Source organism: Mytilus californianus, unplaced genomic scaffold (genome assembly GCF_021869535.1).
Source record: "Mytilus californianus isolate M0D057914Y unplaced genomic scaffold, xbMytCali1.0.p SCAF_6, whole genome shotgun sequence".
NCBI classification, from domain to species: domain Eukaryota; kingdom Metazoa; phylum Mollusca; class Bivalvia; order Mytilida; family Mytilidae; genus Mytilus; species Mytilus californianus.
The window spans coordinates 89,935,909-90,080,087 of NW_026262712.1; the positions used below are offsets into that span (position 1 = coordinate 89,935,909).

At 32.1% G+C, this 144,179-nt stretch overlaps 6 protein-coding genes across 9 annotated transcripts in view; 4 read left to right on the top strand and 2 right to left on the bottom strand.

Annotated features, from left to right (window-relative positions):
• Positions 1-18,507: 18,507 nt before the first annotated feature.
• On the top strand, positions 18,508-20,816 carry LOC127704759 (uncharacterized). Its single transcript, XM_052208955.1, has one exon. The coding sequence runs from the start codon at positions 18,524-18,526 to the stop codon at positions 20,660-20,662; it is 2,139 nt and encodes a 712-aa protein (XP_052064915.1). The 5' UTR covers positions 18,508-18,523; the 3' UTR covers positions 20,663-20,816.
• A 4,196-nt stretch (positions 20,817-25,012) lies between these two features.
• On the bottom strand, positions 25,013-59,618 carry LOC127704766 (uncharacterized). 2 transcript variants are annotated; one of them, XM_052208968.1, is made up of 13 exons: positions 59,473-59,618; positions 54,484-54,568; positions 53,567-53,643; positions 50,092-50,220; positions 49,469-49,571; positions 48,941-49,049; positions 46,184-46,261; positions 40,133-40,179; positions 35,151-35,209; positions 34,636-34,714; positions 32,988-33,071; positions 32,029-32,168; positions 25,013-30,996 (listed from the first exon to the last, which is right to left on the bottom strand). In XM_052208968.1, the coding sequence occupies exons 2-13, from the start codon at positions 54,566-54,568 to the stop codon at positions 30,862-30,864; spliced, it is 1,125 nt and encodes a 374-aa protein (XP_052064928.1). In that variant the 5' UTR covers positions 59,473-59,618; the 3' UTR covers positions 25,013-30,861. The 2 variants fall into 2 exon arrangements, with proteins under 2 accessions (XP_052064928.1, XP_052064927.1); XM_052208967.1 differs by lacking the exon at positions 59,473-59,618 and adding an exon at positions 59,081-59,230.
• A 214-nt stretch (positions 59,619-59,832) lies between these two features.
• LOC127704688 (uncharacterized) lies at positions 59,833-84,132 on the top strand. Of its 2 annotated transcripts, XM_052208822.1 has the most exons (8): positions 59,833-59,997; positions 67,216-67,626; positions 69,305-69,413; positions 74,507-74,623; positions 77,430-77,536; positions 81,359-81,429; positions 82,480-82,675; positions 83,939-84,132. In XM_052208822.1, exons 2-8 carry the CDS (start codon positions 67,227-67,229, stop codon positions 84,064-84,066), a joined length of 1,128 nt encoding a protein of 375 aa, XP_052064782.1. In that variant the 5' UTR covers positions 59,833-59,997; positions 67,216-67,226; the 3' UTR covers positions 84,067-84,132. The 2 variants fall into 2 exon arrangements, with proteins under 2 accessions (XP_052064782.1, XP_052064783.1); XM_052208823.1 differs by lacking the exon at positions 82,480-82,675 and having other exon boundaries at positions 83,939-84,095.
• Positions 84,133-88,426: 4,294 nt separating this feature from the next.
• LOC127704843 (serine/threonine-protein phosphatase 6 regulatory ankyrin repeat subunit B-like) lies at positions 88,427-98,272 on the top strand. The gene is made up of 9 exons (XM_052209066.1): positions 88,427-88,507; positions 89,595-89,701; positions 90,552-90,753; positions 92,087-92,251; positions 93,216-93,397; positions 94,238-94,310; positions 94,646-94,810; positions 95,473-95,614; positions 96,760-98,272. The coding sequence occupies exons 1-9, from the start codon at positions 88,462-88,464 to the stop codon at positions 96,932-96,934; spliced, it is 1,257 nt and encodes a 418-aa protein (XP_052065026.1). The 5' UTR covers positions 88,427-88,461; the 3' UTR covers positions 96,935-98,272.
• Positions 98,273-101,330: 3,058 nt separating this feature from the next.
• On the bottom strand, positions 101,331-128,857 carry LOC127704444 (uncharacterized protein KIAA0930 homolog). The gene is made up of 10 exons (XM_052208489.1): positions 128,708-128,857; positions 116,146-116,300; positions 115,511-115,615; positions 114,382-114,459; positions 112,603-112,704; positions 108,908-109,048; positions 108,002-108,211; positions 107,180-107,351; positions 106,354-106,503; positions 101,331-105,936 (listed from the first exon to the last, which is right to left on the bottom strand). Exons 1-10 carry the CDS (start codon positions 128,838-128,840, stop codon positions 105,896-105,898), a joined length of 1,287 nt encoding a protein of 428 aa, XP_052064449.1. The 5' UTR covers positions 128,841-128,857; the 3' UTR covers positions 101,331-105,895.
• Positions 128,858-129,129: 272 nt separating this feature from the next.
• LOC127706125 (xanthine dehydrogenase/oxidase-like) overlaps positions 129,130-144,179 on the top strand; it is a 54,505-nt gene continuing 39,455 nt past the window's right edge. For both annotated transcript variants that reach the window (XR_007984238.1, XM_052210575.1), the window contains exons 1-6: positions 129,130-129,310; positions 130,352-130,491; positions 130,845-131,014; positions 131,736-131,878; positions 133,735-133,814; positions 135,048-135,130. Coding sequence is in view for 1 of the 2 variants with exons in the window: in XM_052210575.1 (XP_052066535.1) it covers positions 129,249-129,310; positions 130,352-130,491; positions 130,845-131,014; positions 131,736-131,878; positions 133,735-133,814; positions 135,048-135,130 (678 nt within the window). In the remaining variant the exon portion in view is untranslated. The remainder of the gene's footprint in view (positions 129,311-130,351; positions 130,492-130,844; positions 131,015-131,735; positions 131,879-133,734; positions 133,815-135,047; positions 135,131-144,179) is intronic.

Consider the following 144,179-nt stretch of genomic DNA (forward strand, 5'->3'; position numbering starts at 1 on the left):
AAAAAAACATAACCCCCTCCCCTTGAAGTTAAATGGTCGTTCCCCAACCGATGTTCAAACCTGGTGGATCCGATAAATAAACAAAACAGGAAATGATACAGTCGAAACTTTATGAATTTGATGCGTTTGATGCCTATTCAAATCTTTCCGCAACAAAAGATCCAACAGTTCTAAAAGAGTTGTTAAACACCAACAATCAATCATCAAAAACGCCTATCTGGATTTACCTTATGCTCAAACCAAATATTTAAACTTCCAAAATACCTGAGGGAATCTACTGAACTTTAAATAAAACGAGGGCGGTTTCGTCGGCTATGTCAGTGTATCCGGTTATATATCAATGCACCACGCGCCATACGAATACGTACGGAGCCCTGTTGGTCTCACACAGATTATAAAGTGTCTTTTAAAGTCCTGCGCTGAAGATGCGTAAAGTCTAGCGCTGGAGATGTAAAGTCTAGCGCTAAAGATGTTAAGTCTAGCGCTGGAGATGTAAAGTCCAGCGCTGAAGATGTAAAGTCTAGCGCTGGAGATGTAAAGTCCAGCGCTGGAGATCTAAAGTCTAGCGCTGGAGATGTAAAGTCAAGCGCTGAAGATGTAAAGTCTAGCGCTGGGGATGTAAAGTCTAGCGCTGGAGATGTGTAAAATCTAGCGCTGGAGATATGCAAAGTCTAGCGCTGGAGATGTAAAGTCAAGCGCTGGGGATGTAAAATCAAGCGCTGGAGATGTAAAGTCTAGCGCTGAAGATGTAAAATCAAGCGCTGGAGATGTAAAGTCAAGCGCTGGAGATGTAAAATCAAGCGCTGGAGATGTAAAGTCCAGCGCTGGAGATGTAAAGTCAAGCGCTGGAGATGTAAAGTCTAGCGCTGGAGATGTAAAATCAAGCGCTGGAGATGTAAAGTCAAGCGCTGGAGATGTAAAATCAAGCGCTGGAGATGTAAAGTCTAGCGCTGGAGATGTAAAATCAAGCGCTGGAGATGTAAAGTCAAGCGCTGGAGATGTAAAATCAAGCGCTGGAGATGTAAAGTCTAGCACTGAAGATGTAAAATCAAGCACTGGAGATGTAAAGTCAAGCGCTGGAGATGTAAAATCAAGCGCTGGAGATGTAAAGTCCAGCGCTGGAGATGTAAAGTCAAGCGCTGGAGATGTAAAGTCTAGCGCTGGAGATGTAAAATCAAGCGCTGGAGATGTTAAGTCAAGCGCTGGAGATGTAAAATCAAGCGCTGGAGATCTAAAGTCTAGCGCTGGAGATGTAAAGTCAAGCGCTGAAGATGTAAAGTCTAGCGCTGGGGATGTAAAGTCTAGCGCTGGAGATGTGTAAAATCTAGCGCTGGAGATATGCAAAGTCTAGCGCTGGAGATGTAAAGTCAAGCGCTGGGGATGTAAAATCAAGCGCTGGAGATGTAAAGTCTAGCGCTGAAGATGTAAAATCAAGCGCTGGAGATGTAAAGTCAAGCGCTGGGGATGTAAAATCAAGCGCTGGAGATGTAAAGTCTAGCGCTGAAGATGTAAAATCAAGCGCTGGAGATGTAAAGTCAAGCGCTGGAGATGTAAAATCAAGCGCTGGAGATGTAAAGTCAAGCGCTGGAGATGTAAAGTCTAGCGCTGGAGATGTAAAATCAAGCGCTGGAGATGTAAAGTCAAGCGCTGGAGATGTAAAATCAAGCGCTGGAGATGTAAAGTCTAGCGCTGAAGATGTAAAATCAAGCGCTGGAGATGTAAAGTCTAGCGCTGGAGATGTAAAATCAAGCGCTGGAGATGTAAAGTCAAGCGATGGAGATGTAAAATCAAGCGCTGGAGATGTAAAATCAAGCGCTGGAGATGTAAAGTCTAGCGCTGAAGATGTAAAATCCAGCGCTGGAGATGTAAAATCAAGCGCTGGAGATGTAAAATCAAGCGCTGGAGATGTAAAGTCCAGCGCTGAAGATGTAAAGTCAAACGCTGGAGATATAAAGTCTAGCGCTGGAGATGTAAAGTCAAGCGCTGGAAATGTAAAGTCCAGCGCTGGAGATGTAAAGTCCAGCGCTGGAGATGTAAAGTCCAGCGCTGAAGATGTAAAGTCTAGCGCTGAAGATATAAAGTGTAGCACTGAAGATGTAAAGTCAAGCGCTGGAGATGTAAAGTCTATCGCTAGAAATGTAAAATCGTGTTTTATAGCGTGTTGCAAATAAGGATGCAAGAAAGGGATCAACTTATTTTTGTGTATTTTCACCTTGGACTTAATTACAAGGAAATATTACAAATCCTTAATGAAAAACACAGGATTGGCATTTCTTTGTGTCACCTAAAAAGGCTGTTGGCTAGCTTTGGATTATACAGAAGGAAAAATTACTTTGATCTACTAGACGTAGCCATGTTTATTCATGAACAAGTACAAGAGTCCGGACAGCTGAATGGATACCGCTGGATGCACCTAAAATGTTTGCACAGTGGACTGACCGTAAGAAAAGAAACAGTGCGACTTTTAATGCGTGCTTTAAATCCTGGTGGTGTTAATAACAGATTGAAGCGAAAACTTAAGAGACGGGAATATAATGGTCAAGGGCCAAACTTTATATGGCATCTAGGTTCTTACGATAAACTAAAGCCTTTCGGATTTTGCATTAATGGATGCATTGAAGGTTACTCCAGATTTATTGTATGGCTACATGTTAACAGAACAAGCAGCGACCCTCGGGTAATTGCCGGATAGTATATAAAAGCTTTTATAAGAAATAATGGCGTACCGTTGAGAATGCGCGGTGACCTAGGGACAGAAAACACACACACAGCTCAGATGCAAACGTTTTTCCATCGAAATGATCATAGGAATACATTCATATATGGTACTAGCCAACACAACCAGCGTATAGAAAGTTGGTGGAGTGTACTTAGAAGAGAAAATACAGATTTCTGGATCTCACTGTTTCAAACTTTCAAGAAGGATGGATTTTATACCGGGGATTTCATCGACAAAAATCTTCTCCAGTTTTGTTTCATGAAACTTTTGAAGGTATGATAAACATATACTATGTACCATTACTATCTTTAATGTTCTATTTGCTGTTCAATGGACAACCAACCATTACATATCCTACTAAGTACATGTATTATTACACAAAATGGAAAATGTATCTATGAATGTAATTTTTCAATCCGTTTACATAACCAAAATTGATTGTCTCTAAAATTTAAAAATGTTATAATTAGATTGTACAATTTTTTATTTTATAGAGGGAATTCCAGAATGTCGTAGATACTTGGAACCATCACAAAATCCGACCGTGTAAGTACGAAGGGAATGTACATAGCCGTCCAGTAATACTCTACAACTGTCCGAGAAATGAAGACACCCTTAATTTACTATGTCCTGTTCGACCAGAGGATGTTGAGGCTTGTCTGGAGGAATGTTTATTTCCTGAAGATATTTGTGACAAAAATGTTTTTGATCTCGCTTGTATTGTTATGAGAGAAAATCATTTGGATAAACCAGAAGATCCATATGCTGCTACCAACTTGTATATTGAGCTGCGAAACATATTCGGCATCATAATGGAGCCATGATTACTTCAATACACTGAACAATAATTAAAAACTTTTAATTTGTTTTCTCCAAATTATTTCGAGATGAATTAGGCGGGTTTATTTGTTATTGTCATATAAGGATAAGTATCATAAAACAACGAGTTTCCTATTTCTTGCCCTTCAAATTGAAAAGGTATATGACGTAGATAAGCTGGTTCTCGGCTGACAACCACACTTCCATCGTCATAGAATACAAGCCAACACCAGTTTATGACGTAGACTGCTCCTTGTGATCTGGATAACACATACTTACCGCGCCCGGGGCATAACAATTTGTTATCGCCGTTATCCCATGATTAATGGTGTCCCATCGTTGAAAGCTAAATTCTGATCTTTTTTATGGTAGTGATATTTAAACTAGTTGAAGGAATTTGATACACAATTTTAGAGTGTCATACTAGTGTTCCATTATCAATTTTTTACTTTGATGGGGTTCAACATAACTTTCCATAAATATTTTGGTTATTTCATGACGGTTAGTTTTATTGGTCAGAAACCCCGAGTACCAGGAGGAAACCGCCGACCTGCGGTAAGCAACTGACATAAATCATCACATAACCACATGAAAACCTAATCTACATTTTTGAGCCTGCCAAAACTCCGACTGGAACACCTAGAAATGATAGGTTAGTGCTCATATACACTCTTTCTACTTAGACGTGACAGTTAGAGCCGGAACCCGTTCTAGCTATTCTGACCCAAAAGAAATAAGCTTATGCCATCACTTTGTGTCCGTCCGTTAGACTTTTTAAATTTTAATTTCTCCTCTGAAACTACTCACCATTAATCTCTACAAAGTTCCCTCATTTTTCAAACATGACTCCATGACCAATACTTGTTTCTGATTGGTCGGAATTCTTTCCGCAAGGAATGTTTACAGACTTATCATTGCGAAATCTGTGGACTGGTTGTTCCTGTAATTGCAGGGTGGTTTCATTCCGAGATTCCATAATGTGGATTTTTTGCCTTTCACCACCAGGTAAGCAACCGTTGTATCTGGGTCGACTCGACTTGATATATCGTTGTCCCAGTCAGTTTCCCCCGTTTTCTGTCCTGATGGATGTCCGGCCTGCCACTGACGCATTTACCCTGTACGTGGGTTTGTATTTTCCCCCTGGGTTTATCCTCATATTGCCAGAATGACACACATATATATACCACATATTTTTTTACAAACACTTATCCAAAAACTTAACATGACAACTTGACTATGAAAATGAGGTCAAGGCTATGGGAAAAGCAACTTGCTGACAAGCCATTTCATACCCAATATGGTTGTCCCAGATGTCTGAGATAATCAAGTTAATAAATTAAAACGTTTACATTGTAACCACCGCCTTAACACTTGGCATTGCTACATAGTAGCTAAATGTGTCCTCCGCCAGTGGGTATATGTATATATTATCGGGATTTTGACAGCTAGATATAGTAAAATATCATCCCGTGAGCCAGAATGTGAAGTTTGGAGGCTAGTGAGCGTAGCAAACGAGCCACAAAGCTTTATATTCTGTCGAGCGGGTTGATATTTTACAATATCTCAGTGTCAAAAATTCAGATAATATGTTTATCACCCTTCGTAGGCGATATTTCTGGGTAAAATCTAACAACGATCAAATTCTCCCAACGTTTTTGCGCGGGAAGCGGCACGATGTTATTTTGCATATCAATACTGGTTTCACCAACTCTATCATCATCCATATTATGACTTTACATTTTAATAAAATTGACCAATGATCTTTCTTTTTCATTTTCCATAGGTATTTTACATACTTGTATAGGGAAACGGTAGCGTTCGTTTTTGCAACGTTGAGCTGAACTGATAAGAACGACGTCCAGCTAGTTTTTAGAACGTTTCATTCGGGAATTCTAAATAGTTTCGTTTTAATTGAAATCAAAATATGTAAATGAACATTTTTTAAATAACATATATGTGTTATCCAAATTTTGACGTAGTAATTACTGTTTAAACGTTTTGAGAATCGCTTGATAAGTTCTGCTCTCGCTTGATAAGTTCTGCTCTCTGCACGTGCCATTTCGAGACAACTTTTACGGTTGCTCTCAGCAAGTAGATATAGCCGTAGGGAAGGGTGATAATTATCATTAGGGGGTTAAAAATGTTGGTTTAATTAATCCAACAACAGTAGGAAAATTGATATAACCTACATAAATGCATCAATTATACAATTACTCTGAAAATGTTCTATTCATGAGCACAAACTTGCATACCAAATATCAGACCTATTGGTCAAAAGATACGAAAAAGGTTTTAGAAATGGGCAAAAAAAAAAGACAAAGTTTGATATTTGGCAAGAAAAAACAAGAATCACGACGCAAATGCAATATATTCTTCTGTTCATTGAGAAATCTTCCATATCAAATTTACCAATCGCCAAAGGACTTCAGAGGAGAAACACAGAAAGGGATGGCGGACAGACGCGTGTTATTGCCTATTAGATCAATAAAATACTGGGACAATAAAAAACAATCCCTTTGTCTCGCCTTAAGTGACTTTGATCCAGGCGAGACAAAATCATAAAACAGGAATTTAATCCTCCATTTTACACAAAGAATTGGGGATTTGACTTTTACAGACTCACGAAGATGTCTCGCCTTAATATGGACGTGGACACAGATGTAAGCTTATCAGAAATCCAAAACTGGATCCTTAAATGCATCAAAATAAGAAAACTTGACCAAAGTAAATGGATTGTGAGAATGAGGTCATTATCAGTTGACACCTGTCAAACTGCGACATGTACTACTTACAAGGAATTAACACACCAAATATTATTGACCTACCATACCTAATTACTGAGAAACTGACTTATTCACGGACACTTGATCCCGGTCACTGGACGATGACAATGACCTTAAGGTCAGTACCTTACAACACATTCGCAAACCACATATTATGGACCTATCATATCTAGTTACTAAGAGTCTAACCTTACCACGAAAACTTGACCCTGGTCACCGACAATGAGGTCAAACTGACCTAGTCGACACATGTTAGACAGACATGTACACCTTATGACAAATTCATACAGCAAATATTGACCTACCATACCTAGTTACTGCCGATGAAACTGACATAATCACAAAAACTTGATTGTGAGGTCAAGGTCAGTTGACATATGTAAGACTGACATGTACACCTAACAATGAATTTCACACTCCAAATATTATTGGCCTATCATACCATACTGAGAAACTGACCTAATCATGATAACTTGACCCTGGTCACTGGACCATGACAATGAGGTCAAGGTCAGCCGATATGTGACCGACTGACAAGCTTATGCCTCAAGTTACATTGGCACCAAATTTGGTGGTCCCAGGTCAAAAATTTCGTGAGATATATGCATTTAAACCAGAGGCTCTAGCGAGCCTGGTTAAAGAAGTAGTTAGTATGTTTTTCTTATAGGGTTCAATGTTAAACTATATTTGGCCATGGAATCCATGTTGGATTTGCAGTTGCCATAAAAATCATAAAACTGTCAAATTCAGGACCATCATTTGATCATTCCTGCATAAAGTAGATTCATTGTACCATACATGTACGGATGCTCAAAGAGAGCAGTTCACATGTTTTCCCTTATGGTTCTTTGTTAAACTGTCTCGCATGTGGCGACCATCTTGGTTCTCCAATCAGCACCGAATTCATTAAAATTATTAAGGACTATTATCTGATCATTTATCCATAAACTGGAATCGATATGTCAAAGTTTCTTTGTAAAAGTTGTTTCTACATTTTTTTCCTATATGGTTCTATGTTAAATTGTATTTGACCATGGAAGCCCTCTTGGATTTACAGTCGACACCAAAATCATAAAATTTATCAAGAACCTTCATTTGATCATTCATGCATATATTGGATTCATTTTGTAATATGGTTTCTAAACCAGAGGCTCTACAGAGCATGTAATCGTTCACTTGGTTTAAAAGAAAACGGTTTCTCAGTAGAAATAGTTTGCATTTTTTCCCATAGGGTTCAATGTAAAACTATGTTTGACAGTGGCGGCCATCTTGGACTTCTGATCGGCACTAAAATCATAAAATTTATGGAGGACCATTATTTGATCATTCATGCATAAACTGGAATCAAAATATCACACAATGTATCCGTAGACGTTATTTGCATGCTTTTCCCATAGGGTTCTATGTTAATCTATGTTCGACTGTGGCGCCCATCTTGGATTTCCGATCGGCACCAAAATAATACAATTTATGAAGGACAATTATTCGATCAGTCCTGACATATATTGGATTCAATATGTCAAAAGGTATCTGAAAAAGAGCAGTTTTTATGTTTTCCCATAGGGTTCTATGCAAAACTAATTCCTGCGGTGGCGGCCATCTTGGATTACGGATCGGCACCAAATGAACAATCTTTGATGAGGTCTACCCAAGGAACATTCCTGCCAAGTTTGGTTTGAATTGGCCCAGTGGTTTCAGAGAAGATGTTTACGTACGACGACGACAGACGACGGACGCAAAGTGATGACAAAAGTTCACATGGTCCTTCGGACCAGGTGAACTAAAAAGAGCAGTTTACATGTACTACCATATGGTTCAATATTAAATGTCCATCTGTGGCAGCCATCTTGGATTTCTGATCGGCACCAAAATCATAAAATTTATTAAGGACTAATATCTGATCATTTATGCATAAACTTGAATCAATATGACAAACGGTTTCTCCGTAAAAGTTGTTTGCATTTTTCTCCATAGGGTTCTATATTAAACCATGTCCGGCTGTGGCAGCCATCTTGGTTTTCCGATCGGCACTAAAGTCATAAAACTTTTGAAGGACCATTATTTGATCATTCATGCACAAGGCCAAGACAAAATATATGTTTCCTATTACACACTTGATTTTACATCTTCAGCGCTAGACTTTACATCTCCAGCGCTTGATTTTACATCTCCAGCGCTTGATTTTACATCTCCAGCGCTTGATTTTACATCTTCAGCGCTAGACTTTACATCTCCAGGGCTTGATTTTACATCTCCAGCGCTTGACTTTACATCTCCAGCGCTAGACATTAGATCTCCAGCGCTGGACTTTACATCTCCAGCGCTAGACTTTACATCTTCAGCGCTGGACTTTACATCTCCAGCGCTAGACTTTACATCTCTAGCGCTAGAATTTACATCTCCAGCGCTAGACTTTACACATCTTCAGCGCAGGACTTTAAAAGACACTTTATAATCTGTGTGAGACCAACAGGGCTCCGTAAATACGGACTCAGTCGAAATTGTTACTATAGAAAATATGACATCGATATGATTATTACAATAAATTCAATGTCTGAATGTTTTTTTTTTTTATTTTCTTAAAGGAAAATATGCCGAGAACTGTAAATGTGTGTTGTTAGCACTTGGTTGAAAATAAAAAAAATACTACTACTTCACGGATATTCACGTGCTAAAAAACCGCATTCCTAATATAAATTTTACCGCCGTCAATCAAAATTCACCTTAAAAATTCAACAATGTTCACAATTGTGTCAAAGGTGGCAATGCCGCTACAGCCAGATTATTAAACAAAAATACACGTTGACATATTATTATGTGGCATGGGTTTTGTTCATTGCTAAAGGCCGTACGGTGACCTTTAGTTGTTAACTTCTATGTCATTTGGTATCTGGTGGAGAATTGTGTCATTTGCAATCCTACTAAATCTTCTTATCTTTATATTTAAAAAAAAAACAGGGTTTCATAGTCGTAGTAAACAATATCTTAAGCAAGCACCACTGAAAAATAAAACATAGACGCTACTCTCGAAAAAAAACCTCAACTAAACATACAACAAACATATCAATTTACACAGCAAGGTGATTCGTGTCACATTCCTTATATATGATGTTTGAGCAACAGAATCATGATAGCATCCGTCAAATTTTCGAAGTCATGGTTTCATTTATTTTCAATTTAATTTAAGAACTCTTGGTTCTTTAGCAGCCTTCTTCTTTCAATGAAATACTGATAGGGAAGTTAGACCCGTAATGCCATATCAGTTGGGAGATATTTAGTCAATAGGCAAGTTCTGTTAAATCCTATTTCTTTTATGTCACTAACCAGTCGACGTGTTATTAGCGACCTGTTTTCTCGGTTTTAGATATTTAGATATCAGAATGTTTGTCCGCTCTGTAAATTTACCGGTTGTATTCCCAATTATGATATTTTGACTGAGTATTAATTTGCATTTGGAGATCATGCGATTTCCTCATTTTTTTTGTTACCTTGATTTGTATATTCTTAATCAGTTTATGAGATTTGAAAAATTGCTAAACTACTGTTGCCTAAATTTTAGCTTTAATGAGTGAATAATGTTAAGTCCATTGCAGTTAACAAATGTAACCTTTTTTCATCAATATGCTTAGGTTGTATAAACGTCTAGAACTCATTGACACTAGAACCAATGAGGTGAACGAATTCTTACAAGGAAATATTACCTTAACATGCTTAATCTGATTTGTTTCTTCAGTTCCAATAGGATACCAAATAGGTTTTCCTGTTTAGAAATTCAACCTTCAATAGACATTTTTTTCTTTATATACCAGGAAAGTATTATTCATAAGTAACAAATAAAAAACAATGACCAAAAGAAGAAAAAAATCAAAACAAATAACCGTCTTGAAATTAAAAAAAAGATTGAGCAACAGGAATGCAACTAAAACTTGGAGGTAAACTCACAGAAAGGCGAGACCCACTTTCAAACAAATGAAACATATCCGTGGTAATCAGCTGTTACACATATAACACAATAACAGTATCATGATGGCGTCCGTAAAATTATTGAAGCGATGATTCATTAGAAGCAATCGTCTCTCAAGGAAATCCTAATAGGAAAGTAAGCCCTGGAAGGTGTCCATCGGCTGTGCAGAAAGTAACTTTACACTATTCCGTCCAATCTGATTTGGGGATGTTCAAGGCAAGTGTTGCGAAAATGCCATGCGCTTTGTACGTTGAATAAATCCATCAAAAACTAATCGGACAGGTTCTGTTTTACCTATTGTATAGATAATTAAGCTATATGTCTGTCTTTACTTAATAAGGACATATTTCGTGTGAAGTATTAGCAGGTAACTTCTATGGTAACATGTGTGTACAAATATACTAGCTTCTTTTTAGTTTACCAGTAAACGTAGTTGACTACCTGGCTTCGTCGGCCGGTAGGAGCCTTGCTAAAAGGTATGTTCCTTTTGTTATTTGTGATATTTGCATATATACATATGCAGCAACGACCGGTCAGAAAGTGAATAGTAAATCCAATATCCATGTTTGTAGAATGTAACGTTCTATGCACATTAAAGAACCTTACAACCTTTAGCCAAAAATACAATTGGTAACAAAAAATGAAGTCGTGAAAGATACCAGGCTTATGATTTAGTACGCCAGACGTGCGTTTAGTCTACACAATTCAGTAAGACTCATCAATAGCGCTCGAACAAAGCAGTTGGAAAGCCAAATCAAATTGCAGAGCGCAGAAAACAAAAACTTCCAAAAAGTTATGCCAAATTAGACTACGGTCAAACCTTAGTGTTTCAAATGATTGTAAAAAATGAAAAACAACACATTATAAATTCCATGCGTCCGAAGCTTTTCATCAGGAACGCTCAAAGCCGAATATTTGAAAGCCAAGAATGTATAAGAACCGAAACAGTTGAAGAGCTATATGACCAAAAAGGACCTACAAAAAATAGCCTAATCCATCTAAGGTCAACTTTGCCTGAGGGAGTTGAAGCCTTAGTTTCCTTATCATTTCAAAATTTATTAACGGACAATTTTAGAAAGGTTTGTTATACCGAAGTACTGACTACTGAGCTGATGATACCCTCGGGGACTGTAAAGTTTTATGAACAGGAAATTTACAGAAAATGAAAATATCACCACTTATTTTGTGCGTCCGAAGCGGTCGGTAATTTGAAAAAGAACTATAATTCTATAATACCTTATCGCCGATAATGACTTATGATATCATCGGATTTTCGAACCTCGACAGTTGATGACCCCAATTTGCTCAGCGTTAAGTTTGTCAGTAAATTTATTATTTTGTGGACTCCGACTCTTTCAGTTAGCTTGGTTTCGTCTAATTTTTAAATATTGTATGTATTGCAACACATTAGACATGGTTAAAGGAGACGTGACACGATTTAAATTTTTTTTTTTTTTTATTAAATTGATAAATATTAGTCTTAAAACATATTTTGTACAATTTTGCTAGTCAAAACCTGATCAATCGGCATTTTTTAGGTCAAAGAATCCAGCGCTTGTCATAATGAATGATTTTTAATTAGATAATGATCACGTGATCGTGCTTACGTCAGTGGTTACAAGCTGGGAAAATGTCTCATACTGTGGTAACAATCCGATCGATATTGTCTGAAAGATCGTCGTTGTTGGACTTTTCGCAAGAAGAATTAATATCCTTTTTGCGTGAACCCCTGAGGGTTCACGCATATTTATTAGTTAGAAATATAGTCTATGGAGGAATATTCGGAAGCTAAATTATTGTTCATTCGGAACACCTATTCATCTTATCTGTATTAGCTTCCTGCAATAAGAGCACCACCATACGGTGTATCTAAGATATTTAAAACATGGCAATAAAGAATTTTCACAGATCGCTAATTCACTTATCTGATATATGATAATAAACAATCTATAGATCCTTTTCAAACATGTATATTTATTGTAAAGCTACATTTTATGCATTGCAAGGGTTTACTGACTTGGGCAAAGTTGACAGTTGTACCCTTTGATAAACAAGTGAAAGTTAAATGGTCAAGATTTAATTATAACGACCTATGGTATCAAACATCTGTGTCTAGATATTCACAGATAGATATTTTAAAATAGTGCTTTGGTTTCTACATAATGAGTTGTTATAGCTATAGTGGGCTTTTGGGATTTGATTTGTAACAATAAAATCATTATGCACACTTGTCATTTTGACAAATCAGATAAACAAAAATCTGTTTCAAATGAAAATAAAACAAGTAAAATAAAGACTGTTCGTTGATATACATTTTTACAACTTTTACTGTTTCCTTTTTACAGTATTCTCTATCAATTAAGTTATCTTGTAAGTTAATTAAATGTTTATTTAATTCATTGATGTCACTATTATTTCAGTGACCGCTGCAGAAAGTCTTGACTCGTTCAAGAGACTACTGCATGCACATTAAATTTCAAGTCCCATGTTTTTATTTGCACCATGTATAAATGTTATGTACAGCACAAATTATTTCCTTTCTGTTAAAATCATTTTTGGACTTGTTAAGTATGCATGCAAGCGCACACCAAACAGTGACAGGATAGTCAACCAAATGACGGTGGTCACATAGTGGTAGAAGTCGAAATTTCTTATATTATTCGCACATTGTAATGTTCTTAAATATATGTGTATTTTGGATGTGCACTATAGTGATTGGTAAATATTGATACGTTTCTGTGTTTTTAATATATGTGACTTAACATCAAGAATTCCATTATTATGGAATCGTTCACTTTTGTAAACTTCGGTATCTAAATAGAGGGTGGTAAAAGGAAGGGTCTGAACACGGAAACACGTGAAATAACAAATCGCAAAAATGTTGCACGGAGAAAAAAAACACTCTGGAAAAACGAAGCCATGCAAGGAAAAATTCGTAAGGGTTCCGCGGAACCCAGTGTCTCGCCTACTTCTGCTGTTTATCACGGGCTCAACAAAAATGAGGAAAAAAATTAATAAAAATATTCCTCTCTATACTATCTTTTGATTGTAAGTAGCTTCTGTCCAAGTTTGGTAAAAATCCAGGATAGTTTATGAATCTAATAAATGTTTTAAATAAAAACTTAAACTGTTATGTAAAATAAGTGTTAACTGGAAGAAAAACTAAGTCCATTTATAAGTAAAATACGGAAAAAATGGAACAAAATTTTAACAAAATTTCCTTTTAGATACTAGCTTTTAATCATAAACAAGCTTCTGTCCAAGTTTGGTACAAATTCAGGATAGTTTAAGAAAGTTGTTAAAATTTTAAAAACTTTAACCACAGAGTGAATGTAATGTTAACTGGCAGAAAAACTAAGTCCATTTATAAGTAAAATACGGAAAAAATGGAATTTTTTTTTTACAAAATTTACTTCTGGATACTATCTTATGATCACAAACAAGCTTCTTTCCAAGTTTGGTACAAATTCAGGATAGTTTAAGAAAGTTATTAAAATTTCAAAAACTTTAACCACAGAGTGAATGTAATGTTTCCTGGCAGAAAAACTAAGTCCATTTATAAGTAAAATACGGAAAAAATGGAAATTTTTTTTTACAAAATTTACTTCTGGATACTATCTTATGATCACAAACAAGCTTCTTTCCAAGATTGGTACAAATCCAAGATAGTTTAAGAAAGTTATTAAAATTTCAAAAACTTTAACCACAGAGTGAATGTGATGTTTCCTGGCAGAAAAACTAAGTCCATTTATAAGTAAAATACGGAAAAAATGGAATTTTTTTTTTACAAAATTTACTTTTGAATATTATCTTATGATCATAAAAAAGCTTCTGTCCCAGTTTGGTAGAAATCCAGGGTAGTTTATGAAAGTTATTAAAATTTCAAAAACTTTAACCACAGAGTGAATATTTGTGGACGCCGCCGACGACAACGACGACGACGACGACGACGACGCCGACGGAATGTAGGATCGCTATGTCTCGCTTTTTCGACAAAAGTCGAAGGCTCGACAATAAAATCGTAAATATTAAGGAAAAAAGTACCAACAGTTATTACTCAGCCGTTCTTGGAGATCATGCAGTCATTATAAATGGACATGGCGACCCTGCATGTGGTCACCTTTTAGCGTCCGTTAGTTGCATCCGATTTATCATAGTAATATAATAGGCTATCAATAAATATCTTGGGACCAGTTAATTAGTTAATAATTTAAAACAACATTTGGGCTGACTTTGAATTAGTCCCGGTTTACTTTTTAATCAGGCAAATGCGGGACAAGCACGAGAAAATAAGAGTACCGACACGAAACACGGAAAATAATTAAGGGAAAACACGAAGCACGCACATCGAACCAAACACGAGAAAACGAGAAATAAAACGTCGAAACACGGAAACACGTGAAATAAAAAGGCCGAAAACGCTGCACGAAAATAACCCTTTACCACCCTCTAAATAGGCCATACTAGATGTCGACACCTCATATTAGAACTTAAGTAGATGGTAAATTTCGTTTGCAAGGTTAAAGAAATCTTCAACTTGCTCTAATTTGTCTGTGAAGATCATAAAACCGTCATCCCTATTGATAGTGTAATTTGATGTTTTCTCTCCATTGGAACTTATCTAAGATTTTAATGAGTACAAATTAATAAGCCTGGTTGGTACGCTCCTATAATGTGTTTGTATAACAGTCCATTAAACTTAAATTCATTGTTTCTAAGAATTAATTTAACAAATGCATTTAAATCTATTTGTTGAGAATCTTTAAAGTATATTCTCCTGTGTGTCGATAAATTCTAATGCATTGATAACAATTTTTTCTAAATTGTCAATGATCATATTTGTCTACATTGACGTACATCATAGGCAATAAGAATGCATACTTTTTTTACCTCGTGTGACTCTATTTTATTAATGAAATTTTTTGTATCTTGAATGTAAAAGTTATGCCTCTTCAATAATTGGATGTTGGATGTGTACTAATTGATAATTTAGTCTTAGATGCATGATTTTTTTAATTAGTTGTTAGTGGCTTTGAACTAGCTGTCAGTAACTGCGAGTACTCTCACATCTGTGCTTAGTGTCTATTTGTTGTTGGGATATACAAGTACCCGGCCACGTCCACTCTGTGTAGTATCTCTGTTTGTATCCATCTGATGAGTTAAGCCTTTTTCAACTGATTTTTATAGTTCGTTCTTATGTTGTACTGTAACACCACTGTCCGAGGTTAGGGGGAGGGTTGGGATCCCTCTAACATGTTTAACCCCGCCACATTCTGTATGTATGTGCCTGTCCCAAGTCAGGAGCCTGTATTCAGTGGTTGTCGTTTGTTGATGTGTTACATATTTGTTTTTCGTTCATTTTTTGTACATAAATTAGGCCGTTAGTTTTCTCGTTTGAATTGTTTTACATTTGTTATTTCGGGGCCTTTTATGGCTGACTATGCGGTATGGGCTTTGCTCATTGTTGAAAGCCGTACGGTGACCTATAGTTGTTAATTTCTGTGTCATTTGGTCTCTTGTGGAGAGTTGTCTCATTGGCAATCATTACACATCTTCTTTTTTATATTTATAATTAGATCAAGTAAGTATCTCTCGCGGGAGAGTTACACTTATTGATGATTGGTCGGTAACGAACATTAATGTGTCCTGCTAGCTGACCAGTTCGCAATGCCTCATTACTTATTTCTAGATTAATTTAATGAATTTTTGGAAGAAGGTACATGTGTCCTCCATGTTTTGAATTATTATTATTCTTTAAGAAATTATACGTCTGGGAATCTTTTTTTTCCTCTCCTTGCTTTAAATTTAACACTTCTCTCAACATGCCAAAATTGTAATGATTTATAATAAAAAGAAAATATTATCCTCCACACACATGGCCAAGATAACACTGATATATAATTTCTTATTCAGTTGAATTAATAATTAGAATAAAAAAGTTCTAAGGTTCACGTATTGTCTTTTTTTTTTTAAAAGCAACTTGTCTTGGTTATTTTCCACTCACAATGGCTCAAATTGATGAGGTCAATTGTCTTTGTAGTTTGTCAGTAATCGGGAAAAGTGCTTTCAATACCGTCCATAGTGTATCGACTTCGTCATATAGGTTTGTCTGATGAATAAATTTAATAAACCGCTTTCCTCATTTTTTATTTATTCAAATAAAACTACTTTTAATCATGATTCAAAATATAAATTTTATTATTGATGATCAAATTGTTCTTTTTTCTTTCTGTTACGGTAATGTTATAATTATGTGTGCGCCCGAAGCAGAAAGAAAAGAAAAAAACGACAGTAAAAGTAAAATTATGCGTTCGCAAAGGGTACGTTTTTTGTTTTGTTTTGGTTAACCAAAAGTTATGCATATATTTTTTTTGGTTGGAAACCATTCATCACGCCAATGATTTGTATAGTGACAAATCCTTTATCACATTTTTTCTGCATTAGGATATTCAATTAACAATGTTATTACGTTCCCCCTTTTTATGTAAACAATTCAATTCAATATTTTATTTACGTCTCACCTTATGTATAAAATTTAACAATACAAAACATTTATTGGAGGCTGTTGTATTAGTAATTAAATTTTGAAACCTATAGCATACTTGACCAGGTGAAAGGTAAGAAGGCACCTGTAGTGTGATTTGGTCGCGTGTTATGTTATTTACCTTGAACTACTGTAGTCTTATGTTGAAATAATTAATATAGTTCTTCTTCCGTTAATACCCATATATCAGAACCTCATATTATTCTCATAATAATAATAACAAGAAATAGTAAAGTGCAATACCACACGACAGAGCCGATGGCAGGTTTAATTACCATTTAATAATATATTACATATACAGAATCCTAAACATCTTTATAATGTCCTCATATAAATATGTAAATAGTTCAATGAACACAAACACTTATGTAAAGGGAACAAATCTCTTAATGCATGATACAAAAATCTGAAATAACGAGTATTAAAAAATTAACGTGACCGATCGAGTAGACCCTGTCGTGCCGAATGATTTAACCGCCAAATCACATAAAACACATAACCTAAAAACGCCACCTATAGGCAGACAATTCAGAAGAAAATAATTTCATTCTAATTCTTAAAATCAACCGATTGAAATTATATTTATATTACACTTCTAAAGTATGCAATTCCATCCAAACCCTTATAAATCTAACTTCAAATTTAAGGAATTACACAAAGTAAATTAAAGTTCACACATTTCCACCCTTCTCTTCCAAATATCATTTAGCAATCAATTTGTTTATTGCAACCAGCAAAATGCTTGAGTCCAGGAAAATATTCACAACTTAATATTTCTTCAAAAAGGGGTCATTTGAATAGATGTTAAATTTTCAATCGTACTGAGCATGAAAATGTTTACATGTTACATACTTCAGTCTTCGAATACATGAATTATGTATTATTTGTATTTGGCTTTGATCTAGCTTACATTATTTGTGCGTTATCTCTATTGTTTTTACGTTAGTGGTTTCTGTACTTCGTACCGATCTTTTGAGTTAGACTGGTTTTTATAGTTCTTATGTACTGCTGTAAGACCGCTATCACACGTTTGGAAGGGGGGGGGGGGGGGGGGGGTAGGCGCTCACAAACATATATCCCCCCACCGACACATTGTGAATGTGTCTGTCTCAAATCAGGAGCATGTATATCAGTGGTTCAGGTCTGTCAAATTTTTTCTGCAGAAATTATTTTGTTATAAATAAGTTAGTTTTATCGCTAAAATTGTTTCACATTTTCATGTTGAGAACTTTTATAGCCGAATATACGGTATGAAGTTATAGACTTGCAAGGAAGCATACAGGAATATTACTTTTCCATCTCAAGAAGTCAATTAAAAAAATGCATCTGTTATAAACCTTTTTATATCTGCATATTCTTAAAAGCAATAAAAATAAGATCTATATACAGGTTGTCTATAATGCGCATATATGTGTGTAGAACGGTAAATTATTTTTCATGTGTGTTGGTTGTTATTGTATTTTTGTTGTTTGAATTTTTTGTTGTTTTTTTGTAGTGTTTAAAAATTTACGGTCGTATTTTCTAACAAATTAACAAAAATTAAAAAGGAAAAATATAGCAAAGTGAAATTATATTGAATACACGATATTCAAAATTAAATAAATGAATTCTAAAATAAGGTTTATTTTTAGTTCAGGTTAATGACCTTTCTTCGTGTAAAATTTCCATATCAGGATGTTTAAATGAAGTAGAGTATGGAGTCCTTTGATAAATTGAAAAGCGTTCTTATGTCATTTACAGGGAAAGTCTGTACCGAAAAGGATATTGATCTAGCACTCGGGCTACTGGATTCCATCCAAGTCTATACCAAAACTCTGGAAAAAAAGGGAACCTTACGTTATATCGACGAGAATGATCTGGACCCAAAATGGACAGAGATTGGGTCTGGTCATTTTGGATACGTATACGCCAGTAGATATGGAGGATCGAAGGTTGCTGTAAAAATATTTAAAGAAGAATCAAAATCAAAGATTCGAGAGGGAAAGATACTGCAGGACTTGAGCCATGAAAATATCATAGCATTTCGAGGAATTGGATATATGTCAAAAACAAAAGCGGAAGAAATAGATGTACGTGTAAGTGAAGAAAACGAGGGTGAAATGATGTTTCTAGTCATGGAGTATATTGATCAAAATCTATTAAAGTATGTAGATGGGATGAGAGTCCATGAAAGAAAAGGACTACGCGACGATATGGTTTGGAATATTGGACAGCAGATCATTAGTGCATTGGACTATCTTCACAACTTGAATATTGCTCATCGAGATCTTAAACCGGATAACATTCTTCTGGAGGTAGGACCGAGGAGAATCGTCGTAAAACTGGCAGACTTTGGGCTTGCAACGGACGGCAATCAAATAAACACCAATCCTCAACGAGATAATAAAAAAATGTCTTCAGGGATGAGTGGGTCCAGAGCAAGCTCCAGTTCCAGCGTTGCAAATGTAAGATGGGGTGCACCTGAAGTATTTCAAGAAACTTTGGGTCGTGTATGGTCATTTGAAGATTATAAAAATGCGGATATATATTGCTTTGGGAATGTTTTAACATTTATGCTGACCGGTGAGCGACCTTATAGTAAAATATCTACAAAAACACTGGTAGACTACAAGGATCCAACGGACAACATATCAATTCCAGATTTGCCCAAAACTTTAACTGGTAATTTGAAAGATGTGATTCCAAGGTGCCATCTAGATATCCCAAAGGAGAGGCCTACAGCCGAAAACATATTGAAAGATTACTTCAGTTCGGAAAATAATCCATATCTCTTGCAGACACACCCGGAAACTGAAGCAGAATTCTTTAGTTGTGGCTTCATGGATAGGACAGATATATTTGTTGCTGACTCGTGTACTGACAAGGAGGCGTCACAAATGGGTTTTTACGAATCTGGAATAAGACCTACCGGATACGACCATTGGGATTTAAATTGTCTCATTGAAGTAGAAAAAGTTCCATATCGAGACAGACCAGTTGAATGGTCACTTGAGGAAGACTATATAGATAATTTGGAAGAATTTCAAAAAATGACAAAAAACAAAGTAATTGATAACAACCCTACTGTAGCTTTGAAGGGGTTGACATTTGCAAGACCCGGTGAAGAAGAAAATCAACTTATTGAATTCAAATTTAAGGAATCTGATTATGTTCATCACAGGGCTATGAGAAAAATATGGATTGATTTTTCAAATCAGCAGAAGATTTGGGAGCTTCCCTCAAAGTCAGACGTGCATCCATATTTTAGTAACACGTTCGGTCTGCATGTGGCAGTCCTTACAGATGAAGGCCCTGACAAACCACAAAAATTTTTATTTCCACGTCGTGCACAAAGAGAGGGAATGGCTGCACCGGGAAAATTCACTTGTGGTGCCGTCGAAAGTGCATCTAAACCGGACTACAAGATACACAAAGGTAAAACGTGTGTTGATTTAGTCAATACTGCAGCACGTGGACTGAAAGAAGAACTTGGGCTAGAACTTTCAGGGAGTGACTTAGATGCTATTTGCTTGACCACGGTATACTTAAAATTTGACACCCATGAATGGGGACTATGTGGTTTTGTCGATTTGAAAGACGAAAGAATAGATCCAAAGCACAGAATAAGTGCTAATAGTTTGAAAGATATATTTAGCACTGGACCAAAAGACAAATTTGAACACCAAACGCTAACGTTTATAGATTTCAATTTAAAAACGATGGTTGAGTTCGTTTTTAATAACCATGAAAACTTCGCAAGCTCTGCTAAACTCGTTGTTGTGAAAGTTTTGCAAGCTTTCTATGGATGGCAACGAGTACAACAAGAGTTTGAAATTATGCGCTATGGTAAATAGAAATTTTAATTTGATTAAGTATATTTCAATATACTTGCGTTTTAATGTATATAAAAATGTGGAAAAATAATCTTCTTATAACACTTTTTCTAATTTTAGTAAAAATATCATCAAATAGAAATTTTCGTACCTGTAAAATAAATTGTTCATTGTAGATATGTTTTATTCCTCTATTCAAACGTTACACAATTGGCTCAGTGGGTCTTTTAGCAAAGTTTACAGACGGGTGATGACAACACACATACCAATATTGTTGACCAATCATGTATACTTACTAAGAAGAGTTAACAGCTCATCATGAACAATATCCATTATCAATTTTGTTTTCCCCAAGTAAAATAAAATGCTCCGCGGGGCGCAGCTTGATACGACCGCAGAGGTCGAACCCTGAACAGTTGGGGCAAATATGGTCACTACATTCAAGCTTGATACAGCTCTGAATTTGGATTGTGATTAAATATTTGACACAGAATGAATGTGGTCAAAGAACTGAAAAATTTGGAATTGGACTTTTACCTATTATGGTTCAATATCCAAAATCTAAATACACGGTTAGATTCAGCATATTCAAGTACACCAAAAATTTGTTGTATTTATCTATTAATGGACAATATTAGCTAGGTTTTTAAAGGGGTTCACTTTATCAAAAACAAAAATATATAAAGCATTCGGAAAATTAATTTATACAGAAAAAAAAACAAACCTACCATGAAGTTCTTCAAAACATTTACAAAAAAATGAAAAAAACAATTTTCAAAATATTATTCCTCATTAATACAAAATCTTTAAAAAATCTATAAAACTTCCTCTCATATTTTTTTTTCAAAATATCTTATAATAAACAGTAAATATCAAACTATATTTATACTTAATTTCTTCTCTAAAATTAAATTTGATCCTGTATCTATTTTTTGTGGAGCCTGCGACATAGCGATCCTATATTCCCTCGTTGGTGTCAGCATCGACAGCGTCAACATTTAGATTCAGTCTGTGTTTAAAGTCTTGTTAGACGTCAATAACTTTGTCAAACCTTCGTGGACTTTTATGAAATTTAGACAGAAGCTTGTTCATGACCAAAATACAGTATCCAGGGCAAAATTTTGAAAAATATTTATTTTCAATTTTCCGTATTTTACTGATAAATGGACTAAGTTTTGTTTACAGTTAACATTCAGATTCAATCTGGGGTTCAAGTTTACAGTCATCAATAACATTGTCAAACCTTCGTGTAATTTTATGAAATTCGGACAGAAGCTCGTTTATGAACAAAATACATTATCCAGAGCAAAATTTTGAAAATATTTATTTTCATTTTTCCATATTTCACTGATAAATGGACTTAGTGTGTTTTTATTACAGTTAACAAGTAGATACATTCAATACAGTCTGTAATTAAAGTTTGTTACACATCAATTACTTTGTCAAACCTTCATAGAATTTTATGAAACTTTGGCAAAAGCTTTTTTATGATTAAGAGATAATGTCTGAAGCAAACTTTTGAAACTATATATTTTTCATAGTTAGTTTTTTACAGTTAACATTTACAAACAGACAGTCTGGGATTAAATTTTTTCGACATGATACATTTGTAAACCTTCATGGATTTTTATGAAACTTGGACAGAAGCTAATCTTCAAGACCAAGAAATAGTATCTAAAGCAAAAGTTTTAATTTTTTTTTTAAATTCTGTATTTTACTGATAAATGGACTCACTTTTTAAGTCAACATTACACTTGTACACTGACAGCAGCAATTGCAAGCAAGACACAGGGTCCCGCGGAACCCCTTACGAATTTTATACTATGACTCTACTTACAAGTTCTTTTAATTGTGCAATACAGCTCTGAATTTCGATTGTGATTAAATATTTGACATAGCATAGTTACTGACACAGAATGAATGTGGTCTACGAACTTAAATATTTGTAATTGGACATTTACCTACTATGGTCCAATATCCAAAATATAATACATGGTTAGAATCAGCATATCAAAGAACCCCGAAAAAAACAATTTTTGATGAAATCAAACAAAAAAAAAGTATAATTTTGGACACTTTGGACCAATTTGATAACAGGGCCCAAATTCCAAAATCTAAATACACGATAAGTTTCAGCATATTAAAGAACCCCATATATTTAATTTTTTTTTAAATCATACAAAGTTTTAATTCGAACCCCAAATTAGGACCAACTTGAAAACTGGGGCCAAAATCTAAATACATGTTTAAATTCAACATATCCATACCTGTCAACTGACCCGTATTCTGCGGGTTACACCCGTGAATTTCCCCTTTCACACTAGATTTTTTAAATACTTGCCTGCAAGGATTTGTATAGGAAGAAGAGTATTTGTAGGAAACTCAGCTGTACATGTTTATGTTATAGTATATAAAACTAGAGGCTCTCAAGAGCCTGTGTCGCTCACCTGATTCTACTTTGGTTTTGGAAATCATGTTAAAATAGATTAAAATCATTACAGATACCCTAATAATGAGTGAGGCCAAATTTGGTTTAATATTGGCCCTGTAATTTAATAAAATCCTGGTGGCCATCTTGAACAGTAAATCAGCAACAAAGGAGCAACACTTCATCATATGTTAAAGGAAGTCCCCCCGCTGGCGGCCATCGTGGATGAAGGATCAGCTTCAAAGTAACAACACTTAGTTAACACCTGATAAGTAACATTCATGCTATGTTTGGTTTCAATCCATTCAGTGATTCTCTAAAAGATGACATTTGTATGTATTGTCCATAGGGTCCTTTGTTAAACACTGTCCCTAGCTGGTGGCCATCTTGGATGATGGATCGGCTTCAAAGTAACAACACTTGGTCAGCACTTCATAAGGAACATTCATGCCATGTTTGATTTTATTCCATTCAGTGGTTCTCTAAAAGAAGACATTCGTATGTATTTCCCATAGGGTCCTATGTTAAACTAAGTCCCCCGCTGGCGGCCATCTTGGATGATGGATCGGCTTCAAAGTAACAACACTTGGTCAGCACCTCATAAGGAACATTCATGCCATGTTTGGTTTCATTCCATTCAGTGGTTCTCTAAAAGAAGTTCAAAATGTAAAAAGTTAACGACGACGACTGATGCCAAGTGATGAGAAAAGATCACTTGGCCATTCGGGCCAGGTGAGCTAAAAAAACCTCTAAAATTGAACCAAAACAAGTTCGTAAGCGTTATGACCTGACATTTTCTTCTTCAATGCAGGTCATGACCTGCATTTTCAGTTTCAGAGGTTGACAGGTATGAATATCAAAGAACCCCTTGAATTTGTTAAAATCAAACTATGAATAATTTTGGACACTTTGGACCTCAATGTGGACCAATTCAAAAACAAGGCCCAAAATCAAAAATCTAAATACACAGTTAGATTCAACATATTAAAGAACCCCAAGAATTCAAGACTTTGGATTAAACCACATTGAAATCGGTCAAGAATAAGCAATTTATACAAAGTATTAGAAAAGTATTGTTTTTGGCCCCTTTTTCCTAAACTATTAGGGCCGTATCCCCTAAAATCAATCCCAACCTTCCTATTTTGGTATGGAACCTTGTGGTACAATTTCATAGAGATCCATAGACTTATACTCAAGTTATTGTCCTGAAACCAGAAAATCCTAGTTTTAAAAATGAGGCCCAAAATCCAAAAATACGGTTAGATTCAACATATTAAAGAACCCCAAGAATTCAGAACTTTGAATTAAACCACATTGAAATTGGTAAAGAAATAAGCAATTTATACAAAGTATTGGAAAAATATTGTTTTTAACCACTTTTTCCTAAAAGGTCAGAGCCATAATCCCCAAAATCAATCCCAACCTTCCTTTTTTGGTATGGAACCTTGTGGTACAATTTCATAGCGATCCATAGACTTATACTCAAGTTATTGTCCGGAAACCTGAAAATCCTAGTTTTTTGCCCTTAATTCCTAAACAGTTAGGAAAGTAACCCCCAAAATCAAACCCAACCTTCCTTTTGTGGTATGGAACCTTGTGGTGCAATTTCATAGAGATTCATACACTTATTCTCAAGTTATTGTCTGGAAACCAAATCTCTTAGGACGACGATGACCACGACCCTGACAATGTCATAACATTATACGACCCTCAGAAAGATTAAATCTTTTACAAACGTTTGATTTGAAGTACTTTTTTTTTTTTAACAATATGCACTTAGACTTTCCAATTTATACTGTTTTAAGCTGGTCATATATACTAGAGAACAAGATTTTTCCAACATAAACTATAGGGTTAGTTAAAAACTGATGAAATAATGATCTTTAATAGTTTGACTTTTACTGTACTAGTTTAGAATAAAGGAAAAAAACAACAAAAAGACAATGATTTCATTCAATTTATTTGATTGAGAAAATCAAGTACCACAACCATGTGCAATACATCAATGACAATGTTATGTTCCTTCATAAACATACTCTAAAAACAATGTAAAATTATAACCTAAAACATAATTAATAAAAACTCTATATGTTCCTCAATTAAAAGTTTTCTTATTTTGACTGATTCAGTAATAGATGCAGTTGGGGATGGGGCACACTTTCTGCTTTACTTCATCATGCAAAAAGAAGAACTATAGGTTTGAAATAAGATATTCAGAAACTGAAATAATCTATCAAATTAGCACAATACAATTATATTTGAACATCAGCACTCTTGCTTTAATACTGACATCAACTATTGAAATGAACTAAAACCAAAATTTTTGTCATTGCTAAAAGGCAAGGAAATAAGCCAACATGAAATAGATTCGTCTATCTAACTTTCTCATAAGTACATCAGATCTGTGAAAAGGTTTCAAGTTATTTATCCATTATTCACACAACCACTTAGTCATGGGGACAAACATGGCATAAAGTTACCCTTGACCAGATGATTTCTATGAACCAGAACAGATTTTTTTTGTATACTACAACAACAACAAATATATATATTGAGTGGTTCAAGTTAATGATTTATGAAATAGTTTCAAAAATTACCCTTGACTAAAACATATCTGAGAACCAGGACAACTTGTGTATCCTTTTATAAACATAGAGATATTGAAATATATAATTAATTGAAATATAACTTAAAATACTCTACAATGCTGATTTATTTCTCCTCCATCAAAACACATATATACTAAAACTAACAATTTTAGCTATTCTACTTCATTTTCTCTCTTTAACAATTAAATAAATTTTAATTTTCTGACAACTATATGTATACTATTTAGTTAAAATCTTTAAGAAACATTCACAACAATAGCACTTAAATTGAGTTTTCTTATTTATAGGGTAGCTATGTCATGCTGGTTGTTAACTGTTGCATAAAAGCAATCTTTATAGAAAAAATATTTATGCTTTGAAAATTACATACAATAGAAAATTTCATAATTTATAGGTCCATATCAAATTTTTATTTCGTTAAAATTTATTGATGTTATTTCTGGTTTCCTATCAATAGAATAGAAGACATGAATTGAATTTTAAATTTCCATAAAAAAAAAAAAATGACCAGAAACTGTTTGCTCTTTTTCAAGTAAGAGTTTATTTGTGAAAAGGAAAACTGTTTAGAAACAGATGCAAAATTGAAACTTTATATAAAAATGTCATGAACAGATATCCTTGTTTTACTCCTAAAATAATTTAAACATGTAATAATGTTTTTATATAATTTTTTAGCTACTACAATCTTTATTTTTGTTTTGCACAAGCTAAGCCCCTTTTACAAATTATGACATTAATGCACCAAATCTAATAATCAGCCGCTTTCTAGAATTATACAAAAAAAAAATAAACATGATGTCTTTCATCCATACTGATATTCATTCTGTTCTATCTATGAAAAACAAACGATTGTACTTTCCATTACCATAAACATGAATAAAAATTCAGCAAATGCTATACTGTAAATTCAGAAATTATTGCAGGTTTTTATTATTAATTAAGGAATGACTGTAATATTTTTTCTGTCTATGAAGGAATAACATAAAAAATGTGGTGCACACTTAATAACCTGCATAGCGGGTTATTTTAAAGTGTGCACCACATTTTTTATGTTATTTCAAATAGACAGAAAAAATATTACAGTTATTTCTTATAATTTAATTCTAAATTCCATTTTAAACCGTAGTAAACCATGAAAAAACGTTGATGACGTCACGGTCACATGACAAAATTATGTCTATGAGCTGATAAACAAAACAACGCCAGCCAATCAGAAGACGCGTTACATCCAAAATTAAATTATATGCCAATTATGTGACATGGTGATTATCACAATAATAAGACCTCACATTCTGATATCAGATACATATATCTATATGAACCTTTTCAAGAAATCGCAATAATTAATCTCACATTTTAGTTCAGTCTTTAAAAATAGCACTAATAAATGTACACAATAATTTCTGAATCTACAGTACTTCTTAGCTGGAAACATGATATATGTATAATAATAATCACATAGAATCACAACAGAGAGCACCAAATATAAAACTAGCTAATTTAATTATGATCATCTATAATTATATTACAATGATTTTATTTATAGCAGTAAGACAGAGTTTCCAATTGTTACATAACTATACAGGAACATTCCACCAAATAACATCAAATGAAAACCATGAGGTTTAACCCCTATGTTCTACTATCAGCAATTGATGTTATTTGGTAGATACAACTTAACAGGTTGAGTGTCAGAACATAGAATGTCTATACAGAATGCTGTAAAATTTTACAAAGTGTAGTAAATATTACAGAAGATTTTGACATATCCCTGTAAACAAAAAAGTTTGTGACTACCTTCAGAAGTGCTCAAGAAAAAAAAAGACTATTTTGTTAAACTAACTATATTACAAGCATCAACTACATGTATATTCAGTGTCATTCATACTCTAAAACTGTTTCAGGTGAAAATACATGGAATGGAATATATAACTACTGTTCAATCTACATTGATACTTTATCAAAAGTCAAACTCTAAGAAGTACTGCAAAATTAAACTTCCATAGGAAGAATGTCATTGAAATAAGCATCCTCCTTATATGTCTCTCCTAGAACAGCTCATAGTTGACCTCTTTAAACTAAATCATTAACAATTATTAATTTAACACATTATTACTTTATGATTTTCATAAACATTTTTCTCAAAGCATTAATTAATACAAATATTCTATTACAAATTCAGACAATGTAATATCATTTATCCAACAGCAAAGTTATAACTGTATAAAAAGACAAACTTCCAAACATCATTGTATATGTAAAGTAAAAAAATTAATTTACATGTAAAAACAATGGATGGACTAGATAATGACACAAAAATGTCTTTCTGGCAAAATTCCTGATTATCTGCCCTAGTTAAATAATTTTTTATAGCAATATAAAATTATTAAATTCTATTTGTTGAATTTAGTCAATATCGAAATCCTCAGAATATGGAGTGATAAACCTGCTTAAATAAAAAATGTCTAAAGTAATAGATGGTTTGTAGGTCACTTACTTGAGAAATCTGCTCTTAAGTGTTCATATATAAATGATTTTAGTGAATTATCTCCCCTATTTGAGGTTTTTTTTCTCATAGTGCTGTTCATACAGTTTATATAACCCAAGTTATAAGCTAAATATGTAACCAAGAATGTGTTTGCACAATACTGCATATTGTGGTTCAATTCTATATAAAGGAACTTCAATGAGACAGCAACCCATCAACAAAACTTCACAAACATTACATATGTAGAGCTCAACATATTCTGCACCAATGAGCTCACATACCATATAGCAAGCTCTAATTTGCCTAAATTTAAAACTTGTACACAGTTTCTTCCTTATCATACAACTAATTTTTGCTAAAAGGAAAAATTGAGTTGCTATACAAAAGTATGGAAGTTAAGGATCCCTTGGATTAAAAATGTTCTTACTTAAAATTCTGGACACAATCAAACCATTTCAAGAATATATGCTTGATACATCTTCAGATTATACATGAAAAAAACGAAACATGAAATAAATGTCTGAATAGGAAAGCAAGTTCACAACACAATGCAAGTTAACCATAATAAACACATACAATTCACCAAAAGGTCTTCATAAATAAAAGTGACCACCTTGTATGGCAGATTATAAATTCCCCCAAATATACAACACCAAAAAAACTTCAACCAAATCTTTAACACAAGCATAATTTTTCAATAAATTAAAATAAGTATAATAGACGACTTTTGAATTTGTGCACTTTCCTGGAAATTTCCTGTCACAATGCTTATGTTATTATGTCACAGTAAGATCTGATTGGTCCATGACATAGTCTATGGCGTTGTAACTCATTCATAAAAAACAACTTGAGATTTGTGTATTGGAGTCTACTCTTGTGAATTCTAAGACACTTATCCAAATGTATAATGTAAAATGTACACATGATTTGAGACCTTAATACTACAAAAAGTGATCGAGTATTTCAAGGAAGACATGTGTTGCCTTCCATCTCCAAATAATATAAACAGAAATGGCAAAATCAATGTTTTGGTATGGGAAACCACAAAAATCACGCAAATTTAAGTCATTTTGAAGATTCTGTGTAAGTTTGGTTGAATTCTGTCAAGTAGTTTTCAAGGTGTTGTTGATTAACAAAGCCTGTGACAGGGACAATGACCTATGACAACAGAAGGTGATCCCATTGTGTCAACCAAGCTAGAAGCTGTCAGGTGACAAACTGAAAATTACTGCTTTCAAGATTTCAATTTGTTAGTACTGAAAGAAACCTTTATAGCTAGATAAAATATTTTCCTGGTTTCATATATTTTTGTAATACAACTACAAATATGTGTATCACCATAAAATGTTTCGTCTCAAGGACTTCCCACTGCTTTTATTTCGAGACCATTAAATTATACATTCATAATTCATACTGAATAAAATATCTATCATGATCCATGAAACCTGGTTGAAAATAAAATCAGTATATAAACTTCACAAATAATCTGTTTTTGTGAGCATTTTGATTTTAGAAAGAAAACCAATCATAAGTATAGCTATTCAGCATTTGCATAGATTAAATTGTTTCTAATAACATGATTTGTATTTTTAAAACTGGCAATCATTCCTTTAAAAACTGACAATCATTCCTTTAAATACTTGTTTTAGGCATGCCCAATGGAATAAAACTAGATTATTTCATCTATAATATGACTAGTACCTGACAATTGAATTTGGTTTTCCAACCGAGATCAAATTAAACAATGTTTGAATGAAAGATTATAAAAATCATCACAAGTTAAACATTTTCACATAATAATTACAACCTGAAGACAGGATAAATCATTTAAAATACAATGCAATTATATACTATATCCTTTAATATTCCTGTGTATCTTATTTTGGCTAAATTCCTAAAGAACATCTTCACACAAAGTGTTCAAAGTCTTCTTAATATAGCTTAGAAAATAATTATGAATATTAACAATAATAAAGTCAGATAAAATTTAGCCAAAAAAAAAAACAAACAAGAAAGCAAATGACAACTTAATCAATACCAGTATTTGTTATCATTGATATATAGTGTGTACTGATAATGATTTTTTTTCTATTTGTTTGGTATATTATGAATATAACAAGGATATATATAGATTCTAAAAAACATTGTTTGTCAAAATATGTAATGCCATATTAAAACAAGCACCTGCTTTCAATTTATAAATTTAAAATACAATGTACTGATAAAAGCAACATATTAATTTATTTCACAAAGTAACCCTATTAAGTACTATAAAAAAAAATCTATAATTAAAAATGCCCTATGACAAATTTTAAATGAGTAATTTCATGAGCCAATTGACCTCCATGTCCAGTAATTTTTAAATACATAATAATTACTAATTTAACAATAAAGTTCTGTTTTCTAAAAATAAAAACACGTTTTCCATAAAAGCAAGCAAATATTGTTTCTTGGAAAGCACCCTTGTAAATCATCATCTTCAATATGAAAACTTCAAATTACAGGCCATGTGACAAAAATTTTCCAAACATTGAAAACTTTTATACACAATGTCACATTCAATAAACTGTAAGATTTTGCTAAGATCTGTAAATCAAAACAAGGTTTAAAAAGCACTGATAATAGATGGGGATAAAACACTTGCATGAAAGATCAACATCCCATAATTCATAATTAAAATACATAAAACACACTGCTATTGGTTGGTAAAATCTCCAGTGTTCAACCTTGGTCTTGGTCTTTCGCCAAATATGTATCTTTCATCATTATGTATGCTCTGTGCTAAGGCTTGCATAGATGCTGCAATCTGTTCTGGGTCAGTTGGTAGAGACTAAAATGTAGAAATATGTCTGTCATCAGAAGGTTCACATTATGTTTTATCTTCAATGCAATGTGGAAGTTTTTGTCATAAATATAATCATAGTTTGATACTTTTTTATTCCTGTTAATTTTACAAAATGCAGTGTACCAGAAATATAAATAATAAATTGGGAATGTGTCCATGAGACACAGATGATGCCCCCGCTTGCATTTAACGAAAAAAAGGGACATAACTCAAAAACTGTAAAAGTGATGCTACCCAAATTTGTACTTGATCTGAGTTTTGTGGTAATAAGCATTGTGTATACATTTCATAACATTTAGTTGAGGCAAACCTAAGTTAGATAACGGAAACGAAAAATTCAGCAATATTTCCATTTGTAAAGGGGCATAACTCTAGAACGATAAAAGTGACTCTACAAAAATTCAAACTTGATCTGTGTTTTGTGGTAATTAGCATTGTGCATAAGTTTCATAACATTTGGTTGAGGCAAACTAAAGTTAGAGAACAGAAACGAATATTTCAGCAATTTTTCCATTTGTAAAGAGGCATAACTCTAGACTGATAAAACTGATGCCACCAAAATTCGAACTTAATCTGTGTTTTGTGGTAATTAGCATTGTGTATAAGTTTCATAACATTAGGTTGAGGCAAACTAAAATTAGAGAACGAAAACGAAAAACTCAGCAATTTTTCCATTTGTAAAGGGGCGTAACTCTAGAATGGTAAAAGTGACTCCACCAAAATTCAAACTTGATTTGTGTTTTGTTGTAATAAGCATTGTGTAAAAGTTTCATAACATTTGGTTGAGGCAAACTAAAGGTAGAGAACAGAAACCAACTTTGGGACGTATGGACGTACAGACGGACAAGGGTAAAACTTAATGCCCCCTCAACTACGGCGGGGGCATAAAAAGAATGTGTCCATAGAACACGATGCCCTGCTTGAAATATCATATTTCCAAGATCAGTGAACTTTCAAATCTGTTTTTTTAAATTGTTTTAAGTTTTTATATCATGTTACTATGGAAATTATACTTACTCCATCTTCATCAAACTCTTCTATGTCAACAGTTTCCCTAATACCAGGGCACCAAGTGGGGACAGAGATTGGCACAGATGCTGAATATATTAACTTATTCTTTTTCACTGTTGAAGGGGCTTCTCTTTCACCTCTTTCACCTGCAATAAAGTTGACTAAATTAATATCCTCATTCAATCAAACAAGTGTCTATTGTTATGGTTATATGATTTTTTTTATCTGAATGCTTATTTATTGATTATATGCTGATACAGTTAATCAATAGCATACCAGTAACTTAGATATTTGTCACAGGCATACAAACATCTTGTAAATTTTACGGTTGATTAGTTATGAAATTGACCAGACCTTGATGTACTAATTAGGTTATATGCATGTCAAAATAGAGGATTGCCTGATTTTACCAAAAAGCTTGTTCCCAGTATTTTTGATAAATTAAAAACAAACACCGAGGTTGCTTAAACTAATTTGTATATAATCCACCTATTGATCCAAATATTCAAGATATCTTATCATATTGCAAATAAAAAATACTTTGAGGTAACTATAAATATATGCATATTAAATCTTTGTTTAACTTCAAATCAAACTCAGATAACAAGAATTAACCAAATATCTCTCTTTAAAAAAGATCATTATTTAAAATATCTTTTTGGATTTTAGTGAGGTGAGAATTTTGCTCCATGTTGAAGACCTCACTGTGACTTGGAAATGAAGAACAGCAATAAAAGTACTGTTCCTTTGCTGTTGTTTTTCTTAATATGGGTGTTGTGACTTTGTTTTATGGATTGATACACAATATTGTTTCTTTTCCTTCAATAGAATATTTCTAAAGAGTTGCCTGAGCAATAACTACACAGAACCTTTGTAAAAATCCCAACACTTTTCCACAACAATTCCTCATGATAAGATCTTTTATATCTATATTTATCATCTGTATTTATTTTTTAAGAACTTACTTCCTTCTTCAGATTCCGATTCATCTTCTGACTGATAAAATTGTTCCTCACTGTCAATATCACCTCCATCAAACATAAACATACCTATCAAAGGGAAGTAATTCATTTAATTCTATCTACACTTCTACTTTGTTAATTATGGAATTCTGAAGAGAATTTAAAAGTTACTGTTTTACCCTAAAAAACTTCCTCTTTTATGTAATAAAAAACATGTATAACACCAAAAATTAAACAAGAATGAAAATTAACTTTCTTTTTTCTTTTTTCTGTTTATAATGAGCTGTTTTAAAGAATGAACAAAGTATTCATTCAAATTGCTGGGGTGAAACTCAGCAAAATCAAAGTTAAAAGTCAATAAAAACCCTGAACAGTTGGGGCAAAAATGGACACAATATTCAAGCTTGATACAGGTCTGAATTTGGATTGTAATTAAATATTTGACATATTATAGGTTTCTGAATAAATGTAGTCAAAGAACTTGAAATTGGTTATATGAATTGAATTTATATTCAATTAAAGATTTCTTGCTGTTGTGCAATACACTGTGCTGTTGTGCAATACTTAGTAAATCTGTTGTCAGACTATAAACAAATAAAGTTCAATTTCTTCTCAATGTCATATTTGAAATTTATGAAAATGAATAGGGAGATTACATCAATAGCTATAAATAATTCACCAAAGTTTCATGAGAACTGCTGAAAGCATTTTTGAGTTATTGTCCAAAAACTGGAAAATCCCCCCTTTTTTAATGAATAAAACCCCATAACTCAGAAATGTAAAATCTAGAATTTATAAAATTCTAAAGGGAGCTTACATCAACAGATATAAACAATTCACCAAAGTTTCATGAGAACTGCTGAAAGCATTTTTTAGTTATTGTCCGAAAACTGGAAAATCACCCTTTTTTTTATGAATAAAACCCTGTAACTCGGAAACATAAAATCTAAAATTTATAAAAATTGAAAGGGAGCTCATGTCAATAGATATAAACAATTCACTTAAATTTCTTGCAAGTTGGTGAAAGCATTCTTGAGTTATTGTTGGAAAACTGGAAAATCCCCCCTTTTTCAATGAATAAAACACCAAAACTCAGAAACGGTAAATCTGAAGTTTATAAAAAACGAAAGGGAGCTCACGTCAATAGATATAAACAATTTACCAAAGTTTCATGCATATTGGTTAAAGCTTTTTTGAGTTAATGTCCGACATGTTGACGACGGACGGACGGACAGACAGACTGACGTGAGACGGTCAACGGTATACCATAATACGTCCTGTAAACGGGCGAATAAAAAGTTTGTAGCAGTTCATTTCCAACAACCTTATTTTTATGCTCTACATGCAGTTTGATGTAATAGTCTTTACAAAGATGTCAAAAGAAACATATATATTAAAATCAACAAACAAATGACATCTCGCTCCCATTTGTTTAATAGTTTGGAAATTATGTGCATCTTAAAGTTACACTGCATATGAAATGTATATAAACCTCAGTTAAACTTATACTTATACAAAAATGCTTAATTTTCTTACCTTTGTGATTTTTTTGGAAAATATTGGCCTATGAAGTAGCTTTTTTAATGTGTTGGTGGCAGAGAAGCCTTAATTCTCTTTATTAAAAGGAATTTTAAATTAAATGAATACACACCATCAGCATTTTGATCATAATCCTCCAATGACTGTCCTCTTGGGACTGGTGTTGATTTGGCCCTTGAAAGTGCAGTTTTCTGAAAAGAAATTTAACAATCTCTTTTTATCTCTCTGTATCTGTGTCATAGATGGAAAAAGAAGTTATCTTCTGATTGAAAATTAAAAAAAATAAATGAAGAATGTGTCCATGGGACACAGATGTCCCGCTTGTAAATATGACATATGAGGATAGAAAGGGACCTCCAAAATCCCCCTACAACCAACACCCCTTCTTTGAGTAATTCAAATTGATATTCAACAATAAATGACCCACCAATCATGTCTAAACATAAAAGTTCCCTTCCTATCGGCCCATATTCATTTCTCAGGCTTTCTTTAAATTAGGCACATCTTTTCAGCATTTATAAATACTTTCCTTAACCCTTTAAGACCTCTAGTACATGTTACCAAATGGCAGACTGGCACATAAAAAAACAAATCAATTCCATAGAAGTTTTTATCACCAAGACTTACCTGTGACATCATCCCTTTTGGCTTTAACCTTTCTGGAGTCTTTGAAACATTTTTTGACCCTAAAAAGTAATCAAATGTTAATAGTAACCAAACTGAACTAAAACCAAATGTGTTAAATGTACCAACTCTCATATTAAGAGTATACAAAGAATATTTGATAATAATTTACTAGTAATAATATCAGATTATTACATGGCATTTTTCATATCAAATGTATTATCAGTCCATGAGACCAGGGCTGATAATACATCTGATATGAAAAATAACATGTTATGATCTTTTTATCATATGCTTCAACAATGGAGAAAAATAACGGTTTAATGTAATGATCCTTTTAAGTGGTTCTCAAGTAGAAGTTCAAGAAGTGAAAAGTTTATGGACGACATACACCAAATGTAATACATCCAATATGAAATCTTTCTATCATATGCCTCAACAGAGGAGAAAAACAACAGTATAATATTATACACCTATTGACTGGTTATGAGGGTAATAGCAAGTTTGTTGTCCCTGAGATACCAACTATTGCTTGAGGCGAAGCCGAGGGCAATAGTTAGTATCAAAGGGACAACAAACTTGCTATTACCCTCATAACCAGTCAATAAGTGTTTTATTATACCAAACAAACCATCTTTCTAAAAATTCTACATACATCATCTGAAAGAAAAGAAAAATGTCACATAAACAAAATGAACTATAAGTTTTTTTTATAGTCCGTGTTGTATTTGTAAATATTCTATTTACTGAAATCAAGACTAGGAATACTTGTGTAAAAATTCCTGTGCAAATGATAAATTCTTCTATACTAGCTAAAGTACTGTACACCAAAGCAATCACATTTTCTGAAGACGACGACAGACCCGTATTATACATTTACTATATTTTAGATCTTTTAAAAATGTGTCGCGAAGATTTTCTTTTTCTTTTTTAATTGCTTCTGGTAAGTGATATATTAATTTGAAATTACGACAGACACAAACAGATTATACCGTTTACGATATCAGAGTTTGACGTTGCCAAGCACACAAATCCAAGCAGAATAGTTAATGACGTCATTGTTGTCCAATGAAAAATAAGTATGAAAAAGTACGGGAAATATGATTATAAAACTATGAACCAGGGTAATAGTCTTTGAAACTATTGACTGGCAAATAGTCTGTGGAATGAAATAGCACAACTATTTCAGTATTTTTTATATAGAAAAAACATACTAAGGTATAATAAAAAAATATATTGACGATAAAAAAAATCAACAAAACATAATGAATAGTGTTTGGAAAAGTCAACATTTGTAAAGTAACCTGCTAAATTATGCTGGAAACATTCAATCAAAGCACTGTAAGCGCTGTAGGCAGTTAACCAAAAACCAAGGCAAACGTAATTATGAAAACTGTGGGAGTCTTGCTTCAATTTTTTTTTAAGATTTGAAAAAAGAAACATTAAACATTTGTATATTGTACATTGTTTATTTAATGAAATGATTACTAAGGCAAATTAATTAATATTTTATCAAGGTTTTCAAAAGCAACGCATATATATATCATTCAGTATTAGTGGTAAAAGTTGACGAAGAATGAGTTTGTAATAGTTTGAACGGATTTGCTTCCCTGGAAGGAACACCGAATTTGGGTTCTTCAGTGCAAAAATTATGAAAAACAAATCAGACAAATGTTTACTACTCCAGGGATCAAAGGTGAGGTCTGACTGACCTGCCCATAGTAAATGTAAATTACCCCCACCTTCACCCCAAGTCCATGATGTCACTCCATACCAAGTTTGGAATAAAATGACAGGTGATTATAAAACAGTTGGTCTAACATTCTTGGGCTTTACACTTCTTGAAAGATTCATATGTTTTCTTTAAAAATGAGCCATAAATGAAATAATTCATAAAATATTTTAAGTAAATCCAATCAACCTAGACTCATTTTTAGCATCAATAAAATTTTATAATGAACAAGAAATAATTGTAACAGGATGCTGTGACGAAGTTTCCCTAACAAAGCTACCATAATTCGTCATTCCCATGGTCGCCTGGCATTGGACAGTTCACATTGGTTTGGTCTAGTAAAGTGATATGCATATGTAACGCCTAGGAGATTGACCCTGTTTGTCATTCAAATCTTTTTGAAATGACGAACAGGAATAAATAGGGTTTAGGAGTGGGCATCTCGACCGTTTACAAGTTCTCAAACAGGAGGGGGTGTGGTGACCCCCAGGGATTCCCCCCTTTATTTCCTTTCATTTGTTATACTGTTCCATACATGAATATATATAGTTTAGGGGTGGGGATCTTAACCGTCCTGTTTGTCATTCAAATCTTTTAGAAATGACGAACAGGAATAAATAGGGTTTAGGAGTGGGTATCTCGACCGTTTACAAGTTCCCAAACAGGAGGGGGTGTGGTGACCCCCAGGGACTCCCCCTATATTTCATTTGATTTGTTATATTGTCCCATACATGAATATGGTTTAGGAGTGGGGATCTTAACCGTTTCAAAAGTTCTCAAACAGGAGGGGTGGAGTGACTCACGGGACTCCCCCTATATTTCATTTGATTTGTTATACTGTCTCTTCCATGAATATATATGATTTAGGGGTAGGGATCTCGACTGTTTACAAGTTATCAAACAGAAGGGGGTGGGGTGACAACGGGGACTCCCCCAAATTATTTTCATTTTGATTGTTTTATTATCCCATACAAGAATATATATGGTTTAGCTATAGGGGTGGGAATCACAATTCACCCTTTATTTTATTTGATTTATTTTATTGTCCTGTTCTCATTAATGAAGACCGTGTGTGTCTATCACTTACTGTTTTCGAGTAATAGTCATTTGAAAATTTAAAAAAAATCCCATATGGTTCTACAGTAAACCCCATCCCTTCTTTAGGCCCCTCAAAATACCCCTAAATAAGGCACAAACGAAAATTGATGGCTTACATTTTATGAAACCTAAGTAAATCTGACAAGCGGTCCGAGTTGTCTTGTTAGATGGGCCGAGTAGACTCTGTCCTACTTGTCTCCGGGACGAGATGTTCCGCATTTCTTAAAACATCGACCAGTACGTCAATTTCCATAAAAATAACATCAGAATCAAACGAACTTACGTTTCGTGTACGACTAATACCTGCAAACTTTCACGGTTTAGGCGTGAACTACATGATATTGACCCGCTGTCCTGATTTCACGATCGTGTTCGTGAAAATAGATAGCCCCAAAACACGATACTTTGAAAACTACACGCAAAATATTTTTGTTTTCCCAAGGGAGGCAACTCGTGTTTAATAAATTTAATCCAATCAAAAGTCAGTGGTCACGCATTCACCAGTTGATTAATGGTACTATAGTAAACAATCAAAGAATAGAAGTTTGTTAAGTATTTAGAGTTGTTTTTTTGGGCTTGGGTGTTAGAATTATTAAAATCGGAATCACTAATGACGAGCTATCACTTGCAAAACTTGTTATATTGGTATATATGTAACGGAAACCAGTCTAGTAGTGCATTACTTGACAAGGTCATTTATGTAAAAAACGGAGTAATATAAAAGAATGAAATTCAAATGTGATTACACAATTTATTAACACTCATCTCAAACAAAAAGAATTTCATGATTAACAATAATTACCTTTCTATCATCAGAATCCTCAAAATTTAAAAGTTACGTTAATTTCGTCTTCTAATTTGAAATTGCCGCCAACTTATTAATAGACTACTGACGTATTTAATACGTATCGACGACAAACAATATCCCTACGACTTTTGCCATTTGGGAAATGTAAACGACTTGTCTTTAGAGATTTTCGGCGATTAAATATTTCATACAATTGTTCTTTGACATCTTAGCCAAAAGTACAGTGGAAAATAAACTACATAAGGATTTCTATTGAGCACTACTTCCTATGTGCAACTTCAAAAATTTTGGGTTGTTCGACGATCATTTAAGGTTTTTCTGGTCATATTTTTTGTATTCCAGAATTGATAGTATGAAAAAAGTGCCCAATTAGTTATTAATAACATACTAAGCCAGATAGATAATAACAACAGCACTTTTTCACTATTCAGTGGGAAGAACACAAATCTAGGGTGCTAGCATATGGCAGCTTAACTGCCAAAAAATGCATTTATAGTATCATTTGTTTTGCATTTTACATAATATGTTTTCCTGTTTATAATAATAATATTTGTTTTGTACCCTACTTTGTTATGTTTTTCACTGAAAACGTCCCATTGAGGTGTATTTTCCGGAATTTGCCGAGTTACGTCGGAATGCAATGCGATAAGGTAACGGAAAGGCATGCTATAATAGCCATAACAGTTGATAAATTTTTCATATCAGCCCGCTAAGCACCATTTCGGAAAATATGGAATACACATAAATTTAATGCTATTATCATACTGTAAAAACTATAAGTTATTTACTCTAAGTATATGATAAAGGAATATATATTCATGTACTTTAAACAGACAGTGATTGTGTGATAGAAACAATACAATTCACCTACTGTGAATTCATTGTTATTTGTGGGATACCCATGTTTGTGGATACAGGTGAACCATGAATTTAAATGTTTTTGTGGACACAGGTGAACCATGAATTTAAATGTTTTTGTGGACACAGGTGAACCATGAATTTAAATGTTTTTGTGGACACAGGTGAACCATGAATTTAAATGTTTTTGTGGATACAGGTGAACCATGAATTTAAATGTTTTTGTGGATACAGGTGAACCATGAATTTAAATGTTTTTGTGGATACAGGTGAACCATGAATTTAAATGTATCAGGAAAATTGGTATCCATGACAATAAATAAATCCATAGTATTATGGATAGTGCTTTAAAATCTGCCAATAAAAATGTCACCTTTCTTTTGAAAGCCCCTGAAACTGGTAAATTGAAGAATAATATAACACTTATGATGATTTTGTTTTCATAACTGCAAAAAGGTTATAAAACTTTTTGGGGATGAAATAACTCACCTGTATTATCACCAGCAGATTTCATCTTTTGTGCTTCCAGGAGAACACTGAAATTACAAATAACAGAATGATAATATAAAATGGGAATGTAAGTGGCCTACAACTTGTGCTTGATGGTTGATAAAGAAGTTTTGATGCTGTAAATTTAGTGCAGATGTTGTTGCACAATGGATATCAATGTGAGATAATTTGTAATTTTAGGAAATGCTGCACAGAAATAACACTATGAAATTTTAATTAATTTTATATTATTTTAGTAAAACTTTTCTAATGACTGTTTTCACAATAATACCAACATCCCACAAATTTCTGAATTTACAGTATATTAGTTAAGGAATATAATTAAATATGTTTTAGGTAGGTACATATATTATTACGTAGTGCATGCACTAATATGTCTTGCCTGTTTACTGTTCAAGGATGTAGTCAGGTGAAATTAAAAATATCTACAATTTAAAATTGATACTATAAGTCAGAAGAGCACTAGTTTAGGAACAAAATAAGCTAAAAATATTGATAGGGGATGGAACTCCTTTTCGAGATATTTGATTTAAAAATAAACAGAGAATGTGTCTATGGGCCCCAGATGACCCCGCTTGTAAAAACGCACGAGGCAACTTCCACATACAGATGCAGGATTCATGTAGTTAAGACCGTTTTGTGATTATAAGCATAAGTTTCATAACATTTGGTTGAGGCAAACTAAAGTTACAGAACAGAAACGACAGATTTAGCAATTTTTCCATTTATAAAGGGGCATAACTCCATGGACAGTAAAAATGACACCACCCAATTTCGAACTTGATCTGTGTTTTGTGGTAATATGCATTGTGTATAAGTTTTATAATATTTGGTTGAGGCAAACTAAAGTAAGAGAATGGAAACCAATTTTTGGGGATGTTCGGGACGGACGGACAGACGGGACAGACATGGGTAACACTTAATGCCCCTTCCGCTACGGCGGGGGCATAAAAATGGCGGGAAAAGGCTGACTCTGACTTTACCTTATATTTTGCATTGGCATTATTTTGGTCTCAAAACGTAAGAAAAAAATCTAGATTCTGCTTAAATTTTGGTAATGACATTTTATGACCTACATGTATTAAAGTCTTTTATGAAAAGAAAAATGGGTGATATGGGGCAAAAACAATTACCCTATATCAGAAGAAAAAATTCAAGGAGTCTGACAAAAATTCCTAAACCTGACATGACTACATCCTTAAGAATGATTGTTTTGTGGAAAGTCTAAGGTCAAGGTTTTACTACAGGAATCACAAACTTAACATTATTAATGATCCTTATAAGTAAGGTCAGTACGGGTTAATCCTGTCTGATTTAAATCTATACCTTGCAATGATTCTTTATACTAAATATAGTTGTGCTATTGTAGCAGAGTTATTTTTAGGATTATTTTGTATACTGTAAAAATCATCTTTTTGATTACTATACTAAAAATAAAAGTGTACATATTTTGAATATTGAATCTGAGTTAAAATGATTACTTGCAAACCTTAATTTTGTGTATAGTATTATGCACTATATTTTTCTATTAATATACATGGGGTTTTCACTTGAATCGTTTTGAATTTAGAACATTTCCACAGGATGGTAGCCATGACAGTCGTTTAGATTTATGTCCTGTTTATATTGACCCAGGGCCGTAACTACCTTTATGGCAGACGAGGCAATTTCCTCGTCTGATTTTCTGGCAAACAAAAATAATAATTAGGAAAAAAAAAAAAAAAAACCGAGAAAAGCTAGGCATGCAGGGGTAGAATATCTGGAATTAATTAATGCATACTTTGGATAGTATAATTAATAATGATGTGCAGCTTCTGCACGCACAGTATCGAACTCTCTGCCTGATTTCCATTTGTCAGTAAATCGTCATTTGATGTGTATTGATTGATATTTTATTACATGATTTTTTTATTAGTTGTTATTGGCTTTGAACTAGCTGTCAGTAACTGCAAGTACTCTCAGATCTGTACTTAGTGTCCTTTTTGGTATTAGGGATGAGGGATGGATAAATACCCTGCCACCTCAGGTCTGTGTTTATGTTTGATGTTTCATTGTATTGATCAGATGAGTTAAGCCTTTTTCAACTGATTTTTATAGTTTGTTCTTATGTTGTGCTGTTACATAATTTACCAGGTTAGAGGGAGGGTTAAGCGCTCACAAACATGTTTAACCCCGCCACATTTTTTATGTGCATGTCACAGACAGGAGCCTGCAGTTCAGTGGTTGTCATTGGTTCATGTCTGTCATATTTGTTTTTCATCAATTTTTTTGTTATAAGTTAGGCCGTTAGTTTTTTTCAATTGATTTGTTTCATATCTTTCATGTCGGGGCCTTTTATAGCCGACTATACGGAATGGGTTTTTCTCATTGTTGAAGGCCGTATGGTTGCGTATAATTGCTTACATCCACTTAATTTGAACTTTGGTGGATTGTTGTTTCATTGGCAATCATACCTCATCTCCTTATTATATATTTGGTTCTGCAACTATTTCTTTCCCCACAAAAAAGTCTCTTTACAAGTTCGACCGTCAGAGATTTTGGTTGCTGGTTGGTTCTTGCTCATATGAGAGATCGTTTTCTGCCCTTCGATGTTTAACCACATGGTGCAGGTCAACAATGACCAAGGACAGATTATGTGGTTTAGCCATGCTTCACGTCCATCCTACGGACAACGTCGGGCAAGTGAACACAGAAGCTGTTCCTAAACGATGGGATCTTAGTGGCACAAGAAAGGTCGAACTAGCATTCACAGACAGTGAATAAGTTCCACTTTTTGGGGTTTATTAAAGTGTTATTAAAATGTGTGTTATTTTTAATGAAGCGTTGACCATGCATACTTGTCCCGTTTTTTCTACTATCAAACATTTATCATACTGTATATGGATACATGTTTGAAGGTATTAAATTCGATAGCAAGTATATGTCAGCCAGCTCTGATAGCCTAATGCAGTTCTTCATACGGTAAATATCAAACAAAAATGGATGTAATAAGTTGTATTTCGGACCCTAATAACATAATTTTTTAGAAGGGGGGCTTATTTATATTTTTTAACGTAAATAACATTCTCTTATAGTTTCTATTTTCTTGTCCCTTTCTCCTCAGATCGCATACATGTAACACTTGTACGAAAGATGTACGAGAGTATTTTTGTCTTAACATTGTCTTACTGCAATACATATTATTTGATACTTAGTTAATAATGTATTATTTAATATTATATTTCTGTATTATATAATCTGTGATATTTTGTAAAAGTACATACTTATGTTACATGACATAGCTAGTTATTTATATATGTTATTTTGCTATTTTCGAATTAGTTTTATTTACTGGTAATAAACATCAGAACCCTAGACTTAGTTATAGTTGTTCCTTAGCATAGGAAATCCATCTACTACACTATTACTGATAATAACCGAAAAAATCACTTGACAAAAAACCTATAATCCCTGAACCATGAATATGAGGACAAGGACAACAGACATTTGCAAGACAACAACTTCAGAACATAAATTATCTGTGAACAAGATATGAAGTATCCAGGTCTTCTACCTTGTAAAATATAAACATTTATGCAAAGAACTAAAGCTGCAGAGATACAAAAGCCATCAAAGTGGCATTAAATTATACTAAACTAATATACTGATAATATAAAAATAAGAAGAAGTGGTACATTGTATAATTGCCAATGAGACAACTCTCCACTAGAGACCAAATGACAAAGAAGTTAACAACTATAGGTCACCGTACGACCTTCAACAATGAGCAAAACCCATACAGCATAGTCAGCTATAAAATGCCCCGAAATGACAAATATAAAACTATTCAAAAGAGAAAACTAACAACTCGATTTATGTAAAAAACAATGAAAGAAATACAAATACTTGATATACAGCAACAAACTAAAACCACTGAACTACAGGCTCCTGACTTGGGACAGGCACATACAGAATGTGGTGGGGTTAAACATGTTAGTGGACACCCAACCCTCCCCTTACCTGGGACAGTGGTGTAACAGTACAACATTTGAAGAAACTTATAAATCAAAGTATCGTGGATGTTGTGATCCAGCCAATTGTGTAACTAGTCTGACATTTTTTTCTGACCATACTTTAAATATTTCTTTTGTTATTTTCATTTCCATAATCTCACTGAAAAATTTCTATTCTATTGCCCAAAAGATGGAGAATTTTGTAATGGTGATGCAAATTATTTTGGTATTTAAATTGAAGACTGTGACTGTCAGATGTTTTTACATCTTTTTTTAATTCAAAAATTTTGAAAAGAATGTTAAGGGAAAATTTTCAAACGAGTAGCATATTTTTAAAATGTCATTTAAATAATATTTGACTGAATAATTTCCTTGCAGAAAGAGGCATTGAAAATGCCCTTTTAACAACTACAAAAATAAATAACTAATTTTTATTTAAATTGGTGTTCTTTCTTCATTAAAAAAAAAATACATTTCCTGTATTCAAATAACCAATTCCAATTATGGTTTAATCACAATATAATGGGGAATATACAATAAATTTAATGCAGAAAATGCTCAGGTAAGAGTTATGCAATTGTATTTATTGTTTCAACCAAATTAATGATAATTGTAACTTAAAAAGACCTTAATTATTAACTTATGACACTGATTTTACAAGTGAAATAAAATTTGCATTTTTTATACATATTTTATTTTTAGTTTTTTCTTTGAAAAAAAGAAACCACATCTCATTAATCAGTCAGCTTTCACACAAAATTAACAGAATAATTTTATTTAGTGTTGATCAAAATAAATAATAGGTACACTATTCAGGTCAAGATTTTGTGTATTCAGTTAGATGTGTAATAAATTGAATACACAAACTCTTGACCTCAATACCAGTAAGTTTATCAACTGTCATAATATATTACATTGTAACTGTGGTTAATTAAGACGGCACTTGAGTGGAGTTGATTCCAATTAATACTTACACCTTTGAGTGTAATTGTTTGAAAATCATGACAGTTGATAATTATACTGATATTGTATCAATACTCTTATGTGCCTAATGAAAGAATGGGGATAATAGCATTTCAAAAAAGTGTGGGAATCAACTCTGATATCAATATACATCTTGAACTAAATTTTATTCAATGGCTTACACAAACATAAGATACTGATTAAACACTTTCATAATTCTTTTCAACTGCTTAAATTTGACAAATCACATTTTCACATTAATTAATAAATGGCAATTTGATATAAATTTTGATTTACAAAAGAACTATATGCAAGTGTATATCTAAAATAAAGAAGTTGTTCTCCCAACCTTTTTTTAATTTTTAGGCAAATAACATATTAAAAGTTGGCAGTTGATGATTAAAATGGTGTATAAAGTTTCATTCAGTAATAGAAACATTTAATTATTTTCATGATATGTCTTCAACTTAGAATTCTGCACCATCTCCAAATATGGAGTGATCACATAGATCCAGCATGGCTGAATCAAAAATTAGTTGAAAAGGGCTTAACTCATCAGATCGTTACAAAGCAGAATAAAAAGTATCAAAAACACAGACCGGACGTGGCAGGGTATTTATACATTCCTACAACAAAAAAGACACTAAGTACAGATCTGAGAGTATTCCCAGTTACTGACAGCTAGTTCAAAGCCAAAAACAATAATAATAAATAAATCATGTATCTAAGTATCAATCAGTACTCAACCAACATCCAATGTATTTAGTAACAGTCATTAACAGTCAGAGAAAATATGACCTTGTGCAATGAGCATTTGCTGAGTAAAAATAGCTTTGCAACAAATAGTTTTAATTTCATATCTTATATTTCAAAAATAAACTATTACTTCTATATGTTATAATAAATAATTCATTGTAACAAAGAAAATTAACCATAAGATGCTTATTTTACTTGACAAAAACTTGATTATAACAATTTGAACTTTGGAATGTTTTATATTATAGTTTTTGAATAAAAATATATGTTGCTAAATTTTTTTTACTCAGTATATTTTTTTTTACAGTTTGCTTTTTACCTTATCATTTTTTTCTTGTCTTTTCTGACTTTTTCTTGGAGCTGCTGAAACAGTATTCTCTGTTCTTCTTCATATTGTCTAAAATACAAAATTTACATAATAATTTACTTTCCTATTTATATTCCATTCCTCTTATTTCTATTAATAAAATTGAGAATGGAAATGGGGAATGTGTCAAAGAGACAACAACCCGACCATAGAACAGACAACAGCAGAAGGTCACCAACAGGTCTTCAATGCAGCGAGAAATTCCCGCACCCGGAGGCGTCCTTCAGCTGGCCCCTAAACAAATATATATACTAGTTCAGTGATAATGAACGCCATACTAAACTCCAAATTGTACACAAGAAACTAAAATTAAAAATAATACAAGACTAACAAAGGCTAGAGGCTCCTGACTTGGGACAGGCGCAAAAATGCGGGGGGGGTTAAACATGTTTATGAGGTCTCAACCCTCCCCCTATACCTCTAGCCAATGTAGAAAAGTAAACGCATAACAATACGCACATTAAAATTCAGTTCAAGAGAAGTCCGAGTCTGATGTCAGAAGATGTAACCAAAGAAAATAAACAAAATGACAATAATACATAAATAACAACAGACTACTAGCAGTTAACTGACATGCCAGCTCCAGACTTCAATTAAACTGATTGAAAGATTATGTCTTCATCATATGAATATCAGGCACAATCCTTCCCGTTAGGGGTTTAGTATCATACCATCATAACATATATGAGAAGAACATAACCCGTGTCATGCCAACAACTGGTTTTTAGATAAATGTGTTTAGTGCCGATGCAAAGACCCTATAAGTGAATCAATATTAACGCCAAAATATGCAATCTTTAATGACCTGACAACAGTATCGTAACTATATCCCTTCTTAATAAGTCTATTTAAAGGTTTTGTTAGCTTCAGAGGTGAATACTGACATTTTTGTGCTTTATAAAGAATATTTCCATAAAAAATTGGATGTGAAATACCTGAACGTATAAGAAGTCTGCATGTTGAGCTATATTTACGAATGATGTCCTTATACCGATGATAAAATTTAGTAAATGTTTTGACTAGTTTGTGATATCGAAAACCCTGGTGTAATAATTTTTCAGTAATACATAAATTTCTCTCGTTAAAATCTAAAACATTGTTACATACACGAGCGAATCGTACAAGTTGAGATATATAAACACCGTAAGATGGTGACAAGGGAACGTCACCATCTAAAAATGGATAATTAACGATAGGAAATGAAAAATCATCTCTTTTATCATATATTTTAGTATTAAGCTTTCCGTTAATGATATAGATATCAAGATCGAGGAAAGGGCAGTGGTCATTGTTAGTATTAGCTTTATTTAAAGTAAGTTCAACAAGATAAATTTCTTTAGTATACATACTGAAGTCGTCATTATTGAGAGCTAAAATATCATCCAAATATCAAAAAGTATTATTAAATTTGTGTATCAGATGTTGTTTCGATGGGTCTTTGCTGATTTTTGTCATAAATTGTAACTCATAGCAATACAAAAAAAGGTCCGCAATAAGTGGTGCACAGTTAGTCCCCATTGGAATTCCGATAACCTGACGATATACGGAATCTCCAAAGCGAACAAAAATGTTATCTAGTAAAAATTCAAGGGCATATATAGTATCAAAGCATGTCCAATTGACATAGTTTTTTTGTTTATTGCTACTAAAAAATGACCTAAAAGAGTTTGAACATATATATTCACATTCTGACTTTTTAAATGCCCATTTAATTAGGTGTGTGAATTTTTTCTTAATGAGAATATGAGGCAATGTGGTATATAGGGTAGAAAAATCAAAACTTTGAACAGATTCAAAATCACCAATATATGCATGCAATTTATCAAGTACTTCCAACGAGTTCTTGACACTCCAATAGTATTTTTCTTTATTTTCTGAAAATGAACATTGAAGTTTGAGAATGTACAATTTCTCTCAATAAATCATTTTTTTAATGCACAATAGCGAGCAATCTTTTTATACCAAAACCTAGGTGTTGCTATATGGTATACTGCTTATAAGTTTTAAGGTCTGATAATTTTACATATGCATTGGCAAAATTTCAAAACTGTTTGGCCCAATTTAGGCATGGTAATGACAACTTTTATGTTTATTAAAGGTGTAGTGTAAAGTTTCGTGTGCAAGACATGACTCTCTGGATTTACAATATTCAATTTTGTCAACCAAACTAACTGAGCATGATTTAGAATCATTTTAGAAAAAAACAGGTATACAAATTCAAAAAAATATACTTAATGCTCCTGTACAAGACAGTACATCTTTGACAATTTCAGTTGACATGATTCTTGATCTGGAGAAGCCATAATGAGAAATATTGTCCCAATTTACAGAAAAAGTGTCAATATGTTTGGTTCATTTGTAATGTATGTTTCTCATACTTATATAGTGAAATTTTAAGTTCGTATATAGTGAACTTCTTTATAATTCAGTAGAAAGATTGGTAAGTAAAGGTAACTGGTCCTAGTATTCATAAAATAATTCTTCAAAATCAGCATACTTTAATAGTTACCTACTTTTTGTTAATAAATTTGAGCATTTTACAACATAGACCAAGATTATGAACTGATTTTCAACCTTGACTTACAAGAAAATATTTCCAGACCAGTATTATATAAGATAAATAGTCACAAAAAACTGTGAATTTTTCACTGTTACTGGTCTATCTACGATCAATAAAAAAGTATTTCTGGTCTTTTTAAATTCTTTTACTTGATTCTATTTTCCATCTCAGTTTCCTCTTGCATTATGTAGTTCGTCAACTGTTCCTGGACCATATTTATTTCACCCTGTAGAGATTCAAATTGTCCTGATGATCGATCTAAAATAAAGATGAAATATAACTGTTGCAGAAAAATAACACATATTTTTTATTATTATGCCAGAAAAAGCAACTTGAGACTAAAGACATTTGTTTAATACTTTCTTACAGATACCAAACATGAATGTTATCTGTTCATTGATTCCATTACTCATCTTAAAAAAAAAAGAATTGAAATCTTTAAAATCTCACTCTTAAATCACTGTCCTATCACACATACTGTGTTTCCACATTAAAAAACTTCAAACCTCCAAATGTGTTGATGGGTCTTACAGCAAATTGAAGGTCAGTAAAGTGAACAAAAATAATGACCAACAATTGTTGACTTTTATATGCATGAATGCAATGAACTCCCCTTAATCATCTTTGGGTTAAATCTAACTAAACTTTATTTCTACCTTTCAATTTAAATGCCTTACCAGGTATAGTCTGAAATGGGGTATCTTTTTCTGGTAGCACAAGCTCAAATACATTAGAATAATTTGGGTGGTGATGTAATCTATCTATAACTGCAGGATCATACTGTAAAATAAAAAGTATCTATTGAGGATCTTGTGTAATCATCATTCTTTGTATAAAAAGATAACGCAATATGTTACTATTTATTGAAAATTTGAAATATTACATTTTAAAATTTTACACTTAATTGATTTAGAATTTCCCATCACTGTATCATGACACTTCAATAATGTCCACTATTTGTCATGGTGACAGGCTCTGATATTTTGAAGGGGAAGGTCCTTAATGTCATGTTTGAATAAACATGATGTTACAATGTAAACTGACTTCCCACGCCACTACAAAAAAGTATGATAGTTTGTTTGGCCACAACAACTATATATATATGCAAGTTATATGTCTGTACAAATCCCTTACTTGCATTAAAAGTCATGCTTCTTTGGACATTTTTTATCTTAAAAGATGTGTTACAAACATTTGCAGATTTGTGTTTTTAATTTCTGAAATTGAATGGATATCCAACACCATGAAACTTGATTACACATTATCTGCAATGTTGAGTTGATAAGTAATTTACACATACCTGCACTTTTTGATTAATAAGTAATCTTGAAGATCTTGGTTTTGTTGCATAGACATCTAGTCCACAGTTCAAGCAGCTGTGAACAAGCCATTCTCCAATCTGCTGTCGATGAACAAGGTAATCTTGCTCCTTGGAAAAAAATAATCATGATATTTAGAAAAAATTTCAGTGTTCTTTCCCCAAATATTGAAATACTACCCTGATAAAGGGACAGCACATGGATAGCCTACATTATTGAAAGATGATTCATGCAACAGACCATTTTTGGTTATTAAACTTGAATGCATGCAAAATAGGATAACTTGCAAGTCAGAGGTAACAACTGTATTTTCCAGTAACTTTTCTGAATGAACATATTTCATTAAAAAATTTGGAGGAAAGTTTTACAATTATATGCAGCTCAAATAATACTTTCTCAGCAGGCTTCCTATTACTGAATTCGATCTTGTATGGTCTAAAATTAAAATTGCCAGGAAGGTGTGCCGATTATAGAGAACTATAAGCAAGAAATAAGAGAAAAACTTGATTTTGCAATATTTGTTTATGTTCTGCCATGTTTGTTATTGAAATTGTCATGATTGTAGAGGGCGCCCTTATTTCCTAAAACCTTTCAAAACTAATAATTTACCTTATCCAAATTAATATGCGATTTAAATACATGTATAGAAATCCAACAAGAGTGCACACGCTGAAATGTCTCGCCTTCTTTACTAATCATTGATATTATGTTGATAGTCCTAAATATAAAGCTTTATTACAACTGTCACATAAACTTAACATTAACCAAGTAAACTAAACATTGACCAATGAACCATGAAAATGAGGTCAAGGTCAGATGAACCATGCTAGGCAGGCATGTACAGCTAACAATTCTTCCATACAACAAATATAGTTGACCTATTGCTTATAGTATAAGAAAAATAGACGAAAACACAAAAACTTAACACTGAGCAATGAACCTTGAAAATGAGGTCAAGGTCAAATAAAACCTGCGTGACTGCCAAATAGATCATAAAATATTTCCATACACCAAATATAGTTGAACTATTGCATATAGTATAAGAAAAACAGACCAAAACACAAAAACTTAACTATAACCACTGAACCATGAAAATGAGGTCAAGGTCAGATGACACCTGCCAGTTGGACATGTACACCTTACAGTCCTTCCATACACCAAATATACTAGACCTATTGCTTATAGTATCTGAGATATGGACTTGACCACCAAAACTTAACCTTGTTCATTGATCCATGAAATGAGGTCGAGGTCAAGTGAAAACTGTCTGACGGGCATGAGGACCTTGCAAGGTACGCACATACCAAATATAGTTGAACTATTGCACATAGTATTAGAAAAAAAGACCAAAACTCAAAAACTTAACTTTGACCACTGAACCATGAAAATAAGGTCAAGGTCAGATGACACCTGCCCGCTAGACATGTACACCTTACAATCATTCCATACACCAAATATAGTAGACCTATGGCATACAGTATAAGAAAAACAGACCAAAACACAAAAACTTAACTATAACCACTGAACCATGAAAATGAGGTCAAGGTCAGATGACACCTGCCAGTTGGACATGTACACCTTACAGTCCTTCCATACACCAAATATACTAGACCTATTGCTTATAGTATCTGAGATATGGACTTGACCACCAAAACTTAACCTTGTTCATTGATCCATGAAATGAGGTCGAGGTCAAGTGAAAACTGTCTGACGGGCATGAGGACCTTGCAAGGTAAGCACATACCAAATATAGTTGAACTATTGCACATAGTATTAGAAAAAAAACCAAAACTCAAAAACTTAACTTTGACCACTGAACCATGAAAATAAGGTCAAGGTCAGATGACACCTGCCCGCTAGACATGTACACCTTACAATCATTCCATACACCAAATATAGTAGACCTATGGCATACAGTATAAGAAAAACAGACCAAAACACAAAAACTTAACTATAACCACTGAACCATGAAAATGAGGTCAAGGTCAGATGACACCTGCCAGTTGGACATGTACACCTTACAGTCCTTCCATACACCGAATATACTAGACCTATTGCTTATAGTATCAGAGATATGGACTTGACCACCAAACCTTAACCTTGTTCACTGATCCATGAAATGAGGTCGAGGTCAAGTGAAAACTGTCTGACGGGCATGAGGACCTTGCAAGGTACGCACATACCAAATATAGTTATCTTATTACTTATAATAAGAGAGAATCTAACATTACAAAAAATCTGAACTTTTTTTTCAAGTAGTCACTGAACCATGAAAATGAGGTCAAGGACATTGGACATGTGACTGACGGAAACTTCGTAACATGAGGCATCCATATACAAAGTATGAAGCATCCAGACCTTCCACCTTCTAAAATATAAAGCTTTTAAGAAGTTAGCTAACGCCGCCGCCGCCGCCGTAGCCGCCGCCGCCGCCGGATCGCTATCCCTATGTCGAGCTTTCTGCGACAAAAGTCGCAGGCTCGACAATAAAAACTGATAAATATCAAAATTAAATGCTTCATTTCAAATTTCTCATTTCTTTCCATAGTATTGCATAACTTTAACAGGAATTCACATGTTACTGTATATAATCTAACGATATTAAAAAAGTGTAACACTTTTACACCACAATAAAATTACAAAAAGAAGCATTCATATCTTAAATGTGATGAACATATTTAACAGTATTTTACTAAACATGCTAAAGGATGGAACGGTTTCACTTTCAAATTCGTATTCTTCAGTGTATCTACTGGTTCATAGAAAAGTTATAATTCTGGTACATATTTCCCTAAGACAGATAGAGGAATATATTATTCTACTTGTCAGTGTGTTCATATGTATGCAAAATATTTTGAATGAGTCTCTTTTTCCAATGGCAATGTAGTTCTTCATCCTGAATCTGTATTTAATTACAATAGGCAGATTGGAGAGAGGGAATTGTTTGCATCTTATTACTATGAGAAGATGGAGGAAGAAGGAATCATATGTATTACAGATTCTCTTGGTCAATATAAATTGTGCATGTTGTGATTACATTGTAATTAAAATTGTTTGATAATCTTACATTGTATAAGACCTAAAGCACTTTGTCAATTTAACATTATACAATTGGTGACAAGTGAATAGCTTGAGATCCTTTTAAACTGTTTTAGTTCTGAAGAAAACTGGTAATTTTCATATTTTACTTTACAGTCAACATGGTGTTTAAAAAAATTTAAATCAACTTTTTTTCTGATTTCATAGTTCAAGCTTTTCATAAAAAGGAAGTTTCCTAGACATTTCCTCCTCAAAATCAAAACAATTATCACAGAGAACAATTATTATTTAAAATATTTCTATACTCTCACAATATTTTATCATAGTGCTGTGTACTTATATTGATCAATGATGATCATGATGATACAAATTAATAGACTATAAGATTGAACAAGTCTATACACATGATACACTTACAATAGTAATTCCAGGATCAATAACTTCCACTAGTAAAACTTTATTTGGGTAAAATGGTGTGTTTTCTGATCCACTATCTGTAACAAATACATACAAATTTGATTAAAATGGCACTAATTCCCTAAACACAGAAAATAAACTAAATATGAAATACTGCATAATTTCCATAAAATGTGTAAGGTAATAATTCTATCTAAATGTAAACTGTTTTTTTAACACCTAACAGAATAAATTTAGAATTTGAAACTGTACCGTCATTTACCAGCTTTCTATACAATACATGTAAAGTAAAACCTGTATAAACCAGCCGGCTATGGGACTATGAAAAAAAGCTGGTTTGGGCAGTGGGTCGGTTTATGCAGGTTTCCATTTTGACAGGAAGATATTAACTTGTGACGTCTGATATTTTGCATGTAAAAGTTCTGTTTCACTGTAAATTAAATGAATACAAATACCGTAATAATCTATTTATTAAAAGTTATGTCATGATTTGTGTGAAAATATTGTGACATTAACATTACAAGTGTTCCTTGCCTTTTCACCATTTAACTATGCCAATCATTGTTTAGAGTCTCCGTATTCATTGGCTTTAGATTTAGAAATTGGTTGTTCCCCATATTCAAAAAATTATATTTTAACTTTTTTTTAGATATCCTCGTATGTCAAATCGACCTCAGTTGTATCAGTCTCCTACTTGTCAGTTTTACTTTCACTTTGAGTTCATTTGCATCAGAATCTTTGCATTGTTTAATTGTTCAACAAAAGGTTTGTTTTACTTCCATCGTTCATTTTAAATGTGACATGCTTAGTGGAGAAGCAACAATGACTAAATTTTCAAATCTTTTTTACCAAGCTGTGAATTGAACTTGACAAAAGCACACTACACCAAGACCAATGTGGATGATTCTAAAAGTTACCTGTCAAGAAATCAAATACAGCTGTGTTTGGGTTTTGTTTGCTGCTCAGTTTTACATTCAGACAGTTACATGTAATCACAACCATCTAAAATAAATGTAAAAGAATAAAATATTGCTGCGAAGCAGTTTCTGCTATACTACTGTGAAAGTTCATATATTCGTGAGGTACCAATTTTCATGATTTTTGTGGATGGCTTTATCCATCAATTTAAGTGTACAACAAAATAAAAATTATGTTGTCCGAATCAAGGCATGGAAAGATCCCCATGTAGGTTTGTCTACATGGATACGGACATATAATCTAGAGAAACATCAAATATCAGGAAATACGCCATGAACTATACATACAACTGCAGACAGGATTTTATCAATTTAATCTTTATCATGTTTATAAAAAACCCTAAACTGTACAACTTTTAAAACTTTTAATTTTCATGAAAAATTAGTTTTGATCAATGACAGTCGGACTTCCTGTGATGATATGCGATAATGAAGTGTTAATTTTATCGCCTCATAATTCTCATACGAAAACAAAAATAATAATTCTATATTTGGCTTGCTTTTTTTATTTCATAAAAATTAATTCTACAATTCAAAGTACATTTGTAGCATTTTGTTATGAAACCATTTCTTTAAGTGACATGTTTATGAACCACTTAACACCTTTAATGATCGTTAAACTGTTGATCATTCTATTTTGGGTTAATTAGAGTCATCACTTCTGATTACACGTGTGCAACAATTAAAATGTTTACTTTGCAATTTCCTTCAATCAAAACAATTGGTAAGCTTATTTCCGAAATTATTATCTAATTCAAAATTTGACGAATGTTGTCCATTATGAAAGACAAACAAGTAAGTGAAAATGAAAACCTTATTTTGCAATGTCCCACAAATCATTTTATGATTATTTTCAAGAATCTTCGTTTCTGATGGCTTCAATTTCTTTACTTGATTTTTTTCTTCAGAAAACTAAAATCCACGAATTTAAGAATCCACGAACATGAAACTTTTGCTCAAACCACAAAATTGATACCTACGAATAAAAGTACTTTCACAGTATATTCAAAAAATTAAAATATATATATATATATTAGTTTTATATTATATCAAAAGACTAAAAGTTTGTGTAGAACTGTCACCTGAACATTTCGATAAACAATGTCAAACAGTCACAAGATGTCTTTGTCATGTTTGTTGAACAAAACAAATAAATGGGGAATGTGTCCATGGGACACAGATGATGCCCCTGCTTGCATATCATATAAAGTTATAAAGGGACATAACTGAAGAACAGTAAAAGTGACACTAGCCAAATTTGTACTTGATCTTAGTTTTGTGGTAACAAGTATTGTGTATAAGTTTCATAACATTTGGTTGAGGCTAACTAAAGTTTGAGAACGGAAACGAAAAATTCAGCAATTTTTCTGTTTGTAAAGGGGCATAACTCTAGAACGGTTAAAGTGACGCCACCAAAATTCAAACTTGATCTGTGTTTTGTGATAATAAGCATTGTGTATAAGTTTCATAACATTTCGTTGAGGCAAACTAAAGTTAGAGAACAGAAACAAAAAATTCAGCAATTTTTCCATTTGTAAAGGGGCATAACTCTAGAACAGTAAAAGTGACACCACCAAAATTCAAATCTGTTTTTTGTGGTTATAAGCATTGTGTATAAGTTTCATAACATTTGGTTGAGGCAAACTAAAGTTAGAGAACGGAAAACAACTTTGGGACGTACGGACAAGGGTAAAACTTAATGCCCCCTCCACTACGGTGGGGGCATAAAAATGGTCAAAGTCATATAGCACCTACAAAAATTGTCAAAACAAAATAATTGTATAGTATGGCATGTATTGTGATGAGAATATGAAGACATAATCCTACCCAAGTGTAAAAGCTTTTGGACATTCTTTCTCTTGAGTATTGGTCTGCAACATACATAACATATAGACAGAGGGGCAGACAGATGAGGAATAGTTCTATCAGTATATCCCCAGGCCAAATCACCTACTGCAGAGAGTGCAGGGGCCAATAAATGAATTTAAAAACAAAACAATATTGGTATAAATTAAAGCCCAATATGAGCTAGACAAAGTTAATTGCCTAGAGGTATGTTTAACATGATGAATTATTTGAGTTTCGCAAATATATTTAAATAAATGGGGAATGTGTCCATGGGACACAGATGATGCCCCTGCTTGCATATCATATAAAGTTATAAAGAGACATAACTGAAGAACGGTAAAAGTGACGCTACCCAAATTTGTACTTGATCTGAGTTTTGTGGTAATAAGTATTGTGCATAAGTTTCATAACATTTGGTTGAGGCAAACTTAAGAGAACGGAAACAAAAAATTAAGCAATGTTTCCATTTGTAAACAGTTATAGCTCTAGAACAGTTACAGTATCACCACCAAAATTCAAACTTGATCTGTGTTTTGTGGTCATAAGCATTGTGTACAAGTTTTATAACATTTGGTTGAGGCAAACTAAAGTTAGAGAACGGAAACCAACTTTGGGACATACGTACGGACGGACTTACAGACGGACAAGGGTATAAAAATATGGTAAACAGTGATGTTGAAGTACAACTTGAAAGAGTTGGCTTGGAAAGACTTATTTGATACCCCCACTATAATTATGTTTTATTTCATAATGTAGTACCATCTGTAAGAGAAGTTAGCTAGACGGCCCTTGTATCCTGGATGTGCAATTTCAACTGATATTCGACAAAGTCAACACTTTACATGTTTTGGGAAAATTTAAATAAAATCAAAATTTTGGCAATTTCCACTATATACATGCATGTTAACAACATGAACAACCTGCATAATATAAGTTATTGCTTCAAAACTGATGGAGAGAGGAATAAGCTGGGCAAACCAAGTACTCTGCTAGTATAATTTCATTAAAAGATACAAGTAATAATTATATTGACCCTGGGGTTAAACCGGTTTAATAATCTATTATGTGTTTAAATCATCACAGGATTAAATTAAGGTGATGCCAGTCATTTATTATTGCATTATTAGGTTTTTTTACCAAAAAAGTTAAGTACATGTAGGTAAAGAACCATAAAATAACAAAAGACATTATCTTTTTCCTGGAATTAAAAATAAGCCTTGGGCTTTGAGATTTTTTTTATATTAAAGTGAACATCTTCATCAGAAGCTCTCTTTCAAGTGACATCCTTAACATCTGTCTTTATGATAATTGTTTTCCTTTACAACTTGCTAAGACAAATTCAGAGAGGGTTGCTAGCCACCTGAAATCCTCAAATTATCATTTCTTTAGCAAAAGACATGTTAACAAAATTTTAGTCCGACTAGGCTTTGCTCATTGTTAGGATAACACCCTCATCAACCTAAATCCTGAGTTCTAACATGTTCTGGTAAGTACAAATGTAGGTAAAGTAAGTAAGCATGGTAATTAAGTAATGGCTTTATTTTTAGAGTGTAACACAGATAGCTTAAAACTAATCTTCCCTGAGGCAATTAGACAAATCAACAAGAATGTGTCCATAGTACATGGATGGCCCACTCGCACTATCATTTTCTTTGTTCAGTGGACCGTGAAATTGGGGTCAAAATTTGGCATTAAAATTAGAAAGTTCATATCATAGGGAACATGTGTACTAAATTTCAAGTTGATTGGACTTCAACTTCATCAAAAACTACCTTGAAAAAAAACTTTAACCTGAAGCGGGACAGACAGACAAACGAACGGACGCACAGACCGAAAAACATAATGCCCCTAGGTGGTGCATAAAAACAAAATACAGTCTATATATTGTTTTATACATCACAGTATGTTCATTGTTCAAGTTGTTATAATGACACATGAATGAAATAGAAATATATAAAACACACAATGTATAAATACAATATTGTTAACCCATCATGATCATCATGCTAAATTTGAAATTGATGAAAATATTTAATAAACTTTAGGTTTCTTTAATATAATGTCTTGCTTGCATTTCAATACATATACATAACATTATTTTATTATTTTTATTTTAAGTTATACTTAAGTCTTATAAAGGATAAGCAAATATATAACAAAGGAACAAAAACATACTAAAATTGAAGGAAGGTGATGGGGAAAAATGTCTGTGATATCATAACAGGCATGTCCCAAAATAGTTTCTTCAAAATGTCTCAAAATAACCTACTTGAAGGTCTGGACAAAATGCTGGATCCGTTACTAGGAACTCAATAGGTGAATCCATAAACAGAACAAATATCTCAAATTGACACATTAGAACTGTATCTTTAAAAACTTCAGATTGCAATATGTACATTATACCAAGGCGCTAAAAGTGGCCCTGTACACTGGTCAAACAGTATATTTTAGCATCATATTATGGTTCTTGCCAGAACTAAAAGCAGGACCATATATAAATTCATGACAATGGTCATAGAACTACATGTGGTACCATATAAATGCAAATGTAGGGCCAGAAACTAAATGTTTTGCCACTAAAAATATTTAAGGACCAACAGACAAAAGAAAAAAGCCTGAAAGGCCAGCTATACAACATGTACAATGTAGATTCAATTTCTTAAATCAAACCGTGAATGAAATAACTTACTGTGAAAAGAAGTCCTCCACATAATCAATTCTGAAAATTATGATCATTCTCATAACTCAGACATCAACAGTTTGCAGTAGAAATAATATCATGTAAATCATACTAAATGTCTATATCCCGAGGTCAGTTTCTAAGTTAAGGACTCTTACAGAATTATATAACATGTACATATCTATATATAAGTGCAATCGTAATATGATGATCATTAACACAAACCTTTTTATGCATCAATTCGAATATCAGCTGATATAAAGTACATGTTTATGTATTTATATTTTGTGTACGCGATAAAATAACTATTTTGTTTGTTGCCCTACTTTTTATTTGTGTGCCTGTTGTCACATATCAAAATAATCTGTGTAAAATTTCGTCATTCTCAACTGTTCACTTACTATTTGGCTAAATTGCCGATAGAAGAAGAATCTAAAACCTTCAAATCGTTCCTATTTTGATTCGATGTCGTTTGACATGATCTAAAAAATCTCGGTTAAGTCATCAATCAACTGCGGTCAGGTCAAAGCACATGACCCCTTTCGGAACTTTTCCAAACAGGTACTCGATAGTTTCGAATTTCATTCATTATGAATTTTGTAGTAAATATGACAACGAGATAGACAGATAAAAAGATATAATTTAAAAAATATAAATCTTAAAATATAAATTTCAAAGATGGATAAAAATCTTAATAGTTTCTTAACATTCGAAAACAATCCGTCTGCTCTCACAGTCGCAGGGTCAACAGGCCGGGGTCAACACTGGGTAGGGTTAGCTTGTCCCGTACGCTGATGGGATCTTTATGTAAGAGGCTGTTGTCGATTGATGCTGTCTTTGGAGGCGTAAGAAATTTAGGTTTTGGGAAAGAAGAACTCTTAAGGTCAAAGTTCAAGGTCAAGACAGCAGCTGAACTGAAATTTTGGGTAGGACAACCTTTTTAATAACCATGTTCATATGTTAGTACATGTATGCAGGGCTGCCAAGTCTCGCGCATTTTCATGCTTATTTGGCGGCATTTTCCTTTGATCTATTGTTTTTTCTCTTTGATCTTTACGATTTTGGCCAAATCTCACGCATTTGCATTATTAAAAGTTGGCAGAACTGTGTATGTATGTCATGTGTATGTTCCACCTTCACCAAACATTGTTTGAACATGCCATTTGGAAAAAGACCATATACATGTATATGATATAGAAATATTCCTATATTATTTCATGATTTAGTCCAATCTAATACACCTTATCGCTATTTGGAAATCTGTCCCGGTTGACCCGAGAATCTGCCCCGCTTGAACTATTGACGTCATACAACAATAACTTTTCCATTGTGGCGTCAGATATTTTGTGTTATGACGTCAAAATTTTACGGGAACCTTTGTGATGTCCAGTAATGGCTGACAAATAGCGATAAGCCCCCTGTATTCTTAGTCCAAATAATTATGAGGTCTTGAAATCATTTGGACTAGTCCAATTTGGGACACTATTCCCAAGTCCAATCAGAAAAAAAAAATAGTTACTTGTAAATAACTTCCTGTTGGGGTCAAGTAGTGTCAAAATATTGCCATCACTAATGAGCTGAAGGTAGAAAAAGTTTAGAAAAGGGAATGTTTTGAAATTTTGATAGTTTTATATGAACAAATTTCTTTAATTCACTAGATTACATTAATTTGATTTTATGAATGAACTGTCTGTTTGAACAGTCTCGAGTTGATTTGGGGGGAAATGCATAATAGGACATTGTGGCATAAAGGTATTAATGCTGAGTAAGACTGTGAGGTCAAATTTTTACAGAAAAAGTATCAATTGGAAGATCATGAATTTCAAATTAAAGTCATATTAACGGGATAAATGCTTTTTAAAGTGTTTTATATGATTGTTAAACATGTCTCTTAGAAAAGTTTTATGAACAATACATTGTTGAAACAGGGCCTTTAAGTAAGCTTCGACTGGTTTTTGAAGTCTTGAAAAAGTTGCGTAATTTTTAACTTAAACAATGTTCTTCTTCTTTCGTTACAGAAAACCATCAACGTACTGATGTTTATACTTTCCGGCGTGTTAAATGTTAAATGCATTTCAAAAACCACGATAAGATCTATAAGAAGACACCATTTGAGTTTTCTGTCAATACGACAATAGATCAAATTAAGGTCAAGGTCACAATGCCTACAAAAATTCTGTTGTTTGAAGCTTTTGTTGTTTTTTAGAAATAACATTCCAGACCATATAGTATTAAGCCATAAATAAGATCTTTAGCAATCTTTGGAAGATTATCAGTCAGGGAAATGCAGTGGAATTACTGAAATAAGTGATTTTTAAATCACTCATTTTAGTAGCAAATTAGAAATTCTGTGATTTTGTAGTTTTACCAAAATTTTAAACATAGTGACGGGTACAGGTTTAAATTATATTTAATTATTAGTAAAATTGGAAAAAAATAACCTTTTTCTTCTTTTAACAGTGTTTAAGTAGCAAGGTTTATGTCTTTGATGCAATCATTCATCTGTAAATTCTAAATTTGTTGAAAAACTGCTATAATGAAGGCTTTGCATACAATGTAATGATCTAATACTTTCATAACAGATTTTTCCCAGTAGTGGAAGTATTTTTCCTGTAAAATTCAAGGTTTCAGCTTACAGATTATGTAATAAAATTCTAGTGTTTGCCACCAAAATCCATTGACATTGAACCAGCATCATCTCAAATGAATTTTAAAATGTTGGCTCATTGGAGTTTAATAAAATTTATGTCAAAATTACATCAGCATTATCTTAAAACAAAATCCAATGACATTGAACCAGCAACATCTCAAATGAATTTTAAAATGTTGGCTCATCGGAGTTTAATAAAATTTATGTCAAAATTACATCAGCATTATCTTAAAACAAAATCCAATGACATTGAACCAGCATCATCTCAAATGAATTTTAAAATGTTGGCTCATCGGAGTTTAATAAAATTTATGTCAAAATTACATCAGCATTATCTTAAAACAAATGAAAGTGATAAGGAAAATTCCAGTATATTGACCAGGAGTTACTTGATGGCATTGTCTTGTTCTTGATTTGGAAATTTTAAGGTTAAAAGCTAAAGCTGATCCAATTTTCAAAATACTAACTACTTAGATATAATGTATTTGAATTATCTTAATAGGTGATTTTTTTAGATAGGACAGTTAATTAATTAAATTTTTTAAAAGTTTGTTTTTATAGTGTTGACTGCAAGTTAATACTGCAAATAGAGATGCAGGGGCGGATCCAGCCATTTATAAAAGGGGGGTTCCTAACCCAGGTTAAAGGGGGGGTTCCAACTATATGTCCCCATTCAAATGCATTGATCGTCAAAAAAAAGGGGGGGTTCCAACCCCCGGAACCCCCCCCCTGGATCCGCCACTGAGATGAGTATTTGAATTGTCATTAATAAGATACATTATAGTATATTTTTTCTTCTTAATGGATTAAATCTCAGTCTATCTTTATATCTTTTGATTATTTATTAGTCCCTGGTAAAATACAAAACCAAAGATTTTTTAAACATTAGATGATTGAATAGAATATTTTGAAAAGTCATGAAAGTCGGAGACTCTGTCACTGGTTGAAAGTATAAGTTAACTTTATTTTTAAAATTGATATGCTGAACTGTTAAATTCAAGGTTGCAAAATTTAAACAGCAAATGCATTACCTTTGTTTTGTTGCATATATCATGTTCCTTTGCAGAATCTGGCTATATACCATATAGAACATTCATGTAGTCTATGTTAAAGATATTTTGTAAATGAGCACTTTTTTATCAATTATTTATGGAACTTCTGTGACAGTATGTCACATGATACATCAATTTAATCAGTAATACCTTGTTTACTTAGAAATTAAATTTGTCTAAATGAAATCATAATCATGATTATGTTATTCTAAATGAGATCAAAAGGGAACAATATAGTGTTTGGTAAACAATTATAAACATGATAAACCTTTTACTCGATTTGCAAAAAAGAAATTCAGCAGTTTACCTGCAGGCATGTCATTCAATTCACAATTTAATTTAATAAGATTTTTAACATTAACCCACTAATTGCTTACTTTAAATCTTTGAATTATGTAGTTCATGTAGTTGTACATGTATAAACAATAGACATTAGGATGTGAAGCGATTTTTTAAATTGAATGACAAAACAATAATTTTGTGGTTGAGATTTTTATGTATGAAAGGAAAGAAAAAGTATTGGTGGAGGTAGTTGTTTAAATCAAGCATAACAGTTGCAATAGAAATTGAATGTTTGTAACATATATACATCCAAATGATTTATTTAGGCAGGAGTAAAAATCTCCTGATTTTTAAGTCCTCTTCTGTCCCTTCTGTTAAAAATTCAAACCCCCCTTTTTTTTTGATAATTTCAACCCCCAAAAATTTGTCAGTCTCCATCTCCTTCGGAACGGTGAGCTTTTGCCATCAATTGGCGTCTGTCGCCGTCAGTCCGGTGTAAACTATTTCAAAGATCTTCTCCTCTGAAACTACTGAACCAATTCCAACCAAACTAAAGCTGAATGATCCTTAGGGTATCTAGAATTAAGTTTGTGTCTTATTTTCTGTTCGTCAAAAAACATGGCCGCCATGGCTAAATTTAGAACATAGGGGTAAAATGCAGTTTTTGGCTTATATTTCAAAAACTAAAGCATTTAGAGCAGATCTGACTTGGGTAAAAATATTCATTAGGTCAAGTTCTATTAGCCCTGAAAGTTTCAGATGAATCTAACAACCCATTGTTGGGTTGCTGCCACTAAATTGGTAATTATAAATCAACATATGATTAAGGCCAAAAAATAAATCAATAAGAAGCATATATGATCTGCAAATGTTCATGTTTTTAACTGAATTTTTAGGGTTTCTATCTCACTGACATACATGTACCCCATGATGCTATTCCTATCATAATTTCTAGAGGTGTACTATGATTATTCATAATATGTTCTACTGTAAAAGTGTATTTGGATTTAAGGTGGTATCAAACACCTCGACTAAATTTAATTGGCTCTTTTAATTTTCTTTAAATTTTGACAAAATATTAAATTTGACCCTTTGACAAAAATGTAAAGATTTCAAAAAACATTTAAATGGCATTTTTAAGCCACTCATTAATATATATTGAAAAGCAAAAATAATCAGTGATGAAAGATTTAAGCAAAAAATTAAATGTGAGCGATTCAGGCTCATGAGAGCCTCTTGTTTATTACACCATTGATGTCAATCTCTAATATAATAAATTTTGTGTAAATGATGTTCAAATATTTGACCTGTAAAATCATCAAAGTTGGATAATTATGTGGCTTCACAAGAAATTTCAAGTACTTCCCTTTTTAGCTCACCTGGCCAATAGGCATGATAGGGCCAAGTGAGCTTTTCTCATCACTTGGATCCGTCGTTGACATCCATTAATTCTTACAAAAATTCTTCTCCGAAGAAACTACTGGACCAAATTTAACCAAACTTGGACATAATCATCATTGGGGTTTATAGTTGAAAAAATGTGTCCAATGACCCGGCCTGCCAACCAAGATGGTTGCCATGGCTAAAAATACCACAGTTTTGTCTATTATTTTGAAAACTGTTATAAATAGGGGAAATCTGACAGGGGAAAAATGTTCAGAAAGTTAAGCTCTACCAATTGTGCATATACGTCAAAAGACTTCTTATCGGAGTTATTGCCATTAAATGACAAATCTTACCATTTTTTTTGTGTTTTTGCCTTATATCTTAAAAATAATAATAGATAGAAACTGCAATAAGCAAAAATTATCAGCAAGACAACCCCTACAATTAAGACAAAATGGGGGAAATAGTCTGACGATTTCTAATTGGAGTTATTGCCCTGAATGACAATTTTAACCATTTTTTTTGCTTTTTGCCTTTTATGATAAAAACTATAATAGATAAATAGACAATTTAAATCAGAAAAATGATCAGCAAGGCAAGATCTACTATCAAGTCAAATTTTGCCGATATAGTTAGTAGACTGTCACTCTTTATAGGAATGATTGCCCTTAAATGAGGATTTGTTTTAACCCTCTATTGTGTTTTGAGCAAATGCTAAATAAAATAGAGAGAAACTAAACAGACTAAATGATCAGCAATACAAGATCAAAAGACAGAGATTTCTGAATTGTCATGAATTCAGGCTGTTTTCTGTACTTTGGTCGGGTTGTTGTCTCTTTGACACATTCCCCATTTCCATTCTCAATTTTATTCTGGTCTACAATGTTGGAGGGTGTCCTTTGTTGAATATGCATGCATATAGACCAAGGTGAGCGACACAGGCTCTTTAGAGCCTCTAGTTTTACCATGTTTTTCAAATTACTGTGCTCCTTAAAATAATGATAATTCGTAAAAAAAATAATAATGAAATACAAATTAGATAGAGAATTACACAAGAATTGTAGTTAAGTGATTTTAACTTTCTCAGGAAAATAAGAAAGTAATATATTAAAAATTATTTGATCTATACTCTTGATACTTTTTTCAACATGTTCAATACTTAAATTGAAATAAGTAAGAAATTTATTTACATAAATATTGCTATGAAATTATCTGTGAACATGCAAGATCTGGCTAATTATAGAATTAATACTTTAGAAAAAGTAAAACAAAACTGACTTTAACAATTAAGGAACCATTAATGAATGACAGAAAAGAATACAAATTAAACAGATCAAATGCAAATAGTAAATAGATATAAGAAGATGTGGTATGAGTAAAGCTTATTATGGAGGGGATATGATAGTGAAATCTATCCAATACACATAAATTGTATTGTTGTTTACATGTGAAAAAAATTATAACTGATTTATGAATAGATGCTTAAAAACTATTTTTTATGCCCCCGCATCTAAAAGTTGGGGGGCATATTGTTTTACCCCTGTCCGTCTGTCCCATTATGGGTATATAGTTATTCCAGATAACTCCTCCTACAGTTTGAATTCTAGGAAGTTTTCACTTTGCTGGCTTTTTGTACATGTATTGAAGGGGTGCATGTGGTCAGGGTTTTGATTTTTATTAATATTTGCTCTTTGGGAGATATATAGTTGAACTTTGTCATTTTTGGAGTATATACTTGCATAAGAGTACTGAGGTGCAAAGCGTTTCTGGATAACTCCTCCTACAGTTTGAATGCTAGGAAGATTTCACTTTGCTGGCTGTTTGTACATATATTGAAGGGGTGCATGTGGTCAGGGTTTTGATTGTTATTAATATTTGCTCTTTTGGGAGATAGTTGAACTTTGTCATTTTTGGAGTATATACTTGCATAAGAGGATTGAGGTGCATAGCGTTTCTGGATAACTCCTCCTACAGTTTGAATGCTAGGAAGATTTCACTTTGCAAAATTTTTATAAATAACACTTTGCATCTGTAGGGGCATCATTTGTGTCTCCCAGACACAATAATATCTCAAAGAAAGTCTTACATTGACTTTGTCTAGTTTCTTTATTAAGTCAAAAAGGAGTTAAAAGCAGTTTTCAACGTGACAAAGGTAAAATCTCCAGTTGTGACTTGGCAACTCTGTAATATGTCTGCATATATATCATGTATATAACAGCAAAAATAGTGCTATAGATAAGTAATACACAAAGTTGTTAATTAGTTCTTCTTCCATGTCCATGTGTATGGCCCAAAGTGTTAGGGCTGTTAAAAAATAATTATTACTTATAAAAGGAAAAAAAAATTATGTTAAAAAGCTATGAGCCTATGTCCTATGTACAGCTATTCATAAAAAGGCTGTCAGATGTCAGCGCAATCTCAGGCTTATATGTATATTCACCTGATATTTTACAGCCAATACCTGAATACTTTTGAGAAAATGGCTTACAAATCTATTTTCATTCAGTGCAATGTTTCATCACCAGAAAAACTGAAAAAAGAGTCTTAATAAATGTACTTATAATAATTACCTTAAATATTACATGATTTTGTAGTATAATAAGAGACAGGTCTTTACTTATATGAATTATACATATATATGTGCATTTTTTAATAGGAGAGCTAGTGTTTCTCAAAATAACCTTTCTTCAAACTAGTTGATAATAAACAAATTGACTGTTAGTTTTGACACTGAAAAAATTAGGAATTATTCATATTTTATTTACCTTTTTCAGAATGCTGAAAGATGCAGTGCATCAGTATTGCCAGTAAAAGTCATCATATTTACTTTAAATGTGAACTAACAAGACAGTTCAGGAGTCATATGAAATTTCAATATAGAAACCTATTAACTTCAAGCAGACTTGAGAACCAACAGTTAACAGCTGATAAACTGCCTCATCAGCCAGAAAATATTGTTCATAATAATCTTACACTTCCTGTGAAATTTAAGTCAACAGATCCACAAAAAGCAGAAGATATTGCCGTTAAATTAAATTTACGTACCACATACAGACATGATACTTCACCAAGTGATCCCGTAGTCTTAGCGTTACATGGTATGCCAGGAGACGGTGGTGACTTTCACAACCTGTCATTACAGTTAGCTAAACATGGCATGAAATGTATTGCACCAGATTTTCCAGGTAAGTTTGCAAATTTGAAAAGAATTTTATGTAGCGCCATGATAGAGTGGCATTATGTGATCATGTTTGTCTGTTAGTCTATCTGTATGGGTTTAAATTTGTTTACCATTAAGTTGTGGTCACATCTGAATTCACATGTTCATAATTAACTTAACGAAAATAAAAGTCGATGAAAGTTGTTGGTTGTTGGTTTTCTTGTTTGAATTTTTTACAATTTTTCATATAAGAGTCTTTCATAGAATGCATAGCTACAATGTATATAGTATGGATTCTGCTCATTGTTGAAGGCTGTATGGTGGCCTATAGATACCTATCTCATTTGGTCTCCAGTTGATAGTTGTCTCAAATGTTGGAAATGAATCAGGTTAAATTTGGTTAAAAGTAGTTTACCATGAAAGAAATTATGGTTACATCAACATGAGAGTTAGTACACATGTTCCTTATGATGTGACATTTTAGAGTTTGACCCAGTTTTTGTGTTTTTTTAAACATGGAAATTAAAGGGAGCATTTTGTCCTAAGGACACATTCTTGATTTTTGTCGAGCCTTCGACTTTTGTCGAAAAAGCAAGACATAGCCATCCTACATTCTGTCGGTATCGTCAACGGCGTCCACAAATATTCACTCTGTGGTTAAAGTTTTTGAAATTTTAATAACTTTCTTAAACTATCCTGGATTTCTACCAAACTTGGACAGAAGCTTGTTTATCATCATAAGATAGTATCCAGAAGTAAATTTTGTAAAAAAAAAATTCCATTTTTTCCGTATTTTACTTATAGATGGACTTAGTTTTTCTGCCAGTTTACATTACATTCACTCTGTGGTTAAAGTTTTTGAAATTTTAATAACTTTCTTAAACTATCCTGGATTTGTACCAAACTTGGACAGAAGCTTGTTTATCATCATAAGATAGTATCTAGAAGTAAAATCTGTGAAAAAAATCCAGTTTATCCGTATTTAACTTATAAATGGACTTAGTTTTTCTGCCAGTTTACATTACATTCACTCTGTAGTTAAAGTTTTTTTTAAATTTTAACAACTTTCTTAAACTATCCTGGATTTGTACCAAACTTGGACAGAAGCTTGTTTATGATTTAAAGCTAGTATCTAGAAGGAAATTTTGTTAAAATTTTGTTCCATTTTTTCCGTATTTTACTTATAAATGGACTTAGTTTTTCTTCCAGTTAACATTACATACAGTCTGCAGTTTAAGTTTTTAAAACATTTATTAGATTCATAAACTATCCTGGATTTTTACCAAACTTGGACAGAAGCTACTTACAATCAAAAGATAGTATAGAGAGGAATATTTTTATTAATTTTTTTCCTCATTTTTGTTGAGCCTGCGATTAACAGCAAAAGTAGGCGAGACACTGGGTTCCGCAGAACGCTTACAAATTTTTACTTTCTATTCTTCATTTTTATACCACTGGTTAGGGTAACATATCTTCCTGTACAAAGCAGGGTTAACTTTTTACACATTGTGACTTGGATGGAGTGTTGTCTCATTGGCACTCATACCACATCTTCTTATTTCTATTAATAATCCTATCACATAAAAATCCTCATCTTGATATGCAATTGCAATATTTGCCATCAGATGTTAAACATGGTCACATCCATCCATTTTCTAAAATGTCAATAACCCTTTCATATATTTTTAGTTTTCTCTCAATAGGTTGTGGTGAAAGTAGACTACCAGCAAATGAAGTGTATAGTATTGATTATAGTCCGACAGGAAAAGCAGACATGTTAAATAGGATTTTAGATGAATTAAAGCTTGAAAGGTTTGTACGCATATTATTTAATTTTGTCAAATTATTTTTTTTTTACTTCATTTTAACTCATGTAATGTTTGTACTACTGGTAATTATTAAAGAGGCATTAGCTGTCAAATTCATGTTAACAGTTAAGACCCAAATTCATATTTGCTTTATAACATTTTGAATATAAATAAGAAGATGTGGTGTGAGTGCCAATGAGACAACTCTTCATCCAAGTCACAATGTATAAAAAGTTAACAATTATAGGTCAAAGAACGGCCAAAAACAAGGAGTCTTGGCTCACACCAAACAGTAAGCTTTAAAGGGCCCCAAAACGACTATTGTAAAACAATTCAAACAGGAAAACCAACGGTCTAATCTATATAAAACCTATATTCAAAATACAAAAATTCCATAAGAAACAATAAACGATACACATGATACATGGACTCATTATAATGAATCAGCATTTCGGGCTTATTTAGACTAAACACCATCTAATTATCCGAAGACTGCCTATGGTCATAATAACCAAATATAAATATGAATAGACATAGACAGGCAAGCATGTGCATTCCTATCATGACAATTTTTCTAGGTGTGTTTGATTTCAAGTCATCATTTTACCTATATAAGAATGATTTTTTGTGGGCATGTCATTCAACATAATGGTTATTCCTGATGTCCCCTTGTTTCAGATTTCAATGTTGACATCCTTTTCTTTTTAATGATTGAACTTCATGCTGAACACATGCACAACCCATCTCCACTGAAGGTCAAATTAAAGTTTGCATGAATAAAGATTCAAATGAGGTTGAATTATTGGCTTGCAAGCTACTAATACATGATCAATTATTTTTTATCTGACCGCAAAAAAATTTTCATTGTCGTATATTGATATGACGTTGGAGTCGTCCTCGTCTGTCGTCGTCGTCCCAAGACACATTAGTTTTCGCACTCTAACTTTAGTTTAAGTGAATGGATCTCAATGAAATTTTACCATAAGGTTCAATACCACAAAAGGAAGGTTGGGATTGATTTTGGGGGTTATGGTACTAACAGTTAAGGAATTAGGGACCAAAAAGGGGCCACAAATAAGCATTTTTGTAACTTCCAGATATAACTTGTGTGTAAGTGTATGGATCTCTCTGACATTGTACCACAAGGTTCCATATCACAAAGGGAATGCTGGGATTGATTTTGGGGGTAATTGCCTCCAAATTTTAGGAATTAGGGGCCAAAAAGGGGCAAAAAACAAGCATTTTTCTAGTTTCATGACAATAACTTGTGTGTAAGTGTATGGATCTCTCTGACATTGTATCACAAGGTTCCATATCGCAAAGGGAATGCTGGGATTGATTTTGGGGGTAATTGCCTCCAAATTTTAGGAATTAGGGGCAAAAAAGGGGCAAAAAACAAGCATTTTTCTAGTTTCATGACAATAACTTGTGTGTAAGTGTATGGATCTTTATGAAATTATACTACAAGGTTCCATATCATAAAGGGAAAGATGGAATTGAGTTTGGGGGTAATTGCCCAAAAAGTTTAGGAAAAAGGGGCCAAAAATAAGCATTTTTCTTGTTTCCAGACAATAACTTGTGTTCAAGTGTATGGATCTCTCTGAAATTGTACTGCAAGGTACCATACCACAAAGGGAAGGCTGGGATTGATTTTGGGGGTATTCACTCAAAATTTTAGTATTTAGGGGTCATAAAAGGGCCAAAAAACAAGCATTTTTCTAGTTTCAGGACAATAACTTGTGTGTAAATGTATGGATCTTTATGAAATTGTACTGCAAGGTTCCATATCACATAGGGAAAGCTGGGTTTGAGTTTTGGGGGTAATTGCCCTAAAAGTTTAGGAATTTGGGGCCAAAAAGGGGCCAAAAAACAAGCATTTTTCTAGTTTCCAGACAATAACTTGTGTTCAAGTGTATGGATCTCTCTGAAATTGTACTGCAAGGTACCATACCACAAAGGGAAAGCTGGGATTGAGGTTGGGGGTGATGAATCATAAAGGGGTTCAAAAAGTTTGGGGGGGATTATTTTTTCCTTTTTTTTTCTTTTAAATTTTCCATTTTAAATTGGTTATTTCTGATTTATATATAAAAGCAAATAATAATGATATGGTTTGAATAGGTAAATTAAAATTTTTTAAGTTCTTAGACCACTTTCATTCTGTGTCAGAAACCTATGCTGTGTCAAATATTTAATTATAATCCAAATTCAGTGCTGTATCAAGCTTGAATGTTGTGTCCATACTTGCCCCAACTGTTCAGGGTTCGACCTCTGCGGTCGTATCAAGCTGCGCCCCAGCGGAGCATTTTATTTAGTGTATTTTGACAAAAATGAACCAAAATGACTGCTAATAACGAAATATCATTTCTTTAGTCCACTTTTAAAAGTGTTTGAAATAAAAACATATTTTAATTTTTGTCTAATTTGTAGCTAATGCCCCTTTAAAGGAGTAAGCCAGGCAATGACAATCACTCATGAACAGCTGATATGTACATTGTTGCACTGCTGCACATAATATGTACATGTGCTGCATATGCATATTATTTTTTGTGACAATCGACAAATTAGTTTTTATGCCCCCGCCGTAGTGGAGGGGGCATTAAGTTTTACCCTTGTCCTTCCGTTCGTACGTACGTACGTCCCAAAGTTGGTTTCCATTCTCTAACTTTAGTTTGTCTCAACCAAATGTTATGAAACTTATACAAAATGCTTATTACCACAAAACACAGATCAAGTTTGAATTTTGGTGCTTCACTTTAACCGTTCTTGAGTTATGCCCCTTTACAAATGGAAAAATTGCTGAATTTTCTGTTTCCGTTCTCTAACTTTAGTTTGCCTCAACCAAATGTTATGAAACTTATACACAATGCTTATTACCACAAAACACAGATCAAGTTTGAATTTTGGTGGCGTCACTTTAACCCTTCTAGAGTTATGCCTTTACAAATGAAATAAATTGCTTCACAGAGCGCAGCTGGATACGACCGTAGAGGTCGAACCCTGAACAGTTGGGGCAAAAATGGGCACAATATTCGCGCTTGATACTGGTCTGAATTTGGATTATAATTAAATATTTGACACAGCATAGGTTTCTGACACAGAATGAAAGTGGTCTAAGAACTTAGAATTTTTTCTTTTGTGCAATACACTATGCTGTTGCGAATTGCCCCCCCCCCCCCAAAAAAAAACACAAAAAATTTTTTTTACCCTCCCACCTTTAAAAAAAAAGAAGAAAAGAAAAGAAATTTTCTTTTTAATTTCTGAAATCTGAAATTCGAAAAAATTGTCCCCCTAACAATTTCTTTTTAACCCCCCCTCCAATTTTTTTTCACCTCCCCCCCCCCCCTTTTTAAAAAAATTGTTTCCCTCAAGATATGGTCATAATCTCAGTTCAATTTTCCAATGGAGTTTGCAACCATAATTACCCATTTAAATACATCATAAAAGTCTTAAAATAGAAAATGACATACATAATCATGGCTAAAATTAATATATTAAATATTCCTTAATCAGCATTTTTAAATAGTAACTTCTAAAAATAAATTGACAGCTAATCACCTCAAGACAATACAACATTTCTTTATACATAATTTAAAAGCAGTGTAAGGGAGGTAATCAAAACTTAACATTGTACTTTTTTTTTAATTGTCCATTTACCAGGAAACTCTTGTTTTTCCCCTTTTTTGCCCCTAATTCCTAAACGGTTTGAGCCATAACCCCTGAAAGCCAATCCTAACCATCCCTTTGTGGTATGGAAACTTGTGGTCTAATTTCAGAGAGATCCATACACCTCTCCACAAGTTATTGTCTGGTAACTAGAAAAATGCTTATTTGGGCCCCATTTTGGCCCCTAATTCCTAAACTGTTAGGACTATAACCCCCAAAATCAATCCCAACCTTCCTTTTGTGGTTATAAACCTTGTGTTCAAATTTCATAGATTTCTATTTACATTTACTAAAGTTATTGTCTGGAAACAAAATGTATTTGGAGGACGCTGACGAAGACGATGATGACGTGATACCAATATATGACTGCAAAATTTTATGCGGTCGTATAAAAATTGCTGAATTTTTGGTTTCCGTTCTCTTACTTAAGTTAGCCTCAACCAAATGTTATGAAACTTATACACAATGCTTATTACCACAAAATACAGATCAAGTTTGAATTTTGGTGGTGTCACTTTTACTGTTCTAGAGTTATGCCCATTTACAAGTGGAAAAATTGCTGAATTTTTCGTTTCCGTTCTCTAACTTAATTTTGCCTCAACCAAATGTTATGAAACTTATACACAATGCTTATTACCACAAAACTCAGATCAAGTACAAATTTTGGTAGCATCACTTTTTCCGTTCTTCAATTATGTCCCTTTATAACTTTATATGATATGCAAGTGGGGGCATCATCTGTGTCCCATGGACACATTCCCCATTTATTTTAATAAAATTTTAAGTGATACTCTTTAGGTCACATAGCTCTATGGTCAGAGTAGGTCCATAAGAGCTATAACAATCACTTAACGTCCAACATTGGTGTTGTAGACTTTTTAAAAAATCTTCTCCTTTGAAACTTAAGGACCAAGTTTAACTAAATTTGGCCTGAAAGATCCTAAGGATCAGTAAACAGCAAAAATGTTGAGCAATAGAAGAATAAGATATACAAATATTGTCAAAATAATTGAAACCATCAGACAACTCCGTATAGGAGTTATTGCCCTTAAATAAATCTACAACAGTTAGAGAAGTTCAACAATGATCCCCTTTTCAACATGCAGTGTAAATGTACAACTCAGATAGAAAACAAATATTTCTCTTGTAATTCATTGTAGATGGACAATTATTTCTTTTGTAACTTATCAGATGGAAAATTTAATTGCTCTAATTTTCATTTCCTCTTGTATTATATTCCCTAATTTTGATGTCATCATGAACAAAACTGAATACAACAGAACATTGACTGTTTGTCTTTGCTTCAAATATTGTCTCCCCTGAAAACCTTATTCCAATTCCGAATTTTACAAACTGATTCTGTAATTTTTAATTTAAAAAATCGTAGCAAATACAAAGGTATAATTATCATTATACCTAAATTTTATATTTCAGAGTGGACATTCTTATCTCTCACAGTGCTGGATCTTTTCTTGGATTTAGAGCAGCAGCTGAAAATGATAGAATTAAATCTGCAGTATTCTTGAATTTTTTAGGAGGTAAACCACACAGGTATACTATAAAAGGATGAATAAATTTAGATACTTTTATATATTTGAATAAAATAAAAATCTTAAGGCCTTCCTTAATTTATTCTACGAGTAAACAAACATAAAAAAACACCGCATATTTCAATAGGAATAAAGCTAAAAATTTGGCAGAAATTAACTTTTTATTATTAAATTAAAATCAGTGTTTTAATTGAACAGATTGAAAATATATTATTGATATTGAATAAAGACAACATCACATGCAGTTGTGCGAGTTGTATTTTCATCTATTTTGTAGATAATTTTTTTCTTCAGGTAAATTAGTCAATGAGTGATGGATTTCTCTTAGGAGCAATTTAAAGGTCCCAGTGAATAAACCCCACTGAGAACAATACTTATTGTATTCATTCTTTCAACAGGGCAGTTCATTGTCCAAAAATTAAAATAGACACAGGTAAAGCCACTGAAACGGGGGAAATGTTTTATTTTTTTCGCAATAAAGACTGTTTCATAAACATATATAAATAGGCTGGATCTGGCCTCAAGTTTTATGCCCCCGCGGTAGCGGAGGGGGCATTAAGTTTTACCCTTGTCTGTCTGTACGTCCCAATTTGGTTTCCGTTCTCTAACTTAAGTTTGCCTCATTCGAATGTTATGAAACTTATACACAATGCTAATTACCACAAAACACAGATCAAGTTTCAATTTTGGTGGCATCACTATAAGCGTTCTAGAGTTATGCCCCTTTACAAATGGAAAAATTGTTGAATTTTTCGTTTCCGTTCTCTAACTTTAGTTTACCTCAACCAAATGTTATGAAACTTATACACAATGCTTATTACCACAAAACACAGATAAAGTTTGAATTTGGTGTCATCACTTTAATCATTCTAGAGTTATGCCCCTTAACAAATGGAAAAATTGCTGAATTTTTCGTTTCCGTTCCCTTACTTTGGTTTGCCTCAACCAAATGATATGAAACTTAAACACAATGCTTATTACCACAAAACACAGATCAAGTTTGAATTTTGGTGGTGTCACTTTAACCGTTCTAGAGTTATGCCCCTTTACAAATGGAAAAATTGCTGAATTTTTCGTTTCTGTTCTCTAACTTTAGATTGCCTCAACCAAATATTATGAAACTTAAACACAATGCTTATTACCACAAAATACAGATCAAGTTAGAATTTTGGTGGTGTCACTTTAGCTGTTCTAGAGTTATGCTCCTTTACAAATGGAAAAATAGCTGAATTTTTTCGTTTCTGTTCTCTAACTTTAGATTGCCTCAACCAAATGTTATGAAACTTAAACAGGTAAAGCCCCTGAAACGGGGGAAATGTTTTATTTTTTTCGCAATAAAGGCTGTTTCATAAACATATATAAATAGGCTGGATCTGACCTTAAGTTTTATGCCCCCGCCGTAGCGGAGGGGGCATTAAGTTTTACCCTTGTCTGTCCGTACGTCCCAATTTGGTTTCCGTTCTCTAACTTAAGTTTTCCTCATTCAAATGTTATGAAACTTATACACAATGCTAATTACCACAAAACACAGATCAAGTTTTAATTTTGGTGGCATCACTATAACCATTCTAGAGTTATGCTCCTTTACAAAGGGAAAAATTGCTGAATTTTTCGTTTCTGTTCTCTAACTTTAGATTGCCTCAACCAAATATTATGAAACTTAAACACAATGCTTATTACCACAAAATACAGATCAAGTTAGAATTTTGGTGGTTTCACTTTAGCCGTTCTAGAGTTATGCCCCTTTACAAATGGAAAAATTGCTGAATTTTTCGTTTCCGTTCTCTGACTTTAGTTTACCTCAACCAAATGTTATGAAACTTATACACAATGCTTATTACCACAAAACACAGATAAAGTTTGAATTTGGTGTCATCACTTTAATCGTTCTAGAGTTATGCCCCTTTACAAATGGAAAAATTGCTGAATTTTTCGTTTCCATTCCCTTACTTTAGTTTGCCTCAACCAAATGTTATGAAACTTAAACACAATGCTTATTACCACAAAACACAGATCAAGTTTGAATTTTGGTGGTGTCACTTTAGCCGTTCTAGAGTTATGCTCCTTTACAAATGGAAAAATAGCTGAATTTTTTCGTTTCTGTTCTCTAACTTTAGATTGCCTCAACCAAATATTATGAAACTAAAACACAATGCTTATTACCACAAAATAAAGATCAAGTTAGAATTTTGGTGGTGTCACTTTAGCCGTTCTAGAGTTATGCTCCTTTACAAATGGAAAAATAGCTGAATTTTTTCGTTTTTGTTCTGTAACTTAAGTTAGCCTCAGCCAAATGTTATGAAACTTATATATACATAATGCTTATTACCACAAAATACAGATCAAGTTTGAATTTTGGTGGTGTCACTTTTACTGTTCTAGAGTTATGCCCCTTTACAAATGGGAAAAATGCTGAATTTTTCGTTATCATTCTCTAACTGAAGTTTGCCTCAACCAAATGTTATGAAACTTATACACAATATTTATTACCACAAAACTCAGATCAAGTACAAATTTAGGTAGCGTCACTTTTACCGTTCTTCAGTTATGTCCCTTTATAACTTTATATGATATGCAAGCGGGGGCATCACATGTGTGTAGGACACATTCCCCATTTATTGTTTTCTGTGTCAACATCAGAATTTTAACAATTTTTTCAGTAAATTAAACAATATATATAATGAAAATGATGAATGAATAAGCCCATTGAAGCAGTCAGGCTATGAATCATCATAGGCGCTGTTAATTTTATGTTTTGACATTAATTACTTTTTATTAGCTATTGTTTGCTTCTTTCTTTTTTGTAGATATGCCAGACCTCACAATCTTATACTGTTCCTTTCAAAGTTTCTGAAGAATCCTAGGATACAGCCATTTTATACTCCTCTGTTGCCAAAGTTTTATGAATTAATTGGTAAAAAATTTCGTTTATTTCTAGTTACTTTCTATTGTTTAGCATAGTCACATGAGGTAAAAAAGAGGAGGTACTTAAACGACCCAAAATTGGCATAATAATCTAATACCTTGTTCACACTATGAAATCTGCTCTGGGTCGAACCCAGTATAGTTAATCGGAATTAATTACCCCAGTTCACACTTAATAAAAATCAACTCACTTAGGGATTTTCCCTTCCAACAGAAATAGACATGAGTGCGCCAAAATTTTAACTCGCAAAAGTCCACTGCAGTTGTTTGTTTTTTAGCTCACCTGGCCTAAAAGTTGCACCCATTTTGCGCAAAAAATCCTGAAAAAATCAAATGACTGAAATTTGTATTTTCATAATTTTTCATTATACACGTCTTTCAATCGATAGCTAAATACACTTTAATATATATAGTTTACGCAAATCTGTCAATTAAATCAACAGATGAAGTCTTCAGTGAAGAGAATCGCATGCACAAAAAGTCGACTTTTGAAATGAGCAGTTAAAATATGTCACAAGCATTCATCTCTTACAAAAGGGCCAAAAAGCATGGAATTTTGTCAAATTGTTCTAAAAGTGTAAAGAACTTTAAAAAAAAAAAAAAATCAGAAAGTCAATTTTTCGAAAGGGATAACCTTGAGCATGTGTGCAACTCGATACAGATTACAGAATCTAGGCTCATTGGGAGGTCGTTTCAAACCAATTTTTTCATGATTCAGCATTAATTTGAAATTAAATTTGTTAAACTTGATAGTAAATATGCACGGGATAAATCTACAAAATAAACATAGGAAGGAAACTTGCGTCTGTTCCAAAATAAACGAAGGTGAAAAAACTGTCAAAATAGGTGCAATTTGGATACCCTCACATTAGTTGCATTAATTTGAATAGCATGCATATTAGAAGAAAAAAATCACCCAATAGAGATAGCTATTAAGTATTTTCTTCTCTTTGTTTTACGTTAGACCTCAATTTTTGTTGCTAAAAACTGATTCTGGTGTTTCTCCCGTGATGATCCATAATCTGTCTACTGGTTATTCAAATGACATAAGCAAATGTCATGTGTCACCATAGCAACAACCTCACATTAACTCCACTTTACCTTCACATATAGAAGGCAAGGTAATTTTAATCCGGGTTTGCCCCGGGTTAAGGCTTTCACACTTCCTAAATCTAACCTGGGATTAATTAATTCAGGTTGAACCTGGATTAAAAAGGCATAGTGTAAACGGGGTATTAGACTTACAAAATCATGTGACACTTGCATAAAATAATTGATAGGTATATGCAAAGTATAAACAGTAAGGTCTTGTACAATTCATAATATACATCAAGATTTTAAGGCGAAAAGATGTAATAAATGTACTTTTTAGCTTACCTGTACCAAAGGGCCAAGTGGGCTTTCCTCATCACTTGGCGTCTGGGGTTGTCCGTTAACTTTTACACAAAATCACCTTCTCTGAAACTACAGGTCCAAATTTAATCAAACTTGGCCACAATCTTCATTAGGGTGTATTGTTAAAAAAATATGTATGATGACCCTGCTTTCCAACTAACATGGCTAAAAATAGAACATAACGGTAAAACACAAGTTTGGTCTATTTATATCTTGAAAACCGCAATAAATAGAGAAAATCAGACTGGGACTAAAATGTTCAAAATGATGAAGATCTTGCTCTTGTCCATTTACATCAAAACTGTCAGACAACTTATTAGAGCAGTTATTATCCTTAAATAATGAATTTTACCGTATAATTTTCATTTTTTGACCATTATCTTGAAAACTGTAACAGAAACCAAGACACTGTTAAAATAGCAAAAAAGACATTTGCAAGACAAGATCACCAAATAATTGAAATGTCCAAAATTATATGTCAACTTGTTAATGGAGTTATTCCCCTTTAACAATTTTTTGTGTTTTTGCCTAATATCTTGAAAATTATAATTTAGTGAAAATGATCAGTAAGACGAGTTCTTAAAGTCAGTCAACTCCTCATTGGAGTTATTGCTCTTTAATGACAATTTTTACCATTTTTTAAGTTTTTATACACCCGTTTACGGGACGTATTATGGTACAGCGTTGTCCGTCTGTCTTTCCGTCCATCTGCCGTCAACATGTCAAACAATAACTCAAAAACACTTTAACCAATTAACTTGCATGAAACTTTGGTGAATTGTTTATACCTATTGACATGATCTCCCTTTCGATTTTTATAAATTTTGAATTTTACGTCTCTGAGTTATCGGGTTTTATTCATTAAAAAACAGGGATTTTCCAGTTTTCGGACAATAACTCAAAAATGCCTTGAGCAGTATTCATGAAACTTTTGTTAATTGTTTATATCTATTGATGTGAGCTCCCTTTCGATTTTTAAAAAATTTAGATTTTATGTTTCTGAGTTATGGGGTTTTATTCATTAAAAAAGGGTGATTTTCCAGTTTTTGGACAATAACTCCAAAATGCTTTGAGCAGTTTTCATGAAACTTTGGTGAATTGTTTATATCTATTGATGTGAGCTCCCTTTCAATTTTTATAAATTTTAGATTTTACGTTTCTGTGTTATGGGGGTTTTATTCATTAAAAAAGGGGGATTTTCCAGTTTTCTGACAATAACTCAAAAGTTCTTTGAGCAGTTTTCATGAAACTTTGGTGAATTGTTTATATCTATTAAAATAACCTCCCTTTAGTTTTTATAAATTTCTGATATGACATTAAGGAGTTATGAAACTTTATTCTTTGAAAAAGCGACGGGCGTATCATGCGCTCATTGCGCAGCTCTTTGTTGCCTATTACCTTGAAAACTATAATAAATAGATAGACACTATAAATAGCAAAAATAATCAGCAAGACAAAATCAACAAAAAAGAGATTTTAGTCGTGAATTATATTCTAGTCAGAGTTTTCAATGTTGGAGAGTGTCCATTGTTGAAGATAAACATAAACCTAGGTGAACAACACAGGCTCTTTAGAGCCTTCAGTTTCTTAAAATAAAGATTAAGATTATATACAATAATTTTGTCATTAATTTGTAATGGGTATTGCATGCATATCTTCAAAGAGCCTGTGTTGCTCACCTAGGTTTATGTTTAACTTCAACAATGGACACTCTCCAACATTGAAAACTCTGACTAGAATATAATTCACGACTAAAATCTATTTTTTGTTGATTTTGTCTTGCTGATTATTTTTGCTATTTATATACATCCACATCTTCTTATATCTATATAACAAGGTTGATATTTATTTCAAATTAACAAACATTGTAGTAAAATATCTAGTTGGTTTTACCAAGTGCATTTCTTGATCAGAAATTATAGTTAGAAAAAAAAAAGAGTTTGATTATTGTTACTTTTAAGATATAGAGAGTTAATAACAGACAGTCTTAGACAGAAATTTTGTTGGAGGATATGCATTAGAGTAAATATGACAAATTTCCATAACTAATATAGTTGATAATGCGAATAAGTTTAACAAATAACAAAGAACAACAATGGTAATGTTCAGAAAAAGGCTACGATTAATGTGATGTCATAATGAATTATCAACCAATCACATCATTTGAAATGACCAGTTTATTGCAGGAGACAATTTACATCAAACATGGTTTAAATTTAATTATTTTAAAGTACCTGATTGAAAGTTGAATAAAAGCACCCACAAATGGAGAAAAATACTTTGACATTACATTACAATTTACATTATGAAATAACTATTAGGAAAATGCACTGTAACATGTCAGGCCTTTTTGTTTATTTCGTTTCTCCTCATTTTTAGCATTTATCTATTATACAGTATTTGTATGTTATTTCAGGTTTTGCCAGGTATGATGTGCAACCATTACAAGTTGCTGTTGAAAATGTTGCTACAGCTGAGTTTGAGAAGGTGATTAACTTATTGATGCTAAATAGCTAGTAGATACATTTGCCTTTTAAAATACAACTGGCATATAAGGATCATAATGATGATATGTGAATAAATTTATCGGTTTTCAAGAGCTAAATTGACAGCGCGTCATCACTACAATGGCTTCCATTTTTACCATTATAAAAATTAGGTGGCGTAATGGGGAGATAATTTTGACGAAGTAGAATCCTGACTGTAATATTCATGGTAAAGTCCTATTTCAAGACAATTTTCTCATAAAATGTGTTTTTGAGACTCAATCCACTCAGAATATTTCATTTTTGTAATATTTCACTTAAATAGCATGAAATTTTAACAAATGAGAGTTCACACAAGGTCAAAGGTGCATGTGCAGCTTCCCATAATAGGTGTAATACCACCATTGATTTTCCCCTATTAGTCTTTGTTAAATTTGCACTTTTCAAAAAATTTTGCAGAATTTATCTTTGTTTTAAATAAAGAAATACTTGGCATGAGTAAAGTTTTATCTTGTCCAGTACTATAGACAAAATTTCACATAACATTTCATTGCATATAAGAAAATAACCATCACTGGAAGTTAACCAATCAAATTTTCACCCCTTTTTTTCCTGTGTACAAGCTTTAGTAATCATGTAATCTCAAGTTTCCAAAATACTCTATAGAAACACCAAACAAAAAAATAATGGTGCTTTGAAACACCCAAGACATATGTTTATGACTCAGAAATTTTTTTTTACTGCAATGAAATGTAGGATTAATTTCCTACAACTGTCAAATTCAAGAGAATATTTTTTTTCAACCCTTTTTCATATGCAACCTGATGTGACGTACTATGATTTGGTGGTAAAAAAAGATTTTATTAAATAAACAAAATCAAAGTACATACGGGGAAAAAAATAAATATCAAATTCATAAGCATGACGGACACAGAAATCAAATTCAGTAAATCTGTTTAATGTAATGTAATGTGATGTGTTGATTTATTGATTTATTTCTCAGAGAGAGTTTGCTCAGCGAATTTAAACAAGTGTGGTTACTATATTTCAGATACTAGATCATATGGAAACAATTAAAAACAAGAAAAAGCCAGCTATGTTTTGCTTTGCGACAACAGATAAATTAGTTGAACTTGACATTCCATACAACATTCTAAATCATGTTGGCATAAAGGATTCTGACATCATAAAGCTATGCCGAGAAAACAATATTAAAGAACCACCCAGGGAAATAGCTGAAGAAATTAGTATGTAAATATGTAAAAAAAAAAAATAGTAGTACCACACATAAATGTTCCCGCTCATTGCTTACAGTTTTTTTTTAAACAATAAGTTTGAAATGTAAACTTGACTATCAGTCATCATTATACATTCATTAAACAAACAAAAAATCAGCTTCAGATGAACAAGCATTACAAAAAAAAGTCATGACAAGTGTAATTTTTAAAATTTTTAAGTTTAAGTGCCGTAATTTTGCAAAGATGCTGTCAACTCGAATAAAACATGAAATATGATCTGTAAGTCATCATTACACACTTATGACTGCAGGCATACTAAAAATTGCAGTTAACTGTTTGATTTCAGAAGGATGGAAGGGCAAACATGGATAACACTCAATGCCCCTGCCTCTAAGTGGCTGGGCTGTAAAACATGATGATATGATTTCTGTGTCCACAACATGTGTTTCTTGAATAACCTGCACAAGTTATGATTGTGAAGTTTTGAAATAAAAAAATATAAAACATTTAGAGTATAAAAACAAAAAAAATGTTTTTGAAAATGAAGTGTTTGTCCAAACAGTCTTGTGTCAGAACTAACTTTAATTCCTTTAGTTTATTTTCTAACAATTTTCTACAAATTTATAATCAAGCTTGCCCTGTTTAAAAGACTATCTGATCATTGAATCCACCACATTTTTATAAGGGATCAAGGACAACTAAATTGTGTTTGTATATTGTATTGTCTAATTGTATTCTTAAAATACCAAGTTTGAATTTAATGTAACTTACCAAGTAAAAATTTAATGTAACTCTAGCACAAATGCATAACAAATATGTTTGTAGAAATGTCTAAAAATTCTGTTAGAATTAAGAAATTATTGAGGTTTTATTATAAGTGCAAAATGCAAGGGAGTGAATAGAACTCACATTTTTAATTCTAATACATAGCTGCAATGATTTGTGTATGTAGAAATTCCTGAAATGTTTTTGATTTATATCATATCCTTGGCCTTTGTTATACAGTTTCTTATTTTTCTGCACATAATAATTACTCAATGCTCTACATATTTCTATATTGTTTTCTAATTTTACTGTTTTAATTTGGCACTGTGGAGATTATTTCTTAATACACGTTATTGGAAATAATTGCCAAAAAATTTTAGCATGTTGTAAGGCAATTAATTTTAAAGTTAATGTTATCTTTTTCATTTCCTTTTTCTGACTTTTCTTCTTTGTACTATATTTTCCAAAGTTATAAATGGTTTATATATATATCTAAACTTTTTACAGACAAATCATTGACAGAGTGGTACTACAAAGCTGTACAATTTGATAGAGGTGGACATTTGTTACAAAAGACACAGATTCCAGAATTGACAAAACATATAACAGATTTAATCAAATATGTGCCTAGATAATGTTTGTAAAATAAATACATATCTTTAGTACATAACTTATAGAAATTAATTTGAATTCTTAAAATCAACAAGGTCTTTCGAATAAAATCTCCAAGATGATGCAAGACATTTGTCTGTCAGATATGTCAGTTATAACATGTTGGCTTTAACTTCTGTCATTTATTAATTTAAAATTGTAAGAATTGCCAAGTTGCCTCACTTTGAGATTTTTCTATTAATATTTAAACATTATCAACAGCTTTACTCAAAATATGTCATAATGGGAATATGTTATTGCCAATCAAATATTTTTTAAGGAAAGACTGTTGACTGTATTTGGTTTTACAAGACACTATATGTAAAATGATCAATTGGACATCTTTATACATCACGGTGACATTACAATTGATATTTCAGCAGACCAGGCTATATCATCATATTCATTTATCAATAATATATATAAAGATAATTGTGAAAAGATGGACAAATTTTACTACTTTTCAATTTTAAGGTCAGTTATAGGTAATGGCTTTTACAATAATGATGAACATATGTAACCAAACACTGAATACACTGGAAAATTGAATTGTGATATCATATAAATTGTAGTGTTATATCAGTTTCAGTAGAATTTTTTTGTTAAATATTTTTATATCAGAATGTACATCAGCTTTACGATGTGAAATTAGATGTGATTACAATATAAATTAACGGGTAAAAGTGTGGTCATATGATATACAATCTATTTAATGTATTGTGATAGTTGAATCCGTTTGCTTTATATTGAACCATGTTTATATTAGTGATATCCAGGATAGTTAAAATGAAGTAACTTCTTCCATTAATCAAAACTGGCTGCCATGAAATTGCCAAGAGTGCTGAAAGTGGCATTAAACACCAATAACCAATCAAAATAAAGTTAGTGGCTCAATCATCATAGGTAAAGGCAATTTTTGTGGTTTACCTGTATTTACTTTGACTTGATTATATTAAGTCTGTAGTGTAAAAATAGAGTAACAGAATTCAAGTGGAGGCAACCTCATTTTCATTTCTCATTTAATGAATAAGTTCTTAAGGTTTTTCTCCACTTCTATTGCAGAATCTGGTTTGGATAGGCTCTAATCCATATTTCATGTAATCTGCCTCCTCATTGAAAACGTCAACATGAAGATATTCCTACATTTATGATTTTGGAGCCAATTTGAAATCATAGATGGCTGTCAGTGCAGAAAATATTTTACATGATTATTAAGTTTCATGAAAGCCTGCATTACAGTTCAGTTAATTAGTCTCAGGTTTATTGTCAGATATGTATATATGTGTGCTTTTACAATAATATGATATATTCTATCTACCAGTGATATATTCTACTTTAAAAGTAATTTTTAAGGAATCTTATTTTTGCATTTTTGTATTTCTTTCTGAATTAGTGAATATCTTAATACCCTGAAGAATTACTTGTTAAAATAATTATTGGTCATTCAGGTGTTGTCTAATTGTTCTTACTATTTATTTATTTTTTAAGTTATTGATTGTTCAAGTTTTTATGAAGATTATTTATAAATAAAGATTTAACATTCATAATTATATGCTTTTGGTTGTGAAAAAAATTTAAGAAAAATTATGGATAGATGAACGTGAGAAAACAACTCAAGGAATAGTAATACTTGTTACCAAACATATTCAAAAGCAAAGATACCATCATGTTCATGGATATTTTAGTACTGTGTCGATTTAATGGGAGGATTATACACGAGAGATCCATAGTGAACATGTTTGAGGAAGTTGGAACCTTAATTTTTGTAAAATTCAAAAAATTATCACATTAGTTATTTCATCTGTTAAAACATATGAAGGACAACAGGAATTATAAAAAAATATTGGACAGACCATCAACAGACAACACCAACAACCATCCACCATCCACCAAATCCTCTGAAAAAACGCATGTACAAACAAACAAACAACAAACGATATATGGTCCAGATAGCCTTACTTAGTACTGGCACAAAATGTGGTTTGGTTAAACAAACCTGGACCCACTATGCCTGAACTGGGACATATTTTGTAAATTTAAAACACAATTAAAAAACCTGCAGAGTGCAGCTTAGCAAGGAGGATGGCCTGAATAACTTAACAATATGAACAAGGACATAAAGGATGGCACATATTTTGGAATGCAGGGTCAAAATATATAAAATAAGTAGATGTGGTATGCAGGTATGATTGACAATGAGACAGCTATCCAACATAGTTTAAATGAAGTGGATATAAGCAACTATAGGTCACCAAATAGCCTTCAATAATGAGCAAAACACATAACCGTATAGTCAGCTATAAAATAGCCACAGCTAGTATTTGTCAAAATGTCTGTCATAAAATATGGCCTGTGTTGAATGAAGCTGAATATTGAGAGGATTAAACAGTTTACCAGTAATGGTATTAACCCTGTGGTAGTAGATCAATGTACATACCAATTCAGCAAATTTAAAAACCCTTGCTTGAATGTAGTTTCATCAAAATAATGCTTAATTCCAAAAGTTTGAAAAGCCAATGATGCATTCATTAATTTATTTAAAGTTAGATATCCAAAATGGGATCTTAAAGGGATACAAAAATATATCTAAAAGCTGAGCTAATAACTTTAGTTTAAGTGAATGGATCTCTATGAAATTTTTTAGGAAGGTTCAATACCACAAAAGGAAGGTTTGGATTGATTTTGGGGATGATGGTCCCAACCGTTTAGGAATAAGTTGCCCAAAAAGGGGCCCAAAACAAGCATTTTTCTAGTTTCAGGATAATAAGTAATTCAATTGCTCTGAAATTGTACCACAATGTTTAATACCACAAGTAGAAGGTAGGGATTCATTTTAGGGGTTATGGGGGCCAACAGTTTAGGAATTGAGGGCCAAAAAGGGGCCAAAAACAAGCATTTTTCTAGTTTCCAGACAATATGTATGGATCTCTCTGACATTGTACCACAAGGTTCCATATAACAAAGGGAAGGCTGGGATTGAGTTTAGGGTTAATTGTCCCAAACATGTAGGAATTAGAGGCCAAAAACAAGCATTTTTCTAGTTTCCAGACAATAACTTGTAAGTGTATGGATCTCTCTGAAATTGTACTACAAGGTTCCATACTACAAAGGAAAGGCTGGGATTGAGTTTTGGGGTTATTGCTCCAAGGGGAGTTTCAAAAAGTGGGGGGGGGGGGGGGGATTTTTTTCAAAATTTATTAAGGGATTCATATTTTTTTTTCAAAATTTTTAAAATTTCGAATTTTTGAAAAGTTTCAAGAAGAAATCTTCAATTGCACAGTATTGCGCAATGGATTTATCAGATCTTTGACCACATTTATTTTGTGTCAGAAACCTATATTATGTCAAAAATTTGATCACAATCCAAATTCAGACACTATCAAGCTTGAATATTTTGTCCAAATTTGCCCCAACTGTTCAGGGTTCGACTGTGGTCGTATCAGGCTGCGCTCAGCGAAGCATTTTATTGTAAAAAAGTCTGATAATTATATTTGTTTAAAATGTATAGAATATATATTTTACAAATCATTCTGTCATTAATGCTAAAGCACTCACCACTGAGCAGACAAGTTTTCAAAGCTATATAAACATAAGGAATAATTTCCAACAGCCCTCTCTGTTGCCAGAATTATGGTTAATAACTGCAAGAAATGTTACCGAAATATATAGAAAATAAAATATTTGGCAAACAGAAAACAAAAAATAATTCAAAAAAATCCTTTAAGGCAAAATATATAAGTAGATAAAAAATTAACGTGTAATTAAGGTCATTTCGGCCCAAAATCCATCACAAAAAAATTAACTCTCAAAAAATTTTGCAGTATCCAAAGAATTTTGTTTAAAAATTATGTGTTTAACATTTATTCACTTGTTTTCTCTGTTATTGTGTACATATATGCCGGCTTTAAATAAAATTTGCTTACTATTAGTAAATAATTACTTACTTGAACAGCCAAAGAATGCAATTTATTACTGTAATTATGTTCAATTAAAATAATACATATTTTGGTGCTTTTGATATGATATAATGTAGTGTTCAGAATGGTTAATTTCTTTCCTATGTACATGTTTTGTATAATACATTTTTGTTTCCTGTGCATTAAAATAAAGAAAATATTCCATAGGTTAAATCTAAAATAAACTTATTTTGGTTCGTGTTAGTTGATCTACTACAAGCAGTATTTTTGGTTATTAACTGAACTTTTAAATTTTGCAACATACTTAAACTTTTACTATATTTTTGTCAATTAAATATTAAAATTCTCCTGTTAATGTCTTTTTTTTAAGGACAACTTTAATCGAAGGTACTAAAATTTAAAGCTAAAGAAGTTCATAAATCATACATACCACAAACCGGTCTCCTTAGGGATGTAAACAATATGGCGACTAAAGCAAGTGCTTTTACGTTCAGCACGTACAAAAACGGTAAGTTTGTTTATTTTAGCTTTAAATGTGACTTTAGCAGTCTGTTTATATATTTGCAACAATCATATGGCAGACATAAGAAATTATGTTATGCTGTGGAAACGGAAGCATACAGAAAAGGAGGTAGAAGATGCAAAACTTTCAATTTCAAAAGCCAAAAGGGTTTTAAAAAAATAATAAAGAAAACATTTGAAACAGATTATGGTTCATCATAAGAAATTGACAAATATGACAACCCTGTACACCTAGAAAAGTTTTCATGCATGACTTTTCCTAGATGAATAAAAAATGAATGCATTTTATGTAATTCTGAAAATTACCAACTCTTGTATATATATATATATATATATATATATGTGTATTTTTTTCTACAAAAAGGATTTGGGTACACAGGTAAACATTTGTTGGACTCTGTCTGTCAATGCAAGTCGTGTCCAAAACCAAACTTTTGATTAATTAATGGGTATGCAGTTTTGACAAAAAGGTACATGTATTTGATGACTTAATATGATCTTTGGTCTACTTCTTCTTCTTCTTAGTATCAGCCTCCTTTAATTAGGAGCACCTCCAAATATATATGGAGTTTTGCCTTAACATTAAAATTTTAAAAGGATAAAACAAAAATGTTCTTTTTCCAACATATGTACAGCACATATAAATTAAAAATAAAAGTGTCATGCAATGCATATTTACATGGACCTTTTTGTTATAAATTAATCTACCATACAAGTAGATTCACTTACATGTATGTATGTATCTCAGTCTACATAAATAAAATTAAATGCTAATATTTTGAATGAACGGTAATTACAGGCTATGTATACAGAAACACACGCACACCTATATATATATATATATATATATATACAGAAACTGCTTGATAAAAATTTGATTCTTGCATCTTATTTCAGCACATGTACAATTACACTAATTTTGAAATGTACTGATGTCCTGAAAATATATGTATGTATATCAAGGCGAAGGGGGGATTTTTTGAAAATGGTACATAATTTTGTCTTCCACAATCTAAATTTAATGTAGTTTAATATGATTTAAATTGTATATTTTTACTTCTTCACATACAAAGGAGATCCACAAGATGATGATGACAACAGACCAAATGCTATGGGTAAATCACCACTTGGCTTAGCATGTACATATGGACAGTTAGAAGAAGCTGAAAAACAACTAAAGGTAAATGTTTTACGTCATGTGGATACTAAAAAAGCAGTTTTATCTGTAAATCAAAAAATTAAGGCCAATATCATTGACAAAAGAAAAAAACACAAGTTACTGTTAAATAACCTACATGTACATATAGCATCCAGAGCAATTTATATAGAAAACAAAAAGTTTATGTTGAATAACCTGTATCCTAATCACAATGGAATATAACTCTTTTACTCTTTTTTAGTCAGACTTACATATATATATCGTTAAGAAACATATTTTAAATTTCCTTCAGAAAAGGTAATTCTTCCTCTTTTTTTCTTTTATTAAATGCCAACCTGGTGATATTTCTGGGTTAGAAAGTGTACTAATTGATTGAATTTGTTAAGCTTTTACAAGCATCAAACCATTTAAGGGCCAACCTTTAAATGATATATGAACTTAGGTACTTGTTATTTTCTGATACTACATGTAGCTACTAGTGACCTGCTGACATGACTGTATCAAATAAATACCTACATGGTAAAGTTCACCAAATCTTATGTCAACCATTAGATGTTATAGAGTCAAATATCTGGTATGTAAACTATCATGTTTTACTGTGGATTTATTATTATTCGTGGGACACCAACTTTTGTGGATTTCGTGGCTAAAGGTGAACCACATATTCAAATGTTAAACAAAGTACAAATTTTCTATGCTTGTATGCAGACTTTTCCACATAATCATGAGAATGAAATCAAATTTCCTCTAGAATACAATTTTTCCTCAATCCATGGAGATTGGTATCCGGAAAAGAAATGAATCCACAGGATGTCTAATATACATGAATGATCTACCAACCTGAAATATATTAAATATCCGATTATTTCAGGCAGGAGCTAATCCTTTAGATAAGAGTGTAAATGGTAGAACAGCTCTACATGATGTTGTTGTTGGAGGATATAAAGACTGCTTAAAACTCTTGTTAGACTACACAGCAGAGGTCAATATTAGGGACAGGGATGGAATGACACCAGGGCATGTGGCAGCTTTTAATGGAGAGCTTGGATGTATCAAAATTTTACAGGACAGAGGTAAAAATATAAGCTATTGTTGAAAAATATCGAGTTATGAAATTGTACAATACATGTAACAGTGTTCCAGCTAGGATTTCAAAAAGGCATGGTGCCAATTATCCTGAAAAAGGGCATTTAAAGCGTGATATGATAATATGAAAAGGGCATGTTTTAATAAAGATATTAATCAAACATTGTCTTTATTCATTGAATCACTGGTTATATACCGGTATATACAAGTACAACATGAATACAAATTATAAACGTACATTACTGAATGATTAGCCCAGATAAAACTCTTTCTACTTTTTATGCTGAAAACTTGTCAAGCACCTTGTCACACAAGTTTTCAAAGCATTGCTTGTCACAGTTTAGCTTTATATGCAGTATGTTTTTCAAGGTGTCCTACTTCATTCTGTTTCTATGGTCACACTTTACAAGTTTTACCTTGGAAAAGACCCTTTCTACCTCTGCTGTGCTTATAATGGTTAAAAAAATTCTCAAAGTTTTTCTTCAATTATCAAATATTCAAATTAAAATAGGAACTGTCAAAATTGAAAATATATAACATAGGAGACTCACGTAGTACTAAAAAAGTCGACCAAACTTCTGTTCGTCTCTTTAGATTTTTCTAATTTCCTCTTGTAAACATCTTTCACGCTTGGGCATTGTGATTGGAATAAGAATAAGACAAGAAACTGTAAAAAGGGCACAGGGCGCCACTCTAAAAAGGGCGGGCTACGCGTCCTCTGAAAATAGCCTAGCTGCAACACTGTGTAAAGGACGATATTCTTGGGAAGAGGGAGGAAGGGCAAATTTATTCCAGATTGATCTGTTGCTATGCTTGTTTATTTTTTTCCACCACTTTGCTGCATGAAATTCATTTTCACTTTTGATTCCTGCATTTTGTGTTGCAGAATATTCATTTTCATCCTGTCTAATGTGCCATGTTATTTGTTTTCAGTTCTTAACAGGCCAAGTTAATCATTTTTAAAATCCTCTTGCCCCCTCCCCCAGAAAACAATGGTAATTTCCTTGATTAGTCACTCAGGTTATAAAACATTTATATTATGTTCATCAAGATTAAGATTTATACTAAATACATGTATTCCAATGATTACAATTCCATAGAAATAAGAAGATGTGGTATGAGTGCCAATGAGACAACACTCCATCCAAATCACAATGTGTATTAAAAGTTGACAATTATAGGTCAAAGTACGGCCTTCAACACGGAGCCTTGGCTCACACCGAACAGCATGCTATAAACGGTCTCAAAATGACTAGTGTAAAACAAAATCAAACAGGAAAATCTGTTTGAAAATATAAGTACTTTAAATATATTTTGTAGGTGGCAGTTTAGTATCAGAAGATAGGAAGGGTAGACAAATAGCCCACTATGCTTCCATGAGAAACCATAAAAAGATTCTACAGTATTTATTTGATCAGCGAGTAGACTTAGATTGTCGTTGTCATCTAGATAAAACTCCAGTTCATTATGCTGCCCAACATGGTTGTATGTATTAATTGACATTTCATATATTTTATAAAAAAAATCATGCCATATGCTTTAGAACAATTTTATATATACAGTGAACGTGTATATAAGGGTTGCCCTAGGGACCATGGAAAACTAATTAAATAAGAGAAATAAAGGTTCAAAATGCATTGGTATTACTACAGTGGAAAAGGAGGAGGTCGACCTGATAAGACAGGTTTTTTGGCTTTATAGAAGTGACTTTACAACAGGTTTGACTGCATGTAACTCATTGGAAGACTGAATGACATATCAACTTGTCTGTTGTTCCATCTGTTTAATTTAAACATAGCACATTTTATCTTAAAGTATATCAGATTTCCTTTAACTTTCTTAGATAATTAATAATAGCAAGTCTGATGATCCATATACGTTTTGATATTTATTTTATTGTTACAAAGATTTTGGGCTGAGATTGACCAAAAAGTGACAGTTGTAAACATGTTATGCCCTTACTCTAACAAGACTTAGTACTCCTTTGAAGTGTCATAGATGATAAGAATAGGTTATTTGAAAATCTCTAAACTTTTTGAAGGGTTTTACTGTTGTCCTTTGAGATTTATTGGACTTGAATTTAACTTTGACCTCTATTTTATTTTAAGAATGAAAAGGGAAAGGCTTACCTATTTTCTTGTATCTCTTTTTTATTATTTATAAGCTTTGAGAGTTTCTTTAATTTGGGAATGATTGATCATATGTTGGTAAGAACCCTAAAATTAAGGGAAATTTATTTCTTATTTCAATGCATTTTGACTCAATTATATGTATGGCTAGATTTTAAACTTTTTGAAATTAAATTAGTAATATAATCTGATAAAACTATTAAAAAGTCTGTGACCTGCTATACATAAAATGTTATTATAAAAGTCATACACAAATCATAATAATAAGAAATGAACAAATAATTTAGTCATAGAAATTTTCTTTTTGTTTCATGTTTTAGCTTTGGAATCAGTGATTTTATTAGTACAGAGAGATTGTGATATCACTATAGCAGATAATAATGGATACTTGCCAGCACACCATGCAGCTAAGCATAATAAAGTAGACTGTTTACGGTTCTTAGTCAAACAGGGAACACCACTAGAGGCTACACAATCTGATGGAAAAAGTCTTGCACATGTAGTAAGTCAATAAATAAAGATTAACAGAGAACACTACTAGAGGCAAAAGTCCTGCACATGTGGTTAGTGGAACTGTCAGATAAACACTAATACTAGAAAAAATCATATGATAAAAGTCTGGCATATCTGAATCAGTCAGATAAACAGAGAACAGCTGGTTTACACACAAGCAAATGTCTGGCACATGTAACATAACAAAATCAGATAAACAGTTAATATTGACAAAAGATGCACAATCTGATGGGAAAAGTATGGCACATATATGTTAAGTCAAACAGCCTTATAAAAAGGGAACACTGTTAGATGACACATAATCTGAGTGAAAAAGAGTGGCACATGTGGTATTAACTTTTGGTCTTCCTCTTATAAGGTTATCTATACATTGGTTGTTTATAGTCTCAAAGATTTTTGCATATTCTACCAAGGGTAAAAACTAGTTATACAATACAGTTAGATTTTGAAAGTTTGTTGGAGGCTGGAAGGCATCCTCCATTCTCCCAGCACAGGATCAGATTCTCATTTCCCTAAATTTGACCAGATATCTTTTTCAGTTGAGGGACTATTGTCAGCATTCTTTTACTTTAGGTATCTTAGTATTTTTTGGATTATGGTCCATTTTAAGGTTAAGATTTTATAAAGGTTATCCTTGGGTGAGAGAAAGGTTTAGGGTTATGTTAGATTGAATTGAGTTAATATAGGATCTAACTTTTATGCAATTCAATTTCCATTTACATTATATGAAGTGAGTTCAAACTGCATATATACATCCACATTTCATTATAGCTAAATTAAGTTAAAGTTCCTGTACAATAAATTTAAAGTGATATTGTATCTTTTACAGGCAGCCCAGTTTGGAGCATTAGATGTTGTACACTGGTTATTTGATAAAGGAGCAAACCCAAATCAGCAAGATCGTTAGTATTCATAGCTATCATTTATTGCCGTCCTTTATTTTTAGTGCATAAAAAAAGGTCACAAAATTTTATCAAATAATAGTAACTTTTATCAATTGAAATGGATTTTTCCTAAATCTTATCTCACTTTCATTTTAAGCATGCATGAAAATTACATTATGTAAAGGATGTATGATGTATTATGTCATTTCTGTCAGCTGAGAACTTTAAAAGATAGTAAATAATATAACATTATAATTAAAATTACTTTATAAAGTCAATTTGATCAAATGTTTTAAGTGTGCCGAAATTACAAATAACCTTATTTTGTTAATTTCATTTTTTTTTCCTTATAGATTTTGGTAATACACCTGGTCACTATGCCTGTGAAGGAGGAAAACCTGAATGTTTAAGTTGTTACATATTTCATGGAGGTGAAATAGACATACAGAACATAAAAGGAGACACACCCCTAGATTCTGCTAAAAAGTCTGGTCATCCGTTACTAATGGAGAAAGCATGTAAGTTATAATTAATATTCATTAATTTGATATAAATAATGGTCCAAAATAGGTTTCAGACTCTAAATGTCTATAGTCTACACTACTAATTTTGTGATTCTGTAATTAAAAAAGTGTCATTCTATTTCTAAATATCCATTTTGTTGGATAATTTTGTCCTAATATAAAAATAAGGAATTAGGTATGATTGCCAATGTGACAACTAGTCAACAGAGTTTAAATGATGTGAATGAAAGCAACTATACCACATTTCATGTACGCTTTTGATACACAAAATCTAGTACATGTAGAAGGGAAATTGGATAATACATGAATTTCAGTATAATATGAAACAAAAGCTTGAATAATGTTCAAAAAAATGTCTAAAATTGTCTTTGACCAATAATTAAGGCCTTTGAAAGTGACATGGAAATGACATAGCATTTTAACACCCTCCCAAAAAAACATGGTGGAAAAAATCCCAAATAGAAATTAGACACAATGAACTCTTGATAATAAAAAGTTACTGATATAAACATTAATCAAGACAGAGTTGAAAATGACAGTGATATAGTTTTATATTTCTAAGTAATCAATAATAGGTCCTGTATAAAATCTACAGATGTTCTTCCATATACAAACAAACAGATAATGTTTGCTGTAATTTTATCTTTTTTTTCCAGTAACAAGAGAGAAGCCCTGTGATACATGTTACAAGAAACATAAGAAAGTAGAATGGGATAGATCACATCCTCTGGCTCCAGTAGAGAGACAACTGACCACAGCAAAATCTACAGCATATAAAAATCCTGTTCCAAACCAAGAGTAAGTGTTAAAATACATAACTGTGGATTCATTTATTTTCATGGGTATCAATTTTCGTGGATTGAGGAAAACTTGTATTTTTGTGGATATTTGATTTCGTGGTTTTGCCAATCTCTGCATACAAAGCCTATAGAAAATTTGTAATTCGTTGAACATTTGAATTCGTGGTTTTCCTGTATCCATGAAACCCACGAAAATTGGTATCCCACGAGTAATAATGAATCCGCATTATACTTAATGTCCTCTTGGGTATAGTTAAACCATGAATTCAAATCTTTAACATAGTTTAAAAGTTTTTCTATAGGCTTGTAAGCAGAATTTGGCAAAATCCAAGAATTTAAAAAATATCCACAGAAATACATTTTTTCTGCAATCCTCAAAAAATTGGTACCCAGAAAAATAAATGAATCCACAGTATTGATATCAGTTTTTTCCTTAAGAGAATGAGATACAGACAAGATTCACCAGTGCTTTTGTTATCTTCTGTTGTTTGCCAGACGTGAATTGTGCTGTAGATTAAAGCATTGTACATTCAATAGAAGCAAAATAGAAAACCTACAATATAGAGGATGTAATATCAATCAACTCTTTATCTTTGAAAAGTGAATTGAACACTCACTGAAGGCACTTGTCACAATATCTTCATTTGTACTTAATATAGTCAAAATATTACATTTAATGACAATTTTAAATTTTGAATTTAGTTATGGATATTGAGTTCAGTAGTCCTATTTTGTTTAAAAGTGATAAGGTTGCAGGATTGCCTTAATTTTATTCAGGAAGGTTCATTACATTGAAAAATATCCTCTCTGTTTTCATTACCCAAGAACCACTAAGATTGATTTAAATCCCAATGTTTAAAAATTTCTAGGTCTGTGCCTATTAATCTTACTCAATACAAATACTTTAGTTAATGTTAGTTTTTAATGGTGAAAAGCATCCAATATATGGGCTTTAATGGTATTTTGTTATTTGTAATCTTTTTAGGATTGAAGGAAAATTGCACAATAATTTTATGATTTTTAAACAGATATAAGAGCCAATGAGACAACTCTCCATCCAAGAAGAGCTATTTTGTCAAATGTTCCTATATAAGTTCCTTTATTTATTATTTCACATTAAAATTTATATCTTCTATCAATCAGGAGAGAACCTACACAGCTACAGATCAACTTAAAGAAAAGAGAGAAAAGATTAGAGAAGTTATTACCTAAAAAGACAGGTCCAGAACGTGATGTGGGAGCAAAGTATTTTGGAGAATTTTTAGATCCACTTGATGTGTTCGCTTACAAATCAACAGAAGATGCTATTAGATTTTAACCTTTGATTCATACTGATTGATCTTTCCACATGCTCCAAAACTACATCTTTAGTCTTTTTTTATAGCTCATGCATGTTTCAAACCTTAACTATAAAAATAAATTTGATATGTAAGTGGCATATTGCAAGTGATTATGGGTTAAGGAAATTATATATAATAAATCCTATTCAAAATCAAAATTTGACTGAAATCAATTCATTTCTGTTATCTGTACCTATAATTTATGAAGAGCTTATCATTGATAGTATAGTGATTGTCACAGTTGTTTTTGTGTACATTTTGCATGTAAATGAGTGATCACAATGTGTTGTGAATGTTCACAGTAGAATTAATATTGTAAATTGTTTAACTTCATGGAGAAATCTTACTATTTGTCATAAAAAAAAATTTACATTGTCCAGATAATTTCATTATTATTTTATAACTTTATTATCAAGATTTATATTCATTATCAATTGTTATTTTACATAAATGTGATAGTTTTATTACTTTATTGTCAAGATTATTTATTATCCATTGTTACTTGTTATAATTAACCAATGAAATTTTATATTTTTTATACAGCTGCTGAACTTTTTATTTATCTTAATTAAAGCTTTTTCAGAAATAACTGGCTCGAAGACACTTTTATTAAAATTTGATGGGTGGTGGTTATTCTTGACAAATAGCCTTAATATGAAATAATCAATTATTATATGATATAATCAATTAAAATTTTATGCATAGTGGGGTTTAAAAAAAAGTGCCTTTCGATCCCCCTCTCATATATTTATTTCTGAAAAAGCCCTTGCTAGCAAGTAAATATAAAAGTAGCTTAAATCCACATCATTTGGACTCTGGTCAATCATACCACATCTATATTTTTATTTAAATAATCAACTTTAGATTAAATTAATTTTTGAAGTTGATAAATAAAGCATGTCTTTATTAGTATGAATAAAAGGAGATATAGGATATATTATGTATTGGCAGCTTTATGCCATGGCAGTTTGTTTTCCACTTATGAGTTTGAATGTCCCTTTGGTATCTTTCGACTCTTTTTTATCCTATTAAGTAATTTGGTAAGTAATGGATATGTTAAAATACAAGTCTTAATTAATTTAAAATTCAAAACTTAATCTTTTGAGAGGGTTTTGGAAAATTACAAAAACATCACTGAGTTCTCTGTATCCTGCTGAGCAAAACATTGTTGAGATATTCTTTCAAATCATTGCCTATGAAGTTAAACTTAAAGTTGACTATGCATATTTTTGTATCCATATATAATTCTCATAAATATTTTGTTTTGTTGATCACTTTGTTGTTGTATTTTGAATAAATTATTTTTAAAACATGTACTTTATATTTGCTTATTTATATGAACATCAGATGTTGATGGAATATTGTATAAATAAAGAAGAAGAAATTGCATAGTTTGAGCTGGGTGATAGATAGGCTTGTCTTTTGTGACTGAATCTTTATATTTTCCACACTAATAACAAGTTGAAGAAGCAAACATTGATTATACTTTTGATCAAAAGAGCACCAGAGATACTAGATACTTTATTCAAGCTCTGCTGAAAAATTAAGTCTGAGTAACACAATTTTCCTGAAAACTTCTGTTTTAGGATATTACTTCTTAAATGGAAAGTACCTTTTACTTCCAGAAATTATTATAAAAATAATAAGTAGATGTGGTATGATTGCCAATGAGACAACTATCCACCAAAGATCACATGAGGTAGATGCAAGCAACTATTAGGTTCTTGTACAGCCGTCATCTATGAGCAAAATCCATACTGTATAGTAGACTATATAATGGTCCAGACATGACAAAATGTTAGACAATTAGAACAAGAAAAACCAATGGCCTGATTTATGTACCAAGTTATAAACAAAAGCAGTACGATAGACAGATACCAACCAATGAATTACAAGCTCTTCACTTCAATTTGGAATTCCTTTCAGTTCTTCTAAGAGATTATCATTTCATTAAAGAATTGGTATGATTGTAGGAGTACATGTATATTGGATGTGTCCTTGCAAATGTTCAAATGAATTTGATAAATTTGACATGTGGGCATGTTGACCTGAAATTTTTCATTTGTGACTTTAAAAACTACCATTTGTCCTAAACAACTGCCAATGACTGATTGTCGATTTTGATACAAGTTTCTTAGAAATAAGTGCTTCAGCACTGACATGACTTTGTTCTTTTTTTTTGTGTCATGGATGGATACCCCATATCCTTTGTTTTTCTATTATGAAATATTTGCCATTCAAGATTAGGTAACCAAAAATTTAACTAGACTTTATTATAAGTGTTTTCTCCATCATTGCAGTTCCTTCAAAATTCTGACCCAATTGCATTTGTTTTATCAAATCAAACTGTTCAACTTGTCAAACAAACTGCTGTAGAGAACCACAGCCAAGTCATCAAAGTGCAAAATGATAAAATAGAGCATACTTACAATCCTACAAGACTTGAACTCCTCTTCATGGCTACTATGAAAGTATTGCCTAAATATTTTACAGACATAGATTATCATTGTCTTTGTCATATTGTTTGGGAATTGCGCTGTTTTCATGTTTGACTTTAGTTTAGCACTAAGTCAACTATTAAAGTCAAACTGTGAATTTTGTTTAAATACATCAAACCAACCTAACAAAAGGGAAACATAATTAATCATAATTGTAATTCAGTCAAACCTCAATAAATTGAAGGGACCTGCCAAAACTGTTAAATTTGTCTGAGTTTGCTTATTACATTTGACATTTCCTATTTCAATATAGTGTAATTCATATTGCCAACCTGGTATGTTAAGGCGGTAGATATATTTTTTTCCCCTATCCATCAGCATTGACAATAAATGTTGTATTGAAAATGTTTCATATAAAAACAAGATGGAATAAAGAACACAGTGTTTACAAATTTAAGGAAATATAAAATATAAAAGTACCTACAGAATAAAACAAATTGTTGTAGATGTATGTTTTAAACTCTTTGTTGTCGCTATCTGTTAAGTTGAAGTCTGAATCTTTTTATATAGTCACACTTTCATCAGTTTATTATAATTTCAATGATTCTTTCATCTTTTATTGATTTTTCTCAGCTTTGGTCTAGTAATTTCGTTCCAAGGTAAAATGTGTTCTACAACCATAACTTTCCACATGGTCAACCATCAAAGGCCTCACAAACAAAAGGTTTGATACAATTTTTTGATTGTTATACAGACTTATAAGTAGACCAAGAACTAATTCAGGAAATTCAATTTGGTGCACAATAAGATTACATAATTTCAATATTTTGAATAAGTATTTCAAACTTTATAATGGTGTCTTTTACTTCAAACTTCTTTATGATCATTTTTCTTCATGGGGTTTTTGAAATATACTTGAGTTAACAAAGATTTTGAATCAACCAAGTTTGACTCATCAGAGGTAGAATGCATTCAACAAAATGGAATTTTACCAGGACTGACAAAATGCCTCAACTTAGAGTTTTTGACACAACAAGGTTTGACTGTACATGTATATACAGGCATGATTTGACAAGGGGTATCCTATGTAAAATCCTTGACTGGCCTCTATAGAGAACAATAAATCAACTTCTATATTTTCTTAGTTTAATCTTTTTTTTTCAAAATGCTTTATATTTAAATCTGATCAAAACAATGAAAATAACAATACAATAAATAAATAAATAAATACATAAATTCATTACAATTTCAACAAAATACATAATGTAAATTCTTTAATAAAAACTATGGCCTGTGACTAAAATAAAATGATAATTGTGACAGAAACATTTATTTAATGTTGAAAATACCTGTTATATTTAAATGATTTTCCTATAATTTAATGAGATCTGATTTTTGGAAATTTGTTATATATCTTTTCTTGTTATCATAACTTTGTACAATAACCTTTTTCAAACTATTACTGTAAATTCAGAAATTATTGTGTGCATTTATTATTGCGATTTTGTCATTTCAGACTAAAATGCAATTTTAATTTTTGCTATATTGAGAAAAATCCTGTTTAATTCATATAAAAAATTTCAAAATGCGAGTTTAAATTATTGCGATTATAACCCTTTCTCATTTTTCGCAAAAATAAAAACATCACAATAATTTCTGAATTTACAGTATACATGTATACGACTAGCGCATGCAGTTACATACACTTCTGTTTATACAATGTAAACTGTTATCAAGCCAAAATGAGAGAAGGTAATGTCTGTAGTCTTTTAGAGTATTAGAATATATGTGTACTGTTGTTTAAGTACAGTTTATGTTCTTCACAACACAATGAATATTTTAGAAGCACTAAGAAAAGGATATGAAAGTGGAAACTAATGTAATAAATTGCTTCGCTGAGCACAGCTGGATACGAAATGAGAAAAATTGTCCCCCCCCTCCAATTTTTTTCACCTCTCCCTTTCCCTTATTCCCAAAAAACTAGAGGCTCTAAAGAGCCTGTGTCGCTCACCTTGGTCTATGTGCATATTAAACAAAGGACACAGATGGATTCATGACAAAATTTACAAAAATTTACAAAATTTATGAAAATTGTAAAAAATTGACTATAAAGGGCAATAACTCCTTAAGGAGTCAATTGACAATTTTGGTCATGTTGACTTATTTGTAGATCTTACTTTGCTGTACATTATTGCTGTTTACAGTTTATCTCTATCTATAATAATATTCAAGATAATAACCAAAAGCTGCAAAATTCAGGGGCAGCAACCCAACAACGTGTTGCCTGATTGGTCTGAAAATTTCAGGGCAGATAGATCTTGACCTAATGAACAATTTTATCCCTGTCAGATTTGCTCTAAATGCTTTGGTTTCAGAGATATGAGCCAAAAACTGCATTTTACCTATGTACTATTTTTTAGCCATGTCGGCCATCTTGGTTTGCAGGCGGGGTCATCAGACACATTTTTTAAACTAGATACCCTAATGATGATTGTGGACAAGTTTGGTTAAATTTGTCTTAGTAGTTTCAGAGGAGAAGATTTTTGTAAAAGATTACAAAAATTTACGAAAAATGGTTAAAAATTGACTATAAAGAGCAATAACTCCTTAAGGAGTCAACTGACCATTTTGGTCATGTTGACTTATTTGTAGATCTTACTTTGCTGAACATTATTGCTGTTTACAGTTTATCTCTATCTATAATAATTTTCAAGATAATAACCAAAAACGGCAAAATTTCCTTAAAATTACCAATTCAGGGGCAGCAACCCAACAACGGGTTGTCAGATTCATCTGAAAATTTCATGGCAGATAGATCTTGACCTGATGAACAATTTTACCCCATGTCAGATTTGCTCTAAATGATTTGGTTTCAGAGATATAAGCCAAAATCTACATTTTACCCCTATGTTTTATTTTTAGCCATGGCAGCCATCTTGGTTGGTTGGCCAGGTCACCGGACACATTTTTAAAACTAGATACCCCAATGATGATTGCGGCCAAGTTTGGTCAAGTTTGGCCCAGTAGTTTCAGAGGAGAAGATTTTTGTAAAAGTTTACGGACGACGGACGCCAAGTGATGAGAAAAGCTCACTTGGCCCTTTGGGCCAGGTGAGCTAAAAATCTTTCCCTCAAGATATGGTCAGTATCTCAATTCAAATTTTTAATGGAGTTTGCAACCATAATTAGCCATTTAAATACATCATAAAAGTTTTAAAATATAAAATGACATACATAGTCATGGCTAAAATTAACATTAATTAATAGTAACTGCTAAAAATAAATTGACAGCTAATCACCTCAAGACAATCACCATTTCTTAATACCGGTACATAATTCACAAGCAGTGTAAGGGAGGTACTCAAACAGTGTTCTTTTAATTGATTTGGATTACCTCCCTTATACTGCTTTTAAATTGTCTCAATTGTCCTTTAACCAGAAAAACCCTTGTTTTTCCCCTTTTTTGCCCCTAATTACTAATTGGTTTGAGCCATAACCCCTCAAAGTCAATCCTAACCATCCCTTTGTATTATGGAAACTTGTGGTATAATTTCAGAGAGATTCATACACTTTAACACAAGTTATTGTCTGGAAACTACAAAATGCTTATTTGGGTCCCTTTTTGGCCCCTAATTCCTAAACAGTTGGGACCATAACCCCAAAAATCAATCCCAACCTTCCTTTAGTGGTTATAAACCTTGTGTTAAAATTTTATTGATTTCTATTTACGGGTACTTATACTAAAGTTATTATCCCTAAACCATCTGTCTTTGGACGACGCTGACGACGACGGACAAAGGTGACGATGACAACGTGATACCAATATATGACCAAAAATTTTTTAATTTTTGCGGTCGTATAAAAAGTGTTTTCAGGTGATAGTTTGTAGATTAAAAAATACACAAAATATGACTTCAATAAAACAAGAACCCTTAAAATATTTTAATTGAAGAAAGTTTAATAAAAAAAAGTTAAATATTCCAATTTCACATAAGTTGCTACTTCAAATTTCAAGAAATTTTTTATCTGAAAAGCACAAAATTTCAAATCATTATGATAATCTGTTTCCATGAACTGTTATTCAACTGCAAATTTGAAACTATTTTAATACGAATAATGTATAATATTAGTAGTTTCTTATTAAAATAATTTTTAGTTTCTGTTTAAAATGTGATAACCTGAATATTTCCTATTGGCCACTTATGCAAATTAAGTCTTCAAGGGCTGAGTGGTTTTAGAGGAAAACATTTTCTTTTTGTGATGTCCAGATGGCAATCTTGGCAGATAATCCATCGTAATTCTTAATTTTGAAAGGCTTTGTAATTTCAAAGAAATAATACTTTTAAACTGTTTTGATACAAGCATTGATGGCTATGTTGATTTGTTTGCAGCACAATAAAACATTATTGAATGAAAATATACATTATACATGTAATTCATTAAGGTCATGTTTAAAAAGAGAAATGGAGTACCTACCAGTTGAACAAAATGAACTATAAAAAAATTGACTTTTACATTGTGCCATTAGGTGCACATAGTAATCAAACATGGAGAAAAATAATATTTTTTCCTGATAAAAAAATATTTTGGCCTAGAACAGTAAATATGTATACAAAAGCCACAAAGGAAAGAAGTTAGTATATTTATATGAAATATTGCATGCAACTAAATCATTTTAAACCAGCATTTAAATATTTGAAATAGGATTAATTGTAACTTTTATTTTTCCAAAGATGTAAAATAGAAATTTCAACCAAAAAATCTTTAATGAGTAAACTTCATGCAAAAATCACAGAAATAATATTAAACATGAATAAGTTCCTTTAAATTTTGATTTTTTAAATTCTTGCTTACAAATCATTGCAATATAAATTATTTCCATGATTTCTATATTTTCCCTCCAAAATTAACATATGAGAATACATCTGCATTTAAAGTTTTCAGGTTTTAAATCCCATTAATTTGAAAAAAAAATTCTGCCTTAACAGTTAGTCTGTATTAACATAATAAGGAAATATTGAAAGGTAACTAAATAATAAATAAATTTCATTAAATCATTGCACTAGATATATTTCAATAGCACCTTCTTCTAATATGCATTAAAACAAAAACTTAAGAAAACATAAATATGTATATAAATCACATTTCAATCAGTAATAACTAATAAAATGCTTTAATCATGTAACAACAAATGGATTTCAGTGAAAAACAAAAAATCACCAATTAAAAAGCCTTACACAAATACAACATTTTAACAAATTCTGGAAAAAAATTACATCCTAAAATATATATCATACATGGTCCCTTATATTTTTAATCAAAAAGTCTTTGTATATATTGTACATAGAAATTATGCGTATTTTAAGAGGAAAGAAAAAAACATGAAAATTTGAATCCTTAAATTCATTGTCATCACTGCTATGAGTGTTTCGTAAGTATAAATCATTATAAAAAAATACACAAAAACATAGTTGCAATTTTGATGTAATATATATATAAAGGTCAAGTGATAAAAAAAAATACTCTCCCTTTTTTTTAAACAACCACTAAACAATGGTTATCACGGAAGTAGAAGAATTTCCCATCACACAGGACATTGGGGCATCATTAGACAAGTGGTACTTAAACTTCAATGAGGAAATCTTCATTAATAAAAGTTAAGTTGATAAAGAGGCAAAACTCTTAATTAATGAATTTCAAATCTACCAAAAACTTAACTCAACATGTAGTGAATTTGTACAAGTAAAAAATATGGTCAAGAGGTAAAACATTATCGTCCACAATCCTGAAAAAAAAATCCAATTATAATGGACATTAAATCTCTCACTTTGAAATCCAGAAGTATCAATGTGATTGGTGGACAGACAATGAAAAAGAGGATCCCTTACTTCCACAGCTGTGGTAAGCAGTGATATAATTAAAAACACAATTTTACTTCATTGCAACACAAGACAAATTAGTTTGGATTAATTTTCATATGTTTTCACCTCTTCTTGATCTTATACTCAACAAAGTTTGAGAACTCTTTTCTTTTATCTTTTTTAATTTATTAGGCAACTTTTGGTGATCAAATTGTTTAGGATGAATGAAGATAATACAGAAAATTGTATTTATACAAGTACATCAATACTTATTTACACCTACCACTTTAACCTAAACAATTCTCTCAAAGAATTTAAAAATCACTGAAATAAAATCTTTTGATATAAACAACTTTTCAAACCTTTTACTCAAAGTCATATTTTTCTCTTTTAAAACTCCCATCAAAAATTTGATTGTTCATTTATAAAAAAAATCTGTTACACTGCTAACCATAAAGCTGCCATTTCAATTTTTTCGGTCCTATTCTTTCTTCTTTCTTTACCTAATATACACATTTATAATCTTCTACAGGTCACTTTGTTTCACATGCAGTCATGTGGAAAATCCCTGATCATCTGTGATATTTCAAAGACATGGTACCTTCAACTTGAAATTGATAATACATTTTTGTTCCTAAGAGTTAGAACACTAGAACTGGCTGTTGTCTTACATCTAAAACATCTAAAAAAAAATTAAAAGAATTCATGTATAAATATGTATTACTGTTCTAGACCTGGGCAGATTAAGAACTTGACATTGTGCATAGACATTTTACTGTTGAAGACCATCTTTTGACATCTTGGATGTCATTAAATGTTTGTTGAGTTGCTGTGTTATTGAAGAAACCCCCCTCCCCCACATCTCCTTTTATCCATATTTTCTTTCCAAATATTACATCCGAAACCAAATAAATAATAAATTGATTATAAAAGACCTTTTTATCTAAAAGAATGTACTATATTAGGGTGCCAATTGAAAATCATCATTTTTTTTTATAGTATCTTTATTTTCATCGTTTTATTTTTCATATCACAGAAATTGAATATTTTGTCCTGCTACTGATTTGGATGTGTACCACTTCATTATTGACTTACTTACCAGCTATTATTCGATACCAAGGTAAAGTCACGTATGTGAGATATGCATTTAATGCCACACTATTGGCTCTTTTTCTTTCTTTAAATAAATGCCATGCTTGTCCAAATGTTCTTCCTATAAATCCAACACTTTCTTCACCATTTTCTAATTCTGAAATACATCCTTAATCAGTTAAAAGTCCAGCAGTCCTTTTCACAAAAAATCTTAAGAGTAAAAATACTCGTAAGTCATACACATTTCAGTATAACTTACGATCAATTTTAATCGTAAGATTTTTTGTGAAAAGTGTCGCAGGTCTTATACTACAAGTATAATCAAATTTTATTTAACAAGCTTAAGTTCTTAAAGTTATATTTACTTCAAATGAACAAACTTTGTTAAACATTTGCTGATAGACAGGCTAAGTGTTCAATTGTATAAAGTGACAAATACCAAGTTTTAATTTTAATTTGAAGCCATGAGTTATCTCCCCATGGATTTTCCCTTGTTATTTATTTGCTGAATGATTGAATTGTCATCTAACTATAGTTAAGAATGTTTGAATGTTTTTTATTCCATTCTAAATATTTATTCATTCTAAATATCCAACCATTACTTGCTATATAATTCTAAGAAATCCCAACAGAACTGTACTGGTATATACATGTAATATCAATTTTTGATACAATTTTGTCTCTTCTTGATTTACCCTTTACAGTGGCATCTACATATTATTTTCTACATGATCTGACAAGTCAAAGGTTTGTGATGCATCCTTATCACTTCTGTTAATACATTTCTCAGAAAATATAAAGTATTGAATAACACATCATCAAATAATACCTACCATCGTGTACAGAGCTAGCCTCTACTTCATGAAAGCCGTCTGTCATGTCATCGTTTATCCTTTCTGCTTCTGACCTTGACTTTTTCATACTTAATCTTTTTATACCACCTCTGACAAGAGAGCCAAATGAAGCATTTGGATCACTCATTCTTCTCTGTGTATACTGGTTTTCCTGTTAAAGATATTGTAATGTAAAAAGTTAATACTGCCAATGTTAAACTCATAGATACCATGAATTTAACATTATCAAGTAAACCTAGATATTACCGTAATATGTTTCTTTTTTTTAATATATGTGTCAAAATGACAAATTATAATCATTATAATGATAATGAAAATAACTAAAGGAATACTTGCTTTCTAAGTGTATCAAAAGGCATTCAAGTGTTGTATATGAATGAAATCTTACCATATTTTACACTCCTACAATAATTGTAATGAAATCCAATCATTTGTTACCCTCACCTAGCAAAAGCAATATTTAAAGTTCTTTTATCTACAAAAAAGGTTCATATTTTTTAGCCAAAAGAACCAAGAAAATCTTAGTTTTCATGCCTTTTATCCTATATAAAATAAGGTGATGTGGTATGATTGTAAATCACTCCTACATAAAATAAAGAAGATGTGGTATGATTGCCAATGAGACAACTCTCCACCAGTAACCAAATGACGTAGAAGTTAGCAACTAGTTAAATTTTGATGTTGATAGGTTGCTGCCTCATTGACATATACACATCTTCTATTACTTTCCAATACTGCTGTCAGAACATATGGTGCATTCCAGCTAGCATCTGAATAAAATCATTACTGTTTGTCCTTTACCTCTTGTTGATTGTCTAAGTCTTCAAAATCATTGACAGGGAAGTTTTCAATGTCTGGTGTTTCTGGCCCTGACCCTTTAACTCTACTGACTGCCATCTCAGCATGGCCTTTACTGTGTGGACCTCTCATTCTTACAAACTCTACTCTCTTGTGGGACTTTGTCAACCAGCCTAAGGACATTGACTGCACCATTTTTGATGTAAGGCTTGCCTGTAACAATAAATAGTATATATTCAATTAGAAGTTCATTTATATCTATCATTCAATGCAAACAGCCAAATATTTGGTCAATACTGAGATTTCTATAGAAACATAAACATAGGTTTACTCCTGTTCATTCAATTTTTATGTTTTGTGTCTTTGGGTACCTGTCTTACATGTTGTCTTAAGTATGACTTCTATGATTAATTTCGTATTCAGTAGTTCTTGGAAAATTCAAAACCACCAGCAAACAGAAAGTAGCTGAACAACAGACATCACTTAGTACCGTAACACTTAAAAGTATAAAACTCTAGAACATATACGAAATCATTCCTTTCATAAAACCAATGTTACCTGACGAAAAAGTTCATGTACAGTTAGTGTAGCAAAATTTCAATTATCAGCAAACAAGAAGAGGTTTAATGGTAGATTTAAAATTATTTATACAGTTTAACTTGGCTTGGTCTAGCAACCAGCATTCCTTAATAAGGAAGTAGAGTAATTATAACAAGATTTCAATAAAGCATAAATGGTGAATGCCTATTCACTATGTTTGCAAAAAAATACAAAAGCTCCTTGGCAAATAAAATGATTAGACTGATATTCACATGCAAAAACAAAGAATAGAGTATTATTTTTAAAAAATTCCTTTTACAATTCATATTCCTGTAGTAATTTTGTACTGGAATAAGTACAAGTACTCACTCTGGCATCATAAACTTTTTTTAAGGATTCATATCTTATAGAACCAAGAAAGATAACTCCTTGAAACACACCAGTTCTATCAGCAGCTTTTAGTTCTACACAAACCATTTCACTATCTCTTACAATGATATCTGTAAAGGCCTGGAAAATAAAAATAGTCTGACAATAAAACTTTGATAGCTTAAGCAATGGACAGAATCAATAAAACAGGCTAGCTTAACAAGTTTCTTTTTTTTTTTTTTCTTTAAAGTAAATATCTTTTATTACATATCTGCTGTTTTAACAATTTACTCGGATTACAGCGTTAGCCCGAGTATCCCTGTTATTAGTTACTGAATTTCCAGGGAAAAAGTTCAGTAAAAAAAGTAATCAATTATTAAAAGTATTACATATACATTCTTTAAAATACAGTGTATACATATAAAGTATAGAATTCCGTGGTATAAATCACGTGTTTATGGAACATCTATTTGCTTTCCAAAATTGTATTCATTTTTCCATATTTATAATCATTCATTGACAGTTATTTTGTACTTGACCTTTTGTGCTGGATTAGTTAACCTGTTTACTAATTCATTGTCCGAAAACTAGTGCCAAAAAAGCACATGTTTGTAGTTAACAAATTGTTGGATTAGATTAAACTAGTTTGGTAAGTATTATATATTATTCATTAGTAACAAATGTATATAGAATTTAAGTGTTTTTAAAATATCAGGAAGTATAGTAGAAATAAAAAAAAAAATATCAACATGTGATTTGATACCAACACACACAAAATTACTTGAGGATACTTAGTGTAAAACAGTGATGAATTATGTTCATTTTAGCTTCAAAGTATAATAAATAAAGTGTCTTGTTTTGTTTGTTTATACATAGAAAAAGTAGAAAACCAACAACAACAATATAAAGTCTAGCAAAGGTATTTTGACTTCAATGACCTTTATCTACTGAGACATCATTCATACATTTCAATTACATATATTTTTGAATATTTTTTAGCATCTGACTTATTGTTTTATTTCTATATTCCATCAGATAATATCTGTATTTATATTCTTGTTTAAATATTTCATACACATTAACTTGATTTGTCTTATTATTTGAAATGCAATTGCATTTGTGCAGAGTGAATAAAATAACTGTCAAGAGATAATTAATATCATTTAATGAGTCTTCTCCTATTTTATATCCTACCACCAAATGTTTTAAAGTAATTATATGCTTATCAATATGAAGTTTATTTAATAGAATACAGATTTTATTCCAAAAAACTTTAAAATAAGTACATTCCATGAAATTGTGTTGATAAGTATCTGGTACCCCACACACTGAACACAAATTGGTGTTCTTAATTTTCCAGGTGAAAAGATGTGTACCTACAGGTAATATATAGTGTAATAATTTCCATCGAATCATTTTTAATTTATTGTCTTCTAAATAATTGAAAATAAAATTTAATGTGTATTTGATATTTGGTGGATTTTGATCTATATTTAGTTCTTTCTGCCATCTTGTAAACCCTATAGGTATACCTTTACTAACATTTGATAGAATTATATGAATATCTTTATTATTGATTTTTTGTAAATCGTATATAATTGCGTCTTGTTTTAAAGAGAGTTGTTTTTCACACTTAACAATAGTTTTTGATGAATCTTCTTTTTGTAATATATATTTCCAGTGATTTGGTATACTCTTTCTTATTTGTACTATTTCAGCAATCCAATTTCTTTTACATTTTAACTTATTGAGGATTTTTTCTTTTGATATTCTACCTTTGTCATCAATTATGTCATTTACATAGATTATATTGTCTTTTATCCAATGATTAAATATTAAACTGTGCCCGTTTAACTTTATATATTTATTACCCCATATTATTTGTTGTCTAATGGTTCTAAAGTTTTCTGGTTTGTTAGTTTGACCGCCGCCATATCCTACCCACGTTTTTAGTATTTCAAAGTAGAAATAAGGGATTTTGCTCTTTTGGTAATTAATGGATTATAAATTATCGAGATTCATGTGAAATATTAGAAAATTTGATCCATACTGATTTAAGTAAAATGTTGGAATAATTTTCCAATTTGACTGTTCACCTTCCATTAATCTTTTCACCCATTTAATTTTTATTGCATCAATAAACTTGTCAATATCTATCATTCCAAGACCTCCATTTTTTTTCATATTAATTGTATTTCTTTTAATTTTTTCTTGTTTATGGTCCCAAATGAAGTCATAAATCATTTTTTTAAACTTATATATTGAATCTTTGTCGATGTTAGAAACTGAAGCTAAATATGTAATATTGGGTATAACTAGAGATTTCACAACTGCTATTTTTCCGATCATTGTTAACTTTCTTTTCTTCCATGAGTTAAGAATTTTTTCAGATTTTTGAAGTTGTTTTTCTATATTTAAATTCATACATTGAGATTTATTATGTCCAAAGTAAATACCTAAGCTTTTAATAGTCTCTTTGCTCCAGTTAATTTTTTCAAAATTGTCTGAAATGTGTTTTAATTTACCGAAAGCTAATCCTTCAGTTTTAGTTCGATTTAAACAAGTTTCAATAAACTAAATAACTGGTACTCAGTCAGGCCTAATTGCAAACTTATTAGAACAAACAATAGTTTTGAAATTGCAATATGGTATAGATAACACTGATATCTAATGTACATTACCTCATGTAAATTTATCGACAGTATATTACTAGTTCTGATTACATTTAAATGCTAGTTTTCCCCACTATTTGATTTATTATCATTATGCAGATTTTTTTCATAAAATTTACCACTGTCAATCCGTGAATCATTTAAAAAAAAATTTACAGAAAAAACTGTTGGGTCATGAACATTTCAGTATTACTTACAATAAATTTTAGTTATAAGAGTTTTGGTGAAAAGAGTAAACTAAGAGTACATGATATTTATAAGTAATTCATGGATAAGAACATAAGGTCATGTTTTTTCTGACTGTTTATGACGCCTTTACATTAAATCTGTTGGATGTTGGATGTGTACTGATTGATATCTAAGTCTTAAGACACATGACTTTTTTTAATAGTTGTTATTGGCTTTTAACTAGCTGTCAGTCACTGCAAGTACTCTCAGATCTGTACTTAGTGTCTTTTTTGTTGTGGGGATGTATATATACCCTGCCACGTCCAGTCTGTGTTTTTGTTAAATGTGTTTCTGCTTTGTATCGATCTGATGAGATAAGCCCTTTTCAACTGATTTTGATAGTTTATTCTTATGTTGTACTTTTACACCACTTTCCCAGGTTAGGGGAAGGGTTTGGCACCAAACACACTAGTTAGACCCTGCCACATTCTGTATGTGCCTGTCCCAAGTCAGGAGCCTGTAATTCAGTGGTTGTCGTTTGTTGCTGTATATCATATTTGTTTTTTGTTCATTTTTTTGTCCATAGATCAGGTTGTTACTTTTCTTGTTTGAATTGTTTTACATTTGTCATTTTGGGGCCTGTTATAGCTGACTATACAGTATGGGTTTTGCTCATTGTTCAAGACAGTGACCTAAATGTGTAATTTTTTATGTAATTTTAGTCTCTGGTGGAGAGTTGTCTCATTGGCAACCATACCACATCTTCTTTTTTTTATGGAGGACACCACCATTTTTTTTCTCAATCAGTGACAATCACATCAAAAATTTTGTTTGACAAATATTTTAAATACTTACATCATCAAAATTATCAACAGTAAAATATATATTAGGATAGGCAATTTCTTCATGTGTTCCTTTACTGTCCATCTGTCGTTTACTTGGAGAAGGATATACTCGCTGCAATAATAATATTGCAAAAAATAACTCATTATCTTTTCCTTTGGTATTCAAGTATAAGATTTTCATTTGTGAAGTGTAAAATAAATGCAGAGATAGATTACATGTATATGTATCACATAAACAAGGATTTAAGTAATTATGACAGATCTTTCAAGGAACATTACTTTACTATACAAGAGGATTGCAGCAATTAAACATTACTGACATACAAGCATGATTCCTAGTCACTTAAATATGAAATGTATGTTATAGTGACCTAATTTTTACAGGAATGCATTGCACTGTGTATGATGCTTAATACAAAAATTTTCCAAGCTATATTGTAAGCAGGTCATGTTAAAAAATGGACAATGTGTCCCCATAGACACAGATGATGCCCCCGCTTGCATACAACATTATAAAGGGACATAACTCAAGAACGATAAAAGTGATGCTACCCAAATTTGTACTTGAGTTTTAAGGTAATAAGTATTGTGTATAGGTTTCATAATGTTTGGTTGGGGCAAACTTAAGTTACAGAACGGAAACTAAAAATTTTGCAATTTTTCAATTTATAAAGGGGCATAACTCGATAATGATTAAAGTGTTGCTACCAAAATTCAACTTGATCTGTGTTTTGTGGTAATAAGCATTGTGTATAAGTTTCATAACATTTGGTTGAGGCAACTTAAGTTAGAGAACGGAAACTAAAAATTTTTCATTTTTTTTCCATTTATTAAGGGGCATAACTCTAGAACGGTTAGAGTGACGCTACAAAAATTCAATCTTGATCTATATTTTGTGGTAATAAGCATTGTGTATAAGTTTCATAACATTTGGTTGAGGCAAACTTAAGTTAGAGAACGGAAACTCAAAATTTTGCAATTTTTCCATTTATAAAGGGGCATAACTCTAGAACGGTTAAAGTGACGACACCAAAATTCAAATTTGATCTGTGTTTTGTGGTAATAAGCATTGTGTATAAGTTTCATAACATTTGATTGAGGTAAACTTGAGTAAGATAACGAAAAACTAAAATTTTTGTAATTTTTCCATTTATAAAGGGGCATAACTCTAGAATGGTTAATGTGACGCCACCAAAATTCAAATTTGATCTGTGTTTTGTGGTAATAAGCATTGTGTATAAGTTTAATAACATTTGGTTGAGGCAAACTTAAGTAGAGAACGGAAACTAATATTTTTTCCATTTTTCCATTTATAAAGTGGCATAACTCTAGAACGGTTAAGGTGACGCCACCAAAATTCAAACTTGATCTGTGTTTTGTGGTAATTAGCATTGTGTATAAGTTTCATAACATTCGGTTGAGGCAAACTCAAGTTAGAGAATGGAAACCCAATTTTGGGACGTATGGACGTACGTACGTACAGACGGACAAGGGTAAAACTTAATGCTCCCTCCGCTACATCAGGGGCATAAAAATGTTTTTGGACAATAACCATGCAAGAGGATGGCAAGGAAGAAATTGTTACAATCCATATTTATAGCAGGGCATAACAAAATCTTAACTACAGATTCTCAGTACTTCATAATGACCTTTGTGGTGTATTGATAGCATGCTTGAAAAATAGACTGCTGTACTTTAAACTACCATCCATCAACCGCACTTATAACAATCTGGTATAGTATCCTAAACCATTGTTATGATCATCTGGTTATTTGAAATAAAAACATACCTGTGAAAATTTCTTTAAAATCTGCAACTCTTTGTTACTAGTTCTTGTACACACTGCACATGTAATTGTGTACTCAAACTGAAATTTAAATGAAACTTAAAATTTCATTATCATTTTTTTGTTGCAGCAAAGTTAATTTTTCTGATATGCCATAATTTCAAATTATTGGGAAAAAAATCTTTTACAAACTATGATAAAGTCATACTCTTGCAGATGAAGACATTTAAATGTATTTCACCTAACAGTGCATTACATGTAGGTATCTCTGTTTAAGGCATTTACTTTACAATTAGTTATGATTTCAAATGCAAAGAAAGGATATAATGTATTTTTTCATGACACAAAATCACTTCATGCACTTGTAACAACAAAAGGCAAAAGAACGGTTCATTTTTTTGCTGTTCTCCATCTCCAAAATACAGTGACGTCTTTAACTTGCAGCACAAACATTCACCTCAACAACATATTGCAGGGTACCGTAATAGAGATAAAAGATAGATTATATCTGGCAAAAAATTATAACAAATTTGTTCATAAATGGCCTGTATCTGATTTGGCCCTTTTCAGAAATGTTTTGGTCAGAACTAGGTCACTATTTAAATTTTGGGGTAATCATTCTAAGAGATCAGACATAATCAGAAAGGAAGCAAAACAAAGACCATGGCAAAACCTACATTTTTGTACTACATTTATTATCAAAAAAATTCAAATACTTATTAAAGAAAAAAAAACAGCCAAAAAATTAAACCATACGATGCTGATAATTATTGTTTTTTGTAAAACATTTCTCTGTTTACAAAAAGATCATGCTTTCCTATACTCTAGTGATTAAAAAAAAAAGGTTACAACTAGTGTACATGTACATTAAACTGTTGCATTCTTTTACATGCCTCTGTGAAGCATTTTACACTAAAAATAATATACAGCTTCTTATTTGTTCTCTTGATCTAAATTTAATGGTACATGTATTAACATATGTTGTTTTGTTTTGTGAAGAGTGATGTACTGAAAATATACTGTACATTAGAATGCAATATCTTTAAGTAAAGGTTCAGAAATTCTGTCTTTTGTGGATGAGTGGAAAAAGCAAAATCTACATGTAAACAAATAATTTAAATTTATGTTATACCTGGTGCAAAATGATATTGAGGTAAACTGTTTCTTCCCAGTCTACACTTTCATCTTGTAAAGATGGCTTCAACTTAGAATCTTTTCTGTACACTTCAATTTCTGGCTGCAACAATGATCATGATAATATAACTTTTTTAATCAAATTTGATAAAGTGGCTTAACATCACCTGCTAACAAGAAATGATTGTAACAGAATGCTGTAACGAAGCCTCCCAAAAAAAGTCCCCATAAGTATAAACCCATAAGGACTCCCCTATTATTCATTTAATTCGTTATCAATTTGCTTCATTAAGTAGAACATTTTCAATTATAAAGATTCTCCAATTTTTAAAATATTTTGTGAAAATTGAAAAAAAAATGGTCAAGGTCAAAGGTCAAGGTTATAAGTGACCATCGAACATTAGACCTGAAAGTAGGCCATATGTTCCCATGGTCATTTCTGAAGACCCTATGTGTTTATCACTAACTGTTTTCAAGTTATTATCATTTGCATATTCAGGCAATTGAAAAAAATATGATAAAGTGTTTCAAAATATTTGTAATGTGTCAACATTTTTTTTAGCTTTTCATACATGTATCCATGAAAATAATTTGAAAGTTTGTCTTCAAACTTAAAAATAAAGACTTAAATACCTTTAAGAATGACTTGTTTTTCAAGTCTGGTGACTTTCTTATATAAAATAACATATCATCTCTACCATCATCACTTCCAAGGGAACTTTTCAAGAAATATTTAGAAAACAGTTCAGTCCAGAATTTTGATACTTCATTTGAAATCAACTCGAAATCTGGAAAAAAAAATCACAAGTAATAAATGAAAGTATTACAGTCAGCTGCAATTCCTAATGATTAATTTTGGAAGAAGATGCATGCAAAAATCTCTGAAGTACTCACATCAACATTTGAAAATCTACATATGTTTGACAATAAATGAATTACTCAGCTTATAAAAATCACTGGATCTGCTTCCTTGTGCAAATCAAGCTACATATGTTTAAACTTTAATATAAAAGTAAGGAGATGTGGTATTATTACCAATGAGAAACCAAAAAAAAATGTATCAACCAGAGACTAAAGGACGAGGATGTTTACACCTATGGGTTACAAAACTGCCTTCAACAATGAGCAAAACCCACACTCACAGTATAGTAAGCTATGAAAGGCCCCAGCATGACAAAATGGGAATAAATTCAAAAAAAAAACAAACCAACAGCTCAATTTTTTGATATAAATGTAGATTATACACAATTTAAATCCAGTTAAGTCGTGTAAGCATTATTTTTCCGAAACACAGAATTCATTTTAAAATAATATGTCTTGCCATGCCTTAAATTTTTTTTCTAAGTGCACATTTATGTCTACAGCACTTTGATAGAATAAATTTTGTTATGTAAACAGGCCATTGTAGCCGATAGGTTAAAGATGAAACTTACTATCCACAATTTGACAGGACATTGTAAGACATAATAGTGTCCTGTGAAAAAATGTCCACAGTTTTTTATGGAAAGCCTCAGCTGTCATATATTAGAGATTTACAAAACGTTATGCTGAAGCTTAAAATGTAAAGTTAAGACAGCGTGATGTTGAATCGAGTCATCAAAATGCTAACTCTAAATTACAATATGCTAAGTTGAATCTGCGCAATGTTGACTTGCAATGACAAGTGCTTTAGTCGTGATAGTATAATGATAAGTCACGATGTTGTGATGATATGCCAAACACACGTAACGTTGGGTTTAAAGTACATGATGTGAAGTTGACGTTGCATGATGTTAGCTTGCAGATGGATACTGCTCAGTCATCTACATCGACAGCTATGATAACAAATAAAATGAATAGCTAAAATGTATGGTGCTGACTTGTTATTAATTAATGTTGAGCTGAGATAGTACGATGTTATATCATTGTGATATTACGATTGGTCTATCATGCAATCTGTTGATTTAAAACACCATGATGCACAGTTGAAAGTACATGATGTAGAGTTAAGATAACACGATGCTACACCACTATATTGAAACGAAAGGCTTACCATACAATTTGTTGACTTAAAACAACACGATGCAACGTGTTAAGCTAAGATGCTCACTTGAAACGACATGACGTACAGTTGAAATTTTGTAATGTTAAGCTACGATAGCACGATGTTATATCATTATAATGTCACAGTAGGCTTATTATACAATTTGCTCGTTTAAAACTACACACCGTATAGTTGAAAGTACGTGATATTAAGCTAAGATGGCACGTTGTTATATCATTAGAATGTCACGATAGGCTTACCACACGATATGCTCGTTTAAAACTACACGACGTACAGTTGAAAGTACGTGATGTTGAGCTATGATAGCAATATCTTATATCATCATAATATCACGATAGGCTTGCCATACAATATGCTCATTTAAAACTACACGACGTACAGTTGAAAGTACGTGTTGTTCAGCTAAGACAGCACGATGTTATATCATTATAATGTCACGATAGGCTTATTACACAATTTTCTCATTTAAAATTACACCACGTACAGCTGAAAGTACGTGATGTTAAGCTAAGATAGCACGTTGTTATATCATTAGAATGTTACGATAGGCTTACCACACGATATGCTCATTTAAAACTACATAATTTTCAGTTGAAACTGATGATGTTAAGCTAAGATAGCATGTTGTTATATCATTTGAATGTCACGATAGGCTTACCATACAATATGCTTATTTAAAACTACACAACGTACAGTTGAAAGTATGTGATGTTGAGCTATGATAGCACGATGTCATATCATAATAATATCCCGATAGGCTTGCCATACAATATGCTCAGTCAAAACTACACAACGTACAGTTGAAAATACGTGTTGTTGAGCTCAGATAGCACGATGTTATATCACTATGACGTCACGAGAGGCTTATCATACAATGTGTTGACTTGAAACTACACGATGTAAATTTGAAGAAGTTTGGTCTTGACTTGAAACAGTAAAATGTTAAGTTAAAAAAACAGAACGTAAAGTCAAAATAAAACAATGATAGGATGACGTGTACTTGTGCAAAATTGAAGATTTTTGGTGTTGACTTCGAATATAGTACAAATATTAAATCGTTTTATGTTAAATTGAAAGACAATAACGATGCGTAAAACATTACAGAATTATGTGAATTGAAACTGCAATTCTATGGAAAAGAATGAGGGACAAATCCCCAGGATTTTTTCTTCTTCATTTGCAAGTTTGGAGGCAAAATGATATACAAAGAAAGTTTTCCATAAATTCATAAAGAAAAAGAATTATCCTTCGCTATATATTTGTACTTGAATACAGATTTGCCTATATTTTACATGTTTTGTTTGGATTTTTTTTATGATTAAAAACTAGACCGGCTTTTTTTTTTATGAACAATATTTAAGAAAATATTTATCTATGTTGTGTGTTAGTATATACAACATAATATTGCGCTTATAAGACTTCGGTTATGACTGTGAGGGTCAAATTTACTCATATAAAATCACATCTATGTAAGAGTTAGCGGAGAATTTGTATTTACCACTCCCGTTTTCCTCGAAATAAAACATAAGAATCTGGAGTCTTAATCTCAAAAAACAAAGATCAACTGATATGACAAATAATACCATTAGCGTTGGACTGAGATGGTGAGAGATATAACAGAATGTGACCCCCTCCCCCCGGTTTTGTTAGAGGTATCTGAAAATTTGTATTTTCTTTTCCACGAAATAAAACAAAAGAATCTGGACTTAATCAAAAGCGATGCGATTACGATTTCCATAGAATGTCAGAGACAGTTTGTCGACTAGTTCGTTGATAATTCGGCTAGGCAAGTAAAGTATGTCTTGTAACAAAGCAGGGTTTATTCATATTCATATCACACTTACATGTTCTCGTCCTGATATGCAACCCAAATATAAAGTATGGTAGATTCTGTTGTAAACTTTTCGCTTATACATGAAGTCTATATGAAACCTAATGAAATTTGACCTAGAGCCTCCAGTCTAAATCGTCAAATTTCAAAAAAAGAAATACATCATTTACAGCAGTGCCAACCATTTTTTCCAGCACCAAGTAAGATAGTGCCCAGGTTTATGTATATATCCACTCGGAGAATATTTTATTTTTTAAATTGGTAAAGTCGTTGATGGACAATGACCCCTATAACTTATAATAAGAAGCCAATTAATGAATTCCGTCACTTATTTTCTTGTCCATAGTGATTTTCTTGGTTCTTTGCAGCTTCTCTCTATTTATATGTGTTTTCAAAGAAAAAGAAAAAAATCAAAAATCTTTAAAAATTGTTAAAAGTCCATGAATTATTTAGGTATTGCTTTGATTAATTTGTAGATATGTTTTTTTGATGTCAACAGTTTTTCTCTCTCTCTCTCTCTCTCTCTCTCTCTCTCTCTTATAGTTTTCATGAGTGTGGTCTAAATTAAAATAGATAGATTGTTTTTTAATTATTTGCAAAAATGTAGTTTATTCTTTTTGAAAGACACAATAAAAAGTTTGGGCCACAGAGCATTTTGCAAGCTACAGGTTATGCAGTATTGTCAGATTTTGTATAAACTATACATGGAAAACTCAATGTTAGAAAATAAAAATAAAAATTGGGATCACGAGACTCGTTTTCTGTCTACAAAACGAAATAGATAAAGTCCCTACACATTCCATCATTAGAGACGAAATATGCCAAAAGGATTTCAAACTCATAAGTCGAAAACAGACTGGGCTAGGACGAAAAATTGTGTCCTGCCTTTTTTTTAGTTGTAATCTCTGTCCTGCCTTTTTATTTTTCACTCTATTGGTCCTGCATTTTTTTTATTAGTTTATTCTGACTTTTTTTTTTACATAAATTGTCATCCTGCCTTTTTTTTTTGCCAAGTTACTCATCCTGCCTTTTTTTTAACTCAAAACTCCTGTCCTGCCTTTTTCTCAAATTTCATTCTAACCCCCAATAAAAATCAAATGGTAGCTCCCTAAGATGGAGGAAGACACCCGATCTACCCTAAGGACAATATATCTAATGAGGAAGAAAATTACAATTTCGGTCAAGTCGAGTTACTTGTAGATCTTCTTTTGTTGAAAAGGGTCATTTATCTATCTATTATACTGTTCAGGGGGAGGGGAGAATCGAAAAAAAAAATACACAAAAATGGATAAAAGAAGGCGAAAGATACAAAAGGGATAGTAAAAATCTTAACCAAACTGACAATGGCATGACAAAAACTCATCAGCCGAAATAAACGAGAGAAAAAAGATCAAAATCCAAACAAAACTGAGCAGCACGAAACTCTCAAAAAAAAGGGGTGATCTCAGGTGCTCCAGAAGGGTAAGCAGATCCTGTTTCATATGTGGCACCTGTCACTTGGCGATTTTGCAAATAAAGAAGGAATGTGTTATAAAAAAAAACATGAACTACAGGGTGTCAAATCGATGAACATGATGAAAATAGGCTCCTTTTCATAAAAAAGAATTGATGAAAATGTATTTGTATATAGTGTACAGTGGCAAATATTACATGCATATAAGGACGAGAATATGTAAGTGTGATATGAATATGAATAAATCTTTGCTCTGTATAAGACATATTTTGCTTGCTTAGCCGAATTTCTAACAAACTAGTTGACAAACCGTCTCTGACAATCTATGGAAATCCAAATAGCATCGGTTTTGATTAAGTCCAGATTTTTTGGTTTTATTTCGGGGAAAAGGGGTGCGTTTTACGTACAGTGGCAAATATTACATGCATATCAGGACGAGAACATGTAAGTGTGATATGAATATGAATAAACCCTGCTTTGTTACAAGACATACTTTACTTGCCTAGCCGAATTATCAACGAACTAGTCGACAAACTGTCTCTGACATTCTATGGAAATCGTAATCGCATCGCTTTTGATTAAGTCCAGATTCTTTTGTTTTATTTCGTGGAAAAGAAAATACAAATTTTCAGATACCTCTAACAAAACCGGGGGGAGGGGGTCACATTCTGATATATCTCTCACCATCTCAGTCCAACGCTAATGGTATTATTTGTCATATCAGTTGATCTTTGTTTTTTGAGATTAAGACTCCAGATTCTTATGTTTTATTTCGTGGAAAACGGGAGTGGTAAATACAAATTCTCCGCTAACTCTTACATAGATGTGATTTTATATGAGTAAAATTTGACCCTCACAGTCATAACCGAAGTCTTATAAGCGCAATATTATGTTGTATATATTAAAACACCACATAGATAAATATTTTCTTAAATATTGTTCATAAAAAAAAGTCTAGTTTTTAATCATAAAAAAACCCCAAACAAAACATGTAAAATATAGGCAAAACTGTATTCAAGTGTAATATATAGCGAAGGGTAATTCTTTTGCTTTATGAATTTATGGAAAACTTTCTTTGTATATCATTTTGACTCCGTAGTTAAATTTCATTAATATTCATCAACTTGCAAATAAAGAGGAAAAAATCCTGGGGATTTGTCCCTCATTCTTTTCCATAGAATTGCAGTACTTCTACGCATCGTTATTGTCTTTCAATTTAACATAAAACGATTTAATATTTGTACTATATTCGAAGTCAACACCAAAAATCTTCAATTCTGCACAAGTACATGTCATCCTATCATTGTTTTATTTTGACTTTACGTTCTGTTTTTTTAACTTAACATTTTACTGTTTCAAGTCAAGACCAAACTTCTTCAAATTTACATCGTGTAGTTTCAAGTCAACACATTGTATGATAAGCCTCTCGTGACGTCATACTGATATAACATCGTGCTATCTGAGCTCAACAACACGTACTTTCAACTGTACGTCGTGTAGTTTTGACTGAGAATATTGTATGGCAAGCCTATCGTGACATTCTAATGATATAACAACGTGCTATCTTAGCTTAACATCACGTACTTTCAGCTGTACGTGGTGTCATTTTAAATGAGAAAATTGTGTAATAAGCCTATCGTGACATTATAATGATATAACATCATGCTGTCTTAGCTGAACAACACGTACTTTCAACTGTACGTCGTATAGTTTTAAATGAGCATATTGTATGGCAAGCCTATCGTGATATCATTATGATATAAGATATTGCTATCATAGCTCAACATCACGTACTTTCAACTGTACGTCGTGTAGTTTTAAACAAGCATATCGTTTGGTAAGCCTATCGTGACATTCTAATGATAAAACAACGTGCCATCTTAACTTAACATCACGTACTTTCAACTGTACGTTGTGTAGTTTTAAATGAGCAAACTGTATAATAAGCCTATTGTGACATTATACTGATATAACATCGTGCTATCGTAGCTTAACATTACAAAATTTCAACTGTACGTCATGTAGTTTCAAGTGAGCATCTTAGCTTAACACGTTGCATCGTGTTGGTTTAAGTCAACAAATTGTATGGTAAGCCTTTCGTTTCAATATAGTGGTGTAGCATCGTGTTATCTTAACTTAACATCATGTACTTTCAACTGTGCATCATGGTGTTTTAAATCAACAGATTTCATGATAGACCAATCGTAATATCACAATGATATAACATCGTACTATCTCAGCTCAACATTAATTAATATCAAGTCAGCACCATACATTTTAGCTATTCATTTTATTTGTTATCATAGCTGTCGATGTAGATGACTGAGCAGTATCCATCTGCAAGCTAACATCATGCAACGTCAACTTCACATCAAGTACTTTAAACCCAACGTTACGTGTGTTTGGCATATCATCACAACATCGTGACTTATCATTATACTATCACGACTAAAGCACTTGTCATTGCAAGTCAACATTGCGCAGATTCAACTTAGCATATTGTAATTTAGAGTTAGCATTTTGATGACTCAATTCAACATCACGCTGTCTTAACTTTACATTTTAAGCTTCAGCATAACGTTTTGTAAATCTCTAATATATGACAGCTGAGGCTTTCCATAGTTTTTCATAGAATTTTGGTATTCAATAATGTCCATTGCCATGAAATATTGTCCCTCAAGTGGACAGAATTTTACTGCAAAAGTTATGAAATAGTGTCCACCTACAGGACAAGTTTGCATAGTAGTTGCTATTAAATATTGTCCTCCAAGGGAAGTAATACAAAGGTCATTAAAAAGTTTTATTATACTTGAATTTTGATAAAATCAGAACGATTGATTTGAAATTGATTAATATAAACAAACAAATATTGGTTGGAAGTTTTAAGTCCTAAGAAATACCCAGCTAATGCTAATAACAATGAAAGAAGAACAATAAGAAGGAAGTGTGTAAGGTATAAAATCAAATGTGAAGAACTTTACTATATATATTATCAGAAGAAGGCAAAAGAAAATATAGAACTTTGGTATTAAATAATGTCCATGGCCATGAAATATTTTCCCCTAAGTGGACAGAATTTTACAGCAAAAGTTATGAAATATGGTCCACCAACAGGACAATTTTTCGTAGTAACTGTTATCAAATTGTGTCCTCCATGGAAAATAATACTGAACTGCATCTGTTACCGGGTACTTATTTAAATTTAAATCATTATACATATATATGTACAGGTATATATATTAAAAAAAATATAGATAAGAAGATATGGATGGTAATGCCAATGAGACAACTCTCTGTCAAAGTAAAATATATTAAAAATAAGCTATTATAGGTTAAAATACGTCTACTAATAACAAGGCAATGGATATCATATTTGATACTATAATCATATAAAAAAAATGTCCTGTAAAAAAATGTCCAGGTAAATGTCCACCTGGACATTTTTTTACAGAATTATAGTATTAAATAATGTCCATGTTCATCAGTGTTCCTGCATGAACACTTTTTCATACCTAAGGACATATTTTCATAGGAAATTGTGTCTGGGACACATTTAAATAAGTAAATATTGTCCATGGACAGTTTTTACTATGAAAATTGAAATAACGTCTGATGGACATCATTTCATGGGGGACATTATTAAATCCTACAACATGGCTGTATCTTTATACATACTGCACAGGTTAACGGAAGTCCCCCAGACTTAATGATAAATCAAATTATGAAACAAATTGTATACATGTATGTATAATATATTTATTTTGGTATCCGGTCGTTCCGTCCCCAAACTGATCCGGCCCCAAGTCGATCCGGCCCAAAGTCGATCCGTGCCAAGTCGATCCGGCCCACGTCGATCCGTCTCTATGTCGATCCAGCCCCATAATAAAATATGAATAAACTATATTGACTTTGGAGGATTTTGTGACAAAGAGGTATGGCCATTTTCCCGTGAGTTTTTTTCATTTGATTAGCTAGGTAAATCATGTTTTTATATTGCCCGATAGATACTAATTATAGTATATGAAAACATGTCACATCATCTATTTTCATACCTTGAACAGGTAGTCCTACAATAATCAAGGCCAAGACTATTGATTTTTTTTTGTTTATCAAAACCAATATTGATTTTGTTTGTAAATTCCCCTGAGGAGCATTAAAATATGAATTATCAACTGATAGATATTCAAAATTAGTTTTGTATTAAAAAAAAACATGGTGCTTCAGTAAGCGTGTTAATGTTGGTAGGTGATTTGTAGCGTACATGTATTTCACAGCTTTGTTTAACTTAAAACTAACAAAATATTAAACAAGAATGCGTCCATAGTACACGGATGCCCCACTCGTACTATCATTTTCTATGTTCAGTGAACCATGAAATTGGGATAAAAACTGTAATTTAGCATTAAATGAGAAAGATCATATCATAGGGATTATGTGTACTAAGTTTTAAGTTGGTTGGACTTCCACTTCATCAAAAACTACATTGACCAAAAACTTTAACCTGAAACGGGATAGACGGACGAACGAACAGACAGACTAACGAAGGGATGGACGGACGGACGGACAAACTAACGAACGGACGCACAGACCGAAAAACTGAATGCCCCTAAGTGGCGCCTAAAAAAAGGGGGTTAAATATAAATACAAGAAACATTTAATAATCTAAGTATCTGATATAAATCAGCTAATCTGATTCAAGATCGGTCTCTGTTTTAATGCCAAGAAGCCAAAAAATATCGGACACATTTAATTGGGATGTTGTTTTCCTCAATTTGGATGTATCTATATCTATACACTGTTCCAGCTTTTTAGGTTTACCGTCTATATGAACCGGACAACAGCTTACACCAGTTAGTACTAGAACGGCTTGCGTAACAAACACATGTAATCTGGTCTTTTCTGCATGGCATTGTACCAAATGGATCGACCCTATGTTGTGATACAGATTCAACACTTTCTTGATGTTTTACCTACAGTCACGATTGGTAGTGTAATTGATTTTTTCTGTGGTGTTGTTTCATTTTCTGATGACTTAGGTTCCGGTGTAGGGACGGTGGTACAATGTAACAATGCAAGTACTAGTATCTATACACAGTTGGTGGATTGGCGATAAAATTACTGTCTGCATTTGTTACATATCATATCATTTTCTAAAATGTTCTTTGGTTACATCTTCTGACATCAGACTTCTCTTGAACTGAATTTTAATGTGCGTATTGTTATGCGTTTACTTTTCTACATTGGCTAGAGGTATAGGGGGAGGGTTGAGATCTCATAAACATGTTTAACCCCGCCGCATTTTTGCGCCTGTCCCAAGTCAGCCTTTGTTAGTATTGTATTATTTTTAATTTTAGTTTCTTGTGTACAATTTGGAGTTTAGTAGGCGTTCATTATCACTGAACTAGTATATATATTTTTTTAGGGGCCAGCTGAAGGACGCCTCCGGGTGCGGGAATTTCTCGCTGCATTGAAGACCTGTTGGTGACCTTCTGCTGTTGTCTGTTCTATGGTCGGGTTGTTGTATCTTTGACACATTCCCCATTTCCATTCTCAATTTTATTGTTCAATATTTTGAAAAAATATTTTTGTTGTTTTGAAATTTTTCTGCTATGGCCTTTTTTCGTTATGTGTATAACACACACAACATTTGGGCTTCATTGCTATATAATCAATTCTCGTGTTATTGGTTATGTACAAGCACCTACTTCAGTGTGACTCTTTGAATTAAACAAACATCCGAAATGTGATAGAAACATAACATTTTGATATTTCAACATAAAAAATGAGAAAAATTAGCGTGAGATTTGTACCCCATCTTAAAAAAAAATCCATTATTTACAGTTTTAAGCTCTATCGATGGAGCCACGGCGACTCTTGAAAACATAATTGATATTAAGCAGCTATATAGGTAAAATTTAGTGATGTTCCACTTTTTATTAAAATAGTTGTTTTTTAGGTATTTTAAAGGACACACTAAACCAATTTCATTTTTGAGGAGAAAAGTTGTATAAATTACAACAACAACAAAAAACATAACTTTGTTTTGGTTTGAAGTGTCCTTCTAGGGGGATTCCCTGTTTATCCAACCAAAAAAAACACGGTAAATTCCGCATAATTGACTTTCATCCTTTTTCGGAGGTTAAATTAACCATTTTTATTTCTTGTTTTTAATGTAATTTTTTTTCTTTCAGCACTTTTTGAAATTGGCCCTTCTGTGAAAAAATTTCAGGGGAAATTGGCCCTACCTCTTTTAACAGTATAAATGGAATTTGTAAAAAGTATCGTTGATGGATGAAAACAGGTTAGTGAAGTATTGGAGTACCAGTCAAAGAATTATTTTACATTGATACGAAAATGAGTGTGATTGTGTCTGTTTGTATAGCAGCTTCAACATATTTAAATATGAAGTTATTTTCCATGATAACTTCGAATGTCATGGCGATTTTTATTTTATTTAATTCACACACAGAATAGCTAAATAAATATTTACAGTCCAATGGAACCTATAAAATTTAACTCATCATAATGACTTGTTTAATCAAATCATTAGTCTATAATTGGTTTGTTTATTCAACAATTGTCTAATGAATGTGAACTAAGGTAATGCCACTCGTAATCACTTAATTCAATCAAATCCTGATTGATTAAAGTTACGTAATCAACAAGGTCTTTATAGTTTGATCTTTTGTTTGGTGTTATGTGTTATAATAATTAATTTTATTACATTGGTAGCAATGAATTATATTGATTTCCCAGTCAAATAAAAACCGATAATTTCACATGTGAAATAAACGTGGTTATTTCACTCTCTGACTTCATACAACAATAGGCGTTGTCAAGACGTCGATAACGTCGGATCAAAACAAATTATGAATGCGTAGAAAAAAGATATAGTTCCTTACATTTTCTACATTAATTTCAATGTAATAAAAAGAATAACTAATCAAAGAATTCAAATATCGAAAAATATTCAACTCGTGACCGAACAACATTGATAATTAACTCATGCGCTACGCGCATTCATGAATTAATGTGTTGTTCGGTCACTCGTTGAATATTTTTCTCTATTTGAATTCTTCGATTAGTTATTCTATAAGTATTTTTTTTAAGGTAACATCAGAGGCTTCTATAATACATGTTGTTTTTTTTGTAATATCGAATATAGTCAATATATTTTTTTAAAGTTGACAATATTTTGAATAGTTGTGTGTAGATAAAAAAACAAGTTATATGAGTATCCATTATTCTTTATTGCAAGATAATAACAAAATAATTACACTGAATGCACATTTTCACTCTCTAAAATATAATATCAGCATTACTATAATATAACAATAAATTCATACACACTAACAAACACACTATCTCTGACACTCACATAAATATATATAACTCTTAAATCATTTACACTAACAATTACACTGTCACTTACATAATATAAAAGGGGTCACACTTGCAGCTCTACAATAACATATACAGTAACTATCATACGCAGTACGTATACAAATATAATATATATCCATTAATCTTGAAAACTTGTAATGAAAACATAATCAACATAGTTGTTTTAAACTCATCTGAAGAAAATATTTGTCAAAGGCCAATTTTTTTTTTACCGTACACCTTTTACATTATAATAAAATTCATAAACATTTATGATTTACAATTAATATATATCTTTAGTTTTATTCCTTATAAATATATTTTTTTATTGGGCCGGATCGACTTTAAATATGGGCCGGATCGACGTTGGGCCGGATCGACGTGGGACGGATCGACATGAAAGCTTTATTTTTTGTGTGTTAAAACGCGTGGGTGTTTCTTGGATACTTGGGTCGCCGGTTTAATTGAATGAGGACTCATTTACCACCACTAATGGAAAAACTTGGCTTTGATCGTTCTTTCGTTATTGAATCGAGCATTTTTTGCAGTGAACTGCTCTGTTTCATTTCGTTGTTAGTCACATTTCCACGATTTTGTTCCTCATCGTCGTCTGCCATTTTGAATACTGTTTACTTCCGACGAATGGGTAAGTCTAATATATAGGAGAGAAGTTTTGTAATTTAAACTGACAATCTATTTGTTTATTTAAAAACTGATTTATTATACTCCTGTTCTAAATCTTCTCATTTCTCTCTTCTCAAACCATAAAATTCTTTGAGAGTGAACATTTATTTAAATATGTGAATAAATAAAATGTATGTTTTCCTCCTTAAATTAATAATGGAAGCGTCTTCAAAACATCACATGACACCTAAAAGTAAAAAGAACACGTGATACGATCGACTATATTTAGCTCCCTTCCCTTGCAATGTGAGCCGAAGTTTAATATGTCTTTTAGCCTTCTTAGTGAAATGACAACCAGTATGGATTGTTGAAAAAAGATAATTTTTATGTAATCACCAACAATGGATGCACAAATTTCTTCAGAACTTGATAATTATATTGTATGTCCAGTGTGTACTTCAAGGCAAGCAGATTAAGATAAGATAAGATAAGATAAGATAAGATAAGATATTTTTTTCCCAATTGAAGGGACCATGAAGAGCAAATTAATTTATTACAATGATTTAGATAATGGAAACTATCATTCTAAGTGACTCCAACTGTCAAGAATTAGAAGAAAAAAAGACTGGTTTTCTAGATACATTTTTTTTCCTGTACATGTTTGTTGTTTTGTTTAGTCATAAACTTTTTAAATTTATGTATATCACTATGGTGGTGTCGCAGATATTGGGACCCTTCGCCATCATAACATGTTCTCCTTAGATCTGTTTTTCAAGCGCTCTTTTGCCTGCACTGTGTCCACTCAACCAAGAAGTAGACAAACCCACTTCGGACTACCAGGTTAGTGGGTATATAAACAGACCTAGTTTCATTGTGCGGTATCATGCTCGCCACAAGTGCAGCTTAGATCCCTTGTCAAACCTAATAACTTCAAATTTATTATACAAGCATATGAAACTTGACAGTGCAATTGTACATATATATCATGTATATGCCATATTTCTTTTTCTCCTATTTTGGTAGATATTTTTTGTAGTTTCTTTTGGGTACAAGTACCGATTTTGTTAGTTTATACAAAAATGTAGGTCTAGGAATTACTTATGTATAATTAATTAATTTTTTTTCATTGTTAATGGTATTAATATTTAATTTTTTTTGTATGTCATAAATTAAGTCAAATTAACACTTAACTTCTAGAAAAGTTTTACATCTTTTGTATGCATGGCCCGGTACATTATAATGAACTCTCTCTTGTAAATTTACAGGGTAATTATATCCCTTGTTGTTTCTCTTTAAACAATGAAAAAAAAAAAACACTTATGTAAATATTAATAATAAAAAAGAATTTTCAATTTGATAATCATGCAGTAGAGATGAGATTTTTATATAAAAAAGACCAATTAACATTTATGACTTTTTTACTCAATATATATATATACAATGTATGGATCTGTTTGAAATGATACAGTGAAAATAATGGCTAATATTTTGTATTTTGAAATAGGCATCTTTGTGGAAAAGATAAGACAAAAGATGGAGTTTTTGCAGGCAACTGTGAATGTTGTGGATATTTTTTCAAGTTTCGTGTGAAGTCTACTATTAATTCAGAAATATCTGTAACCATAAATGGACAGAAATACACAGGTATTTATAAAGAATTCTTAGATGAAAGAGTATGGGATTTAAACTCTTGCTAGTGAAAACTATCTTCAAGTGAACAGCGTGATAATTGAGGTCATTATTCCACAGAATGTACTAATTTTGAAAAACTGATGTGGCTGGGGCAGAAATTTAACTTGAGTTAAAACCTGGAAAGTATATCGTAATGAGTAAATTTGTCAGATTCCTCTTATGAATAATTAAAGATATCAAAATAAGCACACTGCTACTGGTAAGGTAACTCAGACAATAGGAAAAACAAGTAAAACACATAAATTTAATCACTTTGCTGTAAAGATCATGATATGAAACTTGTAAATTATTTTCTTTTATTGTAGTTGGAAATGAATACCCACCATTTACTTCACTAAACACCTATATAAGAAAAGAGAGGATTTCTGTTGGTACAAAAGTGATGTGTCATGAGGGAGGATGTGGTATTTGTATGGTGGAGGCCAAGTTATATGAACCTATATCGGATAGCATGAAAAGTTATCCAATCAATTCCGTAAGGACTGATATATCTTTAATGTAAAGATTGACTAGTTTCAATTATGAAAAATGTTTGGTCATAATTCTTATCTTTATGTCAATATGATAACAAGTTCCTGTAAAATGCAATATAAAGAATCAATATTTTTCATATTATTGATTTTCTTAAATATGTGAACACAAAAAAAATCACCTAATCAAACAAAGAAGCTCGTAAGTGAAAAAAAAGGGGAGTTAACCCAATATTTTCAATAATTTTATGAAGAGTAGTGTAATTAGTTGCTTGATAGGGCTAGCAAAGGACAAACACATTACATTTTCAAAATTTAAAATTTATTTGTAACAGCAATTAAGTGCCTAGTCTGAGATATTTGCACTTTTTGTATATTTCACTGAATTTGCTCTGAATAACCTTTTGCCGTCATGCAACAATCTCTTTTAAATTATGATGTCAAATTTTTAAACTTGTGTGACTTTAAGGAATGGCAAACAGATTTGAATACAAGACTGAAGTGAAGTGTAAATACATCTATTGCTCTGACATCTGACAACAACCAAATCCTGAAAAAAGACTGTCTGAGCCATGTTGGACTACAAAATGAGCAGATGGGATTTATTAATTAGGTTTTAAAAATATATAGATCGGATAACAAAAGAAATATGTCTTTGATTGCAATTAATATATATATGTGATTCAGTAATTTATGACTAATCTTAACCTGTTTCTTTTTGTCCAGTGTCTGTGTCCATTATTTATGTGTGATGGGTTGGAAATTACTACTATAGAAGGTGTAAATGATGTCATACCAAAACGACTGGCCAAATATAATGGTTCTCAGTGTGGATATTGTAGTCCTGCTCAGGTCATGAATATGCATGCGTAAGTACAATATTATTACCTTATAATCATTGTTTTCTCCCCTTTTAATATATTTTATCATTTTTCATTGTTTTCAACTGAAGTAATTCAAATTATTACATTATCATTGTTTAAATTATGATTCAGATTGTTAATTTTCAATTTTCAGAGGTGAATTACATCTGTTATAACAAGCTACTTAATGACAAAAAAATATTTTAAGAGAGGCAAAAGATACTAAAGGGACATTCAAACTCATAAATCAAAAATAAACTGACAACGCCTTGGCTAAAAATGAATAAGACAAACAGACAAACAGACAAACAACAGTACACAAAACATAATATAGAAATCTAAAGACTGAGCAACACAAACCCTATTCATTTTAAAAGCTGTCAGTTCAAGGAAAATGAAAATTGTGTAAAATGATGCATATTTTCATGCAATTGATTGGATTGCTATTCCAATTTCCCTTGATTTAAGAAAAAGGTTATTTTGAATAAAAAAGACGGGATTGCTTAGATTTTTTTAAAATGAAGTTTTGGGGCCAAATTATTGTTCATAGGAAGTGAAATTAGGGGAGACAGTTTGAAAAATTTATAGGATATTTTAAAATATTTCTTGAACAGTTCAATAATAATAACTAATTGAATACTGGTGCCAATATATTGAATAGTTGATTCACAGGGTGTAGTATATTTCAATTAGAAAACGAAATTCAATTAACTTATAGATCTTATAAGAGATGTACATATATATTGAAACATTTCAATTACATTATTATAAGATTTGTCAGAATTAATTTCACTTCTTCCATAAGACAAGTGTACATTGTCATTTACTTTTCTGACCAAATTGTCATTTGGTACCAGACAATATGACAAGCATTTTTGTAGAGCCATGCTTTGAAAATTGGATAACACTTATCTGGCAATTCCATATCATTTTGACTGGTCCCCTTGGCCAAAGGTGCTACTTCAATCTTGATGCTGGAAACCAAAAAGAAGTTTGATGCAAAAGATATAAATCCTTCCCAACATGATGTTTAGTTTAGACACATTGTCATGAACATATTGCTACGGTCAAACACCTCACACCATTCATGACAATATTGGAAGGATTATTTCTGGCAAAGGGATTGCCAGTCAATATGGTATGGAATAGCCAAAAAAGTGTTGTCTAGTTTTGAAAAAAATGATATAAACTTAAACTGTACACAGCCAATATCTTAACAAACCTATTACAATAAATTGTTTTATTTTACATACACTATAAGAAAAGATAAGAAAAATTTATTTTAATTTGGCATAAGTCAAATATACAACACAAGCTCTAAGGAGCTTTTGACCAAATATAAAAACATATACATAACATAAAAACAATCCAAGATATAAAAACCTGTAATACAAAAAAATAGAATCTCACATAAGCATGCAATAAAAATTTAGCAGAAAATTTAGAATGAAGTAAAGAATTTATCTATATGATTTACCTCTTTAAAAGTTATAAAAAATAGATTAATATATGGTAACTATTTAAATAAATAGATTACTTTTATAAAAATCAAATAAGAAAAGTTTTGAACTATAATATATGCTTTGAGATCCAGAAATTTCAAAGAACAAAATATTTTCAACATCACTGAAATATTTACTATCTTATGGAAACCATTTTGCATTTTGACCTCATGTATGTTATTAAATGAGGTACCCCAATTTGTAACTTGAAGAAGAAAAATTCTCATAGTATATTGATATCCTGATGACACCTAAACATGTCAATCTAAAATGAATAATACCTGCATTCCTATGAGTCTTGTTCACCAGTTTTAAATTAAATCTTTTATTGTATGATAAAAACAAATTTGTGCTTTTCAGTTTACTTGATTTTAACAAAGGATCTGTGTCAATGAAGGAGGTAGAAGATGCTTTTGATGATGTGATATGTAGATGTACAGGTATGTAGTGGTGACATGTGCTCTTATACATTTAATGATGTTATTTGTAGAAGTACAGGTATGTAGTGATGACATGTGCTGTTATACATTTGATGATGTAATATGTAGATGTACAGGTAGGTAGTGGTGACATGCGGTCTTATTCATTTGATGATGTTATATGTAGATGTACAGGTAGGCAGTGGTGACATGTGCTCTTATACATTTGATGATGTTATATGTAGATGTACAGGTATGTAGGTGTGACATGTGCTCTTATACATTTGATGATGTTATATGTAGATGTACAGGTATGCAGGTGTGACATGTGCTCTGATACATTTGATGATGTTATATGTAGATGTACAGGTAGGCAGTGGTGACATGTGCTCTTATACATTTGATGATGTTATATGTAGATGTACAGGTATGTAGGTGTGACATGTGCTCTTATACATTTGATGATGTTATATGTAGATGTACAGGTATGCAGGTGTGACATGTGCTCTGATACATTTGATGATGTTATATGTAGATGTACAGGTAGGTAGTGGTGACATGTGCGCTTATACATTTGATGATGTTATATGTAGATGTACAGGTAGGTAGTGGTGACATGTGCTCTTATGCATTTGATGATGTTTAGATGTACAGGTAGGTGAATGTGACATGTGCTCAAAACTACTGCTGGTGGATTGCTAGTCCCAGAGGGTATCTACAATTTATTTAATATGGAAACAATTCTGAAAAAAATGTAAACAAAATCAGATAATTGTAGTAGAATTTCATTTTTACAAAGGGAAATTACCCTCCTTGTTTTATATTAAGTTATATGAACCAATTTTCCTGAGCAATATATTATGGTTACTTTTGCAAGTATAGAAATAATGCGAATATGTCAAACTTAGATCTCCCCATATACATGTTATATATAAACATAAAACAAATTGCAAAATTGTGAAAATATATTGTCTTTAAGAAGGCAAGAAATGGCTAAATGCCAAATAAAATATTCATGAAATAAAGTATTTGTGAAAACAAGTTGGTATACAGTATGTGTAAGTTTTTATGTAAAATTAAGAAACAGTGCTTTCTGGCTATTCAAACTATTTCTTGTTGATACTTATTAAAAAATACCAATCTTTGACCATAACTTTAATCCTCCTGTAATCTGGAAAAACAAAAATAACTTTGGTAGGTTTTAACTCTTTGCCATTGTTCAAGAAAAAAATCATGATAAACTTTCTTTTCAAGGTTACAGACCAATATTGGATGCCATGAAATCATTTGCGACTGATTCTTCTTGTAGAAGTAAGACACGTACTGCAGATATTGAGGTAAGTTATACTGATTGATTGTTGGTGTTTAATGCCACTTTCAGCAACATTGGCTATATCATGGTGGTAAGTTTTTATACGACCGCAAAAAATTTGCGTTCATATAATGCTATCATGTCGGTGTCGTCTGTGTCGTCGTCGGAAGACATTTGTATGGATCTCTATGAAATTTAGTCAAAAGGTTCAATACCACAAAAGGAAGGTTGGGATTGTTTTTGGGGGTGATGGTCCCAAGCAGTGTATTGCACAACAGCAAGAAATTCTTCAATTGAATATAAATTCAAATCATATAACCAATTTCAAGTTCTTTGACTACATTTATTCTGTGTCAGAAACCTATAATATGTCAAATATTTAATTACAATCCAAATTCAGACCTGTATCAAACTTGAATATTGTGTCCATTTTTGCCTCAACTGTTCAGGGTTGGACCTCTGCGGTTGTATCCAGTGCGCTCGGCGAAGCAGTTTTTCTATTGCTGGAGGAAGACAGAGTAATTGGAGAAGAAAAACATCCTTCAGACGTTATTCTGTTTTAAGTTGTATGTTGTCTGTGTAGAAATGAAGCTATAGGATACGTTTGTCAACGGAAAAAATTATTATTGCTTACTACCAATTCATTTTAATCTGGTGGATAGTTGTCTCATTGGCAATCATACCACATCTCCTCATTTTTATACGCCCGTTTACGGGACTCATTATGGTATACCATTGTCTGTCTGTCCGTCTCGTCCTTCCGTCTCATCTGTCCATCGGTCTGTCTGTCAGTCCATCGTCTACTTGTCGGACAATAACTCAAAAAACACTTTATCCAATTTGCATGAAACTTTGGTGAATTTTTTATATCTATTGACATGAGCTCCCTTTCGATTTTTATAAATTTTAGATTTTACGTTTCTGAGTTATGGGGTTTTATTCATTAAAAAACGGAGATTTTCAGTTTTCAGACAATAACTCAAAAACACTTTCACCAATTTGCAAGAAACTTTGGTGAATTGTTTATGTCTATTGATGTGAGCAGCTTCCTTTTGATTTTTATGAATTTAGATTTTATGTTTCCGAGTTATGGGGTTTTATTCATTAAAAAAGGGGATTTTTCCAGTTTTCGGACTATAACTCAAAAATGCTTTGAGCAGTTTTCATGAAACTTTGGTGAATATTTTATATCTATTGATGTAAGTGTAAATACTCTTTTGTTCCGACGTTGGAAAGTTCCGGGCGGAAAGAACTAACTAGCCGAAAAGTTCCGGAGGAACTTATTAACTAGTTACTTTGTTCTTCCTCTGGTTTAAAAGTTCCACTGGAACAAAGTGACTAGTTGAAAAGTTCCAACGGAACATTGTGGCACGCCTGAACCACTTTTATTAATTAATCTTAGATTATCTAATCTGATCTACTATAAGACGTTCATATTATTCTTCAATTATATGATTATTAATATTTGTTATTGGTATTAAAAAAAACTAGATTGGCATGACTGACCTGGGTCTCTTTTGCTGGTGAATAGGACTATAATCGTGCAATGCCATTGGATCTAATATCTTATAATACCACACAGACTTGGTAAATTGTATCAATACCAGTCCATTTGTCCGTCCTTCATAAGTATTGTTTTTTTATACATTAAGATGTTTTATTTTGTATTTATAACTTTGAATTCTCATTTTTATGCCCATTATATTTATAAAGCTTACATACCTGTATGCTATAGGGCCACAGTATTTGGTGTATGGTGTACATGTCTGTCTGCATGTTTCATATATGACGTCAATTGTATTTGATATATTGAATGATAGTAAGATGTCTGTGTCTGACTGTCGGTCACGGTTCATATACTTTCGACCTCATGTTCCGAATTAATTGGCCAAACATAACTTTTACATTTGTCAGTTTCTAAGGTACTGTAAGCATTGGAACACCTATATTTGGTGTATGGGATTTTTGTAGAGATCTGTATGTCATTTTGTCAAATGTTAAATTTTTTAACTTTAAAGGTAAAGTGTTGAATTTAAAAAACAAATGATAGCTTTCATGTTCGTTCTTATCAAAAAAGTTACAGGCTTCAACCAGTTGCAGGTATATCAAATGGTAAAAGAAATATTGATTTCTGATTATTAAGTCTGGTCACGCATTATCTTTCACGATCAAAATAATGCGTTGCCTGATCTATCACGATCAAGTTTGATGAAAAAATCAACAAAATTCAAGGTTTTCATAAACAAATGAATGATTTTAAGGGAAGAGCATACTTTTATTTTACTGTACTTTAGGACACAACAAAGATTAAATTTCAAATAAAATGATATATTGAAATATGACCATTATAGGTACAAAAAACGTGTTTTTTTAATTAATCCCATAGACATGCATTGTGCCTATTGTGTTTTTTCATAAAGTACTGCATATTTTCTTTCTCTTATTGCACAGTAATGTTAAGGAAGTTGAATCATTTTGACAGACATATTTTTTTGTTCGGATTTGTTCCGCATTTTGAAAATTCAGCGATTTTTATCACACATTCTGAAGTAGAATTTACATTTAATTACATTCACGATCCGGTACCAGAGCTTTCACGATCGTCTCGCAATACTTGACCACCGTAAGATATTCTTTCACTATCATTTCTCTCGATAAACCGAATGACACCCGTGGCTAAGAAACAGGAGAAAACCTCTTCGTTCTGTTTCTAAATCTTGAACCAAAACGTTTTATTCTTACAGGTAAATGTAATTACAGGTGACAAGATTGTCAAAGCTTTACCTGTTATAGTGCTAATATATAACAACTGCCCCCAATAAATGTTCACATAACAGGAAAAAAGTAATAAAAGTTTGTTTAAGACTGTTCAAAACAATATTTTAATTCATGCACGAAAAAGAAATTTTGAAAGATTTATATTCTTATGGTTTCTGTTCAATCTTTTTCTCTAATATTTTATTCTAATAATATCTTTTGACTCGAAAACTAGCATATTTTAACACAAGACATAAAAGCACAATCTAGTGATAAAAAAACTGTCTCTTTGATTATATTTAAGGAAGGACTTATCTTTTTAGACAATCAGTTGGATTTTTGTCGAGCCTGTGACCTTTGTCGTAGAAAGCTCGACATAGGGGGGCGTTAGCTAACTTCTTAAAAGCCTTATATTTTAGAAGGTGGAAGACTTGGATGCTTCAGACTTTGTATATAGATGCCTCATGTTACGAAGTTTCCGTCTGTCACATGTCCATTGTTCTTTACCTCATTTTCATGGTTCAGTGACTACTTGAAAAAAAAGTTAAGATTTTTTGTAATGATAATTTCTCTCTTATTATGAGTAACATGATAACTATGTTTTGTATTTGCGTACCTTGCAAGGTCCTCATGTCCGTCAGACAGTTTTCTCTTGACCTCGACCTCATTTCATGGATCAGTGAACAAGGTTAAGTTTTGGTGGTCAAGTCTATATCTCAGATACTATAAGCAATAGGTCAAGTATATTCGGTATATGGGAGGCTGTAAGGTGTACATGTCCAACTGGTAGGTGTCATGTGACCTTGACCTCATTTTCATGGTTCAGTGGTTATAGATAAGTTTTTGTGTTTTGGTCTGTTTTTCTTATACTGTATGCAATATGTCTACTATATTTGGTGTATGGAATGATTGTAAGGTGTACATGTCTAGCTTGCAGGTTTCATCTAACCTTGGCCTCATTTTCATGGTTCAGTTGTCAAAATTAATTTTCTGGGTATTGGTCTTTTTTTCTTATACTTTATCTTTATTCTCAATAGACTATATACATAGGTATAGAGAAGACATTTATGTACAATATTTACAATAAGACAGAACAAACAGAACTATTGCTCAGACAATATATGAAGTACATTTTAGCCAGGAGCACATATACCTGTGTTGATAATATTTATAAATTTACAAAGTTTTATCGGTTCTGATTTGTGTTTTGAAGACATAATCTGCTTGTATTTAACAGTACATGTATTTGCATTTTTAAAATAATAATGTGACATACAATGTTTCCTGTTTCTCAAAGTATTTGCATTCTAATATGTAATGAAATTCATCACCAATGTTATTTTTATTACATAGAAGACACAATCTATTATTTCTAACTATATTATTCCATCTACCCTGTTCAATAGGGAGCTTGTGATTTGTGGTCCTAAATCTACAAAAATCAATAGACAGCTTGTTCCCAAGAATTTCAAAATAATCTTCTTTTCCAAAAAAATCTTTAAAAAGCTTATAATTAAGTGCTTTTGGTGAGTTTTCAAGCAAAGAATGCCAGACTTGTACAAACTGATCTTTAAGTCTGAGCTTGATGAATGAAACTAACCATTTACAATTCATAAAAGATTGTGTTTCCCACACATTTGTTTTATCAACATTTACTTTTAGCCTCCATACATCTGTGTATTAGTAATCTAGAAAACAATCTAATAGTTTTTGGAGTTCAGTTGCGGATTCGGCCATCAACACAGTATCATCAGCATACAGAATAATAAAAAGTTTTAAAAATATGTCAAGTTTTTCTTCAAGCTCTGTTGAGACTGATTTTAGGCCCTCTATATTACAGGTTTGGAAAAATGAATCAAGATCATTCAAAAATAGAGAAAAAAAAAAGGCGATAAATTTTCGCCTTGTCTAACCCCGTTATTATATGGGAAAAAATCAGACATGGAATTGTTATATGAAATACATACATGTCTTAGTACCTTGATACATATTTACAATAACATTATACATACATCCATTCATATTATTCAAAAGCATTACATCTCGCCAAATCGTGTCAAACGCTTTTTCAAAGTCGACGAATGCACAAAATAATGTTTTCTTTTTTAATTTTACTAATACTATATGCAATAAGTGTGTTTTTTAGAATTTATCAGCAATAGGTCAACTGTATTTAATGTATTGAATGATAGTATTTAAAACATGACATTTTCAAAATTTCGGTGTTAAAAAATACAGTCTTTAAAAACATATAAACTTTATCAAATACAATAATATTTATTTAATAAGCATTTACACAAGCGACGACCAAAGACATCGTTCATCGTTTGTTGATGTAAAAAAGGGAGAAATAGAAACCATTTTGTCAAATTTTTTATTAGAAGGTATAAAGTTCAGAGAGTTTTTCATAAATATATTCTTCTCGGCCATATATTTCACGGAATGATGATATACTTTTATTACAATTACATATCGAGGTTATCTAGACAGGTATATTATCTGTTTCATCAAACAGCCCAACGGAACATATACCCAAAAGACAGCTGTGCAGTCCTTTTTTTATTGCACCTTTTTTTTATTGCACCATGTGCACTTTTTGTTCCTCACAGCAAATTAAGATTCATAAAGTAAGAACATTTCTGTAGATTCTTTGTTTTTGTCCAAAATAAAATTTGATAAAGCAAAGCATATATTGACATTTCTGAAATACAGATTTAAAAAAATACTATTTCCTTACAAAACAGTGATTATAAGGTCCTTTGTGCTCTTATAAACTCCTTTGTGGTCCTTTCTGTTACATTGTGTTTTTTTGTGCTCAAAGTAGGTTCTTTGTGGTGTTTACGAGACCAAAAAAAACATGCTGTCATAGTGTATTGGAATGTCGAAAAATAAGTCTCAGAAAAAAATCACTGTGTGGGATTCTTTCATGAATTTGGTTTATAATTTTTAAATGTATAAATGATTTGGTTCATTTTAGAGGTCAATGCCTAACTCTATCTCTACCTCTATTATCATGAACCGACAGCCAGTAATAGTTCAGGTGGTCGTTGTGACAAACCAGACACCTTCTACCTTAATGCTTCAAAACGTTTACTGGTCTAGTGCTATGGGTAATTTTAGATACCATGAATACCTCTACTTCTGGTAACCATAACCTACACGGGAAATCTATAGGACATTCATCGAGTACCATCTATGACTATAGGACATTCAACAAGTACCTGCTATAGCTTTGGGACATTCACCAAGGAACTGCTATAAGTATAGGACATTCAACAAGTTCCTAGTATAACAATAGGAATTCAACACGTACCTGTTATATACTATTATATAGAACATTCAACAAGTACCTACTATACCAATAGGATATTCAACAAGTACCTGCTTTAGATATAGGACATTCAACATGTATTTGCCATCACTATAAGACATTCAACAAGTTCCTACTATAACTATTACTACTCTGTATATCTATCACCACTCTGTATATCTATCACTACTCTGTATATCTATCACCACTCTGTATATCTATCACCACTCTGTATATCTATCACTACTCTGTATATCTATCACCACTCTGTATATCTATCACCACTCTGTATATCTATCACCACTCTGTATATCTATTTCCACTATATCTATCTCTCGTTTGTATATCTATCAATACTCTGTATATATATCGCCACTCTGTTAATCTACCACCACTCTGTATATCTATCACCACTCTGTATATCTATCACCACTTTGTATATCTATTCTCACTTTGTATATATACCACCACTCTGTATATCTGTCCCCACCCTGTATATCTACCAACATTCTGTATATCTATCACCACTCTGTATATCTATAACCACTTTGTATATTTATCACCACTCTGTATATCTATCACCACTCTGTATATCTATCACCACTCTGCATATCTATTTTCACTCTGTATATCTATCACCACTTTGTTTATCTATCGCCACTCTGTATATCTACCACCACTCTGTATATCTATCGACACTCTGTATATCTACTACCACTCTGTATATCTATCTCCATTCTGTATATCTACCACCACTCTGCATATCTATCTCCACTCTGTATATCTATCACCACTTTGTATATATATCATCATTCTGTATATCTATCACCACTTTGTATATCTATCACCACTCTGTATATATATCACCACTCTGTATATCTACCACCACTCTGCATATCTATCTCCACTCTGTATATCTATCACCACTTTGTATATCTATCACCACTCTGTATATCTACCATCCCTCTTTATATCTACCACCACTCTGTATATCTACTACCACTCTGCATATCTCTCACCAGGTTATATATCTCCACTCTGTATATCTATCACCACTCTGTATATTTATCACTACTGTGTATATCTATCACCCCTCTGTATATCTACCACCACTCTGTATATCTACCACCACTCTGCATATCTATCACAACTTTATTTATCTATCACCACTTTGTTTATCTATCACCACTCTGTATATCTACCACCACTCTGTATATCTATCACCACTCTGTATATCTATCACCACTCTGTATATCTACCACTACTCTGCATATCTATCACCACTCTGTATATCTATCACTACTCTGTATATATATCACCACTCTGTATATCTTTCAACACTCTGTATATCTACCACCACTCTGTATATCTACCACCACTCTGCATATATATCACCAATTTATATATCTATCACCATTTTGTATATCTATCACCACTCTGTTTATCGGCCACCACTCTGTATATCTACCCCCACTCTGTATATCTATCACCACTCTGTATATCTATCACCACTCTGTAAATCTATCACCGCTCTGCATATCTATCTCCACTCTGTATATCTATCACCACTGTGTATATATATCACAACTCTGTATATCTATCCCCATCCTCTATATCTACCACCACCCTGTATATATATCACCACTCTGTATATCTATCACCATTCTGTATATCTATCACCACTTCATTTATATATCACCATTCTGTATATCTATCACCACTTTGTATAGATATCACCACTCTGTATATCTATCACCACTCTGTATATCTACCACCTTTCTGCATATCTATCTCCACTATGTATATCTATCACCACTCTGTATATCTATCACCACTCTGTATATCTACCACCACTCTTTATATCTATCTACACTCTGTATGGCTACTACCTTTCTGTATATCTATCACCGTTCTGTATATCTATCACCACTTCGTTTATATATCGCCATTCTGTACATCTACCACCACTCTGCATATCTATCACCACTCTGTATGATCTATCAATGTATACTGACTTTGAACATGTTGAACTAGGTTATAAAATGCTAGTACTATCAGATCGTTCTTTTGTGTCCTATTTATTGGTATTTTTTATATATTTTGTATTGTGTTGATCTGGCCACCGTTTCACAAAGCCTTCTTAACTTACGATCACCGTATCATTTTACGATCCTTTTACGTGTGGTTCTACGTTCCTGTTACGTGTGTTTCACAAAAACATCGTAAAGGACTACTAAGTTGATCGCAAGTTACGCACTGTGTATCATTGTAAGTGTATCGTAAAACGGAACTCTAGCTGTAAACAGGAGGTGTGAATCGTAGTTTATTTACATCGGAATATGGCACACTCTTCTTTCACAGATCGATGAGTCGAGCATGCCGATGAGAGCGGACGTGAAAATGTTTGCAGAGAGAATCCTTCAACGTCATTGAAATTGTTTTGCCAATTTGGTTTCATGGATAAATATTGTTATCCTTACATCTTATATTTTATGTTTTGGATTATATTTTTTTGTTGAGGAAAGTTTCTGCAGATATTTTCAGGTTTGTTTGAAACATGTGGTCAGATGGAATCCATTAGTAGTTTCCATGTGGGAAACTATCAGACCAATCTATTTGATGTCTGAGGGTTTTAGCTGTTGTTCCCCTAATGGATCGGTAGTTTCTTTCCGAGATGCTTTATTGTAGGATTTTTGGCTTTCCTCTACCAGGAATACAGCTGGGCATTTAGCGGTATCGGTTTGGAATCCAAGTATGTCCTTTCCGGTTTCTCATTCATTGCCTTGACATTTTTGCGGCATCCGGGGTGACCTTATCCTTTATTTTGTATATAATTGTTTTTATATTTTGAATTTTTATATTTGTGAGGACGAGCGAATCAAGTGAGTGGGTGTGTTCGTATGTTTTTCATTTGTAGACGAAACACAAGCCTTGTATCTTTGGTGGGTTACTTCCTTTGATATTCAATAATACTTTTTTTCTTTGTATCGGAAATTTGAAATAATAG

What these genes read in the sequence shown, in the direction of transcription:
- LOC127704759 (XM_052208955.1), top strand. Translation starts at nt 18,524, where the DNA reads ATGGAGTCCTTTGATAAATTGAAAAGCGTTCTTATGTCATTTACAGGG.
- LOC127704766 (XM_052208968.1), bottom strand. Translation starts at nt 54,568, where the DNA reads ATGGTTGTGATTACATGTAACTGTCTGAATGTAAAACTGAGCAGCAAA. An exon ending in CCCATTTCAGACTATACCTG is followed by an intron (nt 49,050 to 49,468) that starts GTAAGGCATTTA and finishes TCTTTATTTTAG; the next exon opens with ATCGATCATCAGGACAATTT. An exon ending in ATCGGAATCTGAAGAAGGAA is followed by an intron (nt 32,169 to 32,987) that starts GTAAGTTCTTAA and finishes ACTTTATTGCAG; the next exon opens with GTGAAAGAGGTGAAAGAGAA.
- LOC127704688 (XM_052208822.1), top strand. Translation starts at nt 67,227, where the DNA reads ATGCAGTGCATCAGTATTGCCAGTAAAAGTCATCATATTTACTTTAAA. An exon ending in TATTGCACCAGATTTTCCAG is followed by an intron (nt 67,627 to 69,304) that starts GTAAGTTTGCAA and finishes TTCTCTCAATAG; the next exon opens with GTTGTGGTGAAAGTAGACTA. An exon ending in GGAAATAGCTGAAGAAATTA is followed by an intron (nt 82,676 to 83,938) that starts GTATGTAAATAT and finishes AACTTTTTACAG; the next exon opens with ACAAATCATTGACAGAGTGG.
- LOC127704843 (XM_052209066.1), top strand. Translation starts at nt 88,462, where the DNA reads ATGGCGACTAAAGCAAGTGCTTTTACGTTCAGCACGTACAAAAACG. An exon ending in AAGCTGAAAAACAACTAAAG is followed by an intron (nt 89,702 to 90,551) that starts GTAAATGTTTTA and finishes CGATTATTTCAG; the next exon opens with GCAGGAGCTAATCCTTTAGA. An exon ending in CAAAATTTTACAGGACAGAG is followed by an intron (nt 90,754 to 92,086) that starts GTAAAAATATAA and finishes TATATTTTGTAG; the next exon opens with GTGGCAGTTTAGTATCAGAA.
- LOC127704444 (XM_052208489.1), bottom strand. Translation starts at nt 128,840, where the DNA reads ATGGCAGACGACGATGAGGAACAAAATCGTGGAAATGTGACTAACAAC. An exon ending in AAAAAGTTTATGATGCCAGA is followed by an intron (nt 108,212 to 108,907) that starts GTGAGTACTTGT and finishes TTATTGTTACAG; the next exon opens with GCAAGCCTTACATCAAAAAT. An exon ending in ACTTAGACAATCAACAAGAG is followed by an intron (nt 107,352 to 108,001) that starts GTAAAGGACAAA and finishes TATCTTTAACAG; the next exon opens with GAAAACCAGTATACACAGAG.